This window comes from Camelus dromedarius, chromosome 9, assembly GCF_036321535.1.
Source record: "Camelus dromedarius isolate mCamDro1 chromosome 9, mCamDro1.pat, whole genome shotgun sequence".
Taxonomy (NCBI): Eukaryota; Metazoa; Chordata; class Mammalia; order Artiodactyla; family Camelidae; genus Camelus; species Camelus dromedarius.
The window spans coordinates 1530053-1667372 of NC_087444.1; the positions used below are offsets into that span (position 1 = coordinate 1530053).

Below are 137320 nucleotides of genomic sequence, written 5' to 3' on the forward strand. Positions count from 1 at the left end.
TAAATTTAAGAATTTAAGTTCACTTAAAGAAATTCCTTTTGGAGGTTTTTTTTTCATTTGAAAATGCTCCTCTTTGGTGCTGTGGGGCCACTGACCCACAGTAGGTTTATCAGGTCAGTTAGCCTTTGTGTCAAAGTTACCGCTCAGATGGCTTTGAATAATTCCCCTTTAATAAAGATATGCCTCGAAAAAAGATTATCAACTTGAATTCCTGCCACCTAGTAGCATTAGGAAAATAGGTATTTAGCAATTCTTTCCTCAATGTGGTTTGGGGGTAGCGATGATACTGGGTGGGAAAAGCTTTCCCTGAGGAGGTGATTATTCACATTCACACATTGTTAAAAGCCACATGGGTGTTTTCCGTTCAGAGAAGCTGCTGGTAGCCCTGAACGCTGAGCCTAATTCAGAGCAACTCCCTCTCTTCCTCTAACCAGTCCGTATGAATTCCCAAGTTTCTAGACGCACTCTGGCCCCAGCACCGAAACTGGGGCTCTCGCCAGCCATCAGGACTGTCTGAAATTGTTTGCTTTCTGCTTCTCTCCTTCAACAACACCCCCATGTTTTATCTTAGTATTGACAATTGCTACCACTGAATGAGTATTTACTGGGTTCCAGACACTCACATTTGTTACTCCTAATTGTTACTGTGAGTTACCTCACTAGCAAGTATTTGTTGGAAGACCTGCTCTGGATCCTGGAGGCGGTGTCGAGTGGACGTGTCTACGTCCCAGCTGCGGGAACGGGCACCGCACGCTGGAGCGAGGAGCTCAGGGCCCTGCAGCTCACGGGCTTGCGGGAAGCCACCAGGGGGGGCCGGGGGGGCGCCCAGGAACCGCTGGCTGTCTCCTTTCTTAGCTGTGTTTGAAAACTTATTTGACTGTTTGGGACATAAGGTTACTAATGAAGTCAGGACCTTCAAGAGAAGTTAAAAGGCACTTTAAGAATCAGACTGAAAAACAGAGAACTCATAATTGCTTAGAACACAAGTCCCACTCTCAGTAATCAAAGGCTTTGATTTTATAAACTTCAGGATTCTGATATATACACAAGTGCAAAAAAGGTGATGTACCGCTTAGACGGAGTCATAGAAACGGCCCGAGGGCAGCTCCGCGTGCGTCCTGGCCGTGTGTTTCGCTCAGTCCCTGACGCTCAGGTCAGGGGAAGGCAGTGCTCGCCTGTCAGCTGCGAGCTGACAATAACATGCTTTTGTAGTCTTTGGTCTCCCACGGGACAGAAAGGACTCTGAGAGTAAATTTACTCTATTGCTGAGATCTGGACCTTCCGATGGCTGGAACATGGGGATACTTGTTTCTGTTGGTTTGTTTTACAAGTTTAACTCGGTAGGAATCAGAAAGTTCCATATTGGGAATGTCAAATGGTGTTTCTGGAGGGCAGTTTGACAACCTGTTTCAATAATTTAAAGGTGCATTTCTAGTGAAAGCAAATAGATGAAGATGTATGTGTAAGAATGCTCATTGCAAGATGAGTTACTAAAAAAACTGGAAGCAGTCTGAGTGTGTATCAATAGGGTAGTCACTCAGTAAGTCACGCACATCCACGCATGAGCTACGTGGAAGATGATTATGTATCCCCTATCGTATTGCTAAATGAAAACAAAGACCAAAAGCAGATTATAACCCCACTGTGTGTGTGGGGGGGTGTATCTGGATGACTGTACTCCAAAATACGCAACCTACGGTGATCCGTAAGTGGTGGGTTTGAGGGAGGTTATCTGAAATTTCTTTTATTCTTTTATCCACATTTCCCGTTTAGATCACCCAAACCACCCTTCCACCATTGACAACGATTCTAAGTCATATGATATAAATGTTTGCAAATATTTCTACAAAATTTATTTTTTGTTTTTTGCACAGATATTTTAAACTTACTTAGATAGTTTCACATTCTATTTCTTAACATCTCTCACCTAGTACTATGTTCTGTAGGCCTGTGTTGCTGTGTGTCTATTGCTGATTTATTTTCATAGTCTAGGTGCTGTAAATAAGCACATGCTACTTTCTTAATCAGACAACACCCAACAGAGCTCTTCCTACTGTGAAGAAAGAAAAGAAAGAAAATAATATTTCTTCCAGCATAAAAACATAAAGCCATAAATTAATTCACTTAATTTTGTAAATAGAAATATCCAACTGGAGAAATGTTTATTACACTTAAGATTCTATTTCACTAAACACCATGACTTTAGAAAAGTGTTTGGACATATGGAACTCTTTTCTATAAATACAAAAAATTCAAAGAGAAAAGAGAAATTTCTTTCTATGAAGACTCTAAAATGTTTGACTTACTTTAGGAGGCAAAAATTTCAAAAGACAAAGTTATTTTGAGAGTGAAAAGTAGTGAAATGAACTTATTACAGTGTGTTCTCACTATATATTAAAAATGAAATTAAAATCACTTAAAATAAGAGAAACATGACATTGTAATGCAAACAGAAATTGAGGAAAATCCCAGAAGGATGGGAAGCAGTGGGTTGATGGACAGCACAGGAAAATGAAAAGACAATCAGAGAAAGTAATAACGCCTGCTGGGGAAACCTGAAATTTATACGTTGAAAGTTCATAATTTTTTACATAAAAATCTAATAATAAGTAATAATCCCTTTCCTTTCTTTAAACTTTAATTTAAGGTCAAAAGCAGAACTTCAGGAACAACTCTATTCAGGCACAGTTTTATAAGACAGACACCAAATACTCTTGGTGAGATTTGTGTTTAAATTTCAAACTTTTCTTCAAAACAATATATTTCTAGATGAGAGGTGTGGGGAAAAATCACCATAATTATTTATTATGGGGGAAAATGGCAAGATGAGAGTCGCATTTCAAGTGGATGTTTCTGAAGCCCTGTTATCCTGGAAAAGGTCACAAAGTCTGGGTTTCGTTTATTTCTTATTTAGGTTAGTTTTCACTGACAGCAGAGAGAACTTTATGACATCGCTCTGGCAGGCAAAACCAAGTTGCCTTTACGAAAAGGATTTTGTTGAAAACAGGGCCGCCTTTTTTTTTTTTTTTTCTCTGCAAAATATTGGGTTTCAAAATGAAGTCACTGACCTAGGAAAGATAAACAAGTAGTCTTCAGGGGTCTGGGGGCAGGACAGAAAGCAGACTAAAGCACAGAAGCTCAAGTGTGAAAACCGAAAAATAGGACACTGATCTGAGGGTTCAGGGCCAAATGGGGAGAAGAAATATCTACTGATCGTGCCAGGTGAGCCGCAAAGGGGAATGACCAGGACAGCGACCAGGCTGTCTAAAGAGAAGGTCACAGCCGTCTTGCTTCTCTGGAAACTGGAGTTAAACTGGATCCTAAGACTACGTGGTGTGTCTTGGCTAAGAGCCCTCTTGAATTTGCCTTAAATTCTCCAACAGAAAAACTTCAAAGATTAGGAAAAACGTGGATTTTGATGATTTTATGTGACTTTAAAGACTAGTCAGTATTTCATTCGTTTCTAGGCAGAATGGCAGAACAGTTGTGCAAAGGGTTCTTGAATTACACAGAAATTCAAGCTTTGTGACCTCCTGCAATTTATTTAGCTTCCTCACATATAAAACATGTACATAACAAGAGACTTTACCTCACAGGATTATTGAAAGGATTAAACTAAGTATGTCATCTATGCACACAGTACATATTTGGTAACCTTAGCTGGTACTGGTGTAGTTACGCTGGGAGGTTTTTTAAAAAAGAAAGTATGTTTAACATTTGAGCACCTGCCTGAGACTCAGATCTGAATTTTACACCAGTTGAGATTAGTGTTTTGTAACGTTTTGACAGGTCATATTGAATCTGAAAAAGACATTATTTGTTACTAATAATATTAGAAAGCGAACTTCTTTCAAAATCTATCACGATGAATAATATAGTGGGTATAAATCCCAGCCCATTTGCTCCAGGATGCAAGGAATGTTAAGTTTCAATTTCTTTCAAGCGCCTCTTCCACTGGATGCTGGGAAAACAATCCCAGTCAACTCAAGACCCTCCACTTACACGGGACTGCACGCAGGCCCCGGGGCTGCCCGGTGGCCGGCTGGCATCCTGTCTGTGCGCCTGGCTGGTGACGCATGTGTCCCGGTGTCCCTGTGGTGGACACCAGCTCCCGAGACTGCTGGGAGAGTGAGACAAGCAGCCAGGCCCCAGAGGCCCTGCCGCAGCCCCTCCTAGCCCCTGGCTCCTGGGGGACGCTCCTGCTGTGCCACATGCCATCCTGGGGCACAAAGGGCCCCTGGGAGCCTATCTCCGCCCCTGTCTCAACTCCAGCATCCCACACTGCCCGCCACTGCCGCTCTGTCCCTCCCGTGCCATGGACAACGGGGCAGTTCCCTCCCGTGCCATGGACAACGGGGCAGTGAGGGAGAACGCGGGGGTCTGAGCGCCTTCTCAAAGTAGGGAAAGTGACATTCCTTCTGCTCTGGAATCTCCAAAATCATGCAGAGAGGAGTGTTTTATTATTGCCTAAGTCTTACCACACCCTCTTCAGATGAATCCAGGGGCAAGCTGGGCACAGGTCCTTTTTCAGGTACCTGGCATCTTCACTTTCCCTGGCTTCTCTCGTTTCTCAGAAGTCTACAGACTCTTCAGTCCTGGGGGCAGAGAACACAGATGTTGACCCATCAGGTATTTTTCCAATTCTCTGGTCTCAAGTCTGGATTGTGGCTTTTAAAATTTAAAAAATTAGGGATTCGACACCCTCCCTTGAGGACTGTCTACTTCATAGCCTGGCTGCCTCCGTGCGGGGGCAACAGCAGACACAACAAACAAACAAACAAACAAACAACAAGACAGGTCAATGCATCAAAATACGTCCAAGCAGGGAGGGGTGCACATTTTATCATTTTCATCTAAACGTTTATTTCAAATACTTAATTTTCCATAATGAATTGAAAGTCTCCCAACTAAAATATTTTTCTTTAGTTAAAAATATGGGCTACTTTATATACTATTGGTAAGTACTTGATTTTATAATTTCCTTTCAGCCCAAATTATGATGATTAATTACATGAATTTTATGCATATAAATGATCCTAACACTATCCTGCCGGATGAGGAAGCGTCTTTTCTTTACGCTTTCCTTGTTCTTTTTCTCCTTCCTCAACCTGTCTGTCAGTATGTCCCCTCAGTGATCTCTTGTTCCTCTCCAAGTTCACTCCATCCTCTAGCCCCACTTCCTTAAATTTATAATCCACTATCCAAAAGAATGTGTAGCTTTCCTTTTTGTAAAATTTGACTGTCTGCATGTTACCTCCTTAAGAAACCCAGACACTGTAAATCTTACGTAGAGTCTAGAAAAAGCTTGAAGTCAGAGACATTTGGTAACATAATTTGATGAAGATGTTAATTTTTTAAAAACCTTGATAACTTTAAAGGGCCATATATTTTTGTTGCATTTTGATCATGGTTACCTGGATCATCATCCATGAACCCTTTGAAACGTGACCTGGTCGTATTCATCTTGGTAGGACTGGTTCATGATACAGCGGGTCGTAGAGAGCAGCTGTTGACTCACTATGTTGAACGAGTGAGGGGATCGAGTGGTGAGAGACGGATCAAAGCAGATGAGGGTGAGCTGAAAGAAAATCAAAGAAGGCCCGTGAGGGTAAAACAGAAAACCGCAACCGATCACGGTCATGTGTGTGAGTCCAAACAGAAAAAGCAAAAAGGAAAAGAAAGTTAAAGAACGTAAGTCTAACAGCAAAGAGAGAGACAGCAGAAGAAATTCAGGAAAAAGTGACAAATGTAACAAAAACAAGGTGAAGAAAAGGGCCGAATCTAAAAGTAGGAGTAAGAGCGAAGAGAAGTCGGAGTGAGGAAGGCGCTGCGAGCATAACCGACGTGAGGAAAAGAACATGAAATCAAGGGGTAAAGGAAGGGAGCACGAGAACGTCAGAGAAAAAGAAGTTTGATTCCAAAGAAAAAGAGCAGGAAAGGAGCAGAAGTGAAGCCTACAATTCAGAACCGAGCCGCGATGAGCATGCTCATGATGAGCGCGAGCAGACGGGACGCGCGGTCCAGGCGGAGAACGAGGGGGACCTACCGGCAGCGGCGACAGGGCGCGGCCCGCGGAGCAGCCCGGCCGTCGGGGAGCTGGGCGGGCTGGCGGAGAGGAGAGGAGCGGGGGCCGCGAGCTCTGGGAGAGGCGGCGGGGGAAGCCGAGGGAGGGAGAGGGCTCTGGGGTGAGGGAAGCGCGCGCGCTCACAGCTCACGTGTCGGCAAGGAGCCGGCGATCAGGTCTACGCTCAGAAGCAAGACAGAGTCGTCAGGAAAACAAGCTGAAGTTCTCCACGTCGAACAACAGGGCGCCGAGGAGACCAGCGCCTCAGCGGAAAAGGAAACCAAAAGTTAAACGATCAAGATGACCGTGCACGTGGTAAAGCCTGAAGATGCCGGCACGAGCCAAGCCCTGGGACAAACGAAGGCAAACGTGGCTGAGGGCGTTGTGTGCACTAGTTTCCAGTCTTCTCGATTTTTAAGTTTAGAAACTTGCTGATGAATCTCCTTTATGGTAGCTTCCTCTTTGCAGTTTTTAGGTTTTTGGCTTTCTTTTTAATGTGGACTTCACTGAGTTGATCTTTTGATAATCTGAAACCTGGATAATTTGGCCTGCTAAAGTTTTAATAAACAGGAAATGAGAAAAAATATTGTAGTAAAATTCTTTTAGATTTAAAAAAATTCTAAATGGTAAAAGTTTACATTCCAAACTGATTTAAAAACTAAAGAAAAAAAGATGACTCCATCACGTGTGCAGTTTCCAAAGGATTGAAGCCATTTACTGTCTTACGGAGGCAAAATGCTAGTGTCAGCTGAACTGTCATTCCTTTTTTAATGAAGTATTTCACAGCCACAACATGTAAGTCGTGACGGCAGGTCTGTGCACATTTTTCTAAACCTTTCAGAACGCTGTGTGTGGCTGGGTTTTGTTTCCCTGTCTTGCTGAAGTACGCAGGGCGTTTGAGGCAGATGTTAGTTTAGGGAAAGGCTCCCAAGTTGAAATGTGCAAATAAGAAAGACAAAGATTGCTCTTCTGAATATCTACTTCTATTACATTAGTTAAAACTCTACAGAGCATCCAAGTGCCTTTCAAGCTACATGACAAAACACCCAGTTGATGCACGAGAATTACAAAGATAATTTACGCGGCTGGTGAAGAAAACCGCCTGTCCTGAAAGGCAGTTAGACAAGAGCTACGCCTCACGCTACACTCACGGCAGGACCGCACCGTCGTCGTTGCTCTTGTACTTGTCTTCTGGGATGGCTTCCCTTACAGTTCCGGTGCTGCCTCCTTTCTTCTCCTTTCCAGCTAAAACAAGGGCTTCTCACACTTCCATGTGCATGTGATCACCTGAGGATCTTGTCAGAATGCAGATTCTGACTCGGAAATCCTGGCGCGAGGCCTAAGACCTACCCAGGGCTCTCCATGCTACTGGTCTTCAGATCAGACTCCGAGTGGCAAGATCTTTTAACGACTGGCAGCCAGGAGCTGAAATGCCGGAAGATAAGAAGTGCCAGCGTTTCCCTTTTGTTTTGTTTGTTCCACTAACTAAGCAAAGCCCACATGAAACTCTCGGCTCACTTAGCTGAATTGTAAGCTTAGCTTCCCCGACGTCCTCCTCACTGGTGCCTTCTGTGCACACACCTGTCCTCACCTAGGATGCATGGTAAATGTCACCCTCCCAGGGTGCTCCCTTCTGTGCTAGTTGATGGGGTCTTGGTGAAGCAACTCTTTGCATAGACTGCTAAGGAATACGCTGTGCCAAACCTAAAAGAGTGAATGATCTAGCAATCTTGCATTTGGAATGTATTACAATAGAACATGCAGAAGATTTATTTTATAATTACATTTTTCTTAAGGTAATATTAAAACAGATTAGTATGTTCTGACCATAAACCAACTGAGCATGCTGGCAGGGAAGGAACGGGGATGGAAGCCCATTCCTCATGAAAGCACGAGGAAGTATATGTAGGAAGGAGGGCTACAATTAAAATTTTTCCATGGATGATAATCTGTGGAAAGTCAAGAGTTCCTTTGTCAAGTCTTACGCAACTTAACGCAACTCAAATATGACAAATGAACATGGCATTATTTCACCTCTTCCCAATGGGTTATTTAAAAATTGCCCTTGAGGACACTTTCTTTTCAGTACGAACAGCTACCATTCATTGAGCACGTACTATGTATCAGTCCTTAAACGAAGAACTTCCTATGCAGTGGCTTGTTCAATTCTCACTCCATACCTATAAGGTAGCTGCCATTAAACTAGCATTACAAATGAGGAAAAATACAGCCAATTAAGGACGCTTTTAATTGAAAAAAACTGAAAAAATTTAACAAAGATTTTTGTGAAAGCTCTGTTGTGTGGTTCATTCTGCATGAATAAATACACCCAATACATTTAGAACAGAAGTTACAAAATAGAAAACCTGAAGGTTATTATTCACTTCATGGAAAGAATACCCAGTGACTGTACTCCGCTAGGTGGTCAGCATGTAACAGGGCTGTGAGTTACATATATTTAATATACACATAATTTCCTCGGTAAACACTTGCACAAAGGAATTTGCTATTCGTCTTGACCACTTATGAAGTTAACCTATTATCTACCCAAGTGTTTCCAAAATTGGCCTGATCATAGAGAATGACTGAGTGCTAGTTAACCCCACAGAATTCCCAGTCCTGCCCACTGCAGAGTCTGAGCCAGTAGCTCTGAGATGAAGTCTAGGAGTTTGTACATTTAATACATTATCCATATATTTCTTACAATGAGGTAAGTTTGAGAAACAGTTTGCTGAGTAAAGCTCAGGTTTCTTATTTTAACATCTAAAGTCCTCCACAGTGTGGCCTTAAGATATAGTTGAAACAGCTCCTACAATAGTAACTTATGTTTAAAATTGTCTATTCATTTTTCCCCAAATAGATACTTTCCTCCCTTGAACTGCTCAAGCAGCTCCCTCGGCCTAGAATCTCCTTCTGTCATAAGACTTTGCCCGTCAAAATCTTAATCATCTTTCAAGACTCAGCTGAAATTTAACTCCTCTAAAAGGCTTCCCTGACCCCATGATCAAGATTTTACTCTCCCTCCTATGAAATCCCACAGTTCTTTAACCTCTACTGCAGCGGCTTGCAGAGCGTGGTCCTTGGAACAGCAGCACTGGCATCGCCTGGCAACTTGGTAGCAGTGCAAATTCTCAGGCCCCGCTCTAGACCCACTGAGTCAGCAACTGGGGATGGTGCCCAGGAACCTGTTTCCAAACAAGCTCTCTTAGAAGATTCCAAAACACCCTTGAAGCTTGAGAACCACTCCTCTAATGTATTCTATACTTTATTATTGCTTTACTATAGGTCTTAATTTCTCTACCAGAATGTAAAGTAAGCTCCACAAGAGGAAAAACGGTGTTTTCATCATCTGGGTCCCTTTGCAGCACCAAGCACAGTGTTTTTCACTGAGCACATCACAGTAAGTCTTGCTGAATTAAATTGCGATTTCCTTAGTGTCAAAGTCTGTATGCAAGATGAGCAGATTGCAGTGCACCAATTTTTCATTTTAATGGTGTTTAATAACCTTTAAAGGTTGTAGCATGATTGATTCAGATGCAGAAACACCGACTGTAAAGATGACTAAATTAAAGGACTGGTTGTTCTTATTTTTCAACAGAGACAAAGCCTCTTAGATTTAAGTTTTTTTCCTCTAAGTTTAATACTATGATGCTTCATAAATATTTACTAATAATAACTAACGACCTCATTTTTCTTTACTTCTCTTGTCTCTAGAGCTTTTACACCTAAAGAAAAATTCCTAAAATTTCTTAAGTGGCTTCAAGTTCACACTGTGTCTACAAATAAGTTAGATAATGAACATTGCTTACAGGGCCTATACACTACTTATCAATAAAGAAATTTGATACAACTCATTGGAAAATAACATAAAATAGCTTTTGCTATAGTAAAAGTCAAGATAACAAAGTTTCCACCACATTGAAAAACAAGCTAAGGAAAAACAACAATCTATATTGATTAATGTTTCATTTATTGTTGCTCAAAATTATATAACAACAGGCTTAGACAGCCACTGGATTCTGAAAAATCTCTAGTAAAACAAAACAATATTGGTGAAAATTTATACAATAAATAGATTCACTGAACTAGCATTATTTTGTTTTCACAGAATGCCTTTCCTCTTGCTAGGAAAATATAAAAATGAAATATTAAATTGTTTCCCATAAAAATCCAATTAATAAACATAATTATTTCTAAATGAAACTTAATTATCAGCTCAGAAACAAAGTCACTGTAAAAATGCTTTCCATGAAGTTACAATATGATGGGAAAAAAACATCAGTCCAAATATTTTGCTGCCAAAAAGTCAACAAAGTTGGTCAAATTCAAGAGAAAAAAATCTGAATAATTACGAACTACTTTTTTTTTAAAAGCATGCTTTATAATTAGGCTTCTTTAAACTTTGTCTTATTAATATAGAAAGCATTTTTGTTTGTTTGTTTTAGAAAATACCATCGAATATTGAAAGAAAAGATTTCATTTCATCAGCTTCATCATTAGGATGATACCTACTGGGGGGAAAAAAGCAAATGTAAAAATAAACATTTTTGTAACACAATTTATTTTTAAGTTCACAACAAATAACGTAATAACAAATATAAAATGGGTAAACTTGAAGATTAATAAGAGGTTAGTTTATCACACAAACTTCAATATGCATAACCTTGCAGAAAGTCTGCAAGGTGAAATCAGACTTCATAAACTGTGAAAGGTAGAGACAAGTATCTTAGATATTTCTTTAAACATATTGGAAAGTAATGCCACTTAATCAGTGTGTCAGCAGGTCTATACACCTCGACTGTTCAAGAGGAGAGGGAATCTGCTAGTGTTACCCATGAAAGTGACCAGCAGTAGGGGAGCAGACTAGACTTAGATCTGACTTTTTCTTTGAACCTGTAGTTATAAAAGATGTTGGTGGCTAAAATACAACTTGAACTTTTGAAAATCTCTTCTGAATTTCTCAAGTGACCTCACACTTTATATTTACAATCGGTATTCAAATCAGTGAAAAAAAAGTGTTTATCAACACAATATAATGTTTTAAGTACTAGCATCAAACACAGGTTCTCAAAAATTGAGGTATTTGATATTTTGAATTACCTCATGAAGCTTAGCTTAACAGGGGTCTAAAATTGTAATGTCTTTAAGTAAATAAAATACATTTAGGTTCTAATCTTTAAAATTAACCAAGGAAAAAGGAATGCTGAACTCATTTGTAAAAGCTTTAATTTACAGTCTTGAAATGTTTTTAAAGAGTTCTTACCTGAAATCAATTTCCTTTTCATATTCTTCACTGTTTCTAACAAAGCAATCCACCTTCTCAACAAAATTTGAAGACTGTGATATTTTTTCAGAGTGAGTGAAGCACAGTTTTTCAATCACTGGTGACAGACTTTGTTGTTTTCTTTCTTGTAAATGGATCTATATTTTGGGTCAAATAAACAGCAATTATTGAAAGTTTAACTATCCAGGCAGTATTTAAAAGAAAAATAAGAAGTGCTTCTTCTCACAGTATCTGCAGTTTCAGCTTGTTGAGGTGGTTTTGTCATGGAGGATGCACCAGGCTTGGACATGGCAGAATCTGATAAATAAATATCTGGCTTCTCATGTGATGAAACAAAACTAAAAATCAAAATGAATTATTTGTAAAATATGGCAAATAAGAGAAACACACCATCCTCATTTAGATCAAAGGTGATTCTTTGAAAAGTATGACTCAAGTTTATCTTATTTATCCCCCCAAAACGATGCTGTTTCATGGAGAACTTGTGTATCTCCTTTCTTTTAGACAAAACAACAATTTATATATTCTAAATTAAGAATACTAGTTTTAAAGGCCTACAGAAAGGATCATTCAATAATTTTCATTGAAATTGAGTCTTATGCTTAATCATCTGTCATCTCGCAGATGGAACATCTTTTCTAAACCCCACTTGCTTAACTTTTAGTCTCCTTCCCCTGTTCTGGTCTCACTACAGACAGACATCTCTAGCTATCTTCTCGTGTATAACTGTATACCAGAACTCGCCTTTGACCTTCTGTATTACATTCATTCATTAAAAAACATTTATTATTCACTACCATCTGCCACATGTTATCGTAGGAGCTAAGCATAAAGTGGTAAACAAATCCTCAGGGAGCTGTCATCTGCAGAGGAGCAGACAATGAATAAACAACAAATACAACTATAGATCCTGGAGTGATATGAAGAAAATGAACTGAGTAATATTATAGGAAGTAACTGTGTGGAGGCACAAACCCACTTTAAAAAGATGGTCACGAATGCCCGTCTGAGGAGGTGACAATTTAAGCTGACACAGGCTAAAATGTGACAGTCATGCAAGGAGCAGTAGGTGGTGGGGGAGGGGGAGGGGAGAATCACTATACTGATAGGACTGAAACTTTCTGTCTTTGATGAATAGCAAAGAATTAAAACAGTAAAAAGGGTATAAAAGGGAAAGCAAGTCTCTTGCCCGCAGACACTCAGGTCCCGCAGGCCGTCTTCCTTGCTGCAACTTCTGACACCAGTTTCTCAGAGGCTTCTTGATAGGATTCCCTTTTAAACCTACTTATCTTCTGTTGGTCACTTCTAAACTCTCCCAGAATTATTCGTGGTTTTCTAAAGGTGTGATGCACAAAATCGTTCACGTGCCTTGTTTTCTTCCCAGTGTGATTTGTCTATTTTCTCTAAACCCACAGCTTTGTTCCAGTTGTTGCTTCCAATCTGTCTTTTCTGTATGACTCAGAGTTAGAATAAATGAATGGAAATGATAAAAGACAAATTTTAGGCAATATTTTAAAAAGCTATTGAATGATCTGAGAGATCCAAACATGGAACAAGCACTTTGGAGCAAACGAGCTCCTGCTCCCTGGAGCTGTCTTGGCAGAGACTGCATGATTACTTGCCAGTGACGCTGGATGGCTAATCAAGGATCCGGTGGTAGGGAGAACAAATGACATTTAAATTAAGTCTCCCTCAACTCTGGAGTTCTCTGAAATCTATGATTCTGTGGTAGTGATGCTAATGATCAGTCAAATGATAAATAAAAGCAAAACTATCAAAAGACACCACACATTTTGAAGTTTTTAAAGAAGGAGAAATAAATAACCCTTAAGCAGAAAACTGGACCCTGAATAAAAAGGGGTTAGCACCTCTCCTCTTTGGGAGAGCTCTGCTCTCCCTTGACCTCTGCAATCAGGTCCCACATCCAGATGCATTTACATTTCTGCAAAGACACTTTAAGCTGAACATTTCTAAAATTATTATAGTTTTTTCCCCCAAATGTCTTATGTGTCCTATATTCTCAAGTAGTATCGCCACCTGCCCACTTGCCATTTATTCTTCCCTCCTCCTTAACTACCACATCCTACCAACTGCTAAATCTGATCTGAGTTATCTGTGACGTACCTCAGAAATCCAGTTCGGCGCCTCAGTTCCTATCACCTCTGCCCCACCTGGAGCCGCATCGCAGACTGCCTTTCTCAGTGGCCGCCATGCCTCTGGTGGTCCCACCCTCTAAAACTCATTCTAAGTATCACTGCTAGAATGACTTTTTTGATTAAATTACTTACCCTTTGCTTAAATGGATGGCTCCTCACTGCCTCCGATGGAGGTCAAAAGCTAGAGGCCCCTAGGCTAAATCTGGCCTGTAAGCATTATTACCATTTGGGGGGGGGGGTGCTGCAGAGTATAATCACGTTTTACAAAGAGTAACTGTCAAAATTGAAAAGTCAGAAGATACCACATAAATTTTTGACTCTTAGTTTTGGGGGAACATCGGGGTATTTGACAACACTAGACTCACATTTCCTGCACAGCAACAACTGGCAGGGGCTGAGTCGTGGCACTCCCGGTAGACAGGGCACTACAGTCAACTGGGCCTATCAACCCCGAAGGCATCTGCGTTTGTGGCCCTGACCTACTGGATCCGGCACAGGTATCCAAATGCGGCATTCAAGGCCCCTCCCAGACCTCAGCAGTCAGCCTCGGCGCTGTGGCCACACGGACCACTCTTCACTGACCCTGAGCATGCGACGCCTTAGCATATGCTGCTTCTCCCTGGAATGCCTTAGTCTCCTCCCTTCTGCTGGTCAAACTCCCATTCAGTTTTCACTTATTGTGAAAAACGGAGGTTCCTCAGCTCCAGCCCCAGAGGCCGTGATTCGGTAATCATGGAGCCCAGGAATGTGTATTTTTAATATATACCCCTACACAATTTTGATTTGGGTGGTCTGACAACAGCACTTTGAGAAACACAGCTCCATGTTTAAGAGGATGCAGGCTGGCTCATACCTTATTCTTCTCTGACATCTAATAACTCGATCCCCATCTCCAGTTACGTATCAAGAGGATATAAAGTTGTAAGTAGTCTAAGTCTAAAACTTGCCTGTTTGACATTTCTGTTTGGAATCTGCTTTTTGATTCTTGGAAGGGTAGCTTACTTTCCCTGGTACTGGAACTCAAAGTGTTTCCAAATCCTATGTAAAGAGAGAACATTTGAAACAGAACGCCAGGAAAGAGCTAAACGGAGTTTTTCACAAGTTCTACGAGGGCTCTCTCCAAACAGACACGACAAGGTTAAGGAGGGAAAAGTCTTCTCAAAAGTCAAATTTAATGTGCACAGAGAAACAAAAGAGCAAAGCTAATGGAATACAAGTACAAAACACACAGGTTAGCTTATTAGTCACTATATTAAAGGGTCTTCAGACCACTATTATTAATTTATTTTTAAGCCATGTAAATGATCAAGTCAAAGTTCATTCAGTATTTTCAATGACTGCAAGGGGCTGATTTCCCTCTGTTATCCATCCTGGGAGAGAGGATCTCCATCTTGCTACCTTGTCTTATCATCAAGATTTTCACCTCTCTGTTTTAGTGAAATAGAGTCAATTCGCCAGTAACTCAAAGGCCTACTCTCGTTATTTTTTGATTGTATATGATTTAAACACACTATCTAATACATGAGAAGCTGACCTTTTCTACTTTATTTATTTATACCTGAAAAGTCAATATTTCTAGTAGAAATAAAAGTTATCTTTTAATGTTCTTTGCTCACATGTGAAAAAAAGAATACTTCAAAAAAATGGAACATTTTTGTCTTTCACAAACATTACCAGACCATGTGAGATCTTAGAATGGAGAGCAGGACTGTGTTTTATAAGGGAAAATTCAATAAACAATCTGAATTTGAATAGAGCCTTTAACAAGATAAGGAGCTGTAGAATAGAAAAAGCTCGTTTGCTGTATCATCATCATGGAATAACGTTGACCTCTGTCCTTGGGGACGGGAAATGTTATTTGTGGGAGGGTCACATTTTTAGTTTTGCTAAAAATTATGATCTTAAAAAAACCAAAGCTAATTAAACAAGCACACAAAAAGGCAAAGAAAATTAGTCCCAAAAGCTAAACTGAAAAATATTCAAAGAATTTTTCATGACATTATTTCATGCTAAAATATATACGTTTCAAATAAAATACATACATACCAAGAAATACATTTGATGCTATTTACCTGATGTTTTGGACTTCTCAGTATCAGCTGAAAAGCTAGTAACTTCTATTAAGTTTTCATCATCAAAATCATCCCAAACTTCATTTCCCAATTCAAAGTTCACATTCAAAAATGAAGAATTACTTTTATCTGCATCTGTCAAATTCTGTTTTCCAGATGCATTAAGATTTCTGTTGAACAGCATTGTGTGATGGGCTTTCTCATATGAAGTTGTAGAACAGGTCCATCTAGAAAAATCTGTCATATTTACGCATAAAAGAGTATAGGTACTTTTTAAACCATATGCACCATTATCTACTGACATATCAAACACATCTTTCAACTACCAGACAGAGGTCTCAAGAAAGCATTGTGGAGTATTATGTTCAACCAATTCTATTTACTGTATGACATGTAGTGATTGATTGCTGCACTGAATGTAATTTTCAAGGTATTCTTCTAGACAGAATTAATTTTCCCTCCTAATTCCTATGCAAGAATAATCTTAATCCAGGATTGCACTGTAACAGCTTCTAAAATGGACTTCCTCTCTCCAGCTCTTCTCCTACAAGTAGTAATTGAGTATTGTTATGAAAATACCTTTTTTTTATTTTTCAGTTTCATTAGGTAGAATTGATACAATTTGACTGCACATATACAATATATTACATGTAAATACATATATAATATATATTGCACATATTTTAAAAATTTACATATATGTACTACCCATTGTTTCTAAGAAGAGTTTAGAGCTCTAGCTTTTTAAACTTACAGTTATCAAAGGAATAAAGCCAACCACAAAATAAGAACAGAATGCAGTAATCCAATCATAAAGGACCGTCAAATGTACTTACACATATTCAAGAAATCAATCACTTAAGTTATAAATAATATGTAGTTCATTTGTGTCCTTTTTTTTTAGATTCCACAGATAAGTGGCATCATATGGCATTTTTCTTTCTTTTTCTGGTGAAAATATACATTTATTTTTCTCCTGCTAAAATACCTTCAGTGTTAGTCATTGTTTATAGCATGGGCTTAGAGCCAGACTACCTGGGTGAAAATTCCACCTCTCTCATATACCAGTCGGATGATCCTAGACAAGTAATTTAAACTCTGAGCCAAGTTTTCTCCTCTGCAAAATGGGGGCAATAATAGTACCTACCACATATGATATGGGGACTTAATGCCTTTACTTGTACAGTTTTCCATAGTAGTGTGCTAATAAGTGTTTAATAACTGCTTCTTCAAAAAAAAGTATATGTATATGCACTATATGTGTTTATTATATGTAAAGGGTTGTTGCACACAATTTACAAATAATGATAAAATATACAGTATTATTAATTGTAAATTCCATATATCTAATCGATTACCACTGAATGTTTTCATTGAATTTTGCCAAACTCTTATATCTGTATCAACCTACGGTTGCAATTGATAAATGAATGTAGTTCTCACCTTAATTTGTCAATTCAAATGTTGTTTGATATTTTTGGTGACTTTAATAAAAGTAAAACAACAAAGACATATATTCGGACTTCACTCATTCATCCATTGGCTTAAGCATTAACTTCTTTGTTGAATTAGATAATAATTTTCAAATGCTAGAAGAACACTCCTTCAATTTTTCATGCTATTCACAATGTAAGGTCAATACACACGACACACCGTTAAATTTAATCTGCACTAGTAACATTTTCTCCATTACTTTCTGAAATCTAAACAATAAACAAAACAATAAATCAAGCCCTGATTTGTAGTGTTTACTGATTTCCATGGTATAAATAGTCCCAGCATGACTGATTTCAAGCTACCAACATGACGCGACGTAACTAAAAGCAAAGTTGGGAAGAAACGGACAATAGCACCCCTTCGAACAGTGTTTCCACCACACAGATACAAACAGATGCAAATAATCTCAAGAATACAGATACCAGCAAAGTGTAGCAGGATAATTAGGAAATGGTTAGTTTTTAATATTTATAGCTTTTGTTTTCAATGTAATTTGTTTAATTGAAAGCTTACATAATTCAACTTTAATAATACCTGAAAGCTTCCCCCAAATTTAACAGTCACCTCTCACAAGCCAGCACAAGCTTGCTCCAGTAAAGCGAGTTTCCTTCACTTTAAGTAACCTCTATCCTTTTCTTCATTATCCAAACCCTTCTCTAGCCTTCAACTGTTCCTACAACTCCAGCTCACATTCCTCTACCTTTGTACCTTGATACACATACAAGCATTACACAACATGCTGTGTCCTGAAAAGAGGAGTAGGTACAAAGGGCAGTGGACATACAATGAGAAGAGGACCGTCTAGCTAGATGGGGACCTGCACCTGAGGAAGGAAGACTGGAGCACATTTATACGCTGAAGAGAAAGAGACTGGCAGTAAGGGGAAGAGGAGAGGGGCAGCTGGTCTCCTGAAGCCGGGGGAGGCAGAACTGGAAGGATTAAGATTATAGACGGAGGGATGAGCCTTGAACAGAAGAAGAGATAATTCTTCTCTTAAAACAAATAAAGAGTTAAGGATGGGTACAGAAATAGAGAAGTATACAGTTGGGGGGCTAGAAAGCTGAAAAGAGTTCATATATCATAGATTTGATTTTTCAATTCTCCACTGGTAACTGAAGTCAATTTCATTTTATAGAAATGGCATTGGACTGGGAATCAAGAGATATGGAATCTATTTCTGGCCCTATCATTAATTAGATATGTGATTTTGGGCAAGTAATTTAATCTCTTTGAGCTTGGCTTCTTTCACTGTAAAATGAGAAATTGCACAAAGGTCCCTCATAATTTAAATTTTATAATTCAACATGCTTTCTGACATTTTTTCTTCTTTTCTTGAAACTGGAATACAGATGATAAAAACTGTCATGTTTTTCTTAAAACATTCTTAAGAGCATTATTTGAATACACTTTAAGTATGTTTTGCCAAAGACTAGTGTGTAAAAAGTATAATTAATATACCCAATTACTATTAATAATAGTACCAGATACTGTGCTAAGAGCTTTACATACATTATCCCATTTAATCCTGAAATCCCTAAATTATAAGCAGATGAGGGAATTGAGACAAAGCGGGTAAGTGCACTTACTATGAAGAGTCATACAACTACTAAATGACAGAGCTAGGATTTGAACCAAAACAGATTATTTCCAGATGCTATAAATTTAACTGCTATACTATACAGTTTCTTCTTTTTAAAAAGGTTGGGGGGGCACTCAGTAAAAGAGGGGCACAGTTATTATTGGGGTTTAAAGTATCCAAATGAGACTTTTACAGCATAATACAAATCACAATTGGAATAACGGGTGGGAAAGAAGTAAAAGTTGAAAAGCTACGTAAAGACAATGTGAAGGTAAACAGAATGAAGAATGAACTCTGGTGTGGAGAAAGGCAGGGAACAGAGCAGCCATACAAGGAATAAGTTAGAGGGCTACAGGTTGAAGGGGGATAAAACCAAGGGAGTTGACAATCTTACAATCTATCCACATTGTGATGATAGTTAGGCTTGGGACAAAGTGGACAAAGGCTCTGATACTCTAGATGTGATCAGGGGATTTTTCTTGATCTGATATTGGGCCTAATGGCTGCCATGGTGTCATAAGAGGTGGGGGGTGCTCCAGCCCCTGCCTAAGTAGGATCTTAAATTATGGCTAGAGAAAGCATAATGCAAAAGAATGAAGGAAAGAGTGGCAACAGAGTCAAAAACAACACACAAATGAAATTGTGTTAAAAAAGCCACCAAGCTTACCATTTCTACATACAGCCACTTGAACAAACAGCTCTGTGGCCACAATTATTTCTCACACGTTTTAACAGACTGGCTGTTAGTAGCATGACCCAGAGCAATGGTGTTATTAATGGCAGGATCTGGAGCGATGATGAATCAGGCCCAAAGCTGAAGAATTTATATGCACTATCTCACTAATTTAATGGCAGACATAGCAAAGCAAACCTAACTTACATGCCAGCTATATCCCACAGACTAGGCAACAGTCTCACATTATCACAGAGAGTGTAAGAACCACAGGTTTAAGAACTGGAGAGATACTAAAGGTCACCCAATTTAATCCCTTAATTTTAAAGATAAGCCTAAGGTCCAAAGAGGTTAGAGAAATTTCCCAAGGTAACGCAGCTATTTTGTAAAACTGGACTAACTTTATAAACACAGAATTATTTTAAATGATTCTAAAGATACATAAAAGTAATAGTTCAGCATTTTAATACTTTGCATATCCAAAGAACCCTTATAATTCTCAGCTTTCCCTCATATTATCTATAAATTACAATAGTCAGTGCTATGTAGGTAAAGATGTTTTACATCTATGACAGACCCAGCAAGACCATCTGAAATAAAAGACCCAAGAATTCGAACTTGGTGCAAGAACTGACGAGAAAGATGTTGCCGAGTGAATAATCATAATAATTTCAGATGCTGGTTTTTCAATAACATTGCTTATCAATCCAAAGCAGTGATAAATCGTATTCTCTCTCAAGTCAACATCAACAGTAATTTACCTCTGTCTTGATACGAAGATGGTTCTCGCTGTTGACCTTTTGCATAGACCTCATGCTGAGCCCTCTGCTCCATCATAGGCACCTCAGGTGTGTTTAAATATTCTGACCTTTATAAATAAAACCATAAAAATGTTAAAGAAAATATTAAAAATTAACCTGACTTTGAAAACTACTTATTCATATAAATGGAAAAAAACTGCTTCATCCACTCAACACTTCTATGATAAACTGTGCTAGCCTGACTAGTAAAGGGTAAAGACAGGTGTTTAATGGAAGTGACAACTATTCAGTCATCTTTACGTGCCCCCAGTAGGCAGAGTTCCGCTACCTGTGTGTAGCCTTAAAAATCTACGGCTCATGCGACTTGCAGTTAGATAACAAAACCAAGGATCTCTTGCAGCAGTGTTGGCGTCTATTCTGATCGGTCAGCGGCTGTTCTGTCCTGGCTGTTCAGTATATTAAATGTCATCCCTGCATGTAAAATGCCTTTATCTGGAAGGGAACTTACATAAACTGCTACCTTTTAGGCATCATAATATGGGAAAAGAATGCTGAGATGTCATTAGGGCCCTCTGCTTACCAGGAATATGAGCTTTGCTTATCTCACCTACATAGTGGGATAAAAATATCTTGGTTTATGAGCCAGGCCTTTGTGAAGGTCAAAAAAAAATAATATACAAAAGTGTAATTTTAAAATTATAAAGTATTTTATAAATCTGAGGTATTATTAATACAGAGTGGGCCCCTAAATGGGAAAGATTAGACTTTACACACCAACACGACTTCTCTTTCTAAAGTATACTCTTGCCACCTGGTAAGTTTGGAAGGCAGAGAGAGCCTGAGGGCATGGCACACAGGATGGGTAGTAAAGTACCCTAGGACTGCAGAGTTCTAAATAAATTTGGGGTACGAAAGACTAGAAAACTCCTATCATGTCACTACTTCACTACGGAGCTAAACGATTGCTGTGATTTAAAGGAAGCCAGTGACCATCTTTCTCTGAATAAGTGATTATCTGGAGGAACAGACAGGTTATGATGAATATTTTACCTTAGATATTAACATTATATTTGTACCTTGATATACTGGGAAGAGAAGTTTTTGGAGTAAAACCAAACTCTTTAAGGTTCACACTTAGAGATTTATTCATCTGCATCTATTAATGAAAAAAAAAATACAGTTCAACTATCAATTTCACATAAATACCTTTTAACAAATGAGCCAGACAGCAAAATTCCTGCTGACACATACAGTCCCCAAACCAATAAATTATAAGAAACACAGGCAAATTCTCAACTCAGATCTCCTTCTCAGGCCCTTCTTAAACACTGACATTCTTCCCGGCTCCCCTCACTAGGCCTTCTTCTCTTCTCACTCTACTCAGTCAGAGATCTCCTTCACTCCCATGGCTTCACGTACCATCCACATGTGAATGATTTTCTAGCTCAGTTCTCTCCTGATTTTCAAATAGCTATATCCAACTGTCTTCAGAACATCTTTACCTAGACATCCTGTAGGCCTCAAAATTCAGTATTTCCTCAGTGATCATGTCTCTTCTCCTCCAAATTTGCTTTCCCTTTAGAGTACCTACCCTAGTGAGGCCCCTCTTTTTTCCCAGTTGTTCAAGCAGAAGGCTGGGCACCATCTTTAACAACTCCTGCTTCACCCCTCATAACCAATTAAGCACCAAGGCAGCAGATTCTACCTCTGAAAAATATTTCAAACCCAGCGACTTCTTTCCACTGCTACTGCCACTACACTAGGCTAGGCCATCATTTTGCCTGGATTACAGCAAAATCTCCCTAATGAGTCCTTGTGTTCCTTTTCTATCATCCTCTAATCCATTCTCTACGCTGCATCCAGAGAGAACTTTATAAAATGCAGTTCTGATCATGCCACTGATTAAAGCCCTGCAGTGGCTTCCTAGTCCTTTTAGGATAAAGTCAAATCCTTAAAATAGCAAAAATGTCCTCATGATGTAGCTCCTACTTCTCCAGTCTCATCTCTCTCCAACCCCCTACTTGTAATTAAACTCCAGAAGGATCGTATCACTTCTGTTTTTAAAAAGCTCTCTCTCTCGCTCAGCTCTGGCCCACTGCATATTCCCTGTATCTGAAACACTTTTCTCCCCCTCTTCACCGCCCCTCTGGTACTCACCTCTGCACACCTGGCTTATGCCTTCATACCCTTCAGGTCTCAATCATGCTTATTAGGAAGCATTTCCTGGCCTATCAAGTGTGGAGCGAGTGCACTTTCTACGTAAGTTCAAGTTGTCTTACACTTCTGCCACAGAATCACTCATCACACTGTAGTGAAAAAGCCTCTTTACTTATTTGTATCCTTCACTCAACTGTAAACTCTGTGAGGATTACAGAGGGACGAAAACGATCTTATCACTGTATCTTCCACACCTACTACAGTGCTTGGCATATGCCTGGTACTCAATGAATATGGAAGGAAAGAAGGAATAATATGGAATGAATCTGAAAAGAAGGAATGAAGGAAAAACTTGGGCTACTAAAAAAAAATTATCTCAGAAAAGGTGGTGGCCATTTCAAACTGCAAGCTTCTCCATGTGTCCCAATATTCTCCTTGTCTTAGCCTCATGACTTAGAATCGTCTTTCTTATAAAAGCCCTAGAAAAGAAACAGGCACTCTGCCATTTTCTTGGTTCTGTTTTGTGGCCCAATCAATTATTTTGCCCTGAATACGATGACTTAGGCCTAGAGTAAGTCTGCTAGCGACTAGCTTGTCAACCAATAGGAACTCCCACTGCTTCATCACTTGAAAGGGAGACTCATCCAGGCACATGGATCAAAACCAGCTTCAGACTTTCCAGCCCACTCCACCACAGATGGAGCCACGGAAGGACAAGAGTGTCAACCGCTGAACCAAGCCAAGAGCTGCGTATCCCTCCCCGTTTCCCTCTTCTTTGGTCAAACAAAACAAAACAAAACAAAACAAAAAAGGCTAATGAGGGAAGGGACTGTATAATTATGCCCCAAAAGTGGATTTACAGATTAATTAAAAACTATAGTATCTTTTCCTATAGAAACAATATTATGAATAACAGTCACGTTCCTAGTCAAGCCTTCGCTGTAACTCTAAAGTACACTGTGGATACCTGCCTAACTGATACACAGAATAAAGGACTATCCATGTACATTTAATTACAGAACAAGGGATACACGTTATTAAAACTAACCTTTAGACGTTTAACTGGAGGAAGAGATGAAACAGCATCCCTGCTTCTTAAATCAGATATATATGATGAAATCGTTGACCCTTTCATTTCTGACTTCTGTGCAACTCCAGTCTTACCTATGAAAATAAATTCTAGATTCTTTAGGTTAAACTTTAGTATTGTTCATATAAAGCCAAATTTCTTCAAAATTTCTAATCTAATATTTACTTTTAAAAAATGTTGCCCACAAAAGAAAAACTTATTTGAGTTATAAGCTGCATGAAATAAATATCATACACAGATAATCAGGGTATCATTACTATTCATCAAAGAAATTTCAATTTTTAAAACTTGAAATAAACTTGTTTAATGGGACTCACAGCAGTCATGTCCACATGTATGTTTATTTTTACAGTGATGATTACATTCTCGGTTCCCAGGTTTTTTGCAGGTAGTCATTCCTAAATTAATATAAGAAAAACAAACCTATTTTCACTATGTCTATTGTTATGATTTTAATTATGATTAATTTTTATCCATTGCCTTTCCTTTCTGGCAGTACAAAGAGATGATGATTTTCACACTCTCTCCTAATCCATTTAATACGTATTTTTAAAAAGATATTTCTGGTAACAGTTAGTCCCTGCCCCACTATTAGCCAGGCCCCAGCTTTTCATAAGAAGCACCCTGAGCCACCTATAAGCTTCTCTTAACCCCCTGATATAAATAGAGCCAACTGTCATAGAATCAGTTAACTCTTGCTGAATGAGGTAAGAATGCAAGTGGAGTTTTGAAAATTTTTTTTCTGCTTTATACTTAATAGCGAAGAACATGGAAAGAAGCAAACCTCATGGCATTTTGATGGCACCACTGACAGCAGCTAGTAGACAGGACACCATACATATTTAATAAATGTTAGAAATAGTGCCTTAGGGGTATAAGAAATTTGCTATATGATTCATAGAGAGACTGCTTCCAGCTTGACCCCTCTAAGCTAGAATTAATATATCCAAATATGTAGTTTACTCTTCATTTACTTTATGTAAGTAGGCTTTTTCTTGATTTTAACTCTTACTAGTAACATGGAGCAAGCGTGTGAATGGCCCCTGAAGGACAGGCAGGATCTGGACAGGAGAAGGGGGCCAGTGGATGTTCCAGGTGGAGGGCATAACATCCAAAGGCAGCAAACCACAGACTGCAGAAACAGAAATCGGTTTATTTTTGCTGGAGCACAGATTTTAAATGAGCTAGAAATGCTGGAGACTGTGAAGAGCTCTGAAAACCTTTATTATCTTTCTTGGTCCTTTACTCTTCATTTTCAGTGTGCTACTCAGTCAGCCTTTTTCAAGGCATGGCACATCTAACTGATAATATGTGTATAGCACCCTGGGGTAAATGAATAAGGCTGCTCGCCATATGACGCAACTGGTTAGATGCCTCGAGGGGTGAGCAGATCAATGTACTGGGTACTGATAGAGTAATAAAATGTCCCTGGCAGCTGGAAGCTGACAGCTGAACCACAGTGTTCCCAAATGAACATAAACAATTTCGGCAGAACATAAACTACATTCAGTTAAGACCGGTCTATGATTGTAGCAGAAGACAGAAAGAAGACTACTGTGTAATTATTTCTGAAAGCAGAGGCAAGGGCAGTGAAGAACCACGAGACTAACTAAACATCTCCCTCTTCTGGTAACACAAATGACTACTATTTCTTTAATCTTCCCATCTCCAAGATAAGACACACCAAAATATCCAGTGTCCCACTGCCGAGAGCACCCAATACAGAACTGACCTCTGCTTTCCCTACACCCTTCTAAGAATCACCGGGTACAAGGTGAACTCCTATAATAAGCTCCTCCCAATGCTGAGACGACCCACAGTTCTGCAGGTGCTGCGCTCTCCTTTGCTGCAGCAAGTTAAAAAATACCGACTTCCCTCTATACAGGTATGCCCCACGCTTTACAAGGTGTGCCATGGTGCTGGCTGAGAAGCTCTGTCCCAGTTCATGATCTCATCTCTTACCTGGTTTCCCTGAATCCAGTCCTACCATGCTGTAATTTACCCTATACGCTGTTGCTTAAGTAACCCTCCTAAAATTCAACTCTGATCAGAGCATTTGCCCACTCAGAAACATTAGCTACTTCCTCTTGCCAACACAATCAATCCCATATTTAAGGTATTTAAATGTAATTAAATGTAATTCTAGCTTTCCTTCTAGCACCCATATCCATCAAAACACATTAACCCTACATCCAACCAAACACATTCACTTGCCATTATTCAAACAGTCCCAAGCCTTTTTGTGATGGTACCTTTGATATTACCTCTGGTCTGAGAAGACCACCCTCTGTCTTTTACAAGCCTATCAACTTTCAAGGGCAACTCCAATGGCACCTCTGTCGTGGAGATCTATCCTGATCACCTCAACTGGAAGTGACTTCTCTCTCCTCTGAGCCCTTGTGGCATTTTCTTCATCCCTCTCACTGTGTATTGCCTTACATTTAACGTATTTACATGAAAACACGGTGGTGAAGTACAGGGCACCATAAACTAGAGCAAGAACACGTGAGTTCTAATATGGGATGTTGTCTGCAGAAAACAGATGGAAGACAGTGCCTGTTTTGTTTACCTCACAGAGGTAAAAAGATAAAATGAAATTAGGTACGTGACAGCATTTTTAAATTAATAAACTAATATGCTAGTGTATGTATTACTTCTACTGTCACATTACTCTAAGATTATACTAGCAAGTATAAAATTGCTCTGTGTGCTATGAAGGCCAGGGGCGCAGCGCTGTGTAACAGGGGGCTGTCCGGGGCAGGAATGGCGCTGAAGGCTGAGGCTGTCCCTGAGGAAGTGATCACTGGATTGAGGACTGAAAAGAGAGGAGTTAACAAGGCAAAGGGGTGGGAGAAAGAACGTTTCAGGCAGGAGGGATGGCACATGAAAAAGCTCCACGACAAGTGGAGCATGGCACATGGAGAAATTAAAAGGTCTTACTTGTTGGCTGGTGCTCAGCAAGCGAGAGACGGCGCACGAGACGCGACCACAGCGGTGGAAAGGTCAGCCTGCGTCCACGGGGAAACGGCCCCACCGTGGCATCCCAGCAACTGCACGTCTCCACGTAGGAAAGGCTCAGTCATTTACAGAATGCCCCCTGATCTTCCCCAGGACATGTCAAGAGAGGCAGTCTTGTGAGGAACTGTTAGAGGCCGTTCCTCATCTGCCTCTTTAGCTGGTCGGAGACTCCCTATCTTGCAGAAAGCTGCCGCAAGGCAGTCTCTCATCCGTCTCCTGGTTCCAGTGAGGCGTAGGACGCTGCCCCTCACCTTTTTCAGGTACAGCTGCAGGCTATAAAGCCGCTTAGCTGCAGCCTCGAGTAGACTCCTCAAAAACAAGGCAACCCACCATTCGTGTCACCTGGCCCCTCCAGTCCAGTGTTAGCCTGTGGGATGATGGATGCAGGCAGCTGATGCCACGCTGATCTCGTTTTGCTGTGCGTGTTAAGTAATAAACTGTCTAAATACAGTTGGGTCTCTTGTGTCCTTACCTGCCAATTCTATGGAGGTGAGGCAAGACTACACAGCAGTCGGCAGCCCACTGCTACTTAGGGACTGAATGACCACGTGATAGTGTGGAAACTTACAGCGGGTTTTAACGACTTGGATCTTTTACTCTAAGAGCTATGGGGAGCCACTGAAATGTTTTAACCAAAGAAGGGACATAACAGAGCATTTTGAAAAAAAATCAATCTACGGAGTGTGGTACAGAGAATGGATTTGAGAGAGGACAGAGTACATTAAAGAAAATCACCGCAGCAGTCTCGAGTGGTATTATTAGCAGATCAAAGAGAATGGACTAACTTGAGAGAGCTATAGAAGGTAAAAATATTTTTAATGCAGAGTCAAGTGCTTTCCTTTCTTGAGCAGCGTATTTTCCATGAAGTCTTACTGTCTTCCTTCTAGTCTAGCAACATCTACCTTAAGTTTCTTTAGCTCATTCAACATTTCCAAGGTGAGGACAACCACATGAAAACACCTGCCCCAGTCACCTCCCCCGTACAGACCCCACCTGCCCTGAGCCCTCCAGCCTCCTCCCAGTGCAAATCTACGCCGGTCCTGCAGGTGTCATCCTGGAGCTTCCTTTCCTTGAGCTCCTGGGCTGAATCTACTATTGCTGGATTCTGACTTTCTCTTTCTTGGCTAACTGCTTTGTTTGATTGTGCTCACCCTCAGACAACTGCCTGATTAAATAATGTGTGAGAATCAAAACTTCCGACTCCTTAAATGTACTAAGATGTCTTTGTTTTACTTTCACACTTAATTGTTTGGCTGTGTATAGAACACAGGGTTGGAAATCATTTTTTCCCTGGATTTTTAAGTTCATTGTCTTGTAGCATCTGGTGTTGCTGATAAAAACACTAAAAATACTGTGATCTTTGTTCCATGGACACATTTGTGATTTTGTCTCATCCATGATGCTCTGAAGTGTTGCCTTCTTCGTAGAGCTTCTTTCCTTCACCCTAACCAGCACCGAGTGAGCCTTTCTGACATGTAGATTTATGCCTCACTTCATCTAGAAAATCTCCTCAGATTATGCCTTCCATCTTCCTGGAACTCGCAGTCGGGTACTGGACCCTGGATCTCCCGCTTGTCTTTCATGTTTTCTATCTCCTTGTCTTTTTGCTTTCATTCAGGTTGTGCTGACATTATCTTCTGCCCTCCAGCTAAGATATTAGGTTTTTTGCTGTTGTTTTTGTTTGTTTCTTCCTGAGTCACCATTTTCACTTCCCTGTGCTCACTCTTGTTCTCCAATTGTTCTTTTTTCTTCATGACATCCTATTCTATTTTATGGTTGCAATTCAGTATTTTAATTTCTCTGAGGTTACTGATTAGTTTATACTACGTTTTATTATATTTCTGAAGTATCCTCCTGCTCCTTCATCCACTTTCTGTTTCCTTATTCTGGGCTTTCTTTCACGTTCCGTATTTTCCTCAAATGTCTCTTCATCTTTGGTTGTCTGCCTATATGGCAGCCCTATTATAGCTCCATTTCACAGATGAGAAAATTCATAGAGCGGTTTGGTAGCAACACGTTCAAGACTAAGCAGATAATAACAGCAAGTGTGAGATTCTGATTCAGGTCGTCTAAATCCAGAGCCTGAGCTCTCAACCACCTGCCTCACTAGCTGCCTTAGGTCTCCCCCTTATAATGCGTTTAATTTATTTAGGGAAGGAATCTACTGTTTGTGGGATGGGAGAACAGGAGGAAATGCCTTGCAGGTGGCTGTTTTGCAATAAGAGATAAGGGGTAACTGTTCCTTATCCCAGGACTTCTAATAGATGAACTTCTAAATAGTACCACAAGATGGTGCACAGTGACTACACACATTTGTTCCCAGAGAGGAAAAACAAACTAGGGCCTGGAAGTCTACTTACAGAGATTCTAGGGACACCCCAACATTTCAAAGCAGAGTTGGAAAGTCTTGTTAGGAATGAGAACTGTATACACAGTTTGTTTACAGAGTGCTAGCATATGGATATTACTTAAGGGACAAAAGCTTTTTTTTTTTTTTTTTTTACTGTATTTCTGCTAGAAATGGTACTTGAAAAATGTAAGTGCTTCCCCACCCCCACTCCACTCCCTACATCCTGAGGATTCTCTGAATTTGCCTTATTAACAGACACAAGCTTACAGAGATTGATAATTGGAAAAATAAGGTTCTCAGAGAAAACTGACCTAAGCTGTACACTTAGGTACAAAGTTAACAGATCCTACACCTCATCACTATCATAACCTGAAATGCATACATTTTCTTAGTTTTGCACATCATACACAAGTTTTTAAAGCTCCAGTTCCAAATATTCAGAGTAAATGAAATTCATTAATGTCAACTAGAAATGTATTTAAAGAAAATATTTAAGACTACTTTAATAGGGTTAATAATGACTAGTAGGGTAAGGCTCCGTTGCTTAAAAAATCCAGAAAAATGTTAAAAATAGCAGGCATCCCTGACACACTTAGCTTCACATCCTAATTATAAATTCAAATAATCTGATCTGTGCATAAGCAGCTGGAGTTAATGTTTTTAAAAGGCTATTACTTTGATTCTGCAGTTCCTGGTTTATGCTAATCATATTTATGCACTTTATGATTTTACCTTCTAAATGAGAGAACAAATCTCCTTTTAATTGTTTGCCAGATATTATACTATTATTTTGTTATTTATCAAAAAAAAGGATAACAGTGATGAATTGGAGTCCTCGATTTTACGATTTAATGCATGTGTACACCAAAGAGTATAAAGAAAAGCAGACCCCTTTTTGACTGCTATTTAAATGTGCACACTTCCAAAGTGCTTGGGCACTGGTTTTATCCTTGCTTTCTTCAAGTACATTAAATTTTCATACTCAGAATGGCATAGCAAATGCAAATGAACTTATTAAAGTCAAATCAATTTTCTTCAAATTAAACAAAGCCCATATTTCTTATTTAGAATGCACTTTAAGGATAACAGGTTTAAATGCCTAAAAATAAAAGTTTAAAAATTTTTTACAACTAAAAATGTGTATTTTTAACATTGCTTAATTTACAAATAGCAAAACTATTTTTCCTTAAATTTTAGAAAAAAATTTATCTCTTGGACTACAACTGTGATAGTACCGCTAAAAATATTTTCAAAGAGTTGTAGGCAGCATAAAAATGTTTAATTATATTACACAGTCTAAGGTGCATTTAAAATATGGTCCTACAGTTTGAAAATATGAAATAGTAAACTATCTGTTGAATCTGCAAGCCCATTTGGAAATAATCATTTAGCAACTATGTTCTCTGAACTAAATATCAGTGTGTATCATTTAATAACATGGCCTGACAAGAGATTAGAAAAACTGAAATTTGGGTTGTTTACACAACGTCAGCAGGGTAAATCCATGACCCCGTCATTGTGTCAGTTACTGAGAGAGAATATGCAGATAGAGTATGTATGTTATGTATAAAGGTATTATTATATATCTTTATTTGAGGATAATGGATTTGCATATAACAACTGAATTATACAATTGGGGTTTTCACAAGATTTGGGATAGTCGTGCATGTATGTATGTGAAGCAGCTGTGGGTAGTAAAACATCTGTCTGGTAGGAAGCATCTTCTATCTGTTTTCCACAGGGCTATGGTGAAAATGTAGGGAACTTCTGCCCTTATAAAGGGCTAGAAGGAAGTATATAAACAATCCAATTTTCAATACAGTTGAAAGAAGCAGAAACAATTCAAGCTATTTTAAACAAAATAACACATGTGGTGGGTGGTGGAAACGTATCAGCATGACCACAGATACCTCACAGAAGCCAAAAGCAGCAAGGCAGCTGGGCATCTGGAGGGGCTGAATCTAAGAACTGGAAAGCCATGAGGACTTCAGCTCTGGCGTTCTCACCTTCGCTTCTCTCTGTGCCTCTGCTTTGGTCTTCTCTTCCATGGTCCCACTAGCTTTAATTATTTCTCTACATAGTAAAGGAAGTCCACCTGACAGCTCTGAGTTTATATTTTCTTAGTGTAGTCCTAATTCTAAACTGTTTTTCTTAAACTGAGATATTTCCTTTCTTCTGGGAAATTGTACTTTGGACTGAATGAAAGGTCAGTCTGGTTCCTGATAATTCTGCTGTTGGAAAAACAGCAGCCAGAATGGAGGTCCGAGGAGAACGTAGTGTAAATTATACAAACATAACCTACTTCTGTGATGTGGCAGTCAGTTCTAAGAAAAAGAGGATACTGAAAGCTACGCAGAAACCCTCTTCCTTTTAATATCCAAACATATATACCATGAGATTTTAGTTTTCCTGTAGTGTGGTCTTTAATATCTTTCCTACTGTATTACTAGATGTTTGAGATTTTTGATGCTACTGTAAATAGTATTTTTCGAATCATGATTTCTATCTTTTTATTGTTGGTATGTAGTAATACAACTGATGTTAAGATTTTTTTTAACTGAAATAAAATTCATATCATAACACAGAACTTTTTAAAGTATATAATTCAGTGGATTTTTAGTATATTTCCAAAGTTGTACTACCATCATAACTATCTAATTCCAGACACTGTCATCACCACAAAAAGAAATTACATACTCATTTAATAGTCACTCTTCATTTCTTCCTACCCCCTGCCCCTGGCAATCACTTATCTACTTCTTATCATTATAAATATGCCTATTCTAGACACTTCATATAAATGGAATCATAACATCTGGCTTTTTATGACTGGTTTCTCTCATTAGCATAATGTTTTCAAGGTTTATCCATGTTGTAACATGTATCCTTAGTTTATTCTTCTTCATGGCTGAATAATATTCCATTGAAAGGAATACCATACTTTACTTATCTGTTGGTCAGTTGATGGACACTTGGGTTGTTTCTATTTTTTGGCTATTATGAATAGTGCTGCTATGAACATTCATGTACTAGTTTTTCTAAGAATATTTTTCAGTTCTTTTGGATATATACCTAAAGGAGGAATTCTTGGGTCACATGGTAATCCTATGTTCAACTTCTTGAGGAACTAATAAATGTTTTCCAAAGCAGCTGCACAATTTCACATCCCCACTAGCACAATATGAATGTTTCAATTTCTCCGTATTCTCATCAACACTTGTTATTGTCCATCTTTTTTATTAAAGCCATACTAGTAGTTGGGAAGTGGGGTCACACTGTGGTTTTGATTTGAATTTCTGTATTGATTAACGATGGTGGACATCTTTTCATGCTGTATATTGGCCATCTGTAGCTGTTCTTTGGAAAAATGTCTATTTAAATACTTTGACCAGTTTTAATTGGGTTGTCTTTTTCTTACTGAGTTGTAAGATTTCTTTACATACACTAGGTACTAGTCCTTTATCAGATATATGATTTGTAAATATTTTCTTATTCTGTGGATTGCCTTTCACTTTCTTGATAGTGTCATTTGAAGCACAAAAGTTTTTAATCTTGATAAAGTCCAATTCATCTATTTTTTTCTTTGGTTGCTTGAGCTTCAGGTATCATATCTAAGAAACTACTGCATAATTCAAGGTCATAGAAATATACACCCATGTGTTCTTATATTTTTATAGTTTTAACTCTTAGCTTTAGGTCACTGATACATTTTGAGTAAATTTTTGCATATGGTATGAAGCAAAGGTTCAGACTAATTCAACTGGGTATCCAGATGCCCAGTCCTATTTACTGAAAACACTGTTCTTTCCTCTCTGAATTGTTTGGGCATCTTTGTCCAAAATCAAATGATTACAGATGTATGGATTTACTTCTGCACCTTCAGTTATACTCTAGTGATCCACATGTCTTTTATTATATCAGTACTATATTGCCTTGATTACTGTAGCTTTCTAGTAAGTTTTGAAATCAGAAATTGTAAGTCTCCATCTTTGTTTTTTTTTTTTTCAAAATTGATTTGGCTATTTTGGGTCTCATATTACCATATGAATTTTAGAATCATCTTGTGAATTTCTGCAAAAATCTAGAATTTTGACAGAGATTGCATTGAATCTGTGGATTAATTTGGAAAATGTTGCCCTTTGAATGATATTAAGACTTCTAACCCATGAACCTGGAATATCTTTTCATTTATTTAGGTCTTATTTAATGTCTTTCAATGGTGTTTTGTAGTTTCCAGTGTTCACATTTTGCACTTATTTTGCTAAATTTGTTCTTAAGTATTTTATTCTTTTTTGATGTACTGCACAATTTTTCTATTGACTCTGTACCCAGGGATGTTTCTAAATTTATGTTTTAATTCTAATAGTGTGTCTATAGAGTCTTTCATATTTTCTAGGCACATAACCATGTTGCTTTCAAGTAATGACAGTTTATTTCCTTCTTCCCAATCCTATCCCTTTTATTTCTCTTTCTACATAACTGTACTGACTAGGACTTGTAACACAATGTTAAACAGAAGTAGTAACAGAGAACATTCTTATATCATTCCCTATTTAGATAGGAAAGTTTAAAAAACAGTTCACTATTTTGTATGACATTTGCTAGACATTTTTAAATCAAAAATGCGCACTGAATTTTTATTAAACTTTTTTTGACATCAAAAAGATCACGTGTTTTTCTTTTTTTGCCCTGTTAATGTAGTGAATTATATTGATCCATTTTTTTTTTTTAGTGCTCAGGCTATCTTGCATACATGGAACAAGCCATACTTAGTTGTGCTGTATTATGCTTTTTAAATATATGGCTGGATTCAGCTTTCCAATATCTTGTTAAAAACTTTTGGATCTATATTCATGAGAAGATTGGTGAATATTTTCCTTTTCTTTTAATGTCCTTGGCAAGTTTTGAAATCAAGTTCATACTGGCCTTGCTCAAAAAGATTAAAACATTAGAAAATATTCTTTCTTTTCTTCTGGAAAAGTTTGAGTAAGTCTGATGTTAAAAATTGTAATTTTTGTAACTTATGTAGGCTTGTATAGTTGCTGCTATTGGAGCACTGGCCAGGCACAAATTACTGCATCTTACCCAGAAATGGAAGCTCTTCTGTATTCTTTAAAGAGGAGGAGGATGAGTGTCCCTGGGCTCACGGAGCATTTCTGTATGTGCTTTTCTCATCACCACTCACTGCAGTTACTATGTATCATAGCTACTAATACTATTCAGAAAACACGACTGTTCAGATTACTTTGGTAGGAGCTGTTGCTCTCACGTTCCTCAGTACCTGTGAATTGCTCCCCCTCCTGGGCCAAAGCAGTGAAAACAGAACCAAATGAATGAAGAACAGCTGGATGGCTGACTGCCTATGCCTCAAGTATTAACAACATTTAGCATTTGTTTTGTAGATTTGACTAGGGAAAATGTAAATATTTTACATTACTATCATTCAACATTAATTCTAAAAACGATTCTAAAATAAAATAAAATAAAATAAAATAAAATAAAATAAAATAAAATAAAATAAAAAATAAAATAAAATAAATAGTAAATGTGTATCCAGTTGGTGGCATTGCCACATACAGATCTATTCCAAGTGACTTTGAAACACAGTGATTTGATTATACATGCCTAGTGAGACGTAGTATAAGAAAGAACATATTTGCAAAAAAAGTCAAACTATTTTTAATAATCATATTAAGAATACAGTTTGGTATTGTTATTGTGAGACTATCTGTTGTGTGTACAATGGAGGATAAAGAAAATTAGTGACATTCTATCACTTTTGGAGTCATCGAGAACCAAATTTCTCAGCACGACAGAAAGGAAATACAGATCTTAGAGTTTAAGGATAAATACTATAGCCCTGAAATGGATTTGGACATTTAAGTATGAATCAATTATGTATTTTATCTTTAAAAACAAAATAGAAGTCGCATATTTCCTAATTCCATGCACGGAAAAATCCCAGAGATAATCACTCTATGGTAATGAGCTCCTCTAGCGCACAGACTGTGATCTTAAGAAATTATCATTAAAAGAAACCAAGGATCTTTGGAGAAAAGGCTTATTCCAGGTCTGGGGCTAGAACTATAAAAGGTAAGCCTGGAACATCCTATCACCCCACACAGCGAGGAAGCAATGAAAACTCCTAGGGACACACTGGAAGGACTCGGGAGCCAGTGTGGCACAACTGGATAGTATCAAGATGATACACCTACAACAGTTATGAGATAATTTAATGAGCAATTAGAACATTAACTCAATATTGGATAATTATTAGTTACTATTAGCTTTTTATGTAAAAGAGTAATGCAGTTATTTTTTTTAAACCCTTACCATTTACAAATATATACTGAAACATTTATAGAGGAAATAATAAGACATCTATTTTTCTGCAGAAAAATAGAAGGAAAAATCTGAACAGAGGCATAGATGAAACTCTATTAGCCCTGAGTTGATAACCCCACTGCTTAAGGCGGGTGATGAGTACATGAGGATTCATCATATACTTCTTTCTACTTTTGTCTTTATTTGAATGTCCCATAATAAAAGAAAAATTAAGTTTGTCACTTGCCTTGCCTCATCAAATCCGTTAATTCTTGTACCTCATTTGCTCTCCCCCTCACATGGCCGTAAGAACAGAGTGGGTATGAAAAGGGGGAAATAATTTGTGCTCCAAATATCACCCCAATCTGACAAATATTAACTTAAGAAAGAATTCCTTCTATAAATTATCAGTGCAATTATTAGAAAGCCTAAATATCTAATTCCAGAATACCTACAATCTGAGTTAAACCACGGATACTCCTCCCAGCCCTATCTTTGCTTTAATGCAAAACAGGAATAAATAGAGCTATTTACCTTTACTGGGTTCTGCTATAGTAGTTCTATCTGAACGTTTAGAATGGGAAATCTCTGTTTCTGATTTTTTCTGCATAATTATTTGATTTCCAAACCTCTTGGGTCCTAAGTAAAAGACTGTAAATTTCTGCTGAATATCAAGTCCAACTGGGAAAAGAAGAAAAAGCGTACAAATGCTTATTTAAATCATGTAAATCCATACAGGGGACCATTTATTTGTTTTTATATCTCTTATATTTTATCTTTTTGAACTAGAAGGTCTAGCAAGTCCAGGAAATAAAAATGTTTTTTAAAAAGTTCAGAAGTATAACATGAAAATTTATATATCTGTCATCATAAAAATAAAAGTCAATGTTCCTACAATAATTGAAATTTATCTTAAAAAACAAAATATCTATACATGAATAGTTACAATTTTGATTTTGTTATCCTAGTCTGTGCTATCTCTTACATATCCAAATACATGAAACTTCCTTTAAAATTCATTTTACTTAAATAAACTATTTTACACAATATCATTCATATTATTTTTCTGTTTAACATAAAGGAAATAATTTTTAAATGCTATCATATTTTTACATTCGTGTCTTCACTACTTCAATAAACTTACCATATTCAGAACTAATTAGATTTATGCTAAGATCTTCAGATTTAAGAGCTCTCTTCACATCAATCTTTTTAGCCCAATTGCCAGTTTTTAGCAAAACAGAATCCCTGAAAAAGAGTAATGCATCATTTAACTAGTGATCTGAACATGAAATGAAATGAAATAATAAATTAATCTTCAAGGGCTGATTGATCCAAAAATAGGTCCTATCTGGTGGTAAATTGAAGTCAGTTACTGAAAACTACTTTCCCCTAACTCTGAGAGGGAAATGGAGTGTCAGTGAAGCTACCATGACCATAATTTTCTTAACGAAATGTTGACCCAACAGCTGATTCTAAGCTGCATTAAATCATTTCAGGCCCATTTGAATATACAGTTGTGTCAATTACCTGTGAGCTTGCCCTTAAACCACCACCACTTTAAAACGGCTATATGTAAGTCACACGGATTTGTGAGAGCTTCAACAGTATTTTTCTGATTGACTTGAAATAGTCTGTATCTAATGACATCACATCACCAGCAACCGATTTTGTGACTGGACTTACTTCAGCCTCCTATTGTCAAGGCCGTCATTAGATTCAGTTGTCACAGGGAATAAAGGTTTGTATAATGATCCATTCTCTGTAAACGCATCATGGCTGTTGCAGGAGAGTAGTTAGAGTGAAAGGGCTGCCCTCTGGGAACCTTGTCTGCGATGTTCTAGGAAGGCACCCTCCAGCGCGCTGGCAACAGTGAGCAGATTCCAGTTTCAGAGTCGCTGCCACTCCTGACCGTGCAGGGACAGTACTGCGGTTAGGAGCATGGGCTCTGGAGTCAGAATGCTTCGGTTCAGATCTGATCCTTACTTTAAACTGCCTGTGTGACCTTGGACAAGCTGATTAAACTCTCTTGGTCTCAATTTCCTCCTCTATAAAATGCACATAATGAGAGCACTTGCCTCACACAAAGGTGATATAATTCAGTCCCTGGAAACTACTAAGTGATCTAGCTGAAAATTCAACTGCTACTTTTAGAATTTGCTTATGACATCCTGGGAGAAAATATGTAATAGTATTAGAAAAAAGACTGAAGTAAAAACTGCAGAATGACATGCTAGAGAGCTAGGTATAAGGTAAGGTACCTCCTTTATATATTGGATCTGGTTGCCTGGATCCTACAATGGCTATAATAATTTGTTGGATTTTAATTTGGAAATAGAAGGTATACTTTGAGTTGAGCAGGAGGAAGATTGTCCTTAAAGAGTAGTAGGGTCACGAATGATAGGAGAAAAGCAACAAAACAGGCAAGTTCAGCAACAGTGGATCACAGATGCTCCCAAAGGTCATCCATTCTCTTGTTGCAAACGATGGTGATAGACTTTACACTGTGTTCACCTGCGTACTAAATACAATAATCTAAAACAACAGACCCAATGTTAATACGAGAAACCACCCCATTACAGAATCAGGAGAATGTAATTTAATTGATCCCCTCATGATTTTATTATCCTTTTTCTCAGTGGAATTTTTCTTCTATAGTATATGCTTAGAAATAATATCAAATAGAAATTTCACACTTACATAATTTTGTGCTTAAAAACCAGCTGATTATCTGCATCACCTATGATTAAGGTAACGTAGTGAGAATCTGGTGCTGTTCTTTTAGTTTGTAGCTGTTCAAAGTTTTTCAATATAACAGTCACTAATACTTCTGCCGTGGTATCACTGTATCTTGCAATCTTTAAGAAAGGATAGGCATAAAAAGTGTTAAAAGTAGCCTTACTACTCATACTCAGCTCCAAGTCAGCTATGGGTAGTTTTATTCCGGAAAATCAAAATTAGAAAAACAGAAAATATTTACCTGTTCCACTTCAAGTTTGTATTTTGGTAGATACATCACTGTTTCTTTTATCTGAGTTCCAAAAGGGGGATGTCTATTTAAAATCTAAAAACATATTTACATCATTATGTTCTTATTACAACACTAAAAACTCTTCTAGGGGAGGGGTATAGCTCAGTGGTAGAGGACATGTTTAGCATGCATGAGGTCTTGGGTTCAATCCACAGTTAACTTCATTAAAATAAAATAAAATAAAATAAAATAAAATAAATTAAAAAACCTCTTTTAGCAGGGGAAGGTATAGCTCAGTGGTGAAGTGTGTGCCTAGCAACACAAGGTCCTGGGTTCAATCCCCAGTACCGCCATTAAAAAAATGAGTAGGTAACTTAAAAACCCAACTATCTCCCCGCCAAAATAAAATAATTTTTTTAAAAACCTTAAACATTTTTAGAGTCAATAGTTTTAATATGTTTGTTACCCAAAACTTTAAATTAAAATATGACTGAGAGGGAAAATTATTTTTTAGTGGAAATAAAGATATAAAAGTCAGGCATTAGAATTTATACAGAATTCAGGTAACATTAGGAGTAAGTAAATATTAAATACCAATTCAAGTTGCCTTGCATCTGTTTCTTCTATTCTTTTAAAGGAAGTCAAACCTGTGTTTACCATAGCATTTGATAATGTTATACCTGTGGAAAATTAATCAAACAGCAGTTTTTAAACAATCCATTTTAAACTAAACTATATTTAAATATTTAACAATACATTAGTAAAAAAAAATTAAAGAGCCAAACTAATGACTTATTTTTAAAGTTTTTAAAAAATGTTCTCAGTGGGATTAACTGGGCTGTGACATTGATTGCTCATATTTATTTTTTCAAACTCAAATAAACATGCATGTGCTTTATAAAAGAAAGAGGAATTCTTTGGTCCACATGATGTCTCAACCCTTAGTTTTACCATATTTTATCCATAAAGCAATACCAGGAAATATCTATGGTTATATTCATGTTTAAAAAAAGGCAGCATAATTTGGGGATGGGAATATTGCTTCATGAATCTATGGCTCTGTGAGCATTTCCGTCTTAGAAACTGAGTTCTCTCCATGTTTCTGTACTAATTTAATTTTTCTCTCCTGCCTAAAATTTCCAATGTCTTTTTAGAATAAAGTGGCAATTTCCTTATGGTGGTGGCCAAACTCCCTCACCTGTATGGCTTGACCACAGCCTACCTCTCCCATCTAATTTCCTAATTCCTCTCTTGCTGACTACTCTCCAGCCACACTGGTTTCAACTTTGTATCTTAAATACATCAAGTTCACTTCCATCTTTGGATCTTTTTTATTTCTTTATTCTTTAAGAAACTGTAATTTTTAATTCTCACACTGATGTGAATGAATTTAACCAAATCCCAAAATGGAAGACATTGTCAGAAATATAAAATCCCCAGGTACTACTACCACCGTCCAAGGCATATGTTCCTGGGGAGGGATGGCAGTCCTATTTCCCTACTCTTATCTCTGTTCTTGGGAATTTCTCAAACTCATTCTTAAGACACAGCTCCCAGTTTTCATAATTCCCAATGTTCATTTCCATTTTCCCTCACAATCTTTCCTAACTTTTAAATTTTAGTTTATGAACATTGTTGAAAATCAATTTGGATTCATTATTTCTTCCAGATGCTCAATAAGAACTCAGATTTGCTTTTTTGTTTGGATTCTCTCACCTTCCTATTACAAGAATTTAGCTGGGCAATATTTGCTTCTTTCTGTTCAGCCGTACTGAGTAAGTGCAGAAAACATGTTCGTGTTCAACAATTTGGAAGGGACAGAATGCACCTGATGCACAGACTGCCAATGTTCTGCAAAGTCAGGAAGACTGGCCTTTTCAAATATAATGAAACTTTGATTACTAATCATTTTATCTAATTTCACGTTTTTCTGTAAGTTGCTGTTTCCTAAGTGTTGTATGTAACCTCCTTCCCAGTTCAGAACTCTTGTCTTTGTGGGAGAAGTGTAGTGTTTGGTCTGCCAGGACTTCTGCAGGAAGGTGAGCCTTTACATCAAGAATCTCTCTTCTACTCTGGCCTTTCACCAGCCAGTCCTCACCTTCACTCCAGCTCCCAGGACTGGTCAACCCTCTCCCTCCCTGCTGATTTCAAACTTGAAGGAAATACAAAGTAGTAGTTCCTTACTAAATAGTTGGCGATCTTTGTTCTAAGGAATAATTAAACAATCCTTAGTGACCCATTACCTAATTTTTTTAATGTCCTCAAGATGCATATAAAATTATAAAGCTAGTAAGACTGTCAGTCATGACGTAACAACTCTCTTTTTTGCAGTTCTAGCTGTCTAAGAAGGAGTAGGGCTACAAAGCTGAAGGCATCAACCTGGGAAATGCCAGTGATTCAGGCACATCTAGTAAACTGCACCCTCTAGTCTTCCAGTTCACTCCTGAGCTAGATCCCAACAGACAAGAAATAGATTTCTCTACAGAATCTCTATGAAAACCAGTACTGATATTGAAATGTCACTGAAAAAGAGAAAAGTCAAGATATAAATAAGTTACATAATTTTCTGTAATGAATTAGGAATGACCAGGACAACTAGCTCTGTACCTTGTCATTGAATTCAAAACAAAATAGTCATAAAAGTGGAAGACAGAGCAACACATAGTTACACAATTACTAAAACAAAATTTCACTCTTGATTTCAGGACAAATTTAAAAATAAGGTAATTAATTTTTATTAGGTTTCCAAATTGATTTCAAATGGAATCCTTTAAGCAGAAGCAAATGAAAATCAGATTTTCAAGACAAGTAGAGTAACTTATTTAGGCCTATAAACACATTTTTCCTTAAAGGTCTATAACCACCATAAAATAATTTTCCTAAAAGTGAAATACAAAATAAATTGCAGACATTGACAAACTGCCTACACGTATTCAGTACCTACCAATTTTTTCCAGTTGTTTGGATACATGCAGAGAGTTTTCCCAAAGTTTACATCTGAAACATTTAGCTAAAATCACACTGTTCAATAGTACAGCAAACTTTTCTTGAGCAGCCACAAAATCTGACAACCCTAAAAAAAAGTTTCCAATATTAAATCTAGTACACTATTTTACTGGAAAAGTATTAAAAATCCATTAACCCTATAACATACATCTCGTAATTCGTGAGCCATTTCTGAAAATCTTTGAGGTATCTTGTGTCAAAGCAAAGTCTTGTATGGGAATGCATCCTAGCTGAGCCTGAATAAGACTGGAGGAAAGAAGAAATTTCATTATTTCTTTTTAAAAATTACTGTCTCATAGTATTTGACATCACTGACTGACATATCTTAAAATTCCTCTCTGCCTTGATTTCTGTGACATGCTTCTATATCTTATATCATAAGTCATTGTTGACTTTCTCCTCCCAGCCAGCTCTTATTTCTCTACTCTTCTTTATTTATGGAACCTCTCTTTCTCTCAAAAATTTCATTTCTTCTCAAGACTTTCATTATAATCTCTAAATTGATAAATTTCAAATGATCACAGGGCTCTCACACTTAAGACTGTTTTTATCACAACACATCTAAAATTGTTATCATATTCTCCTCCAATGCAGTTCTGTCTTTGGGCTTTAATATATATAGGTATTATAGAAAACAATGCAATTTATATAATCAATAAATATTTAGGTGCCTACTGAGTAAAAAGCATACTGTTAGGTGCCGAGGATTCTGTTCAACATATGTAGGTTGGTAGCATATTAGCTGATAATTAGAAACCAGCAATTTCTTGGCTATAAAATTTGAGGGATAGAAAAAAGGGAAAGAAGAAGTTACCACCCATTGCGCCTACTTATCCCAGGTCTCTGCTACCTGGTGACTTACTTAGCTAACCAGACACTGTCATGCAAATTCCCCTATGGACATGACTGAAGTCATTAGACTTGTATTACTCTCTGGGGGGATCTCTTGATAAGACCAGAAACAGGTATACAAAGAAAAGGGCAGAAAAATTATATCTCATAGTTTAGTTTTAGCAAATGATATGTGAAAATAGAAGCAATCAACTTAACTTCTCAGAATGGGTGCAAATAGCTGAAACTACAGACTAACTACTTCTTTCGGCTATAACACATGCTCCTGAAAATTCTTTCATATCATCTATTAAGAAATGGTTATACACCCCAATGTTCATTATTTACAATTATTTACAGCAGCATTATTTACAATCACCAAGGTATGGAAGCAGTGTAAGTGTGCATCAACAGATGCATGGATAAAGATGTGGGGGGATACACACACACACACACACACACACACACACACACACACACACACCTTGTTGGCCATACAAAGAATGAAATTTTGCCATTTGCAGCAACATGGATAGACTTGGATGGCATCATACTAAGTGAAATAACTCAAAAACAAATACTGTATGATATCATTTACACATATATATGTACTAAATAAATAGAAAGGAAATTGGAAGGATCCACAGCAAACCACTGACAACAGTTACTTCTGGGGCCAAGGGAGACCTGAATTTTTGCTTAATAAAATTTTTTTTGACTCTTTAAAAATAAGTCCATGCATCACAATAAAAAGAAACAAATATGAAAAGAAATCACTGATTTGAAAAATATCATTTAAAGAAAAGAGAGCTAGTGTTGAAGACGAAAGACCAGGTAATTAAAGCTATGAAAAAAAATTTTTTTAAGCCTTAAAGGACAAAGTTGAAGAATAAAAATTTTAAATTAAGAGGATTAACACCTATCTGAAAAAGAACTGATCTGAAATTCAACAAAGTAACAGGAACATGAGGAGACGTGAAAGTGGTAACTAGTCACCACCGTCAGCCACCAAAAGACTGTACATTTTGGATTAAGAAAACACTCCACATATATTCTCTCTTCCTGGCCACAATTAAGTAGTTGCATAAAGGTGAGAAATTATAATAGGAAGCTGAATTATGATATGTATAAAATCAATTATAAAGTCATTAATTTTAAAGTGACAGTCCCAATCAAAAGAATGTATAACCCAATCTAAGGAAAGGTAAATGAAAGCATTATAATCACAGAGTGTTCCCAAGAAGATGCTTGTGGAAAAATACTTTGAATCAATTTGACAGAACAGTGGATGCAACAGAGAATACTGGAAAAAACACTGTGAGAATCAAGAGATTTAGATTCTAGTTCCAGCTCAGTCCTCAGTATAGCAGCACAACCTTCAGCAAGTCACAACTTATCTGGGCATCACTTGGCTCATTTGTAAAATCAGAGGATTAGGGTATATGATCTCTTAAGTTCTGTATGATCTCTAAGGATATTTAAATTTCTAGAGAAATACAGCTAAGAAACAGGACATCTAAGTTCTGCTCTCTAAGCTATAGATCTGCCTGCTGAGTTGTGTAGAACAATGAGAAGTTTGTTTCTAAGATGTCAAAGTTGGGGAGATAAAATTCAATCAGATGTCAGGAAGCATCCAGAAAAAGTGTGACCTCCTTTGGCTAAGGAGAAAAAAGGGAATTCTATGGCCAACTGGCTTCACTGAGCCACATAAAAAAGTCATTTTCACCTGAAATCACATCTCTAAATCAAAAGGTTTAACGCTAAGACCTAAATACTCAGAAAATCAAGCGCTTGGCATAGCAGAAAAGGATATCATTGCATTTGTGATTCTAAACTGGGTTTAAAATCACTACAAGCTACAGTATAACTTTAGTTTATTCTTCCAATTACTATTCCTCTATACAGACTTCCCATTTGTGGCAGAATAGTCATTTCCTTGTCCCACATGCATTCCTTCACATATGTTTTCGCCTTCAGGATTTGTCTTTCCCAAAACACCCTATCACTGAATAGACACTTACTACATGTGCTTTCATACTGCCCAGTATTTTTATACACATGCTTCTCATTCAAGCCAACCTGAAAGTTCCTGATGACGAGACACATACCCTCTTTCTGTTGTCCACGTGCCTCAACAGAACAAACTCAATGTCTGTTGATTTAAAAATGCACAAATTATCTCTTTTAATTAAAGTCTGAGAGTTTTGGGAAATTAATTTCACATCTACATTCTGACTCCTCATTTTTATATAAATATGTTCTTTTTTGTATTAAGGAAAACAAATTTAAAGTAAGTTAAAATTTTTTTGATAGCTGCTTCGAGTTCATTTTCTACTTGGTGCAAAGTAAAATAAGTTTAAAACAATTTTTTAAAAACTTCATAAATATGAACCATGAACAGGTAGTCACTATTTTAAGACATTTAACAATTAATTGTTTTTACCAATTTACTTTCATTTCTCTTGTTTTAATTTTTCCTTCCATTGGAAATCTGCAAATAAAAACATAGCAAAACTTATTATTATTACGTATTTTAACTGAATGAAACCTTTTTTAAATTATTTAAAACATATTTAATTTCTGTACCTGATAGTTATCCGATTTGGATCTTTGTTCAAAGTATTCAGTGTTTTCTTTTCACTTATCCTTAATTGTACATCTAGAAATTCCTTGCAGCTGGCTATCATTGTGACCTATAAAATTTCAGTATTTGTTCATTTAGTTATGCCCATTCATCTTTTCTCTCATCTATTTTATTTTGTATTTATTTTTTCATGCTACCTTGGGATACCACATTTAGCATAATAGAGTTAAAAATCTGCCTTATACATTTTGCTTCTTTAAAAAGGGTTCATTCACTCACTAACAAATGTTTACAAACGCTTATTATATGCCAGAAACTGTGCTACATACTGGGACTATACCAATAAGATTGTAAAGATTAATAAGATAAAATTAAAAATATTCAGTCTAGCACCTACCACATAATAAACACTCAATAAATGTAGCTTTCACTACTACCACTATTACTACTATTATACAATTATTCATCCTTCCGTAGCTTGCAAGTTATTATCCCTACTGAGGCTAATTTTGTAATAAAAAGAACGCTTTAAGTATTAAGAATTTATATTCTGCAGCCTAATTCTGCCAGATAACTTTGAACAAAGTACTCTGCTTTGGTTTCTCACACCTGCAAAATGAAACTAACACCTTTAAAAATTCTCTTTCACACCTACTGAACTCAGAATCAGTTGAGTTAATGTTAACATTAGGAATTTTCTACTCTTGATTTCTCTTCAATTAAGAATAATATTTACATGGAAATATAAGCCTTCTATTTCTCATCAATTTTTGTGCAATTTTTAGTATAATAATCTTATCACAATAATCAACTTAGATATTTTAAATAAAAATAAACAGTTTAAATTTGAGAATATAAATATCATGTTTCATGTTCATAGCTCTAGTAAAGCAAGAAAGGACCAATGCAGTCACCAGCAACCTGACTATGGTTCTGTCCACTGCTGTAGCTACAGAGCTGCCCCACTGTGGATATCTTAATATAACCTGTTTTTAATCCCATTTTCTCCAAAACCAGTTCTTTCTTCTGGTACATCACCAATACTATCCTCTTTCTACTGTTACTGTTATTCTGATGCAAAGGATTTAGGGAAGAGTTGCAAGTAGGTGGCACATGTGTCCCTCATTGTCCCTCATTCATGGCAGACTTTCCTAGTATGTCGCATCATCTTGGAATCTTTCTTAACATACTGTACTTGGTAGGCACTACGAGGTAGTCAGTATCTCTATGTAAGTTAAAAGGCACCTGTTATCCCTACTTTTGATATGTATATACATTTTCTTAGCCGTGATACAGAGATCAAGGGAAAATATAACCTATGGAGTTAATATTCCATATCTTGTGACCAAAGATACATAAGGAGGAGAAACAGAAGCACTATTAGAAATGCTTTCTTTTCTGCTCATTTATTCTTAAATTACATGAGATACACAAATTAGCTGTTTTCCCCAATATTATTTTATATTATACCATTATGTATTTATTTTCTTGTGAAAATTAATTTACCAGATCTGATAAAGTTTCTTCTCCACTAATTGTACAAAATTTCTTCACTGTCTCAAATGTAATGTAATACCAAGCCATCAATCTTCCAGCCTCTGTGGGAAAAGATGGAAAAATAAACATTCTCCATCAGCTGAAACAATATGCATATTCAACAGTTTAACAAAGAATTCCTGACCATCTCTGCTTTGCCTGTAAAAGCGTCAGGTACAAAAGACACCAGAAGATCCAGCAGACACAGGTCTCCAGCACTTACTCACAGGCCAGCTCAGGAGAGACCCACCTGTGAACAGCTGGACCAGAGGACAACATCCAGCTAATTATACTACTTACAAACAAACCTACGTACAGAGGAAACTAAGCCAAAGAGAATGGTCAGTTTGGGATGGTCTTTTAGAGAAAATGGGTCTTGAGCAGGATTTAAAAGTACTCAACAGGCCTTGGCAGAAAGGAAATAAAGCTATGATGACCTCAGGAAAAAAACAAGACTTGCTTATCAAAAGAGAAAGATTAAAAAGACTATCCTTAGAATACTGTAATGAGAAACATGACTTGATAAACATATGAATACAAGTCAAGGTCAAACTGACCTGCTTCAAATTCTTGCTCTACCACCAATTAGCTAGGCAATCAGATGCTGGTTATTTTTACCAATTTTTTAATGTGGTGATAATAGAAGTATGAACCTCATATGTTTGTTGTGAAAAAGATTAAATGCAATAATTCATGCATAGTACTTAGCACAGTGCCTAACATTAAATAAATGTTGCCTATTTTTATTGTCAAAACACGAAGAATTATAGACTGCAGAGGCCTGAAGGAGCCTTGAAATGCTATTAAAGGGATTTAGATTTTGGTTTTGATTTGTAAAATAACAGAGGACCACTTAACATTCTTGAGCAATACTTCATTTAAACGGGAATTTGAAACGAAATTGTTCTGGAACGAGAACATCAGGCTGCTTGGGGGGATGCCAACCAAAAGTGGGCACTTTTCATCCACCTCTAACCACGAGCTGAGCAGCCGCTGACTTCCAGCACACCCTGAAAGGAGTTCAGGGTGGAGATCAGGAATGAGGCCCTCTGTGCTCTGGGAAAAACTGGCAGAACAGGCCTTCAGACAGTTAGATATTTTCAGAAGATTTTATGAGCCCAAATGTTTGCATCTCCTCGTATCTAGAAAAATCACTAAAATCATTAATGGTGATGTCGACTGAAATAAATGCATAACCTAAAAGTTCAGAGTTATGTTTTATTTGGCGGGAGGATTCGAGCTGGGATGACAGCCTCTCAGATCACTCTGAGGGACTGCTCTGAAGAGGTGGGCAAGGAGCCAGGATATATAGGAGCTTTACAACAAAGACCAGGTAGTTGCAACATTAAAAGATCACCAGTTAACTAGAGAAAACCAGACATCTCAAGTTAAAGAATTGAGCACTTTTCTATGTATGGGAGGAAGCAAACAATTGGGCTCACTGAATTCATTCCTTTGACAAGCACCTAGCTATCTAGGGCCATTATCCTGTCCTTTCTTATTCTGAGTCCCCTCAGAGTGCACCATTGTTGAGTGGCTGCACAGGCTGGGCTGCAGGCTTGCCTTCACTGGGGGGTGGCGGCAGCTGCTGCTAACTTGATGGCTTCAGCATTCTTTGTTTTCTGATACGGTTTGCAGTATTTTTCGTTCACAGTGACATCTGCTCCTCGTGTGTAGCAGCAAGCCTCTGCCTGAATGTGTGCTTGGCTGCACGTACCTCCCCCTTCACTGAAATCATATAAAATACTGATGCGCCCCTCCTCCTCTTTGGAGCAGTTACTCAGAGCTATCTGAAATGCTGTCTTATGGGCCATAGACGTCATTTTGTCCCAAATAAAACTTAACTCACAACTCTCACATGTGCGTTTGTTTTCAGTTGACAGGTAGAAGGATGAGTGAGGAAATGGAATTCTCTTAAAAGGTTACAGGTTTCAATTATAAGTTATCAAAAATATTAAAAAGAATTTCAAGTCTTGTGAACACACACAAAAACAACTGGGAAGAGGAAAATGGCATACTGCCTCTCAAAGAAAGGGCTAACATCTACGTATGTGCTGCAGGTTTTGCTAAAGGAGGGAAGAATTTGCCATTCTATCACTCACAGGCATCAAAATCAAGCTACAGTAGACAGAACCGAGAATCACGAATAGCCACTTTCTCAGTTAGGAGCCTGGTGAACATGTTCAGCCAAAACATGGGCAATGCAGTCGTTCATAGAAAGGAGCTTCCAAGAGCAGCGTGTGAGATGGCGAGAGCGCGGTTCTCAAGGGAACGCGTGTGTTAGCCTGCTGCAGGTATTTAAAGACACTCCTCTAATCCCAGATGTTTATAAATTAATATAGGATATCTCCCAGCTAGAGGAAATGAAAGGTTCTGAGAAAAGTCTTGGTACTTGCTGGCCTATTAGGAAGGATGAAGGTTTTCTAGGTGAGGTATAAAAATAACCTAGAAAGCAAGCCATGAAGAAAATGAGTCAAGGCAGAAGGAATAAAAAGCATTTTAACAGATGAGCAGGTGAAGAGAGGAAACAAAGGGGCAACTTGCTATCAACATAGGTTTAGAATGATGACTATCTCGTGGTAGCAAATTCAGCAAATTCAAATATTTAAAAACGTCATAGATTCAGGGTGAGGGGAGGCAAAGTAGAGGCCACGAAAATTCACCCCTCGCATCTCCTCCTGTGAGAAGCGTCCTGACGGGTGGATGGCCCCAGCTGCTGTGGTCTCAATCTATCACTATGTACACACCAACATCACACTTCTCATGAGACGCTCCCAACCAATGACTGAGCATGGCAGGAATGTTCAGGTAGGCCTATAAGACAAGGGACTCCTTGGATGGGCAAACTTGGTGTTAAGATTCCCCATCAACTCTGCCAAATGGTCTTAGGACTGCACTGCAGGATAAAATTCCCCACCCTTCTTTCTTTCCTTTCCTCCTTCCTTCGTTTCCCCTTCTTCAGAGAGGTAAGATCTGCATCCCAGTTTAATGACTCTCCCTGCCTCTTGCAGTTACTGCCCATTTTCAAAAAGTTGTTAATCCTTGAATTTGCACAAACTAAGACTTGGCTTTTTGAGTCCTTCTTCCATACACAGTATCAGGCAGAACAGCTTAAAAACCTGGACAATAACACAAGCATACAGATGAAAATACCTAGATACTTGAGTATTATGACCACAAATTGAAAAAACAAAAACTGTATGAAGCATAATTACTGAAACATACAGACTAAAAATTTAAATACAAAAAATAAATACTCAAAGAGAAAAAAAGGTAAATTTTTCTCTATTTTAATTAAAAAAAAATGATAAAGAAATGCTGTAGGAAATTTCAAGTTGTCCAGAAAACCCTTTCCCAGCCAGAAATTAGACAATAAGCTCTAATTTCCTTCATTTTTAAAATACCGTCATTAAGTCCTTTTGGTATCCATTTTAGCATATAACAATGCTTCCCAAACCATGTTTTATAACATTAGTGTTCTCTGCAATATTAATGGATGTCACATTAAAAAGGTTTCTGTGGGCATATAAGAATATAAAAATCCTAGGCTAACCAACTTCAGCTCTGTTGTACTGTCTTTCTTCCAGCACCTTTAATATGCTATTGAACCTCATGAATCTCCTAGAGAAGATGGTTTAGAGTAAAAACTGATTCAGAATATGCACTGAGATACACTGGTGTATGGCATGAAGTTCTAAATTGATTGTCACCATACCATCTGAACACTATACCATTTACTGAAACATCAATTCCAAGGCAGCGGTTCTCAATTTTAATGTGCAAAAGCAGCATCTGTGGAACACGCTTAAAATCTAAATTCCTAGGTTTTACTCCTAAAAGGTGAGGTCTGTAGGTCTGGAGTAGAGTTCATTAACTTCATTTTTAACACAAGAGCACTCTCAGGTGATTCTGAGAGCAAGTAGTTAATCTAACCACACTTTAAGAAACATCACCCTCATATGCAACAAGGAACATTTTCAGCTCTAAGACTGGATTGTCCTTTTGGACATATCTTGCCTGGACATGGAATGAGTGAGGAATGAAAGAGAAACCAAAGATATCAAATATTTTATAATCTTAGGCTTGATCAAACAGTTGTGCTATTGAGAATAACAGAGAGGAAGAGATATAATTTCCTAACCTTGGACGGAAGAGAACAACAACTCATGTTTACAGAAGAATTTTTTTTTTACTGTAAATGTTCATTTTTCTTATTTTGATCATCATAACAACCTAATAAGGTAAGTAGGATATATAAAATATTCCTGTTTTGCAGATGAATAAACTAAGGCTCAGTGAACATAAGGTCACAGCTAGTAAGTGGCAGGGCTGGGATTGAAATCCAGGTATTTGGAACTCAAATTTTATGCTCATTCCATTGTACAGTATTCCAGGTCAAATGAACTGTTATATGCTTCTGGATGTCACGCTTCACATTTATATGTAAGAAAAGATTTCCAATAGGAAACTGACAATCAAATTTTGTAGCAAAGGGTCAAGATACTAGGAGCAAAACTACAATTCTGAATTCATTTACATAATGACTATAGCTTAATCTGTGAAGGTAAATTATGTTTTCAAAAAAATTATCATAAACTAGGAATAAAGGTCCAATGTTCACACATTTAAGAAGCCCACAGTAGAGCAAGAAAGGTCAGCAAAGAGAGATTGATTAAAGAAGCAGAAGGAGAACCAAAAGAATGTTAAAAAGAAGAAAATTAATCAGGCAGTATTCACTGAAGATGGAGAAGGTGGGAAAATAGTACATGTATCATTTATTAGGTATGTTTAAAGGCAGACGGAACGGTATCAGTGGATTCAAGAAGATCCACAAGGAAGGAATGATGATGGGAATAAGATGTTTGAGAATTAAAGTATCTACAGAATAGATGAAAAAGTTACATTAGTGATTCTCACGCTCCCTCTAGTGAGACATCCTAGAATACAAAGATGATAATTCTCACAAACAAAATAAGGTTTATCAGAATGAGGACCACGGGAGAAGAGAAAAATATTATAAATCTAGGGCTGGGAGTCAGGGAGATAAATTGTTTTTAAAAACCTCAGACAAACAAATACAAATAAAAACATGATACAAAAATCACACATTTCTACAGTACAATTGCAAGTATGTAAAAATACATTTAAAAATGTAAGGATACATGTTAAATGTTAACAGATAGTCAGATTCTGATTTTTTTTTTAACTTTTCTGTACTTCACAATTTTTATTCAGTAAAGTTTCTTTTCTTAAAAAGATTAATTTCTTATAATGAAGTCAATATTTTTTCCCAAGAAACTTTAACCATGAGTGCTAGAAACTACAAAACATTCTTTCTTGTTTCTATTACACCCTAAATACAGGGAGAGGGAGAAAAGGAGCTTAAGTAACCATCCAGGTAATCAGTGTTTGAATAAGTATTGGCAAAAGGATATCTGTAAGAGTTGTAACAGGACTGACACAACCCAAAGAGCTGGACATTTCAAACCATTGCCAAAAGTCACCAGAATTAGTGAAGACAAATTCTGTGCCTGTCAAAAAGGAGGTCTATGATTTTATAAATAGGACTCGTATAAACTTACCATGCTAAAATGATACCCTGTTGAGACCTGAAATCATAATTTTACCATCATCTAAATTTAGTAGAACAAATTTCAAAACTTAGTCTTAAGTAAGCAACTGTTAAATTTATTAACCATAATGGAAAAATTACCAGTTGGTCTGAAGTTAACATCTTCATCCATCTTTATCAAGTCCAGAGATGATAAATCATTCAGATTCTTCAAACATAATTCTGTTCCATTATAGAAATATAATTTTAGTAAGAAAGGAAACAACATAAAATAGAATTTATTATTAAATATTCTGAAGTTGTGTTTCTGTGTAATTGTTCTCAGAACTGTAGTCTCTACTTAAGCGGTTAAAAAAAAAAACAAACCCTCATTTAAAACAAAAGAGCTGACTAATATGCAGAAAAAAATTTTCTAACAGTAAAAATAATACAAATAATAAAAATAACAGTAAGTGATAACATTTACAACTTAGAATTTTTAAAATGATATATTTGTATTATCTCATTCAATTCTCAAAATAACACATATGGTAGGTATTGATATTATTTCATCTACAAGTTAGGAAACTAAGGAACAGAGGCCAAGTAACTTGCTCCACATCTAAGTAACTGCTTTGTCACCTGACTTCCAATATGACAGTAGTTTTTCTTTTTCTTTTCTTTTTAAAAAACTTTTATCAAAGTTATATACACACAAAGCATAAAGAGTCAAACAGTTCTACAGAGATTGTTCCAAAAAACATCAGTCTTTGCCCTCCTCCTGGTTTGCCACTCTCTTGAGGTAACTACTCTGGACTATTTTAGCTGATGCTTGTAGTATTTATTTCAGCATCTCTGTATATGACACTACTGCTGTCTGGAAGGAACCTAAGAATAGGAAGCAATGCAACTCCACTCTCACTGATTGACGGGGATCAGAACAACTGTAGGAGCCTGCTGCATACAGCATACTCTCTGTTCCATACTATAAAGCCCAGGAGACTGGAGGTAGTTAAGAGCAGAGAGTGGGAAAAACCACAATCTTTTCAATCTTACATAGGATAACCAGCCACAAAAACATAGTCCTTAGAAGGCAAGGTTCTTTGGGAAATACTGTAAGCAATACTGTTTAGGCAACTTGATAGGTTTAAGTGTTTGGTTAAGTAAGGCTTTTGAAGTCCCTGCTAATTTTATTAATTACCCACTATTAAAATAACATTCGGTAAGTTAATCAATCGAACAAGAATGCTTCCTATATGCTGAGCATTATTCTAAGCTTAAGGTATACAGCGGTGAGCAAGACAATGTTGTTCCTTTATAAAACTTGTATTTTACTAAAGAAAGCAATTAATAACAAATAAATAACATACTTTCAGGTATTAAAAGGTATTATGAAGGAAATAAAGCTGAGAAAGTACCTAAAGAATAATAGAATTTTAAAAACTTTTATTTAATTAAGCTTACATTTATTTCTGACACACAGCTTTATAATTTCTGATTAAAGTAAGGATGTAGTCATCCTGATTTTCAACGTAAACATATCACCTTTTCCAAGAACAAGGAAACAGCAATAACAAGATGGAAATATTTTGCCTTCCTCTCAGTAACTGTGGGCTTAAATATGGTAGCCCAGGAAGGCCTCTCTCACATTTGAACAAACACCTGAATGAAATTAAGGTTCAGGCCACGTAAAATATGCGAGACGTGTTCCAAGAATAAGGAACAGAGAATGCAAAGACTTGAAGTGGGGAAAAGCTTGGTGTGTTTAAGGAGCAGCAGGAGAGCCAATCTGGAGAGAATGGAATAAAAGAAGGGAAAGTGAAGAGATGGAGTCAGAGAAAAAAGGCAGGGAGATATCAAGTAGGATTTTGTGGGTTCTGATGAATGTTTGTATTTTATTCTGAGTGAAGGGAGAGCTACTGGGGATACTGAGCAAGAAAGTATAATCAAATTTAGGAAATAGCATATTCTATGCTAAGGACCCTTCCTAAGAAATTTAAGGCAGACCTCCAAGGAAATGGAATCATTCCACTCAGTTATATAATAAATTTGGCTATTCTTTATAGGCAAAACTTAGCTGTCCTATAATAACTAAAAAGAAGGCAAATATGAACCATGAAGAACAGTTAACAAAGGTTAAGTCATTACAGTTATTAGAATAGAGTAGATATTTCTTGGTCTGTATGATTTCTTGTGCATATTTGATAGTTATGATAAAAAATATACACCTTTAAAACTCTGCTACAAAATTGGTCAATACATAAAAGATAATACAATTATTTTATACATCTGTTTCTCAATAGCAGCATTATGAATATAAGCTATTGCTTATCAGCATGTTTCAACAATATATTTATTCTTTTAGAAAGATAATTTAACTGCTTCATCCTGAATTCTGCATTTTTATTTGCCATATGTGTACGTCCAGGTACAGGATAAATTAAAATTGGGTAAATATTTTTAGTGGATCTAACATTTTTTCTTTTTCTAGAAGATAGTCCCAGTACAATGAAGAGGCAGCAATTTCTAATCCTAATAAAAGCTCAACAATCTTTTGATACTTTAAAAGATAGGTAATGAAATACTGAGTGATTAACTGAAAACTAAAACAGGTTTGATAGAAATGCATCATTTGCACAGATCAGGATAAAAAGCATATAATCAAGCTAGGCTTATATTTTCAATTAAAATTAAACTAGAAAAGGAAAACAAAGAGTTGTGTGTCTATAGGCAATATTTCCAAAGACGAGGATCATTTTAAAAATAAAAACAAATAAACCAAGTTAACATATTATACAAAGGAAGATACTCTGATAGAACTAATAAATAGATTATTTCAGAAAAAAGTACATGTGCCAAGCTTTATCTACCTATGAAAAAGAAACAGTTCATATATACTTTTTTGCAAACAAGGTTACTTTAAAAAATCATTTATAAGAGCATTCTTACATTCACAATTAACAGAATTTTTCATTAAAATTTATAGAATATAAATTTTTTAGAAGGAAATGCATCTAACCTTGTAATTTTGATTCAATTCCATCTTTGTTCAATCCAGATGCAAAACCTATATAAGTTATGAATAGTTATTAAAATAAAACAGAATGGGGTTGATTCAGCTTTATAAGTTCACTTTATACCCCAGTTAGCTAGAAAAGAGCAATCTAATTAAATCTTAAACACAAAAAGAGAGCTTAAAGAGTTAAAACAAAGCTTAAACATCTATGGGAAATAATCACTGTTGTGAATTCTCCTTCAGTATCAATCGGCTATCTTTTGTTTATTTTATTGTGTAACAGTGACCAGGAATACTATATATATATATATATATATATATATATATATATTTTTTTTTTTTTTTTTTTCCCTTGGAGATCTTAAAGTTTTGAACCTGTGGGCATTAGAATGGTATTACAACAAGTCAGGTTTTAATTTAATATTCTGCAATCCCAAGTATTTTTATTTTATAACCTGTACCACATGAAAGAACCCACTAGAAGCAACATAACCATGTGTGTTAGCTTTTAGATGACAAAAATTCCAGCAGCAACAATATTATGCATACTTTGATCTGAACACCAGCTGAGACAAAATTCAAAATTTTCTTTTGACTTTAACTTATTTTAAATAATTTTAGGCATTTCTATTATTCTTATTGGAGCTAATTTTTTTCTAAAACACTTATTTTTAATGTTGTTGATTTCAAGTTTTTCTGAAGACTAGAAGTAAAATAGATAAAGATGTCTCACATTTGTCTACTTCTGCTTCTAAATGTATTTGTGATAGCTGTTAATTTTGCTTCTGCTACTTTTAAATTTTTATAATCTATTCTGTGACTTATTTGTATTAAAATATACACAACTGGCTTGAAAAATTACTGCTTCTCTAAATCAAAGTAACAAACCATAATGAGATGGATTTTTCAAGGCTCTGATATACAGCAAAGTTGATCGTATCCATTCCAAAGCAATATTCACATCTGTGATGGTATGCAATACTATTTCAGCATTTAAATGCTCAATTAGATGTCTGTGCAAACTAACGGAAAGAAAAACTTTTCATTAGTAATATGTATTTCAATGCCATAAAATTTTTAACTTGTTTAGAATAATATTTTGAATAATTCAATAATATAATTGAATATCTCATTGCTACTTTAATAATTCATGAAAGATAACTTAATTTTCAAAAATATGAGGAAACCTTGAGGTGTCAGTTCAACTTTTACTTTATTATATTGGGGGGGCAGTTAATTTGGCTTGTTTGTTTGTTTGTATGTTTGTTTGTTTATTGATTGATTGATGGAGGTACTGGGAATTGAACCCAGGACTTCATGCATGCTAGGAATGCACTCTACCACTGAGCTATACCCAGCCCCTCAGTTCAACTTACAAAAAGATTATAGATTTCTCTCTACTCCATGGCTCTAGAAGACATTATTGCTTCAAAAAAGGGTGGGCAGTGGATTATATCCTATTTTCCAAGAGTATTATAATCAAATACTTTACCAACAGGTCTCAGGTTGCCTATCTTCTATTATTATGCAAATTTTAAAGATGTAAAAAGATGTGAAAATATATTCCTCCCATTACTAATTTGGCCTTTTGTAACAAGGACATATGCAACTGCATACTAAGAAACACTGCTAGACAAAAAATATTACATCTTCTTTTTTTAACTTAAATTTCTTAAAAGGATACAAACTCTCTAGTTAGACTATTGAAAAGTTTCAAGAAAATGGCCTTAGAAAATCCCCTAATGTACTAAAAGGAAAACACAGGCTGTATCAACATTATCTTTAGGGGACGGCTTCTGTATTACCTGCTTTCTATAGTGTCACTGCAAGCTAGCATCTGACTATACTTTTCTTTTGTACTTAATCGAGTCATAATAACTGCAGTGGCTGTAGTGTCAAACTGTAGGGGAAAAAAACAACAGAAATTTAGTAAAGAAGAGTGCATGTTGATATCAGTCTTCTTCAATAACTCAAGATTTTCATTTTATACTAAACAGTCCCCTGTCTTAAACAACAGGTCAAAAAAGCTTTAAAATACTTCTGAATTTGAACGTCAACTGAAAATTTAATTAAAAAAACTTTTAAGAGTATAGATGTAAAAATACCACTTTGGTTTCAATGTAACATAATTTTGGCAGCCATAAAATCAAAACAAACGTAGGTAATTGTATAAAAGTTGTAACATATGGTACAGTTTACATAGAATCTAATTTACTGTATAAAAATTATAAGTTTGTATAACATAATGCTTTGACATTCTTTGAAAAGAAATTCTTTCTAAATATTCCCTTAGTACCTACACGAATGACTTCTTTATTTGAGTACTTGTCAGATTAGGCCATGTTCTGTAATGTGTATGGGCTGATGTTTAATTGTCACAATATCTGGGGACCACTACTGGCATCTGTGCTAGGATCCAGGGATGCTACATGGTCTGCAATACATGACAGTCTTACAGAATGAAAAACCATCCCATCCAAAACGTCAATGGCATCCCCATTCAGAATAACAAACAAAAACAAAAAAACTCAAAACCAAAAAAAAATCTTTAACAGGGTATACATTCATAAACCCCACCATTCATCAACCAATGGAAGCTTAGAGGGAGTGGAGAGGATGTCCCCTCTGGTAGGACTTGTCTTACTTCCACTCCTCCGTTAAAGTAGATTTTCTTAGTTACATTTATTTTTAAACCTAATCTAAACGTGAAATGTTAAATCTTTAAACAAGTAGTACACAATATTTTTTTTTGCTTTTTACTTTGTCTTTAAAATAAATCACAAAAAGTGAAATACTGTCACTTACTTGAGGTCGTCCAGCTCTACCAATCATCTGTAGAATATCTGTTTCACTGTACTCCTCAAACACTCCTCCAGAATAATGCATTGTAGATTTTATAACTACTAGGTGAGCAGGCAAATTCACTCCCATAGCTAAGGTACTGGTGGTAACTGCATTAGATTAAGGAATATCACTTTTAAGTCATATAACTTTACTGTTTCAGGCAAACATTTTCTTATAAAAGATATACCTATAAATGTAATAGAAATGCATATATATAGGAAATTAAGAATAAAAAGAGTAAAAAGAACATTACAATGCAAAATAACACATCTTAAAGCCAAAAAACTATTAAATTCTTGCTTTTTAAACTGTACTGTGTTCAGTAAGACGATAAAGAACTAAAACTGCCAAAGAGCTTACTGTAGCATGTAGTTATATAATTTTACATTCTTGGAAGAAAAGCAGAAACAAGTCAGAATATCTGAGCTTTTTCTTTTTTTCTTTTAAAACATTTTCCAAAAGAACTTATCCACAAAAATGTATTTTACTTACAAAGAACTGGTAGGTCTCCAACAGCAAAAGCTCCTTCAATTACTTTTCTATCTGACAGCTCCATACCAGCATGGTGATAAGCAACACCATATATTAAGGTATCTATAAAAGAAATACATAATTTGTTACGTATTGTTAATATTTCATCAGTAATTGGTTCCTTTTGTCTATAGCTGCAAATACTATTCAAAAATTATCTCTAAACCTACCTCTCAGCTTTGCATCTCTTATGGAATGTGCACACTTTTGTAGCCTGTTTTAAAAAACAATTGTTGAGAGTTATTCCCACCGACATCAAAACACGGCTACTGCAGTAGTTAGTTACCTTGAAGCTGACGTGTTTTCACAGTATCATTTTTTGAAAACCATCTTTAAGAAGCAGAGAATATGTAACTTTCATACTAAGTCCCTAATTTTACAACTCAGAAAAAAAAAGCAAATAACCCACTTAAAAAATGGTTAGAGGACCTGAATAGACTTTTTTTTCCAAAGATGACATCCAAATGGACAACAGTACAAGAAAAGGTGCTCAGTATCACTAATCATTAGGGAAATGCAAGTCAAAACCACAATGAGATATTACCTCACACCCATGAGAATGGCTATTATCAAAAAGACAACAAATAACAAGTGTTGGTAAGGATGTGGAGAAAAGGGAATGCTCATGCACTGCTGATAGGACTGTAAATTAATACAGCCACTACACAAAACAGTACGGAGATTCTGCAAGTTTAGAAACCTTAGTAACGGAATCTGGGGTTGATGGGCAAAAAGAAGTCTTATGGGAGCTGCTACAATGTGACTGGTTAAAGGTAAACTGACATAAGCAGCAGTCTCCCTCCCTAGTCTACACCAACTCAAAACATCATTCCATTCCTTTTCACTTATGCTTTTCTCAGGGAAGGAAGCAAAGGCAGAACATACCAATGAGATTGTATTCAACCGCTTATTGTTCCTAGTAAAGGACTGACTGTGATACATAATAAATATTCTCCAGAGTATAGAACAGAGGTGCATAGAAAGAAATCTATGCTATTGTTACCTTATTAGCATTAACTTCACTTTTTCCCCTTCTGGCTACTTTCTAGACCTCATGTACTTCTTTGGCTATAAGCTGTTTTGGTTTATCTTTCTCTCTCTGGCTCTGTACTGTTAATGTTATTATTTAATCACGATTTGTTGATGTGTGTTATAAAAGCACTATTGTATATGCTGCATCACAGAGATTTTTTCTTATGGCAGTAACTAAGGGGATCAAGTTAAATCCTTTAAGTGGAAGCAAAATTATGAAAATACAGAGTGTGGGCAGGTGAGTACACAGGCAGTTCTTTAATGAACTAAATGACCAGAGGTCCATCTTTTTCGTGGATAGAAATTCAAAGGATGTCAAAAAAACTAAAGTGGTATCCTCTAGGTTTAGCACACATCTCTGGCTGAATAGTAACCAGAGACGCAGCCACAGGGTAGACTGTAACTGGAAACACGATCTGATCCAAGGTGTAGAGAAGCACATCTCTCCCACACAAAACTCATCGGAAAAATCAGCATCTGCTCAGGGCCACATGTAATCAGCCAGTCCAGTTTGAGCTTGAGGTCTACTACCAGATATATTTACTGATTCCCAAAAGTTGTTATTAATAATAAGCTACTATTAGTAGTAAGCATATGCTGGCATTTTGCTGAGATTTGCTAAGACTGAGTGGTAAATAAGATGACGTGAGTCCTTCTTTCCTCAAAAAGTTTACAATCTAATGAATAGAACAGATATTAAGATAACAATTAAACAAGAGTATTTACTATAATTATAGTAAGTGCTATGAAATAAATATCCAGGGTGCTTATAAGAGCAAATAAAGAGAAACTAAGAATCATGGAAAACTTTCTAAGAAACTGATATTAAAGGTGAGACTTGAAGGATGAAGAAGAGGTAAGAAAAAACATTCTGGGCAAAGAAAATATGACGCAGGAAAGCCCTATGTAGGGTACCAGCTTGGTGTACTCACAGAACAGAGAGGGCAATAAGACCTACGCATAGGGAGCAAAGGAGAAGCGTGGTTAGATGAGTCTGGAGAATTAGGTAAATATCACATTACACAGGGTATTGCAGGCCATATTGATTATTTAGGATTTTATCCTAATGACAATAAGAAACTGGTTTTAGGCAGGAAAATGACATATTTAGATTTGTAATTTTAAACAATCACTCTGTTATGTATATAACAGATTAAACTGGGATATGAGTGTGTTTGTGGTCATCAGATAAAAGGCAGTAAATGAACAGTGACTTTATCTAGGGAGGTGGCAGTGCTGATGGAGACAAAATAATATATTTGAGATATATTTAGAAGTAAGAAGAGACAGGACGTAGTAACTGATTGCCTATGGGGAACAAGGTGAAGGAGATGTCAATGATAGGTTTCTGCCATGAGCAACTTGGGAGATGATGTATAACTAAGATGGGGAACACTGGAGGAGGAGCTGGTTTGAGAGAAAGAACCAAGATTCTCTTTTGGACATACTGAGTTTGATACGCCCACAGATATACAACTGGAGGTATCAGTTAGGCTGATGGACTGTAAACCTGGAGCTCAGAATGGAGGTCTGTTTTGGAGCTATAAATTTGGAAATTCACAGACATATATAAATATGTGTGTACATATATTCTTTGAACCCATGTGATAATCAGCCATGAATACTTGGGAGTGTGGAATTAGAACGAATGAACCTTGAGTAGCACTTCTGGAGTGTTAACATTTAAGAATCAGGTAGAAGAGGTATAAAAGAACTAAGAATAAGCAGAAAGCAAAGTAGGAAGAAACATGGTAGAGGATGATCACAGAAACCCAGAGTCCAGAATTTTTAAATAAGGTGGGAGAGGTCAAATGTGTTAGAGGCTCCTGAGAGAACCATTCGCAAGATCAGCTTTATGAAAAGATTACAATATACACTGTTTTGAAAATGGGTTAAAGTATGAAGATAGCAATATGAACAATCTTTCACACCTGGCTATGAAACAAAGAAGACAAGATTATAATTGCACTAAGATTCATTGTCTTACTTAATCCTCCAAATTGCCACTATCCTTATTTTACAGACACAGAAACTGAGGCTTGGAGAGGTCAAGTTAACTTGAAAAGGTCAACCCAGTTTTTTCATCTCATCTAGGTGATCCCTAAAAGTCTTTCAACCTCCAAGAGAAAATTTAAAAATATACCTCTGTTTCTGTTCCACAGTCATAATAAATTTAGCGTCTTTCACAAGAACAGAAGCAGCCTGTTGCACACCTTTCCTTGTTGCACAAAACTAAAAATGAATGAATAATTTTTGTATTAATTGTATTCAAAACTGAACATTACACTGAAAAATAAGCAATCAACAATCCATACCACAAGTGTAGGTTTCTGATCAGAGTATGTTTGTATAACACTGGCAATTTTGTAGTTGAGGGTTAAATCAAACTTAAATTCAGTTTGGTTATTACTGCAGGGAAATCCAAGGACCACTTTCCGAAGTTTCACCGGTCTATGTCTCTCATCCATTTTCAGACACACAGCAGATCTTTCACCATCTGAAAGCCACTCTGCAATCTTTAAATAACGGAAACACACACATTAGACGTTTTTTCAAGTTAAGTTTTATGGCTAAAAAAACCCGCCCAATTACAGACCATTTTAAAGTCAGAGTATAAGAATATTTAATCAAGTAGTCTTTTCCAACATTACATATTCCAGTGACACCATTCTACTGACATATTGGTAAATGTTTTCAATAGTAGTGTTTCAAGATTATACCCACTTTCCACCATAGTAAACTTCCAATTAATTATTATTATTTTGCTTTATTTTCCTCCTTAAGAGTCCAAAGTAAAATTACAGCTGACTCTGGCAGAGAGTTCAATTTCTCACTGACACTAACTTCTCTGCTGTGTTTCAGAGCTGTGCCCAGGTATGGCTGACACTTTTTTTGCGGTATCCTGAATACTTGCTGAAGAGTAGCAACGTAATGACTGGCTTAGATTGGCAAGGTTGACAATTTTTTTAAACAAAGAACAAATAAACACTTGAGAGATGGCAGCACCAAAAGCACATTTCAGACTCAATGCTAGTTAATTTCTGGACCTGCGGTGAGCAATCCTTAACTTCACATACCCTGGTTAGCAATCAGGCTTCATGCCCTGCTACGAAACTGACTGTTGCTTTGACAGGAAGGTGGATTAATGAGTTTCTAGTTGCATAGCAAAGAAATATTAAAACATTTTCAAGGCTCTCATAGGTAGGGATGAGCTCACATAAGAATTTATAGTCCGAGATGAAAAGAAGGCCAAGACTGGATGCCTTAATTTAGAGGAAAACTGAGGAAGAGGACTTGTAGAAAGACACAGAGCTCATTCATAGAAGTAGTGATTATCACAAGAGGAAGTGAGTTTCAAGAGTTACAGGGGATTGATATTTAATAATTGCTTACACATCAATAAGAAAAGTTTAGTATCCCAGTGTGAAAAAGGGTAAAGGCCCTGGCAATTTGTAAAAAAAAAAACTTAAAGTAGGTGATAAATATATTAAAAATATTTACTTTAGTAGTAATCAAAGCAGCACAAAATTTTAAATGAAGGTACCATTTTAAACAGCAAATTTGAGAACTGTTTAAAAGTAATTATAACAATAATAATTTCATTGTTATTTATCCAGAATTAGAATACAGAGAAATGGCTGATAGTAGAAGTATAAATGAATATAACATTTATTGAAAGCACTGTGCCCTTAGAGTTTTACATACCCTTTGACTCAGTAATTTTACTTTACAAGACCATCCTAATAATCATGATGTTTTCAAAGATATATTAATTTCAGCACTATTTGCAATAGCAAAAAATGGAAATAATCTTCCATCATTAAGTTATTAGATAAATAAATTATAATAAAACCACAAAAATTATATTGAAGAATGTTTAATAACATGGAAGCATTTGTAGGTAATAAGCAAGTCATAAAAGAATGAGTGTATTATGACTCCATCAATATATCTAGAAGGACAAATGCTGAATTTTTATGGTTTATATGTACTTTAAAATTTTCTCTATTATTCTTGAATATGAACAATATAAGCTGTCATTTTACAAACAAAAATGATTAATTGTGCTAAATTAAAGATAAAGGCAAAAATTTCCATTTAATTAGACAATCTAGTAGCTTTTGTGAAAACAATTGCTAAGAATTAGCAGGGAAAAAAGTCGTATTACAGTAGGCTGAGAAGTAAACAGGAGTTAGAAAGAATGGTGAGATTGTACTATTTTTCAAGTATGCCAAAAGATTGAAGAAAAAAATTAGAACATATATCTGTTATAGAAAGTATAATACTGTACAATTACTTCTTGACATGTCCATGCACCCTATTAACCATGAGTCCTCCGCAAGATCAGGGTCTGTATGTTTTGCACCGATCATTAGTGCTTACCACAATTCCAGGCACACAGACTTGGGGGAGGTGATGGCAATCATCTAATTATTGTCATTCTCCAGCATACTTTGCTAGACAACTAGAGTCAGCTGGTTACAACAACCAGAACATATTATTACCCAAGTTATTATGAAGTGTCTAAAACCCATGAAACCAAGACCTTTAGATACTATCAAACAACAGACTTGTAGCAAAAATATTATACTAAACCTGATCAACTAAATTTTATAGCCTTAATACTGCCATATCTATGAGATCTAACCATAACTTTCCACAACATACTTTCCTATTACACTAGTTAGGTGATTTACAGAAAAAAAATTACTTTTCTCTGAGATTAAAATGATTAAATATTTCACTAAGTCATAAAAAATCTGCTAGACTAAAATTCTGACTTACATCCTCAGTATTTGGAATTGTTGCAGATACAGCTACAAATCTCATTGGAATAATACTGCTGGTATTTTCTACACTATGAGATAAAAACTGCACAGTTTTCATCCTGCTGACTACAACTTCAAGAGTTGGTCCACGATTTTCATCTTTTATAACATGTACCTGAGAAAAAATTAAGGAAGAACCATTAGCTATAAAAATAAAAATCTATCTAGTCAATTAAAATGTGCAGTAATATTAACATTCTTACTAACAAAATAAGCACTTTCCACTTGAAGGGATAAAGCAAACACAGAGTGTGGTTTAAAATGTCTTCTTTCTGTCTACTCAAATCATGTCTTAATGTCTATCTCTGAAAGTAAACAATGTGTTCACTACCTCATCAATGAGAAACAATCGAACCAGTTGGACCAAAGAGTTGTCTCTCCATTTTCTAGTCATGCTATCCCATTTTTCCTAGGGAAAAAAAAAGTGGTTTAATTATATTATTAAGATGTCGATAAAATTTTTAACATGTTACAAATGATAGGCAATATTTTAGTTGATGTCTTAAAAGTCATCCCAAGAAAGACTTAAAGATTTTAAAAATTTCAAAGGATTTTGCTAGTCTTGTGTTTAAAAAACTGAACCCCCATTATTTTTAGCTTTAACCAAAAATATTCAAAATTATAGTCTAATTATCTTTTTTAAGCCCTATCAAGTTCCTCCCTCTACAACACAAAGTATTTGGGTAAAAATACATGAAGTAAGTATGATTACAAGTATCCACAATAACGAATTACCTCTTCATATCTTTTGCCTATTTACACCATTTGGTTGTCTCTTACTTATTGATTTGTAAGTATTCCTTATATACCCTGATACTAGTACTTTTTGTTTGTTTCACACTGCAAATATATTCTTCTACTTAACATTTTCTTGCAACTTTTTTTCTTGGTGAAGAGAAAGAGGTATTTTCTAATAAAACCAAGAAAATAATCAAGTATAAATAACACCTACTGGAGTTGTCATAATAATGTGGGCATGCTGAATCTCAAAGAGGTCATCCACTACTGTATCTCCAGTGAGTTCTTTACAATTCAGTCCTATTGGTCCAAATTTTTCTTTCCAGTCATCAAAACGCTGACTACACAGGGCTTTTATTGGTGCCACTACAATAATATAAGATATTTATCTTGAATGTCAGTGCAATTTAAAATTATTTTTACAAACAGTTAATAAACTAGGATAAAAATACACATTTAGATGCTGCCTAATGTTTATAAATTAAAAGTTAACAATATAAACAAATTATTTAGAACTGTAAAGGTAATCACCAAACAGAAATAAAAATAGAAAAAGAAGTGATTCCTCAGGGAACTGAAACTAACAGTGAAGAAAGGTAGTGCAGGAAATTATTGCCCTTGTGATCATTGATTTCTGTTTTTAACCATGTGCATAAAATTACTTAGATAAACAAAAAAAATTAAATATATACCTAAAAAAGAAGAGCAGAGGTTCTTACGGAAATTTCTAGAATTAAAAATATTTGATTCTATTTGCTAATCTTTCTGCTTCTTTCAAAAATAAACATGGGAAGGCCAAATTCTCAATTCCAATACTATTTTTATTTATAAATTTGGGAAAATACATTTTGAATTTAATGTAACAGATAAGGTCAAGCGCGATATATCTTTATTTAAAAAATATGGCAAACCAAATAATAATTCCTATATCTTGAATTTGAATTTATTTTTTACTTTTGACTTTGTAGTTTCTCATTATTAAAATTAATTATGACTCATATAAATACTTACTGTAAACAATTTTAATATTCGACCATGGCAATGGTACTTCCATTAGCAATCTTGTTATAGCAAGTTCAAACAGTACAGTTTTTCCAGAACCAGTTGGAGCACAAATCACAAAATTCCTATCTGTATAAAGAAGCTAAAACATAAAATTTAATCATGCAATATATAGAATTTTTCATTCACATTTTCAGTTTGTTAGAAAACATGCCTTAGGAAGACTCTATGGAATAACAGTTCATACATCTTCACCTCTAAACTTACAAAAATTGTAAGTTTGCCTTAGATCTACCATCCTCAAAAAATAATGCTATTAATAATTTATCCTCTTGTTCGTCAAAGTAATAGGCTAGACCTAGAAGAAAATAATTTCAGTAGCTTCCAGAGAAATTTTTATAAGTCTAATAAATATAAACAACCTACCTAAGAAAATTACATGCATTCATTTAACAAACACTTTTTGAGCTCCTATATTGTACTGGTCAACTGAGTGTGATACTAGAGACATAAAAATGAATGTGATCTAGTCCCTGCTCTTAGAGAGCACACAATCTAGTAAGAAAAGGCAGATAAGTAAATAATTAAACAAAATACTTACATCATCAAAGGCTTTGGACTGTATATAGTTGAAATATGGAAATTCTTTGAAAATGTGTCTAAATTTCGCCGCTTAGAATAACATTAAGGAGTCAAATATTTCAGAATTTTAAAAATTGGTTACTTTTAATTTAAAAATTAAATTAATATTGACTTTGACAGTATTTAATGATGAGGTTTTAATGCTTCCTATTTTGGCATCAAAAGAAAGGAATTAACAGGTATAGAGGAAGGGACCAAGATGGAAACAAAGGAGGCTCCTAAACTTCGATCCTACCATGGATCCACTGGATATATAGCTACATGTGGAGAGAAATTCCCAAACTAGCTGAATGATTCCTTTACACCAGGAGTATGAGAAAATATCTGCATCAAAATAGGTAGGAAAGGCTGAGACAGTTCTTCCCATAAATCCCATCCCTGGTGCATCACCATACAATTGGGAGGAAACTGCTAACTCCTAGCTTCTCCCTGAGGAGCAAAGGCTTTGGACCACACATCTAGTGCCCCATTTAAGGCTCCCACCCAAGGGAAAAGCATTCAGCTCTGTAAGCCACCAGGGCTTACGTTTACAAGCAAAGTAAAGAAGCAGCTTTTAAATGGTCACAGGAACATCCCATCTCACAGGAACAACCTCGCAGGTATACATCCAGGCTCAGTGCAGAGGAAGCAGGACAAAATGTCCATCTTCAGTTTCTCCCTGAAAGGGATTTAACTCCATACTTTCTCAGCTGCTGCCTGAGGTTCCGGTTTCTAATCAGCCTACATCTAGGTGCTGATTGCAATCCTCCCCTTTGACACTGATATATTTTGGCATACCCTTAACTTCTGAAAGCCACTAAGAGCAAAGATAATCACAAAGGTTTGACAGGCAACCAGGAGCCTGGGCCAGGTTGACTGACAAGGTTCATTTCTTACACAAGATCAGTATCTCAAGCTGGGGAGGTAGATGTTATATCTAATGTGCAGAAACCAACACAGAGAGTCAAGGAAAATGAAGAAACAGGAATATGCTCCAAACAAACGAACAAGATAAATCTCCAGAAACTGAACTTAATGAAACAGAGACAAGTGATTTACCTGATAGAGAGTTCAAAATAACACATAAAGATGCTCACCAATGTCAGGAAAGCAACGCATGAACAAAGTGAGAATTTCTACAGTCATACAAAATATTAAAAAGTACTAAACAGAAATCATAGAGCTGATGAATACAATAACTGACCTGAAAATTTCAATAGAAGGGTTCAACAGCAGACAGATCAACTGGAAGAAAGGATCAGTGAACTGAGAGATAAGGCAATGGAATTAATGCAATCACAGGAGCAAAACAAAAGAGTGAGAAAGAGTGTAATTAGCTTAAGGGACTTCCGGGACACCATCGAGTGGACCAATATACACATTATAAGGGTCCCAGATGGAAAAGAGAAAAGCGGGGTAGGGCTTATTTAAAGAAATAATGGCTGAAAACTACCCTAGACTGGGGAAAGAAACAGACATCCAAATCCAGAAAGCCCAAAAATTACCAAAGAAGGTGATCTCAAGACAGCCACACTGAAACACACAGTAATTAAATTGTTAAAAGTTAAAGACAAAGAGAGAATCTTAAAAGCAGCAAGAGAAAAGCAACTTGTTACATACAAGGGAATCCCCATAAGACTATGAGTGCATATTTCAGCAAAAACCTTGCAGACCAGATTGTGGAATAATATATTCTGGGTACTGAAAGAAAAAACTGCCAATCAAGAATATTTTACCCAGAGAAGTTATCCTTCAGAATTGAAGGAGAGAAAAAGAGTTTTTTAGACAAACAAAAACCAAAGGATTTCATCACCACTAGACCAGCTTTACAAGAAATGCTAAAGGAAATACTTCAAGCTGATATGAAAGGATGCTAATTAGTAAGAGGAAAACATCGAAGTACAAAACTCACTGATACAGAATCATATATTTAAATTCAGAATACTCTAATATTGTAATGGTGGTAGTTAATCACTTACAACTTTAGTATAAAGGTTAAAAGACAAAAGTAGTACATCTATAATAATTTATTAATGGATGCACAAAATAAAAAGATATAAATTGTGGCATCAAAAACACAAAATGTGAAGAAAGTGAGTGTAAAATTGTACAGCTTTTGAATGCATTCACAATTAAGTTGTTATCTGCTTAAAAGAGACTGTTAAAAGTGTAAGATTTTTCATGCAAGCCTCATGGTAACTATAAAGCAAAACTTTACAGTTGATACATAGAGATAAAGAGAAAGGATAAGAACATACCACTACAGAAAATCATCAAATCACAAAGAAAAGTAGCAAGAGAAGAAAGGAGCAGCAGAGCTACAAAAAGTCAGAAAACAATAAAATGACAATGCTAAGTCCATACCTATCAATAAATACTTTAAGTGTAAATGGACTAAATTTTCTAATCAAAAGACATAAAGTAGCTGAATGGATTTATAAAAAAAGACAGAATTAAATTATTTGCTGCCTGCAAGAGACTCATTTCAGCTCCAAGGATAGGTTGAAAGTAAAGGGATGGGAAAAGATATTCTACACAAACGGAAATCAGAAGAAAGCAGAAGTAGCTCTACTTATATCAGACAAAATAGACAAAGTTAAAAACTGTATCTAGAAACAAAGAAGTCATTATATAATGATAAAGGGGTCAATTAATCAGTAGGATATAGCAACTGTAAATATTTATGTACCCAACATTGGAGCACCTAAATATATAAAACAAATGTTAACAGATCTGAAAAGACAAATAGAGAGCAATAAATCATAGTAGGGAGCTTCAAGACCCCACTTTCAACAATGAATAGAACATCCAGAAATAAAATCAATAAGGAAACACTGAACTTAAACTATGATCTAACAGACATATACAGAGCATTTCTTCCAGCAGCAACAGAATACACATTCCTCTTAAGTGCACATGGAACATTCTCCAGGATAGATCATGTGTTAGGCCACAAAACAAGTCTTAATAAAGTTTTTAAAGAAGTGTTAAAAGAAAACTGAAATCATATCAAGCACCTTTTCTAACCACAAGAGTACGAAACTAAAGATCAATGAAAAGAGTAAAACTGGAAAGTTCATAAATATATGGAGATTAAACAACATGCTCCTGAGCAACCACTAGGATCAAAGAAAAAACCAAAAGGGAAATCAAGAACATATCGTGAGACAAGTGAAAATGGAAACACAACATACCAAAACTTATGGGATACAATAAAAGCAGTTCTAAAAGGGAACTTTATAGTGATAAATGCCTACATGAAGAAAAAAAGAAATATCACAAACAACCAAACTTTATACTCAAAGGACTGGAAAAGGAGGAACAAAATAAGTCCAAAGTTAGCAGAAGAAAGGAAACAACAAAGATCAGAGCAGAAATAAATAAAAGAGAGACCAGAAAAACAATAGAAAAGATCAATGAAACTAAGAGCTGTTTTTCTGAAAAGATAAACAAAATTGACCAACCTTTAGCTTAAATAACGAAGAAAAACATAGAGATGATTCATATAAAATCAGAAATGAAAGAGGAGAAAACACAACTAATAACATAGAGATACAAAGGATTGTAAGAGACTACTATGAACAATTATATGTCAAAAAAGTAGATAATCTAGAAGAAATGGAAAATTCCTAGAAATAAGAAACTACCAAGGCTGAATCATGAAGAAACAGAAAATCTGAACAAATCAATCACTAGTAAGGAGACTGAATCAGTAAATCAAAAATTTCCCAACAAAGTCCAGGATCAGATGACTTTACTGGTGAACTCTACCAAATATTTAAAGAAGAATTAATACCAATTCTTCTCAAACTCTTCCAAAAAATAAAAGAGGAGGGAATACCTCCAAACTCATTTTACAAAGCCAGCATTCCACTGATACCAAAGCCAGATAAGGACACCACAAGAAAAGAAAATTACAGGACAATATCCCTAATAAACACAGATGCAAAAATTATGAAATTTACTCCTGGGATATAAGGATAGTTCAACATCCACAAGTCAATCAACATGATACACCACTTTAACAAAATGAAGGATAAATATCATATGATCACCTCAATAGATGCAGAAAAAGCATTTGACAAAATACAGCATCTTTTCAGGATTAAAAACTCTCAAGAAACTGGATTTAGAAGAAACATACTTTAACATAATAAAGACTATATATGACAAGCTTACAACTAACATTCATACTTAATGGTGAAAAACTGAAAGTTTTCCCCTTAAGATCAGAAACAAGACAAGGATGCCCATTCTTGCCCCTTCTGTTCCACATGGTATTAGATATCCTAGCCATGGCAATCAGATGAAAAATAAATAAAATAAAGGAATCCAAATTGGAAAGGAAAAGTATAACTGTTTCTATTTGCAGATGACATGAAATTATATATAGAAAACCCTAGAGTCCACAAAAAATTTGTTAAAACTAATAAATGAATTCAGTAAAGTTGCAGGATACAAAATCAACATACAAAAATAAGTTGTGTTTCTATATACCAACAACAAAATATCAGAAAGAGAAATGATGAAAACAATCCCATTAACAGTAGCATCAAAAAGAATACTCATGAATAAATTTAACCAAGGAGGTAAAAGATCTGTAAACCGAAAACTGTAAGACACTGATGAAAAAAACTGAAGACACAAACAAACAGAAAGACATTCCAAGTTCATGGGTTCAGAGAATATCGCTGCATGTCCACACTACCCTAAGTGATCTACAGATTCAACACCATCCCTATTCAAATTCCAACTGCATTTTTCACAGAAATAGAAAAAACAACCCTAAAAATCATATGAAACCACACACACACAAATAGCCAAAGCAATCCTAAGAAAGAAGAACAAAGCTGGAGGTATCGCACTTCCTGGCTTCAAACTATTTACAAAGCTATGATAATCAAAACAGTATGGTATTGGCATTAAAAACAGACATATATATCAATGGGAGAAAAACCATCCAGCCCAGAAATAAACTCATGCATATGTAGTCAATTAATTTTCAACAAAGGAGCCAAGAAATGGCAAAGAATAATCTCTTCAATAAATGGTGATTGGAAAACTGGATATCTACCTGCAAAGGAATGAAACTGGACCCCTATATTATACCATACACAAAAATCAACTCAGAATGGTTTAAGGACTTAATATGACTTGAATGATAAAACTCTGAGAGGAAAACATGGGGTAAATGCTTCTTGACACTGGTCATGGCAATGATTTTTTTGGATTTGAAACCAAAAGCAAAGGCAACAAATGTGAAAATAAATAAATGAGACTGCATCAAACTAGAAAGCTTCTGCACTGCAGAAGAAACCATCAAAGTGAAAAGGCAACCTATGGGAGAAATACTAGCAAACCATGTATCCAATGAGGGGTTAATATCCAAAATAAATAAGGAACTTACAAAAATCAAAAACAAATAACCCAATTTTAAAATAGGCAGAGGATCTGAACAGATATTTTCTCAAAGGAGATATACAAATGGCCAACAGTACATGAAAAGGCACTCAACATCACTAATCATTAGGGAAATGCAAATAGAAACCACAATGAGATAGCACCTCACACTTGTTAGAATGGCTACAATTAAAAAGATAAGAGAAACGCTGGTGAGGATGCAGATGAAAACTGTAACTTTGTACACTACTGGTAGGGATGTAAACTGATGCAGTCATTCCTCAAAAATTTAAAAATAGAAGTACCATATGATCCAACAATCCCTGGGTTATACCTAAAGGAAACAAAATCAGTATCTCAAAGAAATATCTGCACTCTCATGTTCACTGCAGCATTATTCACAATAGCCAGAGTACAGAAACAACCTAAATGTCCATTAAGAAATGAATGGATTAAAAAAAAAGTGTATAAGAACAGAATATTATTCAGCCTTAAAGAGAAGGAAATTCTGCCTTTTGTGACAACATGGATGAGGCTAGAGGGCATTACACAAAGTGAATTAAGCCACAAAGAGAAAGACAAATCCTGCATGGTTTCACTTATAAGTGGAATCTTTAAAAAAAAAAAAAAAAGTTAAACTCTTAGAAACAGTAGAATGAATAGTGGCTGCCAGGGGCTAGGGGTATGGGGGAAATACAGAGAGGCTAGTGAAAAAGTACAAACTTTAGCCATAAGATGAGTAAGATCAAAGGATCTAATGTACAAAATGGTTGAGTAGAGTTTCAAATACTGATTTGTATAACTGAAATTTGCTAAGAGAGTTGAATGCAAGTGTTCTCACCCAGAAAAAAAAAGGAGGTAAATATGTGAGGTGATGGATATGTTAACTAACTAGAGGGTGGGAAACTTTTGTAGTGTATATATTTATTAAATTATCACATTGAACACTTTAAACATATTGTAATTTTATTTGTCAATTAGATCTCAATAAAGCTGGGGTGGGGGGAGGAATTAACAAATTATCCCCAGTCACATTCCACATTCTGAAAAGAACTTGTAAAGTCCTTATGGAGAAACAGGGTTATATATAAGGGTTACACTTTGACAATTAGATCTGATGGGGAGATATATATCTGAACTAAGTATGTAGTTTTATCTTTTCCAGAGTTGTTTTTTTTTTTTTTTCTTATTCATCTTGACTAGGTCATTTGATTTTTTATCTCTTCTTTAAAACCCCAAATTTCATTTTTTACCTGCTGATTGTGCTCTATTAGCTGATGTATGTTTCTGGTCACCTAGCCCTGAATCCCTTTGTTTTTGATGATTTGGTTGTGCCAAGTGGTGGATTTAACTGTGATTATCAGCAATATTGGCTCAACAAGAACTTAAACATTAAATAGTTCTTCCTCGAAGAAAGCTCAAAAATATTGATATAAAGAATAAATTGTCCCCTCTTCAAAGTAAGAGTCTATTGCCAGCAAGGGAGATATCTGTACTTACATGGTATTCTTCCCCAGTCTGAGCCATATCTCAACTGCGTTTATTAAACACTACGCAAAATACATTACTAGATTTAGAAACCAGCAGTAAGTTATAAATAAAGAAGAAAATGAGTTCCTACAACTGAGACTGTTACAATCTTAGGAGATGTAAGACAGATAATTTACCTAAGAATGCAAATACAGTTATTTAAGCAATTGTATTTTTATAAAGATATACAAAAACTGATGAATTGTGGTAAGTGATCCTTTTAAAAGTTAAATCAGAGCATATTACTTCTCTGCTCAAATTCCCCTCTTCTCTCAAAGCATATGGCCACCAGGCCCTATGTGATCTTGCCTCTGGCTTCACTTCTGTTTCTGACCTCCTGTCCTACTACTCTTGCTTCTGACTCATCTCCTGTGGCTTTACTGGACTCTTTTTTGTTCCTCAAAAACATCAGCCACGTTCTTCCTGTAAAGCCTTCCCTCTGCCTAGACTGTTCTCTCCATATTTTCTTGGCTCTCTTCAATTGCTTACATCTCACCTTCTAAAGAAGACCTACCCTAATCACTCTAATTCTAGCCCTGAGCTCCCATTCCAGCATTCCCAATTTAACCTCCTTTACACTGCCTCCCTTTTTTCTTTTTCATATTACTCATCACCTTCTAAAATACTGTAAGACTTATTTATACACTGTTACAATGGCTCTGATCTATCCTCTTCCCCATCCCCATCCCCATCCCAAGAATGTTAACTGCTCAAGGGCAAGGATTCATTGTCTGTTTTCTTAACTGACAAATCCCAAATGCCTGGTTTGCATTTATTAAATCAAGCACATAATTTACAAATCTTCCTTTTACTTTCTGTTGTGCATTGTTTCAGAATATTTGTGCCAAAACAAAAATGTAATTTTTAGTTTGTCAATCCATCAGCTTTTGAACGAATCTCATTTTTTCCTTTCAAATGTATCTCTTTCTTTAAAATATTTATTTGTAACAAGCCCACAAGTGGGTCAGCATGCTGGTTTTTCTCTCATTAGGTAGTTCCACATCAATTTACACTCACAAAAATGAATCTATGATTCAGAGCAGATATAAAATCAGTTTTCTAGCTCATGAGAAAACTACTAAGTATATCATTTATCATCACTTTCAACACTTAATATCAGATTTTTCCTTTCGTCCAACAAATTCTCAGCAGTCTCAGTGCAATTATATGTTATAACAAGGGAAATGTCTGCAGAACCGAAAATGACAACAGTACTGTGGCAGGATCAATCTGACTGAAATTCTATTGTCCTGAGGATTCAAATACAGTTAAATATTATAAAATAATCAGAAAATAAGTCCAAGTAATCCCGAAACTCTCAACCTATCATGAATAGCATTCAGTCCTCCGCTTTAAATATACATTTGGAAGCAATAAAGTGTAGCAAGCTTGGTGACTCTGACAGTGAATGAACTTTTTGGACAATAAATCAATGGACACAAGAGTAGACAGCAGTCCTAACTAACAAAGAGACCTAAGTAACAGAACCACTTCAGCTGTGCTAAAATAGCATGAAAATCTTTAAAACTCTTCAAAAATCAGTGTCATATTATGGCAAGTTCAGATATGGGATGAGAATTTCCCACCATACAGATAATGAAATTAACTTCAAGTGTTTACTGCTAACCTATGTCCTACATTCCTGCACTATTTAGGTCACCAGAGAGAAGGACGGGCAGCAGGGCTGAGGCACCAGGACGAACAGGAGCACTAGCGCTGGCTGTGTCTGGCGTGATTATATCACCAGGCATAACCCTTTTATTGTCCTCTCCTCCCATTCTAACTCAGTCCAGTTATCTGCTTTGAAGCAATTTTTCACAAGTGGTCAAGCGAACATTTTCTAACTTAACTTCAGAATTTCTCAGTCCCCAGAGTATCCAGGATTAGAATCACTCATCCCTAGGTTTCTCCAGCTCAGCTGCCCAATATTTGGAATTCACTTTCTGTTTTGCCAACTAGCCTATATCTCTTGCGGATTCTAGAACCTTCCCCAGCTTTGAGTCACTAATTCCAAATCCTAAAGCATAGTTTTGGTAATACAAGTTGACCTGTTCAAAAATATTACATAGTTTCTCTTCATGGCTTAACAAATGTATTAAAAATAAAAACAAAAACTTCTGACCTTGATACTCATGGTGTTAAATGATCTAATCCTAAAATATCTATCCAACAGTATCTCCTACTACTTATTTAATCGTAATTTTTCTCACCCAAAGTGGAATGCTTTTCTTTTCAAACATATTCCATACTTTCTTATCTCACCCTTGCTTATGGCTACTCTTTTGCCAGAACAACTTCCCTACTTTATCTGTCTTTCAAAGTATTTGGAGATAAGAAGATACATAAGGCTTGATCCTTGCCTTCAAGGAGTTCATAGGTCATAGGGAAATAGACACACAAACAGTTGATGAATTATAATAAAATAGAAAAAGTACACTGTTACAGATATACACAAAGTATCAAATACACAAAGAGGATGTTACCTCCAGAACACACATATGTACTCAAAATATTTACATTGGAAATACCCAAACACGTAAATCAAATTGTAAGTATAAACTACAAATTAGCGTTCTTTAAAAAAATTCTAGATTTGTAAAAACATCCCAATCCAGACTGTCCCATTCTCAGTCACTTCCCCTACCCATGTTTATACCAATATGCTGTCCTTACCCAAAGTATAAGAAATTATCTGTATTAATTTGTAAGTAGATATGCTCTGAGTTCAGCCAATCATACAAATTTCATTTCTGTATTTATCTTGTCACAGACTGGTAATAAACGGTTCACAAACTGGCACCAGTCTGCAGACCATACTTTGAGTAGCACTGACTATCACGCATTCTGGGTCCCTTACGTGACCCAAAAGATTCACTTTTACCTCTTTTTCTTTATCAATGAAAATAAACAAACAGAAACACAATGAACAAAATGTTTTAAAATTATGACTTCAAATATAATGCTGCTATAGTAAAATAATTTAAAGGATACGGATTTCTGTGACAGCCTTCAAGGAATCTAAATCATTTTCTGTTACCCCTAAAAAAAAAAAAAAAACCACATGCTTATGGATATTTCCAACCTTTTCTATAAAAACTACTTCAAGAAAATTTGCATAAATTTTTTTGAGATCACAATTAAAAACATTAGATCACAGTTAAAAAATAATGCAATGTAATAAAGAAATTGCACATAGATAGCCTATTCAGATTTACTATATTTTTGTATTCTTATCTATGCTAAGAAATATAGACTAATTGTACTTTTATAAAGCCAACTGAAAAAGTAAGGAATTACCTTGAACTTCATAAGGCTGGGATGCAACTGATAAAGAAGGCGCCTTCTTTGATTTCAGAAGCAGAAAAATTATCTCATTTGCTGTAAACATATTAATGTCTGAATACTGAGGTTTCTACTTACTATTACTACATTTCCATGATTTCCCTTTGTTCATCTCCATTTGGACAATTTTCACAGAGCCAATATGAGAGTCCAAGTTTGTACTGTCACTAGAATAAACACTCTCATGTATGTTGTCAGATATTTTAAATAATCTGCAAAAAAAAAAATAGTTTGCATTTGTGACAGTTGCTCCCCTTCCCCTTTAGCATTTTATCATAGTTACCTTGCAAAACTGCAATCCTAGGTCAATATAACTATATACTATTTTTTTGTAATTGCAGCCAGGTGGTGGAACACTGCTGGAAAAAGCACAATTGTTAGGTAGATGAGTAATATTAAAATTCAGTCATCATCAGCAAGACTGAAGATACAAGATCAATATACAAAAATCAGTTGTATTTCTATACAGTTGCAATGGACATTCTGAAAAACAAATTTTTTAAATTCCACTTAATACAGCATCAAAAAGAATAAAGTACTCATGAGTAAATTTAACAAAATAAGTATAAGACTTGTCCACTGAAAACCACAGAACATCTTTGCAAGAAATTAGACAAAACCTAAATGAATGGAAAGGTAGCCCATGTTCATAGATTGGAAGATTTAATGATATTAAGATAGCAATACTTATCACATTGTCTACAGATTCAACACAGTCCCTAGCAAAATCCCAGCTGGCTTCTTTGCAGAAACTGACCAGCTTATCCTAAAATTCATATGAAAATGCAAGGAACTCAGAATAGAAAAAAATTTTTTTGAGAAAAGGAACAAAGTTGGAGGACTCATACTTCCTGATTTGAAAACTTACAACAAAGCTACAGCAATCAAGACAATGCAGGGTATGCCAGTGTAGGATACATCCTTATGCCAGGCATAAGGACAGACACATTGATCAACAGAATAGAATTAAGAATACCAAACTAAACCTTTGTGTGGTATGACAGAAAATACACATTTGATTTTTATTTCCAATTCCTGGTACAGAGCTCCTAAAAGCTTTGGATTCCCTGTATGATGAAAGTAACAGAAGCATCTTTTGTCATTCATAACAAGTCCCTTTCAATCTACTTGAGTTTATGTTAATGAGGGGCCCTGCCGCTAGATAGTTTCAGGATGGGGACTGATCACCAGAAAGATCAAAACTTGATTAGAGGGCTGGGACTTCTATTTCCACTCCCAACATCCAAGGAGAGGAAAGGTGCTGGAGACGGAACTCAATCACCAATGGCCAGTGATTTAATCAATGATGCCTATGTAATGAAACCTCCATGAATGGAAAATTCCTATGATAGGGGGTTCAGAGAGCTTCTGGGTTGATAAACACATCAAGGTGCTGAAAGGGTGACACACTCAGGATTTGGAGGCTCTGTGCAGTCTCCCTCTCCATACCTTGCCTTATGCATCTCTTACATTTGACTATTCCTAAGCTGTATCTTTTATAATGAACTGGTAAATATAAGTAAAGTGTTTTTTAAATTCTATGAGTCATTCTAGCAAATTATTAAACCTAATTTGTGGTCGTGGGAACTCCCAAATAGTCTGTAAGGCAGAAATGTGGGTAGCCTGGCACCCTATTTGTGGCTGGCATCTTAAGTAGGGCAGTCTTCTGGGACTGAAACCTTAACCAGTGGGGTCTGATGCTAATTCCAGGAATTAGCATGAAAATTGAACTGAATTGTTGGACACTCATCAGTGTCAAAGAATCAGAGAGTTGGCTGGTGTCAAAAAGTCCCCCAGACCTTCCATTTATGGTCAATTGATTGTCAGTGAGGATGCCATGACATTCAATGGGGAAAGAATAGTTTTTTCAACAAATGGTGCTGAAACAGCTGGATATCAATGTGCAAAAAAATGAAGTTGGACTCCTATCTTGCACCATATCAAAAAATTAAAACGGATCACAGACCTAAAATTAAGAACTAAAACTATAAAACTCTTAGAAGAAAATGTAGGAGCAAATCTTCATGACCTTGGATTAGGCAATGATTTCTTAGATAGGACACCAAAAATCCAACCAACATAAGAAAAACTGGACTTCATCAAAATTAAAAACTTCTGAGCTGCTAAGGACACCACCAAAAAAGTGAAAAACAACACACAGACATGGGAGAAAATGTTTGCAAATCATATAACTGATAAGGGATTTTTATCCAGAATAAAGAACCCTTACAACTCAACAGTAAAAAGACAAATGATCCAATTAAAAAACAAGCAAAGAATCTGAACAGACATTCCTTCAAAGAAGATATACAAATAGCCAATAATCACATGAAAAGATGCCCACCATCTTTAGTCAGCAGGGATATGCAAATCAAAACCACAATGAGATACACTTCACACCCACTAGCATGGCTATAATAAAAAGGACAGACAACTAATGCGGACAACGATATGGAGAAATCAGAACCTTCATACATTGCTAATGGGATTGTACAGTGGTGTAGTCACTTTGTAAAACTATTTGGCAGTTTCTCATAAAAGATAAACACTGAGTTACCATATGATCCAGCAATTCCACTTCTAAGTATAAATTCAAAAGAATTAAAATGTATTTGACCTTTGAACAACATAGGTTTAAACTGCACGGGTCCACTTATACCCGGATTTTTTTTCAATAAATACTACTATAGTACTATATGATCTGAGGTTGGTTGAATCCACTGGTGCAGAAGATAGGGAGGGCCAACTATAAAGTTATACTCCAATTTTGACTTCACAGAGGGTCGCCACCCCTAACCCCTGTATTGTTGAAGGGTCATATGTATATATACACACAAAAACTTTTACACGAATATTCATAGCAACATTATTCATAATAGCCAAAAAGTAGAAACCACTCAGATGTCTATTAGCTGAAAGATGGATAAACAAAGTGTGATGTACCTGTTCAGTGAAATACTTGGGCATAAGAAGGAATAAAATACTGATGCATGACATAACACAGATGAATCTTGAAAACATTGTGCTAAGTGAAAGAAGCCAGACACAGAAGGCCAGATATTGTATGACTCCACTTATATGAAATGTCTAGAATAGGTAAATCCATAGAAGCAGAAAATAGATGAGTGGTTGCCAGGGGCTAGATGGGGAAAGGATGGAAGGGGAGTGACTGTTAATGAGTAAAGAGTTTCTTTTGGGGCAGTAAAAACATTTTAAAGTTGGATAGTAGTGATGGTTACACAACTCTGCGACTACACTAAAAACCATGAATTGTACACTTCAAAATAGTGAATTTCATGATATGGGAATTATACCTTAATAAGATTTATTTAAAAATTAACAGACATCAACCTCAGCTGGGCCCTTTGTAGTGTCCGACAGTCCTACCATTATTCTAATTAGACTGCTTTCCCATTCTCCATAATTTCTTCCACTCTTCTCATACTTGCTCAATAGTCCCACTTTTCTTATGCCAGAGAAAAAACAAAAGCTATCAACTACATCGCTTCTGAATCTTAAGCCCATATATCTGATGGCCTATTTGGATAATTTTTAGGTACCTAAAATCGACATATCCAAATCTGTTCTCATCACCTTCCCCAAAACCTGTTCTCCTTTTACAGTTTTCTGTATCATGAAAGAACACTATCACCCTTCACCACTCTGGCTCAAGCCAGAAAACTAGGAATCAGGTCTCGTATCCAAAAAATCATTTAAGGCCTGTGAAAGTCTATCTCCTAAGTAACTTTGAACTTTCTCATTCCTGAATCACAGTCCTAGGTCAGGTTACCATTCTGTCTCACCTAGACTAACAACAACAACAAAAACCTAAGTGACTCTTCACAATGCATTCTAGCTCCATTCTAATTTATCACACTGAGGTCAAATGGACTTTAAATTAAAAAGAAAATCTAATTTTACTCCTCTGCTTAAAACCAAGGACCTTAGAACAATGTAACAATCACCTAGAAAATTTGTTAAAAAGGAAGATTCCTGGGTCCCATCCCTACTCTTATCTAGACTGTGATTCAACAGGTCTAAGGTAGGAACCAGGAATCTAAATTTTTAACAAGAACTTCAGGTGATTCTGATGCAGTAAGCCACAGTTTAATAAGCACTGCCTTAAGAAAAAGTACAAAACGTTTCATGGCCTACAAGACTCTGAATGACTTGGCCCCTCCATACCTTCTCTCTTAGCATTCTCTCTTACTTTAAAGAAAAGTTTCTTAGAATAAGCCAAGCTCTGTGCCACCTTAGGACTTTTGTGCATACTATTCCTTCTGCCTGGAACACTCTCCTTCTGTATTTACATTCAGCTTGATTCTATTCCTCCTTCAAGTTAAGCTTAAATATCATTCCTTCAGGAATGTCTTCCCTGAGTGTGCAGAGCAGGTCAGGACCCTATGTTAATAGCACTTCTCAAAGGATGGTCAAGACTCAGAGAGTTCATAAGATCAAAACAATTTCCATAACACTTTTTTACATAATTTTAATTTCAAATATGATTAAATATTAATAGACATAACCCAAATAAGAAAAAGCTCCATGGGAATCCTCAATAATGTTTAAGAGTAAGAGGGTCCTGAGAAAAGAGTTTGAGAACCTCTGTTTTAACTATATATTTCATCAAAATAATTGTAGAACAAAAAGTATTCAATCACTTATACTTAGTTGTTTACTATCTGCCTTTCCCCCATGAACTGTTTAGTCCTCTGAAGGGGAGAAGCTGTGACCAGAGTCCCAGGGCAACCAGCGTCTAGTACGCGGCAGACGCTGTGCGTTGTTGACGTTTCTCTCATTCAGACTCCACCATACTCCTGGACATACACACAACTATTCAACTTTATCACTGAGTGTTATTTACTTCATTTAATTAATTACCTTTTCCGGAAGGCTGAGGTGCTCTCTCCTTTATCTTGTGCAAAATTAACTAATTTTGTATCATCTGGAACATTTTTCTCAAGTGCTATCTCAGTGCCAAAGCAAGTTGTATACTTCTGAGAAGAACCATATTTCAGCTTGCCAGCAACGTGTAAGTCATTGTTACTTGCCCCTCCTAAATTTAGATCATCATCCTCATATTTACTAGAAGGGAAGGCAAACTGGAATTTTTGTGTTGGTGACATATAATTTGTGTCTTCATTACTTATACTTAAATTTGATGTTAACATTTTTGACCTCTTTGGACCTACAAAAATGGAATATATCAATTACTACATGTTCTTGAAAACATTTTTCAAAATGACGGAAAAATTCAATAAAAATTTTCAAGAGTTTACTAGGTAAATATGAAAGCTAAAACAAAAGTATTAGCACAATAACTAGATACTCTGTAATACCACATATGATTTTGAAATACAGGTAGTTGTTACTCTTATGGTATATCATATCACTGAAGGATACTCAGAAATTAGTTAAGAATTACTGAAATTAAATTTGAAATTTATATGAAACCTCTAATATAAAATGGGCTTAATTTCTGACCCACAGAAATAACCATAATTGTAATATGTAAATATTTTACCTACTACAAATGATGTAATTATGTAAGTAATCATGAGGATTTAAAAATTTATATAAATAACTTACACACAGAAATACAATGACCAAACATATAAAATGTTACTGAACATGATTCAGTATTAAAATACATGATACAATGCTTTTAACTTTGTAATCTTGCTTCTAAATAACTTAATAGCTTGATAATATCTTGATAAAGGAATGCTTTCACAAGGTGACAGTATTTTAGGTTTCTTTACAGAGACTTTACAAGCAGCTTTGAAAGGTTTGTAAGGAGTTCAGAGGCCTTATTAGGGCTTAAATTTGCTTTATCATTTATGTACTAGATATACATATTATATGTGTGTGTGTGTGTGTATACGTATACACACACCATTTATTCTATATGTTATTTGATACATCCAAGAGTATATAATATTTTCATATATAAAATATATACAAATTATGAGGCTTAATAATATATATGTATGAACTTACCACTCAATTTAAAAATCAAAATTTTACCAATATCACCTTAGATCACATATACTGTTCGAGTGTGCTTGTTTTCTAGCTTTATAAAAATGGTAACAAACTATATACAATTTTGTGTATCTTGTTTTTTTTCACTCAATATATTTCAGGACTCTAGTTTCCTAAATCAAAGGACCCTACCTTTAATAAAGGGCAAGGCAAAAACTTAACAGTAGTGACAGTCTTCATGGTAAAAGGAAACAAATTCACAAAACAATGTAACAGGTGTGTGACAGCATATTTTGTGCACATAACATATATACGTATGTATATATATATATGTACAGAAAGAGAAGGTGTTTCAGATTTTAAGATTTGGTGAGCACTATTTTGAATAAGTCAAGTTCCTAACTTTCATCTTACTCCATTAAAATAAAAGAATTAATATTTTAACGTGTTACTATATTTTTTTCACAGTGACATGACCTGAATGGGTTTGGCCTCACAACAAATATGTGATAATTACCCAACAGCTTATGACTTTCTATTTCTTCCTCTAAAGCCTGAGTATCTGGAATTTCCGAAATCAATGGAGCAGGTGGGAGAAACCAATCCAATGATTTTTCGTTGTCGGGATAGCTATATAAAATACAAAAATATGAATATATGTAAATAAAAATATAACACCCGAAACTATGTATTTATTTGACTGAATATTACTCAATTACACGCTCTTAAATTTAATATACTATATTTCTGTGATGACTTTGATTTATCCCTATACAGCAGCATTTTCAATCTTTTTTCCTTGTGTGTTATGGGATTAATGATACTGCTATGTGAGATATGCTACCTAAATAATGGCTATAACTCCATTTTCTTTTCTCCAATTCAAATGCTTGGACAGGAATCTTAAATCTGCTCACTATATATATAAGAAAGCAGTAAATCATTCTGAAACTTTAGCATCTTAACCAATACTAGTAACAAATTACCAGTGAAACACCTGACAACTAATCATGGGTCTTAAGTGTGTAAGTGACATCATTACTGGTATTCTAGAGTATTCCTAAAACATTGTTACAAATTAACATCTTAACCCAAATATTCTTGGTCCAGAACCATCTACGACCACAGAAAATACAAGAAACCAGCCGTAACTGATAATCCCTTTGTAAACCCACAGTAACTGATGAGATTTCTGTCACCCTATTGGCACCATTAACTGCCTTTCCTTATCTTTCAGCTGAGATTCTATTAACATACAATGTTTTAATGTTTCCTTTCCAAATCTGACTTGTCCTTCATTAGAACAAAAGGATAAGTGTTAGGTAACAGTAAATAAAGTTGAGAAGAACACCATATATACTGTCTAAGCCAAGTCCCAAGGATTTTATGCTTTTTTCCTTGTCTCTCCATTTAGGATTTTAAACTCCCAGCAGTGTGAGACCCAGTCTTCACTTTTCTGCCTCTCACAGCACCTCAAACATAGCTCCTATGGCTCTGTCTTCCAAATCAAAAATCTGCAATACATTATCTGACAGTGTCTGACAGATTGTCTAACAATACACCAAAGCAATTAAAATTTGGGACTACATCACAGAGTCCCTGAGATCACCACCAGACTTATTCTCTAGGATGACTCTCAGGACACAGCATTCAGTGTTACTCATGACTGTGGGGCGAAGTCCAGGGAAAACCAGGTGCAAGCCTCTAAAGGTCCTCTCCCACTAGAGTAACACGAGATGTGCTTCCTCCCTCCCGCAATGAGCTGACAACACATGTGAAATGTTGCCAACAACGGAAGTCATTAGAGACCTGAGGCCCAGGATTTTTACTGGGGGCTAATCACGTAGGCATCCCCTCTCTGGCAGAGACCTAAAGTCCACATTCCCAGAAGAAGAACAGATGTTCAGCATAACCATATTATTTTCATAAATAGTTTATGTGCAGTGAGCCACTCATCACTTACTGGTGGGAACCTCCTTAAAATCTAAGTTCTCAGACTCCAGCCTTCAAGCAGGCCTTCTCAAAGAGAGCAGTTTAGTCCTGATACATTAACTCTTTTCTGCACAGAGACTGCTTCTGAAAATCCAGGACAGATGTTAACAAGATACAAAAAGCACACATCCAGCTCTCCTCTTCAGCCTCCCCGTAAAATCAAGTCTTCCTTATGATTTCCCTGTTTTCCAGAGGTGCCATCATTCTCCCAGTCATCCGGAGTCTAAACCACAGTACAGTCTTTTACCTACCACATCCAGACACATACCAGCTCTCACTGCATGTTCCTTATAAAGGAACTTTCCTGTCCTGTAAAGGAAATTCCTTCCCAAATTCATCACTTCTTGTATTTGCACTAGCACTGTCCTAATCAAGGCGCTAATCAATGTATGTCTGGTGAAGAATAACAGCGTTTAACTGGCTTGGTGCCTCTTGGCTTTCTCTATTTTATGTAATCCTATCACATTTATGTGGAATTGTTTTTTCATCATATTTTACTCCATTCCAAATCCTTCAGTGGTTTCCAAATAATGACAAACTTCCTAGTGGCCTTAGGTCACTCTGCAGTTTCAGTTCTCCTACAGGTACCTTACAGTCCAGGCCAAAGTGAATTACTTACATACCAAACAGATAATACATCCTGTCCCTCCTCATCTTTGTTCAAAAACATCCTCTTTCTCTGGCTTGCCCTTGCACACGACCACCCCCACGTCCACCCGCGGGCATTCAACGGTCTTTCATGCGTTACTCGGCCCACAAGGACTGACTGAGTGCTGTGTGCCAGGCATCATCTTCACCAGAGCTTATGTTCACTCAGAACCCAGCTCAGACCTCACAGTCACAAAACCTCCCAGCTCCCTACGGTTTCCTCCCTTCCTCCTTGTTAAGTGCTATTGGAACCTATACCATTTATCACATTTTCCCTTGTCTTGTGCGTGTCTATGTGTATGTCTGTAGACAGATAATGGAAAGATGATGGATCAATAGATCTGCTATGCCTCAATTGTAAACATTTAAAGGTTTTGTTTTTATTTCTATTTAATGTCAATTGTACTTAGCACAGTGCTTTATACAATTAGGTATATTATTCAGTGAATGTTCGTTGATTCAATTCCATAACTTTTAACACATAGAGCCATGACCAAGATCCTTATTCTGGCATTTAATAGCCACCAAAATCTACCCTCAGCTCACTTTTCTAACTTTATGTTTCACTGTTTCTCCTTTATGACTCTTCTATTCTAGGAAAACTGTCTGCACACTATCCCCTAGAGGTACTGTGAATTGCTCCATCTCCACTCCTTTTCTCTTAACGTTACACTCTGCCTTCCGATGTCCACTGCTTCTCTGCTTATCAGTTATCAAATCCAAATCCTTCAAAGCCACCTGAAGTCCCCCTGACCACCATAAAGCCTGACCTAATCAGTCTGGCCCAAGTTTCCCTCCAATCTGAAATTTCTTTGCATGAATATACACTTACCATTTGCTTTGCACTTTTTTTTGATTTTGTATCATAAGAAGAGCAACCACGTGTTCCAGATTTGCCCAGGTGAGTCCTGATTAACACCTGTTGTCCCAGTTGCATGCACTCTTTCACTCTCAAAAGTGTCCCAGTCTGAACTACATGGTCACAGTATTTATCAATGACCTCTTCATATGTGTGTTTAACCTCAAGCAGACTTTAAGTTTTTTAAAGTAAAAGTCTGTTTCATCCTTTTTATATCCCTTTTAGCATTCAAACAATATTTAAATTAATATTTGAATGAATGAAAGAATAAATGAAGCAATAAATAATTTACTCAATGCTTCATTAAAAAAGGATAATACAACAAAACAAATACATAGAAAACGTAGAATTAAAGCAATTCACATGTGAAAATCCCTAAAAGCCAGTATTTACCAGACTCCCTATTCTCCGTTCTTACTTCCTTTGGTGACACGTTTTTATTTCCAGCCCCACTTCCTGCTTGTACTGAACCTGCCTGTCGCCCTTGACCTTTGGCACAATGCTCTTTCTGCTTCCAAAAGGTGCCGTTACCACTCCTTCTCCTGAGTCCTACTCTTTGACCATTACTTTCTTTACCTGAGCCCAAAATCATTTGAACAAGCCAGGAATGCAAATAAATGAAAGCCAAATAGGCAAGAATCTACTCTACTTTTAAAATTACAACATGTAAGATGTTAAACTTCAGTTACTCCCTTATATTTGAATTTCATGTTTACCAAATTTATATCTGAAACATTCTGTCGATCCCTAATTTTTTATTTGTAAATTTACCACGGAGAAAACTAAAACTCTTTAAAAATCAAAGCTCTAAAACAACACACTATTATAATTCTTTAAAGCATACTTACTTTTCAGCTTCATCTGTTTTTTCAAAGAATAAATTATCCAAAGAAACCAAGGAGTCATTTGACTTCAACATTGTTAAACACTGGACTTTGTCATAAATCTAAAAAATACAGAAAAGTAGTTTATATTCCACTTACAAAGATGTAGAAAAAAATATTTCTGGATCCATAAGCTATAATCATTAATTTCTCAAAATAACCACAGACTGCCTTTCGGAAACATCTTCTGCAACTTCCTCCAAAGTGCTTAAATATTCAAACACATTATTCTCTATTCTCCACTCATTCATGCATGTTCACACTTGCACCCCTCTCTTCATGCTGCACCAATGCTTAGAATGTGTTTTCTTCCATTCTCCACCTGACAAAAATCCTACCCATCCTTCATGGCATAGGTCAAATGTCATTTCTTCTTCAAAGGCTTCTCTGAATTTGTCCTCTTACCCAAGGCAGAATTAAGAGCTCCTTTTGGGCTCTTAATATACTTTGTTCATACCATTATTTTTAAGTTAGGATAGTGCATTTTATTGTAAATGCGTGTGTGTCTCTGACAATATACTGTGTATATGTGCGGGGACTTCCTTCAAAATAAAGGGAGAGAGTAGATTTGTTTGAAAATAAAGAGGAAAATGTTGAGGGGTACTGATGAAACAAGATTGGCAATGAGCTGATAATTGCTAAAGCTATGTAACAGTCCATGGAGTTCCTTATAAGTTGTCTATTTTTCATATATGAACTTTTCAAGATAAAAAATTTACAAGTTTAACATACAGATAAATGTTTACATTCATATTACATAACATATAAATGTTTATATTCTTTTCTAAAGGATAATTTTCACATTCAGAGATGTCATCTAAATGTAAAGGATAAAAACATTCAGACTTGGCTACCTGGGAATATAACAATAATCTACAGCTGAACTATATATAAAAATAGATTTTAAAAAAACAAGTTTTTTCCTTATAGCACAGGGAACTATATTCAATATCTTGTAATAACCTTTCATGAAAAAGAATATGAAAATGAATATATGTATGTATATGCATGACTGGGATATTGTGTTTTATACCAGAAATTGTCACATTGTAACTGACTGTACTTCAATTAAAAAAAAAAATCTAGGGCTGAACAAAGCCTCAAATCTGATAGGAGACAGTAAAACCATTTCTACAGACACATACCTTGTACTTTTTCACCCTACACAGCAACACTACATCCCAATTTTTTTCTAAATTCAGAAACATGATATAAAATTCTATATGACAAAACATGAAATCAGATGCACAAATCATAAAATATAAATCATACTTCTGTTTATTCTGTGATAATTAATACACGGCAAATCTTTCCTTAGAGCTTTCCTTAGGAAGGAAACTAAAATCAAAGCTACTATATCAGCGCCATCTAGTGGAGAAATCCATCTTATCAAGTCAGAGCAGATACCTTCAAATTTGAGTCCTCCCTGATGTGAGGAGGAAACACATGAGGAAGCATGTAGAGGAAAGAGGAAATGTTTCCACATGCACTCCTTGACAAAATGCTACTAACAAGAGGGCCAAATTTGTGTATACATTAGGACTGTTCTTCCTTAATCACAATATTGTGGAGTTTCTCACTGGTTTAGTTATTGGGTTTTCCCCTTTCCATCTATTAACTTAATTGTCCTTTTCATTTTTCTCTACTTATTAATCACTTAGTCACCAACAAAAAGAAATAATAAACTTGAAACAAATTAGCATGGTTCTATAAATGTCTAAAACAACTTAACTATATGAACAATAGAAGCCTAAGGTGGGAGGAAGAAGGGAGTCACTCAGAATTTGCTAACAAAGTCTTTAACATCTTTAAGTAAAGAATGTGAGAAGTTGAAAACAATCACCAAATAAAGTATAAATAAAAATGCCAATCATGTTTCTATATTATCCAAAAAGTAATAAAATGTTCCCTTTCTACTCTTAGGAGAACTTTATAATTTTAAACAACAAAAAAAGTTTTCCAAAAACTCACCAGACCACTTCTGTATGGTTATGCTACCTCAGAATTTAAGTAGAAACTCTTTAAGGCTAACATGTACATGTCTAAACTCTTTATTCTAGAAGAAATTGCAAACAAAAAAAAACTGCAAATTAAAAGTATTTGTTTCAGAAAAAATTATTTCATAAACTAATTGAAAAAACCTCAAAAACAGCAAATATTTTCAAAAGAACTTTGATTTCTAGTTTCTGCCATAAAAGAGAATATAACGTGTTTGGGTTCAGAATAAAAACATTATGTATGTATTTTAGTTCTGATGCAGCCCTATGGAAAATCTAAAACTTTCCATATAATGCATTATTTTTCTTCATAGCACTAATTGATAACTAGTACTATACTGTATGTTTGGTTGTTTATCTTTCTTCCTGTAGAGGGAGCAGGGACTTTTTTCTCACTGATGTAGTCCGATAACCCAGAACAGGGCCTGACACATAGTAGATTATCCATAAGAATTCCCTGTGGAATAAATGCACTAGCAATAGTCAGTTTACAAAAATACTTTTAAAGAAAATAATTTTCCATCCATTCTGAGACAAAATTTTACCCCCCAAATCTTTAATGTTCAGTTTAAAAACGTGATTTTTCTTCAAGTTCAGGAGTCAAATCAAATCATGAAGGTTCTAAAAGACCATGAATTTGGCACTTGCATTATGTAAATACATATTTTTTAAAAAAATATAGGCCTTACAAAGGACCTTGCCACATTTCAGTACGCGTCTGTGATTGTAGATGATAGATTTTAAATAACTGATTTTCAGTGTTGGGTTTAGAGTCAGATTTCCTAAGTTTTCACTCACGTTAGATTACTTTTTACAAAGTTTTAGTTTCATGTGGTATAAAACTATATTGCTAAAAATTGTTATTGTATTTTTTAAGTGTTTCTTCTGCTCTAATCGCTCAAAATACTTTAACTGTTCCTGTGACTACACAATTTTTTGAGTGCTGAGACGACCCGCACCTTACCTAATTACCTCAGAGACAATTTAGCATCGCCGTAACTTCTATAATCCTTACTGCATAAAATGTTCAGATCTATTAGTTACTCCCTATAGTTTTTACTCTCAGCAATACACTGCTTATTTCAAAAGTGCAGAAACTCAGATATAAAATACCGATTTGCCAGAAATCGGCAGCCAGCGAAGAAGCTGAGAACAAAGTTCACGGAAAAACCAACCATCGCACAAGACTTGAGGGAATTTGACCAAGTAAGAGGGTGACGTGGGAACAGACTACTCCCCGGAGGCTCGGCCAGAGGCAGGCCGCGCACTGGCGCCCGCTCCCCGGGTACCCGCGGGGCCGGCGGGGCCGGCGGGTCCAGCCGGGAACCGAACCGGGGCCCGAAGCAGACTCCCGCCCGAGGAGGTACCACTTACCCCACAGCCGAGCCAGCCGGGCCCGGACGCGCGTGCGCGGGGCGGAGGCGGCGCGGCCCGGACGCCGGCCACGGCCCGCGGGCGCTCGGCCCCGCCGCCGCGGACACGCGGCCGCACGCGCGCCGCCCCACCGGCTCCCGCCCCGGGGGCTCATTTCCCACCCCTGGAAATGAGCGCGCGGGCTCCGGGGTCCCCAAAGCCGAACACGCCCCGCCAGCTGTGTGGGCGCGCCGGGCCGCGCCGCCGCCGCCTCAGGCCTCGCCTCTCTGACAGGAAGGCGGCTGAGGAGAGACGCGCCGTCCGGACCGGGCCGCTCGGGTTCCCGCGGCTGCCCGACGCCCGGCTGCGGAGGCCGCCCGCTGCCCGCCGGCCCCGCCGGCTCCCCGGCCCCGCCTCCCCGCCTCCCCGCCCTCGCCGGGCCCCAGGCTGCACCTGCCCCCGCGGGGTCCCTCCTCGGCGGCGCTCCCCCCTCGGCGGCGCTCCCCCCTCGGCGGCGCTTCCCCCTCGGCGGCGCCGCTCACAGCCGAGCGCCTATTCACCGCCCCCGAGGGCCCCCAGGCCGGCTAAGCCGAGCTCCAAGCAATGGATCGCTGCGCCCCCCGCCTCTGCGCTCCCGCCTGTCCTTACCTCCTCCAACAGTTTGTAATTCCTTTCAGATAAATCGCTCTCGGGACTCTGTGGCCTACTTAATTCACTGAATAAAACTGAGTCCTCCCCAGCTCCTGGTGACACCTGTCCTGCCGTCCCCGAGAACCGGCCTGTTCCAGGCACCTCAAAACCGTGTTTGCCCTGCGTCTGGCTCATCTCATTCAGCATACGTTTTCAAAGTTCATCCCTGTTGTAGCACGTATCCGACGAATTTCATTGTTTTTAAGGCTGAATATTCCGTTTGTATGTATATACCACATTTTGTTTATCTGTTCACCCATGGGCGGACAGTTGTGTTGGACCAACATTTTGGCTGTTGTCAATAATGGTGCTATAAACGTTGGTGTGCAAATATCTGCTCCAAGTCCCTGCTTTCAACTACTTCCTTATGTACCTAGGAATGGAACTGCTGGATCACATGGCAACTCTACGTTTAATTTTTTGAAAACCACCAGTTTTCCACACTTACTGAACTGCTTTACATTCCCACTAAGAATGCTGGTGGGTTCCAATGTTTCCACATTCTTGCCAACACTTGTTACATTCCATTTTGTTCGAATTATGACCATTCCAATAGATGTGAAGGGGTATCTCATTGTGGTTTTGATTTGCATTTCCCTAATGACTAGTGATGTTCAGCATCTTTTCACGTGCTTAATGGCCATTTCAGTATCTTCTTTGGGGAGATGTCTATTCAGATCCTTTGCCAATTTTTTGTGTTATTTATCTTCTTCTTATTGGGTTGTAGGAGTTGTGTTTTTTTTTTTAATATTCTGGTATTAATCTTTTATCAGATATATGATTCGCACATATTTTCTCCCATTCAGCAGGTTTTCTTTTTGCTTTCTTGATAGTAACAGCTGATGCACAAGTGTTTAATTTTGATGAAGTCCAGTTTATCTATTTTTTTCTTCTGTCTCCTGTACTTTAGGTATCATGTCCATGAAGTTGTTGCCAAGTCCAAAATCGTAAAAATTTTCTCCAAAGTTTTCTTCTAAGGATTTTACAGTTTTAGCTCTTCAGCTTGTCTCTGATCCATTTGGGACGTGCCTTGCACCAGTAAGTTGTATTTATTTCACTAATGGGGGGGGGGGTGTCAAAATACAGTTTCCAGAAAGACTGGGAGAGCTTGAGAGACAAAATAATAGGTGTTCATGACTCAGGGACAAGACAGATTTCTGCTAATACAGCCGATGCATAGGTTCTGACTCATAAATTCAACACAATCAAAATTTTCTCAACTTTGTAAACTCTACTCTTTAATCTCTGATCAGGAGTTGATACTGAAAAAGTTCTGATGGCCCTAGAGAAGCAGGAACCAAGAAATGTTGACGTTTCAGGACTGTTTTTCTCTGAGTGACAGCCAGAAATGTGTTGTGTTATTGTCAGACTTGGAAAAGGTAAGATCATTTGGGAGAATCTGAAAATTGTATAATTAATGTCCAAGAAAAATAAAAGGAAAGGAAAGAAATTAAGTTAGGTATGATGGGATTCTTGAGAGGAAAGAAAAATTTAGGATTATGCACAATTGGGTGGGGAAGAGTCCAATGCTATCTATGCATTTCGTAGATGCTTAATAGCAAAAGGATCAATGAATGAAAATCAAAGGATAACTGTCCTTTAGGGAAAGATTTAGCAAGTCTCTATAAAACCAAGAAAATTACAGACATAAGTTAATTAGAAGTAATTCCTTGAGTTCCAGCTGCTAAGGAGTATGTGTAATGGTGATGCAGAAGAGACCAGTACCCATATTTCAGAGACCTGTTGGCTTGTTTTTCAGGCAGAAATTGACTTCTTCAACCAAAATGAATTTAAAATATCTTCTGTTCTCCAAAGCCAATAATGTTGATTCTAATGGAACTGCTAGAGAGGGTGCTCCGGTTAGACCCAGAGCCAAAGCATGCCACAGCCACAGCCAGCCAGTGTATTATTACAAGGGATATAAGGCTGCCATTATTATTACAGTTGATAAAGACTCAATATTCAATGACTGCTCTTTGTATATAAGTAGAGTCTAAAATGTGGTAACACAAACCCTGAAGTAAAAAGCAAACATCCCAGAAGAGACGCTTTGGGACAAAAAGCAGTATTCCACACTGGAATAGAATTATTTCCTAATTAAAAATTAATACGGTTTCTTCAGAAGGAGTAAATGGAGACTGGTAACCAGTGTACATTCTCTATGAATAGTTGTATTTAGATTTGTAGAACAATTGTATACACTTCTCCTTACAGAGTAGTAGGTTTAATCATTATTAGCAAATTCTTCTGCCATTATTATAAAGTCCCTGGGTAAATAGGACTGAATACATTCCTTCAGTTGGTTACTATCTGAATCAGGTAGACTTTACCTGATTGTTATAATCAAGATTCTGGCAACCAGAATCTTATATAAGTCAGTCCTAATGAAACATGGGATATAGTATACTGCAAAACTTTTTTTCAAGGAACTTTTGGAAGCCACTGACAGACATTTTTAAAGACATTTAAATGTCAGAAATCAGAGTATAAAACATACTTTAAGAACAGGCATTCTTTGTTTCTTTTTTTACCTAAAGATTTAAAGTTGGCCAGATCTTGCAGTAATATGATCAAAGAGTAATTAATACTGTTTATATGTTGTTTAAAAATAAAATCTAGAAACGTATCATCACTGTATCATCATTGCAAAGAAAGAGACATGCAATGTTACAAGTAACTACTTAGGACACTGGACAGATTGGGGTATGGACAGGGTAACAGAAATAACAAACACCGTGAAGAAACAGGAATAATGCCTCTGCCTAGAATCCTCTCCAGGAAGGGAGAGGGAGTGGTGAGAGATGTTACTGCAGCTGGCAGATAATTATTCATTTGTGATACATGTTGAGTTAGAATGCATTTAAGCATGGGTTATCTCATGTTTAAATATGTCAAAGCATTGAGAAAGCCCAGTGCATGTTATAGCATTTTTTTTTTAACATTTTTGATTGTCCCTGGAACAAAGTTGGGAATGCTGTATCCATGTCCACCCAGAGTCTGAAGCCAACACAAAGAGAAATAGATATGTCCGCTTTCTCACCACAGCTGCTACCATTAATAATAACCAGAGAAGGGAAGGGGCGAAATCTGAAGATGTTCTCTGGAAATTCTGGCTGTTCAAATCTCCCTTGAGCCCCAGGAACATGAAATAGCTTTCTGGAGAAAGAGTAGGCATGTTGAAGTGCACAAGGAATAAAAGCAGCTTGCTGCTGAGTTTAGGACCCCCAGCGCTAGGCACCAGGAGAAAGATTCATTCACATTCAGGGAGCAGCAGACTCCCTAAGACGCAGTAAGGGAAGCGGCTGGACCCAGGCTGTGGAGGGGAGGCAGCTAAGCAAGGCTCACAGACTATTCCCAGGGCATGGCCCGGCTAAGCCTTTCAGAGCAGAAGGTCCTGCCTTGGGACAGATTTGCTGGCTACAGAACAACACATTACCCAGGCAGTGGCAGCGATATGAGCAGCAGAACTGTCACCATGGCTGCAGTGGCAGCCCTACGTAGGAGCTATGAAATCAGCCAGGAAAGTGTGCCTGGCTTATGAAAAGTATGTGCTATTTACCATAGTTAATAGGACTTACTGCTAAAGCCAGGATAGGTTATGAAGCATCTTCCTCCAGCTGTCTGCTGCCAAACCGGAGGGAGAGTTGGGTGGGAGGCGGGAGGGGTATCAGAGAAGCTGGGATTCCAACAATTAGGGGCATGGTTTCAAGGCAACAATTTGCTTTGTTGTCTTTGGAAAGAGTCACCTGCATTATTATCTTGCTTTATCTAACTCAGATTAGTGGCTTATGAAGAATCAGTGTCATAACAAAATGGACATAGCATTCTATAGTTTACAAATATTTTGTTCATCTGATGTATGGGGAAAATGTCTAAGAATTCACTCAAATAGTGTGCGTGCATGTCTGAATGAGGGGGTGAGAGAGTAGATGCAGTGCATGTGTGTGTCATGGGGACGGCAAGAGAATGGAGAGGAGCCAAGTGGATGGAGAATAAATTATACATCTAAGCAGAAGGAATGTTGTCCTCGCACCAGCAAATACAGTGATGTGGGTTAAACAAGTCTAGGTAAAAACATCCTGGCCAGGAACACACTCCACAAAGTGAAGACTGTGGACGTAAGAAAATACATGGAGATTGGGAGGGAAATAAAAACCCCATAAGCCTAGGAAATAACAAGTAGGATAAGACAGTGGTTAATATGAAAGTGAAGCAAGTTAATGTGTATTGTTAGGACTTTTTCAGATAACTGTGGAATAAAAGAGCTGTCAAATTGTAAGGTGTCACTGAAAATCAGGAACTATATTCACCTATTTGATGTGTTCCTTAATTAACAGAACGCGTCAAACATGCTATCCTAGGGAAACAATTAAAGCATCAACTCCAAAAGCAGTCCTGCCAAACCCCACAGCCTGTGTCCGCACTTTCTGTTGCATCCACAGGTACAGATACGTGCAGGTAACCAACCAGCAGGAAATCCTTCGCTTTGTACCACAAGTCATCTGGGAAGTTTTAACTAAATGAGTTATTTGGTAGGCTATGATCTATAATATTGGAGGATTAGAAATTTTTTCCTTAATTAAAAAAATGTACTACTTATACAATTTATCTGAAAATTTCCCCAAATCAAGAAATACTCTAGAAATTAGAATTTGATTTCTAATATAGTAATTTTGCCTGAATTTCTCTATACCTGGTCCCTGGCTCGTTCTACACACCATATTATTTCCTCTGAACAACAGTTGCCACTGATTTGGTTGTTGTTGTTTAAATGTTCAATTAGAAAAAGTATAGTTTTAAAATCTCAGGCTCTGAACAGATTCCTACTTTATTTGCAACATACACTGGTACCTAGAGTGGACTTAAAGTATAAAGAAGATTTATCTTTCCTTAGACTTCATTCCCAAGTGGAATTTCTCCAACATATTCATATACACAAATCACATAAAATATATATATAGCAAAGCATCTTCTAAACAGCTCTGAAATTTTTAAATTTTTTATTTCTCCCAACCTAACATCTGAGCTGCCATATGTTTTGAATTTTTCCAGCTCATGGAGATTGCACAGCAAGTCACAAGCCCACACGGTCTAAAGCACACGACTGGAAAACCTCTAACGGCAGAAGTTGGAGACCTTTGATGTGCCCCTCTCTAAACACAAATCTGATACAAACCTTAAAAACTCTTTTCAAATCACAAAATGTGTGGGTGTTTTGTTTTGTATTGAAGCTTCAGTCATTTGTAAGCAGAATGCCTCAGATGATTGATTTCCTAATTGAGAAAGTTTCTCAGAGATTTTTTACCTGTGCTTTCATTTCTGGATGCTAAAAATGAACAAAATCTTAGGCCCAATAAATAATTCCAGCTCCCTCATTACGCTGAGAAATCTACAGGAATTGATTTGCTTAAGATCAAAAAGCTAGTCGTTCACTGGCAGAGCCAGAGAACTCAAATTTCCCTATACCTGGTCCCCTGCTCGCTCTAAAAACCATACTATCTCCCTTGAACAAGACTTAATAGATGATACATAGCATATTGCATTCAGTTGTGGGTGAGTCATTTTATAAGGAATGTTGACAAACTACAGCATGTTTAAAGATGGGAAAGCAGGAATGTTAAAGAGCTTAGGATTTAAATAATATCTTAAAAAAGAGGCCGGGGTGGGGAGCTGGGGAGGTGTAGTACCTAATTTGTAGAAGAAAAGGCTAAGAGGAGTATGCTGGCTCATTTCAAAGATGTGAGAGACTCTTGTAGTGGAATAAGCCATTTCTTCATGCTTTTATAGTCATGGTTTCAGAGCGCAGAACCAGGACTAAAGAATTAGGGTTGCTGTTGATTGAGAAATAGAGTTCAATTATAAAGAATGATATGAAAAAGGCCTCCTCATTGTTTCTTATCAAATATATTGATAAATGATCTATATACAAAACTGCATTCATTTAAAATGTACAGTTGAATGAGTTGTGACAGTTGTATACAGCTGTGAAATCAACATCGTAATAAAAAATACAGAACATTTCCAGCATCCCCAAGATTCCTCCTTCTCTTTGTCCTCAGTCACAGGCAACCACTGGTCTGCTTTTTTTTTTTTTTTTTTTACTGTAGTTTTCATTTTATATAAATGGAATCATACATCATGCACTTTTTTGTGTCTGGTTTCTTTTACTCAGTGAATTGGTTTTAAATTCATCCTGATTGTTTTGTGTGTTGGTAGTTTATTCCCTTTATGTGCTGAGTAGTATTCCATCACATAGACACACCACATTCTGCTTATCCATTCACCAGTTGAACATTTGGGTTGTTTCCAATATGGATTATTGTAAAAAAGTTGCTATGAACGTTTGTGCAAAAGCTTTTATGCAGACACATGTCTTCATTTCTGGGAGCAGAATTAATGCATTGTATGGTAGATGTATGTTTAACTTCTTAAGAAAGTTCCATATTGTTTTCCAAACTGGTTTTACTGTTTAACATTTCCACCAGCAGTGTATGAGAGTTTCAGTTAATCTACATCTTTGTCAACAATCATTATTGTTAGCCTTTTTCACCTACCCTTTCTTATGGGAGTAATGATATCTTGTTTTAATTTTACAAGTGGTTTTAGTTTCACTGAGGACTAATGAAGTTGAGCATCTTTTTGTGTACACAAACTAGGTATCTTTTTTGAGATGTTATTGAGTTATTTGTCTTATTGCTGAATTGAAGAAATCTTTATTCTGAATATCAGTCAGTCCTTTGTCAGATACATGATAGAGAATATTTTCTCCTATTCTGTGGTTTGCCTTTTCATTTTCTCAACATTTTCTTTCCAAGAGAAAATATTTCATTTTGTGAAGTCCAATTTATACTTTTTTAAATGAGTCATGCCTTTTGTGTCCTAAGAAATCTTTGCCTACCCAAGTCAGCAAAGATTCTTTTCCGATTTCGTTTTGTAATAGTTTTAGGTTTAGGTTTTACCTTTAGGTTTACCATGCATTTCAGTTAATTTTGGGTATTGTGTGAAGTAAGGATTGATGTTCTTCAGCTCCCCCCTCATATGGACATCCAGTTTTTCCAGCAGTGTTTGTTGATTTTTCCTTTCTCCATTGAATTGCCTTGGCGACTTTGCTGGAAGTCAATTAACTGTATACGTATGGTTCTAGTTCTGTACTAATTTCATTAGTAATATAATATCATTAACATAGTACATATTACATATAAATATAATAAAATATTTTACTTTATTTGCATATTTTTATTTTAAGTTCATCTGTATGCTTAAAGCGCATTTCTGATAGTAGATGGCTAGGTCTGCTTTTTAACCCATTCTGATAATGGGCTAAATATAAATACATATTTGTATGTAATTACTGACATAGATTTAGGTCTACTATTTTATTAATTTGTTTGTCATCTCAATTTTTTGTTTCTCTGTGCTTCTTTCCCTGCCTTCTTTCAGATTATTTAAATAGTGTTCAGATATTCATTTTAATTATCTCTTGGCTTTTTAACTACACTTTAACAATTTTTTAAGTCGTTGCTTTAGGTATTACAACATACATCCGTAAACTTTTCCCAGTCTACTTAAAGTTAATACAGTACCTTACCAGCCCACTCACTCCCATTCCCAACATTCTTTTTGTTTTTTTTTTCGTTGAAGTGCAGTTGATGTATACTATTGTGTTTTAGTTTCAGGTGCACAGCAAAGTTACTCAGTTGTACATATATTTTTCAGATTATTTTCCATGATAGGTTTTTACAAGGTATTGAATATAGTTCCCTGTGCTCTACAGTGAATTCCACGGCAGACTGTTGCATGAGAGATGAATAAACTGTACCTTCTCTCAGAAACTGAATTAATGTTAGGTGTCTTTGTTTCAGAAGAATAGCCCTACCCGGATTCATACACCTCGGGTTTGGTCCCAGGTGACAGCACGAGCGGGGAGAACAGTGTGCGCAGCACTTTCTCCTGCTGTCCTGCCCCCTGCTCCTTCACACAAGGCCTCAGGAAGGGAGCACCTGGCATTCCCAGTGTGAGGCGAATGCCATAGGCTGGACAGTTGCACAGCGTAGACAGAAGTTATTGTCTACGGTAACTTTGACCAAGGTCAACATAAGAAATACCAGATATGCTTAATTTCCAGAAGCGCTCAAATGAGACGGCTAAAATTAACCATCTTAAAATGGCTCACATTCTTCCCCTGCTGACTTCATTCTCTATCTCTGGCACAAACCCACCCAACTTTGCCCCAGACTTCTCCCAAAGTAAAGCTGAGTCTTGGGAGCACCATTTTGAACAACCTCAGATGGTGCCCTTCACATCAGAGTCTAATTACTGTTTTCTGCATGTGTTTTTCCCTATTACAACGTTATTACCATTTAAGTACAGGTCCCAATGTCAGAGACATTAGGAGGTGGCTGTAATTTTCAGCTTTTCTTGTGACAATGTAACTCTTCTTGATTACATTTTCCCATGTTATCGGCTTGTCTTACACTTGAGAGCAAAAGAATGCAAAATAATCCATGGTCCTGCCTGTTTTGTCTCCCTGTATTGTCCATCTCAGCTTGAAGTCTTCCTGACCTGCACAGTATCTCAAGAATTGACTAACGTCCCATAGTCTGTTTCAAATATTTAACCTTGATACGTCCATTCCTCCAATGCAGTAGTGTCTCCATTTAAATTTTTCTTCTACTTAATCTCTCCCTCATAATAACCTCTTTCTCTTAAATTATGAAAGGACTGTTCTTTTTTCAATTTCATTTTTGTATCTTTGAATGTGATAGAGTTTTTGGTTACGATGCCATTTTGTGACTCTTCCTGTTAGAATCCGCATTCCCCAGCAGCAACTTTCTGTGCACGTTCCTAGTAGTGACCTCATGGTCCGTCCTGGGCTCCAGGTGTCTCAGATATGGCTACAGACAAACTACATTTGTTTTGTCTTCCTCAGCACAGGCTTGACTACATTTCCCAGCCCCAGTGTATTTTATACAACCAAGTGACTAATTCTTATTACACAATTAGAAGGGATGTGTCATCTTAGGGCCAAGGCAGCTAAAAAGTGTATGCTTTCTCCACACTCTTTGTTTTCACTCGCTGGCTGGCCAGATGCAGAGGGTCCAGGCAGAACTCGAGATCCGCAGGAAAGCTGTGCCGGAAGACAGAGGGAGCCTGGGTCCCTGAAACGTCATGTGGAAGGTCACTTGCCAAACATCTAATTAGGATGATGAGAACAAGAAATAAACTTTGCTATTTTAAGCCACTGAGGTTTCGGGGGGTTCAGGGAGGAATGCTGTTGCTGCATCATAGCTTGGCCTACCACAACATACCAAGTGATTTCTCCTCAATTAGGCCTAGATATACTCCAATTGAGACTTTAAAATCAAAGTAATTGTGTGAAAATGACTAAATCACACAAAAGATACATTTTAAGCACTTTTTATGAGACATTTAACTTAAATAATTCCTGCTACGAATTCTTCTTAGTAGGTTGCCATTCAGATTGTAACCACCAAAATCTTCTCACTAATGAGAAACCACTTAGGATGGCTTCAATTCTTTTTTCAAGCAGATTGTTTAATTGAACTACAACATACATACAGAAAAGTACAAAAATCCTGAGTGTACAGCTTCATGGTTTTTGGGTTTTGGTTTGGAGGGGTTTGTTTTTACAAAGTGAACACTCTGTATTATCAACCTCCTGATGAAGAAATGAAAATAATTGTCTTTCTCCAATATAACTTCCACACATCGGTATTGCCTACACTTGAACTTCATATAAGTTGAATCACATAGTATGTCCTATGTGACTGGCTTCTTTTTGCTCAATATTGTGCTTATGAGACTCAGCCCCATTGTTGCATGTGGTAGATGTGTTGACTTTCAGCGCTGTCTAGTATTCCATTGTAAGAATACGCCAAACTTGCTTAAGCTCTCGTCTGTTGATGGACACTGAGCCAAGAAGCAATCCTCACCCCCAGACATCGGACATGCCAGCACCTTGATTTTGGACTTCTCAGCCTCCAGAACTGTGAGAAGTGAATATTTGTTGTTTATAAGCCAACCAGTCTATGGTATTTTGTTATAGCAGTGCAGACAGACTCAGACAGACCTTTTGGTCGTTTCCATTTTGGATTACAGGTAGTGTTGCTATAAACATTCATACACGTCTCTTGGTGCACTTAGGAATGCATTTCTTTTTGGCATGTAATAAGCAGTGGAATCTTTGGGCCATAAATACACACCCATTCGGTTTCTGCAGACACTGCAAAAGTGGTTGTACCAACACACACCCTCCTTAACTGTCCACATCCCAGCCAATTCTTGATACTGTTGATTTTCTGATTTTCAGCTATTCTGACAGGTATGAAGTGACACTCTGCTGTGGTTGTAACTTGTATTTCTCTTATTACTAAGAAGTCTGAGCATGTTTTCCTTAATGCTTATTGATTGGCCTTTTAATCTTTATATTTTTGCTTGTGTGAAATGCCTGTCCCAATTTTTTATCCCTCCCCCCTCCTTTTTTTTTTTTTTACTGATTTGTAGGCATTTTTTATACATTCCAGGCATGATTCTTTCATCAGCTACATATGTTACAAATATTTTCTCCCACTCTGTGACTTGCCTTTTCACCCTCTTAATAGTGTCTCTTGATAAACAGACATTCTTGATTTTAGTGATGTCCAACTTATCAATATTTCCCTTTTTGGTTAGTACCTGGTTTAAGAAATCTTGGCCAACTCCAAGTGCATAAAGGTATTTTCCTGTGTTATTTTCTAGGAGTAGTATTACTCTGGTTTGCACAAGAACTGATTTTTGTGTATTGATTTTCTACTTCGATACTCAATTGACCTGGCACTATTTATTGAAAAGATCTTTTCCCCACTGCATTGCAGTGGCATCTTTGTTATATATTATGTGTGATTTTATTTCTGAACTCTATTCTGTTCCCTTGGTCTATTTGTCTACCCTTGTGACAATACCACACTGTCTTACCACTTTCGAATAAGTCTTGGTATTTGGAAATAAAAGTTTTCCAACTTTATTTTTTAAGACTTTCTTTTTATATGTGTAATCATATAAATTTTAGAATTAGTTTGTCAAGTACTATGAAAAAAAATCCTGCTAGCATTTTGATTAGCATTGTAGTGAATCAACAGATTGATCTGGAGAGAACTGAAGTCTTATACTATTGTTATTATCAGATGATTTCCTGTGTAATAATTTATTTTTTATTTTCTTTGTCTCATAAATTGGGATGTAAGATCCATGAGAGCAGGAACCTTATCCATTTTGTTTACTGCTCCATCCCAGAACCCAGACTAATACCTGGCACATTGTGGGCTCTCAATAAATATTTCTTGAAGTAATTAACTAACATTCTAACTGGGATATCTTTTTTTAATCCTCCTCTCCCCTATTTGTTGGTCAAACCACCTCATCCTTCAGATCTGAAATCATATGCAATTTCCTCAGGGGAACTTTGCCTGATTTTCAGACTGGGCCAGGCTCCTCTGCTATCTGTCCCCTGTTATGACATCCTGTACCTTTTTTTTTTTAGCACTTACCTACATGCTATCGTGTAATAATAATAGTTGATATTAGTCTCCCATATGGAATGTAAGCTCTGTAAGTATGAGGACCAAGTCTGTCTTAATTTCTAACTCACTACTATACTCCCAGAACTTGGTCTGGTACCATACACGAGGCAGCTGTCAAAAAAATTACTAAATTATCTTCTGAAAAAGGCCTAGGGCCCCTCTGCTGTTTCTTAAAAATAGAAGTTATTATATTGCCAACTCTTTGCTATCCTGACACCAAAAATCCCTCTCGATGTTTGCTGCTGCTTCTGTTTTCTGGATTACTTGGTAGACATTCGCCAGCAGACTTCCTGGGGTGGGAAGGGGGCCCCTCAGGACCTCTACCCCAGACTGGCTGAATTAGAAGACTCTCCTGAACTGGAACGCGGGGTGGTATGTCGCTAACGAACTCTGCAAGTGACTGCTGCAGTGGAGTTTGGCACTCAGTTGTCTGGATTACATTCATGACATCGCTGCTTTATCTCTTGCATGCCATATGCTTGTAACAAAGCCCTGGGTCCAGTTTCTCCCAACATCCCTGCCCACGTCATGTTCTGCTTTTGCTCTCAAGGCTGCATTTTCTCTTTGGCCATCTGCCTTCCAAGGACAGCTGGAAGGCCACCCTGACTGCCTAGTTAAGAACCTCATTAATCTCATCTTTATCTTTCTGGTCACGCTGACCACCCTCGCTAGAGGGGCCACACACCGTCACAGCTCTCTGATCCAACTTCAGAGACAGTGAGAAGGAAATAGCCCAGGATTTAGAGGGAATTTTAAGCCAGGAAACCAGAATTTGCTGTTTGTGTGTCCTTGAAAATGTCACTTAACTGCTTTTCACTCCAGGTGTTAATAATAACACCTGCTGCCCCTACCTAAGAAATGTTGTGAGGATCAGGTGACAAGCTGCGTTGCGTCAGAACTTTGTAAACTATGAATAGATGTTTCGGTACTAATTGTAATTAATAATCTCAGCCATCCAACGCTTTGCATGTTGAGAAGGACTGTTTGTATATACACTATGCATCAATGGGAAAGGACAGCCTTCCTAGCGCAGCTTCATTCCTTCTAAGAAATAGACCAGCCGGCTAACTGCTGTCCTCTCTGACTTTAAAACGTCCCATACCCTGTAGTTCTGGCTGCACGATAAAATCTCTTAATACTTTTGAGCCTTCCTGTTTTTCACTATGGGCCTGTATGGGTTACACAAAATTGCCTTGGTAAAAATAATATCTTTCAAGTAACGAAAGTAGAAAAGCCTCAAGTTGCTCTTTTACAAAGTCACAGGTATTAACCTGCCTGGTGAAATGACGATTTCCACTTCCATGATGAGCTTCACTGAGTCCTCCCCTGTCGCCCGCCTCCCAGTCCTGTTGATTCTAATCACTGGCTCTCAATTTCCTCCTCTCCCTGTCACCCAACTGCCACCGTCTTATGCAAACCTCTACAATTCCCTCCTGACTTGAGTGCTGCCTTTATTTGTTGCCTTTCACTTCTTCTTCCCACTGCCGTCAGGGGTCAGCAAGCGAGGCTCGTAGGCCCAACAGAGCCAGCTCATGCCACTCACTAGAACACAGCCACACTCACTCACTTAACGCGTTGTCTGTGGCTGCTTTGGTGCTACCGCAGCAGAACTGAGCGGTTTCACAAGAGACCACACGGCCTGCGCAGCGGGCCGAATGACAGCCCTCCCGAAGATGTGTCCACCTCCAGATCCTCGGGGCCTGTGAATGTTACCGTTTTAGGGAAAAGCATCTTTGCAGATGTAATTAAAGGATGTTGGCATCCGGGAGTATCTGGGGGGTGGTGCTAAATTCACTGACAAGTGTCTTTGTTAAAGGCACACAAAGAAGATGCACACAGAGGAGTAGGTGAGGTGGGGATGGAGGCAAAGAAGGAAGTGGTATGGCCACAAGCCAAGGAAGGCACGGAGTGCCTGGAGCCACCAGATGCTGGAAGGACACAAGGAACAGAATCTCCCCTAGAGCCTAGAGCCGCCGGAGGGAGTGCAGCCCTCCTGACCCTTTGCTTTTGGACTTCTGGTCTCCAGAACTGTGAGAAAATTCTGGTTTTTTAAGACACCAAGGTTGTAATGTTTTACCATAGTCTTAAGAAATTAATATGGTGCGCAATTCTAAGACATTGACTATCTGGTATTTTAAAACAAAGTTTGATGACCTTTACATTTAGAATCATCCTTTCGAAAATACAAGTCTAATCATTTCAGCAAAAAGTTCAAATGTATTAACATGACTTATGAAGACCTTTTTAACTAACCCCTGCCTACCTTCCCAGCTGCGTGTTGCCCACTTTTCCTGTTTATTTTCTCCTCCCTTTTTTTTTAAAAATAAACTTTTAACTTAGAATACATTTCTATTTACAGAATAATTGCAGAGACAGTACAGGGGATTATCATATAGTCTGAACCCAGTTTCCCTTATTATTAACATTTACATGAGTATGATGCATTTGCCTTCGTCAATAAGCCAATACTGGTACATTATTAACAAAAGGCCATTCTTTATTCAGATTTCCTTACTTTTTACCTATTTTCTGTCCCAGGATCTCATTCAGAATACTGCGTCATTACACTTAGTCATCACATATCTTCCTTTTTATCTTTCTTTTTCTTTTCTTCTTTGTTATCTTCTTTCTTCTTCCTTGCTTCCTTCCTTCCCTCCCTTCTTTCTTTCTTTGCCAAACACTGGGCATATAAACAAGCACGGCTTTTCCTTAAAAAGTCTAGTGAGGATAACTGAAAATGGAAGCTGACTAATTAATTCATATGGTCAAGATAAACGCAAAGAAGAACATGAGCAGTGGACGGGCAAAAGCCACACTGAACAGAGCCATGTTAAGGAATAACTTCATCTGATCACTTTTTTAAAGATTGTCCCCTGTGGGAGTGAAAGTGGCAGCGGAAACATTCGTCACGGAAGCTACTGCAACCGTTCGGGTTAGAGATGACTGTGGCTTGGGCTGAGCTGGTGCAGTGGAGATGGAGTTAGAGCTCTTAGCCATTTTCCAGAGATATCTGCAACATAGAAACAAGGGGACTGGTTGATAACTGTAGATCTGGAAGATGAGGGACAAAGCGGAATCAGTCAGCCACCTCTCCGAATACAGATCTTCTGTTCTCCAGCCCTGCTGTCACTTGTTACTCCTCATTCCTGCCATGATAGAGAAGGTCCCAAGCTGTCGCACTCACCGAATCCTCTGGCTCAATGCCCTTTTCTCCCGCCGTGATTTTACTGGCAAATAATTTCTCTTCAATATTCTGTTCTCCTAAATATCCTTCACCACTTCTGGGAAGCCTTCCTCTGCCTTGCCTCTGATTCCTCCCTGAGCTAGGAGCCTTGCTCCTTTCTGTTCCTGTCGCAGCTGTGCGCACTTCCATGCCAGCCTGTGGCACCTGTACCGTGCTTACGTAGCTGTCCCTTGAAGACATTGTGTCATATTCATAGCACAGTCCCTGGCACAGAGAGGAGTAAGTGAATGTTTAACTGCTCAAGTTTTTACTATAACTTCACAGAAACAGAAAATAATAATATTATAATTTTCAAATTAGAAAGCCATTATAAAAGCCATCACTAGCAAATCTGAAACAGAACTAACGTCATCCACAGCACACTTACAAATTCTGATCTTCTGCAAGCACATCCCTTGTTAAAACTTGTGATCTGAACAAATTTCTTTCACTCTAAAATACATAGAACTTTCTATTAAGACGGATCTGTAGAGAAGAGTCACGTTATTTGTAAAGTCTTAGCCTTCAGTTTTTAATTCCATCACTCTTTGGGTTTCAAGCAAGAACCATATATTTCTAGAAGTTTAGAATCATTCATGTAAATCAAAGAACTAAGGCCCTAAACTTTGACTAATTGGAAGTTTATATAGATATTAATAAACGTATGTGTGTTTCAATTACTTTTCTTTCAGGATACTGTCTTCTGTTTGATTTCAATGAAATTAGATTATGATTATGCAACTTATTTAATCAGCTTGATTTATAAATTTAATCAGCCCACACTGATTATATAAGGACAATTTTCTTCTACTTGCCTTGTATTTATTTTCATGTTAGAAACATGTTCACAAGTTGGTCATGGTTTTATAAATATTAGTCACTGCATTTCCTAAAATCAGGAGCAACTTCCACCAAGTGTGCCTTGTTCAACATTTTATAGATTCCTTTCAAGATTTTCTCAGCAAAAAAAAAAAAGATGTTCTGCTGGGTCTAATGTTTTCTTGCCTGATGCAACATATTGTAGTATAAAGTACTTAGAAAGCCTAGAACTGTGATAGTACAAATGTAGCTATTTTTCAAATCTTTTGAGACGTCACAGTCTTAAAAATGTTAGCTAATTCTCTGTGAAGAGGCACTTACAAGGCTTGACTCCAGAGTGGGAGTCAGAAAATTATGGCTTATTTCCAGACCACAAAGTCTCAGAGTTGGTCACTGAACTTAAGCCAACTATAAATAATTTGTTATTTATTTTTATTATGTGTAGCATTCACTGGTTTGTGTTTACTTGTTAGCTTGAGTCAGTAATACCAATTTTGAGATTGGAATTCCTAGAAGGCAGGATCTAATTCTGGTGAACATACTCTATTTTGTACTTGGATACTGATATGTGTATATAGAGATGTTTTAAAAGTAATATTTAATGCTAACATGGCAACTTCCAAAAGTTCCTTCTGGGAAAACACTTCCCCCACCCCCGACATTGTCAAGCATAGATTAGATAGTCAGATGGGCCAGATTCAATTGAAAGTTCTCTTTTAAATAATCGTTCACTATTAAAGAATTCTGACCGCGGACCTGCTTTATTTTTAAGGAGGAAATTTGACCCTTATCTATGAGGGAAGCCTATCTTTCTGAAAAAGAGTATCTTGCTCCAATTAGCTGAAAAGACAGCCATAGTCTGGACCCCTCTCTGGGTGAGAGTCCCCTGCCACCACCATCTCCAGAGCTCAGATGGGAAATCTTTCATTTGCATTCCCAACAGGACCTGTTCATATTTAGACTAAATCAACCATGTCTAAGCCAATGCAATCAAAATGCTGTTGAACTTTTATTAAAGATCTTCAGGGCAGGATAACTCACAACATCTCTAGTGATAACCACTAGCATGGGAATAAGAAGGAAAAGGAAAAGGAGAAAAGAGGAGGAGAAGAACGAGGAAGGAAAGGGGGAGGGAGATCCTCAGGGGAGCTTTGTAAACAATGGCCCTTCTTATTAAAGCACTTTCCCACTCTCATCAGGATTTGAGCATTGGGAGCAGCGGCATGTCTGAGTGTGTCCAGTGGCCCCTTGAGTTTCCTGTGTACCCCCACCCTTCCCAGATTTCATGCCTCTTAGAAACCTGGCTCTGGCCACAATGCAGACAATAAACAAAGTCTTTCCCTTTTTTCTCTAAACACAACTGAGAGCCCCCACACAGTGAATCGACATTCAACATAAATATGAAATTGCTCAGAAAGTATCCAGAGCAATCTCACTCATATGAAATGGGAATGTTTTGGCCACTCATTTCCAGAAGCATAAAACGAAAGCTGTGTGGTCGAGGCTCCTTGTTGTTATCTAGTATCCATTCTCTTCTTTATTATGTGAGCAAATCACTGACTCTTAGCTGCTCGGAATAAAGCTGCACTTCCCACTCTGCCTTGCAGCTAGGTAGAGTCACATTGCTGACTTCTGGCTCATGGGATCTGAGCAGATGTGATGTACGTACCACTTGATCTACCCTTAAAAGGGAAGAGAATGCCTTCCACTGTTTCTCCCCCCTTTTGTGCTAACTGGTATGCAGAAGTGATGCTAAATAGTTTTGAGCAATGTGTGCATGGGAAATACCTCATGGCATCAAGACAGATGCAGCCTGGATTCCTGGACAACCTCACAAAGCAAAGTTACGCTTCTAGGCCTGGACCATCAACCACCGGACTGTTAAACAAGAGGAGATAAAGAAATAAACATCTACCTCATTTAAACCATTAAATTTGTGTCTCAATTTAGGTACTGAACTCATTCTGACATAGACTGGTATGCCAATGAGTTAGGTAGAAAAATAACAAAAAATACCCTAAAGCTGGAAAATTAAAACTCATGTCCAAAAGGATGCAAAGAACTCAAATATAGTCAAAACAACAGCACCACAAATAAAAAGCTGAAATTGAAAGTTAAATATTTTTAAAAGGTTGACTTACCATTTGAGGATTGACAACAGAAAACTAAACTTGATAAAAGTTTGAACAATAGCAAAAACATTCAAAAGCTTAGCAGAAATGTCAGAAGAAATCAAAATATCTTATCACAGATGAGGCATCATGTTTTAGCTTTAAGCAAGGAGCAACTGGTATTTCGAGTTGATAAAAGAGTTTGCCGGAAGATTTGACATCCTTCTGTTCAAACTAGTGAAAAGGAAATGAGGATGTCTGGGAAAGATCACTAATTTCAACTGTATGTTTAATATCTTGAATAATATTCAGACTTTCTTTTATTAGTAAGAAAGTATAGGGAAGTATGCAGAAAGGATCTAAAAATAAATGGAACAATCTCAAAATGCTAAAAGATGAGTAAAGCGAGAAATGACAGGATCAACCACACCACATAATAAATTTGACTGTTGTCTTAGAAATAAATGAAGTTCAAAAATTCTATTTGAGAAACTGGTGAGAGAATTCTAAGGACTCTAAATATTGGCAAAACAGAAATATCACTGAAAAAGTTTAAAAAGAAGTTAGAATATACTGACAAAAAACACACATGTATTGTTGACTCAGTAGAAGGAGGGTGCAGATGTAGAAAAGAACGGGGGCCACTGGGAGGGAGTAACACATGAGCTGCAAATTCAACTTCAAACGAACTTTGCCCCTGATTGGGAATGAGGGGAAAGGTGTCTGGATTTCTTACATTTTATTCCTGTTCAGCACGTAGTGGAAGGTTTTCAAGATGAACGGTTTCCAAGCTTTTTTTTTGTTTTTAAATGATGCCTACCTGTTTTCAAAAATGATCTTGTGTAAAAGCCCAAAGTAAGAAGTGAGCAGTAAGCAGTGGCTCTTCCTAAACTGAAGCAATTGCCATGGACCAGGGCTCCAGCCGCCCGGATTCCCAGGCTTTTCTGCATCTCCCCTCCTGTGCTCTGGATGGTTCTTCAGAGGAAGGGATTCCTTGGAGTCTTAGAGATTCATGAAGGCTCATTTAAATGCCGCATTTATATTGTTACTGGTTTGTTGTCCTGACCAGGGGTAGCATTCTTCCCTGTTTGCCTGGATAGCAAATGTCTACTTCCTAGTGGAAGGAGATGGTAGTCCCTTTTAACCAATACTTAGTATCTCTCATTTACATGCTGTTTTTCCGTGGTAGGTAGATTAACAGCAGGCATTATTTCCTTTTCCGTGAGTGTAGATGCAGGATTTCCTCTTCTCAACACCTCCATTTGAGAGGTATCATTCAACAGTAATGCCAAATATCTGGTGAGGTTCTGAATAAGAAGTTGTTTAAACCTTTCAGTTCTGGTTTAAGAGGACAAACAATTCTAGACATCGTCCTAACTTTTAGTCTTTTTTACAAAGATGTCTCTCTTTTTTCTCATCCACTTTTAAAAGTGACTATTTATAGGAGGCTAAGTTCTAAGCCACCCTATATATTCATCCACTCATTCCAAGCCATTACTGTTGCCTTGGGCTTTGTCCTCTGCAGACCATTTTAAAGACAAAACTGAATTCTGAGTCCTGAACAGTCTCCCGGAGGGACTCAGAGCCGTGGTGTGTGTTACAATGCCGGACCTGTCAGCAATGAGTGGGAGAACGTACTGCCTTTCTAAAGACGTATTGATTAATTCCTGGTAGAAGACAATGACTTCCTTCATATGAAAAGTGTTCATGTCTTCTTTATGAATTTTATAACCTGCAATTAATATGAAATCTTATCATCATTAAGAAAAAAGGGTAAACGTAATTTCCATGCCAAAAAACGGAAAAGAAAAACATGTTAGATCATACACTTAACTCAAAGTTTCATAACAAAATGTTGGTAAATTATTATCATTATTTGGTAAAATTAAGAATTCTATGATACTGCTTGTTCAGTTTATTCAATTCAACATTTAAAACCACCAAAACTGGCATCATCAGTGCTGAAAAAGTTCCTTTTTTTGTCGTAATCCTTTGCTTGGCCTCAGTGTACTGGATGGTGCTCACTGGAACTATGACCTCAAGGGTGAGGAGGAAGAAACAGGAGCCACAGGTTCTGTGATTCTGTAGCCCTTTAATCATAGGGTTCCTAGAACAAGAGAAGAGCGGGGACAGATGAAACAGCCTCAGGGAACCAGCTGCTCTGGAACAATACACCGCAGCCCCCGAGCAGTTCCATTTTAACAGTAGCCACAGAGTCCTTTCTAAGTATTGTCCCATCTTTAGTACTTTAAGCCCAACGCCCTAAGTGGTACACGGGTCACTCTCCTCTCTCTGGACGATCCCTGCTTGATGAGCTGCTTTGTGTCTCAGGGTTTCAGCAGACGGTCTGCTGGATACAGCAAACGCAGCTCACATTCGGCCGCTGAGATTCCTGTACACGTCTGCCAAGCTGTCGGATTTAGGGGTAAAGCAAGATTTTCTCTGAATGTGCTTCTTTGTTCTGTTTTGGGGTTTAAAATAATTTTCTTATAAATCCTCAGCCTTTTTTTTCTTATTGGAAGCGAATGAAAAACAAGCAGAAACCTTATGATAGCTTACTTTTCACCTAAGCAGTAAATAGATCTTTAAAATCCATAATCTTTGTAACTGAAAAGTTTATAAATTTTTATATCTTACAAATTAAAGTAGATCAAGTTATATTATGGAAAAACTAATTTGAAAGAGTGTCTTCCAAGGTTGTCACATAGTAGGTGCTTCACAGATTCACGTTACTTTCTTTTGAGGTTATCAGGAGGGTCTTCCTTTTCCTGCCCACAAAATTTTTATTATGCTAGTTATCCTTGAAACTCTCACTGACTTGGAATAAGTATGCTTAACGAATGTCTAATTTTTTTACTTACTGTATCCTCAAATTGGACTTTCAAAGCCATCAGTGTATTTATTACTGGACGATGGGGACTGGCACAGGGTGTGGCTAGGAGCATGGTCTTTGGCATTACCCAGACCTATGCTGGAGACCAGTGCTCCTGGATGGGTCACCAAACTTCTCTGTGCGTATGTTTCCTCACCTATAAAATAGGGGAAATAATACTTACCTCAAAAGGTGTTAGTAAAGGGGGGAGGGTATAGCTCAGTGGTAGAGCGCATGCCTCACACACATGAAGTCCTGAGTTCAATCCCCAGTGCCTCCACCAAAAATGAATAAATAAGCCTAATTACTTCCCCCCCAAAATAAATAATATTAAAAAAAGATGTTGGTAAAGACATGAGATTATGCATGAAGAGCCTAGCCCAGTAACCTACACTGTGAAAGCTCAGTAACTGAGCATCGTCATTACTGTCGTTATTACTGTCGTCATTACTGTCAAATGTCTGAAGTGTCAGAGGAGACGGCAACAACATAGTTTTAATGTTTATAATATACTTATAAGGTTTTAATATATTTATATATTATAAAATTTATATATAAATTACATGACAGCACGCTTAATCAGTAAATGTCTGTATTCTGAGTGCTCCACTGACTAGCTGCTCTCCCATTTAATATATATATAATATTAAATATATTTAATATATTTATATTTATAAAATATATTTATACTATACAGTGTATGTCTTCTGTATCTATCCATACTACATTAGTACTCTGTACAAATGCTATGAAGAAAACGAGAAACCTGTTATTTTCTAGAGAATATACTGAAGCATTAGATTTTATCAACGAAGTTGTCAAAATTAATTTTTTATATATTTACATGTATATGGAACCATGAGAAGCACTGGAGGGAAAAATGCAAAAACAGAAAATCCTGAGCCTTTACGTAATATCCACCTAATCCTTCTAAGGATCTGGGTAAAATAATCATAGTTTAATTTCTCCTCTGGTTTTTAAAATTTACACTGTGATATATTTTCCCTGTCCACCAGAGGTAGTAATTTATCCACTGGAAAAAGCTAATTGAAGGTCATATCACAGTTTTTAATACTCTTTATTGTAATGATATTCTATAAATGTAATAATTAAATTAAATGAATTAGCCTAACAAGGTTATAAAAACTAGAGGAAAGCAAAAAACAGGTTAAAAAAAAGTCTTCCTAAGACATACATATATCAATGATAAACTCCATCCCAGCTTAACCTTACAGTGTTATCTAGAGGTTTTAATATACTGACTCTTGGCTCTTTTATCCGCATCCCAAATTTTCTTCTTTTAGGAAACACTTCACCACTCCCTCCCCTTCTTCCTGTACCATTTTGCTGCTGCCTTACTCCTAACTTTCACCATGTTTTCTCTGGAGAGTCTTGTCGAACATCACCCCAGCACATCGTTGTCCTGAAATCTCTAGTTTTCTCCCTCACTTAGATAGACTGGCTACATTCAATCCTTCCTCTTTTTCCCTCATAAAATATAGACCACACACAACACAGACCACACACAACACAGACCACATACAACACAGACCACATACAACACAGACCATATACAACATAGACCATGTATAGGCCACTTCCTTCTACTGCACTTCACTTCTATAGTGCTTCGCAGATACTGCATTTTTTTTTTTTTTTTTAACAAACTGAAGATTTGTGGCAAGTTTATCAATGCAGCATCAAGCAAGTTTATCAGTGCCATTTTCCCAACAGCGTTTGCTCATTTCTTGTCTCTGGGTCACATTTTAGTAATTCTCTCAATATTTCGAGGCTCTTTCGCTATTGCTGTATTTGTTACGGTGATCTGTGATCAGCGATCTTTGATGTTACTGTTGTCATTGATTTGGGGTGCCACAAACCATGCTCATATAAGACAGCAAACAATTAGTAAATGTGTGCATTCTGACTGCTCCACTGACCAGCTGTTCTCTCTCTCCTCGGGACCTGTATTTCCCGAGATACAACAATATTGAAATTAGGTCAATTAATAACCCTTAAATGGCCTCAAAGTGTTCAAGTGAAAGGAAGAGTTGCAGATCTCTCGCTTTAAAACAAAGCTAGAAGTGATTAAGCTTAGTGGGGAAGGCGTGTCGAAAAGCTGAGATTGTTTTAAGAAACTGCCACAGTCACCCCAACCCTCAGCAACACCACCCTTATCAGTCAGCAGCCGTCAACATCGAGGCAAGACCCTCCACCAGCAAAAAGGCTCAGATGATGATTAGCATTTGTAGCAATAAAGTATTTTTAATTAAGGTGTGCACATTGGTTTTTTTAGACATAAAGCTATTGCACACTTAATAGGCTACCATCTAGTATAAACACACCTTTACATGTACTGGGAAACCAAAAAATTCATGTGACTAACTTTACTGTGTTATTTGCTTTATTGCGCTGGTCTGGAACTGAACCTACAGTATCTCTGTGTAGACACCACTTCTGCTGCTCTTCATTATTTTATGCAGACCCATACTTCCCATCTGGTGTCATTCTCCTGCTGCCTGAAGGACCTCCTTGGCTTTTCTTGCAGTGAAGTTCTGCTGCTGATGAATTCTTTCATCTTTCATGTGTCTGAAAAAGTATTTATTTTGAAAGATATTTTCACTGCTTATAGAATTCTGTTTGACAGTGTTTTCCCTTCAGTAAAGATGTTTCTCACTTGCATTGCTCCCAGTGAGAAAGCTGCTGTCATCTTCATCTCTTTTCTTTTTCACTTCATAACATGTCCTTTTTTTCCCCTCTGGCTGCTTTTATGATTTTTCTCTTCATCACTGAGGTTGAGTCGTTTGAATGTGATGTTCTTTTGTGTAATTTTCTTTATGTTCCTCTTGCTTTGGCTTCATTGAGCTGCTCAACTCTCTGGGTTTATACTGTTTATCAAATTTGGAAAATTTTTGGTTATGATTTCTTCAAATATTTTTCTATTCATCTCTCTCTCTTCTCCTTCAGGATCTCCAATTACATGTATATTAAACTGCTTGACGCTCTCTGTTTATTTTTTTAAACATTTTTTATTGAGTTATAGTCATTTTACAATGTTGTGTCAAATTCCAGCGTAGAGCACAATTTTTCTGTTATACATGAACACACATATAGTCATTGTCACATTTTTTTTCGCTGTGAGCTACCACAAGATGTTGTATATATTTCCCTGTGCTGTACACTATAATCTTGTTTATCTATTCTACATATGCCTGTCAGTATCTATAAGCTTTGAACTCCCAGTCTATCCCTTCCCGACTCTTTTTATTTTTTTAAATTTTCTTTTCTCTTTGCTTCATTTTAGATTGTGTCTATTAATATCTTTGAGTTCACTAATTTTTTCTTCTGCATACTTAATCTGTTGTTAATTTTATCTAATATATTTAACTTCATATATTGTTTCATTTCTAGAAATTATATTTGGATCTTTCTTACATCATTAGTGTCTCTATTTCACTTTCTGATGATATAAAATACAATTATAACAGTTGTTTTAATGTCTTTGTCTGCTCATTCTAACTGTGTCAGTTCTGGGTCAGTTTCAATTGATTAATTTCCCCCTCATTACAGGCTATATTTTCCTGCTTCTCTGTATATCTGGTAATTTTTGATTTGGCACATTGTGAATTTTAACTTGTTGGGTCCTAGGTATTTCTGTATTTCTATAAACATTGTTGGCCTTTGTAAGCTACCTGCAAATAGTTCGGTCCTTTCACGTCTTGCTTGTACGACTGTTACACGGAAGCAGGGCAGTGCCAAGCCTGGAGCTAATCACTCCTCACCACTGAGGCAAGCATCCCTTGTGTATTCCACCTGGTGCTCCATAAACTCTGAGGGTTCCCTGTCTGACTGTGGGGAATGGGCATTACTTCTAACCCTGTTACTTCGAGTCCATCTGGATGGTTCTTTCCCAGCCAAAGGCACGTTTCCTGGCCAAAGGCAAGATTCTTTCCTCTTGCGGTTGTGCTTATCAGTACTCAGCTGAAAACCTGAGAGGACCCTATGACGAACTCTGGAACTCCTTCTCTGCTCTCTCTCTTCTCTGTCATACTCATTTCTGTGAGTTCTAGCTGTGTTGGTCTCCCTGTATTTTTAGCTCTACCTCCCTAACTCAGAGATTCTTCCAGACTCCATCTGGGTTCCCCCTTTCTGTGCTGGAACCAATGCTTTCAGAGCATTTCCCACCTCCAAGTCGTAAGTGGAACACAAAAAAAATATATAGAGTTATTAACTTATTAACTCGGTGACTTATAGAGACGGGGTGCTCGTGATACAAGAAGACTGGACTCTCATTCTCCAAGTGGGCAGATTCCTAGGCAGTGGTCTTTTTGATTGTCCTGTACCTACATAAGCTGGAAAAAGCAACTGGAGTAGGGTATAGAGAAGAGGTTTTAGGGAACAGGCACAGTAAGAATGCATGAATTCCCCATGGGTCAAATATCAGGAAAGCAGGAAGGGCTTTAGCCATCTTGCTGGTGCCCCAGCTAGAGAGGAATTCTGCTTGTTAACATGACTCCAGCAGCAAGAGGAAATTAGAGGGGGACACCGTCCTTGAGGGAGTCAAGAAAGTGGTTCCTCTGAAGAATCCCATAACTGCCCCACCAGAAATGGCAGTCAGACATCTGTCATAGAAGACACCAGTGTTTAGTCAACATTACCCAGAGAAGCAGTGATGCACATCAGTTTCAGTGATGGGCTCAACTAAGTACAAAAAACAACTAGTACATTTTTCTTTTCATCTTTCTTCCCTGCCCTCAAGCCCAAGAAAGCGATCCTTGTCCCTTGAGCCACAGTCGAGCCTGGGCTGGAGGAAGAAAGAGAAGATTAGAGTTTTAAACTGACCAGACTGATTGCTTGGGAACTTGAAGGTGACTGTAAAGTTATGTATTTGCCTAAGATTCTATCGAGAGCAATGACTGGAGGGAAAAAAACACCTAGTGTTTATTTCCCAACTAGTTCAAAGTGCTAGATAAACTGATCACACTTCTACCACCAACACGGAGTCTCCAGCACACAGGAAATATCCGCTAAATTAATCAATTAATAGCCCTTGATTATTTGGAATTGTCATTTTTAGATGATATTTAAGTACAAAATACAAACAACAACCCATCACAACTAAATCTTTGTCATTACGCAGCTTCCTGGATCCTCCAACATTTTGATCAAGAAACTCAATCATATGAAACTGATTCCCAAATATAAAAGTAATTATTTAAAATTTTTATTTCTACTATCAAATCAAGTATTTCCTTTGTGTTGTTTTTCCATATTTGTGATGACTTTCTTCCTTTCCATACAGTGGGAAAAAACAATATGCTTTTATGAAATATTGTCTGGGGCTAAGGTGATATTTGTGTAAACACTTCTTTGTGGAAAGGTAAGTGACCCGTTAAAAATTACCCCACTGCCATTTAGCATCAAACGTGAACCACAGGGAATTTACACTGCCCCATGTGATGGGTCTCCTTACCACTAGGTGGCCTGATCCTCTCAAAAAATGAGGAAGAACAGTTTAATATTGGAGATGGTAAGTAGAGTCATTAGTTGCCCTGCAAGTAAAGAGAACGAAGTTATTAAGGGAAGTGAGTAAGAATATGGGACTGAAATATTTTCATTGTCATGAATGAGCTTTAATTGACTTTTCCTGATCTGTTTTTTAAAGATTATTCCCACTTCTACTATTCCATTTTGATTTATGTCTCTCCATTTTATCTTTTTCCACATGGTATATGCTATTTGCCTTTTAAAATCCTCAGAATACCTTGCTATGGTGACGACTAGGAATAAGCTGTCTAATTCTCATTACCACAACCTTTCCAAACCACATAGTTAGTTTCATCACTGGAAAGATACTCATTGTCTGTGAAGCATTTCATTAGGAATTAAAAAAATGAGGAGGCATCAAAAAAAAAAAAAAGACCATATGCCTTCCATAAAAATCCTTTGGCGTTCATAAAGCATTAAAATTCTGTAACAAACACCTCAGATGTAATTTTCTCTCCCTTTACATTCGTGGAACTTGCAGTGATTCGGGGCTCGAGCGTTAATTCTGTAAGCTAATGCAGAGACCTCAAATCCCTGTTCCTCTCTTAAGTGAAACTTGCCTTTAGGTTACTTCCCTGCTCATTGGGACCCTGACCACAGGGTGGACACAGACAACAAAAACTTTGTTCTTTTTGAAATGCACTCCTGGAATGTAAATGACTGGTGCTGCAATGACTCCCACCTTATTGAGAAATGAAGCAGACAGAGAAAAATTAAAGACGAGAGGTGTCAGGCACAGCTCTCTGTACCAGGCCCCACAGGCATAGCAAGACTGAGTCAAATTCTGGTCTTAAAAAGCAGAAATGTAAGATCTCTTGTCCAGATTCTTGGAATTTCCCTCCATTCATATCTGTGAGTATGATTAGAATTGCCCGACCCTCGGTGCTTTCCATGATCACTCCATTTTGTGGGCCCAGAAGAGGAGCACCATATGTACACAGGCAATGTACATGTTTCTGTAAAATCTCCATTTTATTATATATTCACGTGCTTGCATTATTTCATAAAAAGCGCTTGGAAAATTAAGGCTATCCTGGATGCATTCACAAAGGTTCAGACTTACTGAAATACTCCCAATTAATCTATCAACCACAAATACGTAAGACGAATATAACAGCAATTGCCTTGAAGAACTATTAGAGGATATTAATATTATTAGACGATTACAGTTATGGATAATGTACTTAACACAATGCCTTGCACATTCGTAGATGCTCAATAAATTGGACTCAAATATATTTAGCAATAATAGTCCTAATTATTTAATTATTTACAACACCTACTAATAAATTTATATTGTTAGGTAATTCAGAAGGTACCTCAGAACCTGGAAGTACCTCGAGGTCCTTGTGCCCTATATCCAATTAGTGACCAGTATCCCATACAGTTCTGAAAGCACCCAGCAGTCCTACAGAATCTAGAACAAATGCACTTCAAAACCCCATGTAAGGCCCCTAGCTTTTCTACCAGAAGCAGTCTGCCACCTCTCTGACGTCCATATCTTTTTATTTCCCTTCCACATCTTGATTCTCCTCCTCCCTCCACCCCTATGGATTAGTCATTGCCCAGGCTCTGATCTTGGCATCCCTTCAAGGCAGTTTCTGGAATCTCAGCAAAGATAAGAAGTACCCAACCCGCCACCTCCACCCTTGCTGAAGCCTTATCTGATGGTGGGAAAACTTTGGGCAACCAGACTCCACCGATCCTGATATGAGTAACAGACAAATTTCAAATTAGCTTCAGCAAGAGGAATTTATTGGTAATGATTCTGACTTTGATTCCATTGCATGTGTGTGTATTGAGAGGTGGTTCCCCAACCACCAAGCAACTCTCCTACGCCAACTGGGTATTGTACAATTCCACTCAATTCTGATACTATCTACTGGGGGTAGTGTCAGATCCCACAGGTTAAGGGCTCTGTCCCACAGGACTCCTCAGACACCAGTCTCAAGCCCAGGTTATCACCTGTGCTTCTGACTGACCAGCTATAATACACTGGAGGTTCCAACAACCCCCTCCTTAGGTTCAATTAATTTGCTAGAGTAGCTCACAGAAGTCAGAGAAGCATTTTACTTACTAGGTTCCTAATTTATGATAAGAGGATATAAGTCGGGAACATCCAGATGGAAGAGATGTACAGGGCAAGGTGTGGGGGAGGACAGGGAGCTTCCTAATGCCCTCCAAGCGTAACCCTCTCCCCAGATCTCCACCTGTTCACCAACTTGGAAGCTCTCCAAACCCCATTCTTTAGGGTTTTTATGGAGGCTTCAATATATAGGAGGCACAACTGACCAAATCATTGGCCATTGGCAACTGATTCAACCCCTCAGAGATGGGGGCAGGGACGGAGAATGAAAGTTCCAACCCTCTAATTACATGGTTAGTTCTCCTGGAAACCAGCCCCCATTCTTAGATGGGGTCCAAAAGTTACCTCATTGACATATCTAAAGACACCGTGAGGGCTCTCATCACGGGAAATTTCAAGGGTTTAGGAGCTCTGTGCCAGAAAGGGAAATGAAGACCGAATACATACATCTTACTATAAATCACAGTATCTCAGGTGAAAATTCTGATTGTTTTACAGGGGCAAAGGGCAAGAACTCAAACAGAGCTTCAAGGAAGACCTGGAACCAGGGACCAGAAAGTCATTAAGAAACGAGACATCTTCCCCTGCCCCCAGCCCTGCCCCTAGGTCTTTCTCTTTTTGTTGTTGTTGTTCCAAATCTGCCTTCAGTTTTTATTTTAATGTGGCCAACATAACTTCCAAACTGACACCATCTTCACTCATGGGAAGATTTCAAACTTACTAAATGATTCAGTTCAAATTTCAGATTCTCAGGAGAGGATGTGATTGGCCCAGTTTATCAGGTATCCACCTTGGTCCAGTCAGGTAAGGACAAGGGACAGATCTGTCAAATACAAACCAACCAACTCAGGAACTACTTTGATGTTCTCAGAAAATAGTGGGATGTGTCAGCAGGCCCGAATGATGGCTCCTACATGGTCTCTCTCCCAGTCTTCGCTTCTTTCCCACTCCCCTTGCCACCGTTCCTGGCCCGCCCAGCCAGGTGGGCTTTCCTGTTCACCTCTCCCCAGTGCTCTCCTCCTTCTTTCCTTCCAGCTCTGACTTCTTTCACTCACTTCCACCTGTTTTTGTTTTTGTTATTGTTTTCCCTTTTTTTGGAGGTGTGATTGACATATAACTTTATCTTGGTTTCAGGTGTTCAACATAATGATTCGATATTTATTTCCCTGCAAAATGATCCTCGCCATAAGCCTAGTTGCCATCTGTTACTATACATAGTTACAGAACCTTTTTTTCTTGCAATGAGAAATTTTAAGATTAACAAATCTTTCAAATATGCAGTATAGTATTATTAACTATAGTCACCACACTATACTTTAAAACTATACTTTATTATTTATTGTATAACTGGAAATTTGTACCTTTTGCCTCCCTCCAATTTAGCCATCTCCCAACCCCACTACCCTCTGGCAACCAGCTATCTGTTCTCTTGATCTATGAGCTTGGTTGTTCTGTTTTGTTTTGCTTGTTCGCTTATTTTGTTTTTTAGATTCTACATATTACTGAAATTATACAGTATTTGTCTTTCTCTTTGTGATTTATTTCATTTAGCATAATGCCCTCAGTGTCCATCTAAGTTGTCACAAATGGCATGATTCCATTCTTCTTTGTGAATGAGTAGTATTCCACTGTATTTATCTTTATCCATTCATCACCCAACAGTGGACACTTAAGTTGTTTCCTTACCTTGGCTATTGAAAACAATGCTGCAATGAACATGGGGTGCATATATCCTTTTGAACTGGTGTTTTCATTTTCTTCTGATAAATACCCAAAAGCAGAATTGCTGGATCATATGGTGGTTATATTTTTAGTTTTTTGAGGAACCTCCGCACTGTCTTCCATAGTGCCTGCACTGATTACATTCCCACAGCACACAAGGGCTCCCTTTCTCCACATCCTCACGGGCATTTGTTATTGCTTGTCTTTTTGAGAATAGCCATTCTGACAGGTGTGAGGTGATATCTCACTGTGGCTTTTATTTGCATTCCCTGGAGATTAATGATGTTGAGCATCTCTTTCACCACTTTAGTTTTAAATTCTTGGTTCATACCCCAGCTTCTATTTCTGCTACTGGTCTCTTTGTGGATTGACCACTCCCCTGGCACATTAAACTGCAAGTTTCCCTTATGAATTGTGATTCAGCTTACTTCTCTTGGTCTAGCAAATCCACTGGCCATCTCAGGTAAAGGGTCCTGTTACAGTCCTAACCCCGCAGAACTCTACTCCCTGCCCCCCTGCCCATTTCAGCAATGGTCCCATGAAATGGGAGGGGGAGAACACAAGCCTGCAAACTGCTTCCAGATGAGTACAATATTCCTGAAACATTCCTTTGATCATATCATTCCTTGCCTCAAAAATTCTTCCATGATTCTTTAGCCTGATAGTCAAAGGTCTTTCAGAGTCAGGCTCCAAACTATTTTCCCACCCTTTTCTCTATTTCCTTAATGAAGATTCTAATCTACACACATTCCCTGAATGCTTTGAACAGAATTGTGCTGCAGGTCTGTCATAGACCTGGCACCTGGGGAGCAATACATACCTGCTGTCTGTGTGAGTCAATGCACAGTAATGCTGGTCTGGTGTAAGCTGACTTATTTGACCCTGAACAGTTTTCACAGTACAGCTATAGGAAGATGTGAGAAACTACACTAAACTTGTAATGACCGTATGGCATATGCTGGTTGGGTTTTTAAAGCAGAATTCTGACAACAACATATTTCCTATCTGCCCTTTTCACAGAGTGCAGAATAAGAAGGGAAAACATCCTAGCTCTTTGTATATGCTGGTGGTTTGGATTCCAAGACAAACAAAAGTTTACAGTACTTCTAAATCCACTCTTTGCTAGACGCCAGTAACTCGGGCTGTACTGTGAAGCCATCTGTAATTTTTTGCCTCTAGGATCTTTTGGCCTCTGGACAATACTCTTGCTTATCCTCTTTATCATGCTTAGGCAAGTAAAATGAGACAAGGTCTGTTTTGTATGCTGTAAGAGCAATCACTTCAAGTTAAATTCTTCTGAGTCTGTTCTCACATTATTCTGTATCACAGATACAAAGTACCTTGACCTTCATTCTCTAAAATCTGCCTTTTGGAAGGTCATAATGAATCACAATACTAAAAAAAAATGATTTAAGCATAAACATTTTTTGCTGATGTATGAAGACACTCTTGTCAAAGGGATGTTTTACTACTAAACAGACTATGTCTGTTTTAGCTCACCACATAAACAAAGCTTTGGTGTGGGTATCAATAAATATTTGTTAAAGGAATGAATGAATGTGTATGGAAAGTAAGAGAATTATGCATGTCCAGTCAATGACAACTAAATCAAATGGAGTTACATATAGGCCAATTAGCTTTAAAAGTCATTCAGGAAAGTGCAATACCCAGTAGCGTTAACTAAACGCAGACTGCAATAGAATGTGTTATGCACCCCATAGCTGCCATTCTCCCCTTTTCCTCTCTCTTCTCTAAAAATGAAAACTGTATTTTAAAACTTTTGGTGTTAAAACTTTTCAGCATTTACATTACCATATAAATTTGTAATTCTTATTTACTGCTTCCATACTGAATTTTAAAATGTGTTTTATCTTGGCATAGTGACCTTTAAATTATTTTATTCAATTTTTTAACTGTCATGTATGCAAAGTGGGATTGGGGCAGGGAAGGCAAGGTGTCTCAGCCTGAGTTCCTAAAATTGATGCTGTGACAATTTTTTGATGACATCTTCTCAGGCTACTTTTGTAGTGATAAATCGCTATCTTATTAAAGGGTCCTTGCCCTTTTTAAAAATCAGAATCAAAATCTCTTTAAAGATCCTTTAAATTTTAGAAGATTTTTATCATATATGAGGCTCATTCATGAATGCTAAGATTCCAATAACTTTTCACTTATAATATTGGAAATCTTATTACCAGTTATGTTAAATTTATGATAATATTTTCAAATCTTTAAAAATGTATCTAATAATACTAATATATTTTCAAAAATTGCACCTCTTGGGAAGTAATGGAAGTGTTAGCTGTTTTGGTGGTGGTGGTTTCATGGGTGTGCACATCTATCAGAATTCATCAAAGTGCACATCTGAAATATGTGTGGTTTACCGTACAGGAACCATATCACAATAAAAGTGTTAATATATACATATACTTATTTAATAATACTAACAGCTAACATTTATTCAGGGTCCTTATTCTGTGTCAGATACTGTTGGGGCTTTTACATGAATTATCTTACTTAAGGTGGGGAGGGTGTAGCTCAAGAGGTAGGGCGCAAGCTTAGCATGCAAAGTCCTGGGTTCAATCCCCAGCACCTCCTCCAAAAACAAAGAAGTAAACCTAATTACCTCCCCACGTCAAAAAAAAAAAAAAAAAAAGAATGAATTATCTTACTTAAGCCTTTATCACCATATTTGTGCCCATTAAACAGATGAAACAGGAATTGAGAAGCAAAGCAGTGTGCTCAAGATCACACAGCTGGCAAACGGCAAGGCCAGGATCTGAACCCAGGTTTGTCTCACGTCAGCTTTCAAACGTGAAATATTATGGCAAGGTCCCCTAGGAACACGGCCCTGATGGAGGGCATTTTAAAAAGGCAAAGGCCTGAGGGAGGTTGATTCCTTCAGCACACCTTCCAGGCCTCCGGTACAGACTGCATGTGCCTGCTTCGCAGAGGCATGGGGAGCCCGTACAACAGGAGAACGAGTCAGCTGCTACTGCCTGTCCTGGGTTAGTGCCCTGCAGCAGCCAGTACCTCCCGGTGTACTGGACTCTTGCCTTTTGAAAAGTGTGTTGACAACAGTTGTGCTTACTATGAGGTTTAGATGAAAGAGAGTGTGAAGTCTGGAGAGCTGTTTTACATCGTGTGAGCACGAGGCTGGAGGGATGACTGTTTAAAGAGAAATAAAGGGACCCTCTCCGCCCCAAAAGGAGAAAACGTGTGCTACCCTGCTGCTCAGGGGTGCATCTGGATTCTCCTCTTTACCTGCTCCTGCAGGAATTGGACATCTCCGGGAATTTTTCAAAGTTAACTTGTTCCCAAGGGAGTGCAAACGAATGGCATGCTTTTAGCTCCCTGTTGCTGGTTTAAGCTGAGAATGATGCTTGCAGACAGCAGTGGGAGGTGAGTATGTGGCTGAGTGCAGCACGTGCTCCCTTAATTTTACTAGAGTTCCATCCTGCAGACTGTGGTTCTTAGATGTCATCTCAAGTGTGTGTTTAATATTTCTCAGTTTTAAACTCTGACCTTAATTTAATCTGGGCAGGCCATATGCAGCTACTTGCTTTTAAACAGGGGCACCAGCAATCCTCTTGTGTCAGTGTTTCAGGTCATACTCTTTTGGGCATCAAATATTCCCAGGAAAAGTCTAGCACTGCCAGACTTGTTTTTTTAAAGTCATCACTGATGGCTCTTGAAAAGAAAGACCAAAGTAGCATGCTTAAGTGCAATCTCTAAGGCTGGGTATATCATAACTTTTTAAAAGATATTTTGCAATACTCTGGTCTAGTTCTTCCCTTCATATTAAGTAAAATATATTTGCCTTTCACACACACACACACACACACACACACACACACACACTCTTCTAGAAGCAAGCCTTTGGTTTCACATCCCATTCTCATTTCAACACCATCACTATGCTGAAGCTGCTTTGCTAAGGTCACTGGAAAACTTTATATTGCTCTGTTCCAAAATCTCCTTTTAGTTCTTTTGTTGTTGTTACTAATCCAATTAAGCTCCTTATCCCCCTTTTTACGTAGCAAAAGATACAGATACATAAATTTAGTCCAAATGAAGTGCCTCCCACCCCCCACCATGGCAGGACAGACGCATCGGATTTTCCCGAGATTTCTCAGTCTCTACAGGACATACTGCTGCCAGTGACTGTATCTGCAGCAGGTGGAATCCTGCTAAATCCAAGACACTTAACTCTGTGCAGCGCCAAGCCATTTTACACTTTGAGCTTACATCACCATTCAGGAAGCACCTACATGCCTTTCTTTAAACAGTTTCTGGTTTTGGTTTCCATGTGAGTACACTCTTCACTTTCTGTTTTTTGGCTATTCTTTCTTAGTCTCTTACGTCAGCTTCTCAACAGCAACCCAACAATTAAATGTCGGTGTTCCTCAGAATCCCATCCTAGGCCCTCCACTCTTTGCTCTCTACACTTTCCCCTGAGAAAACACCATCAATTTCCATGACTTCAGCTGTCTATACACAGACAAATCCCGAATGAATACCTCTGGCACAGATCACACTTCTGAGTAACAGATCTAAGTATGGAACTGCCTACGGGTTATTTCAGTGTGATGGTCTCAAAGGCAACCCTGAAATCACTCAGTATGTCCAAGACTGAAGTCATGATCAGTGCTTCTTACCTCAGCATGTGGCTCCATTATTCATCCAGTTGCTCAAGTCATAAACCTGGAGCACATCCTTGACTCCTACTTCTCCCACACCCCGCTCCCATCCAATCAGCTAGTCAGATCTTAGATACGATTTACCCTTGTCATCATCCAGTGGAAAGAGTGTCTTTGGCCACCAGTGCAAGCGTCCTAGTCCCTGGGGTGGGTGTATCTCATCTATGGATCACCTGTTACCAAACACTGAACTGAAGAAAGACCATCACATCTGTGACAAACACCCCCCGTGCCCCCGTGAGGTAGTTCACTGCCAGATGCCCCAGCGGTAACATCAGCTGCAGGTTATGTGCAGTTCCTGGCACTAAGATCAACTCCAGCCATTCCTCTCTCACAGATGTATGACACATGGAGCTCTCCTTACTGCAATCCGTCGTCAGATTTCATCTTCTAAGCAAGTATTCCAGTCCTTGGGATGTTCCTATAATATATAGATGTTCCAGATTTTCCATCAGTCTTTGTGGGCTGATTAATATGAGCCACGAATGACAAATAGATCTATGTTGTAAGTGTTGACAAAATCCAGTTTCTAAATCTGCAGGGCTGAGAGCCAGATCCTAGGCCGTGGTAAATTCACCAAGATAATCCACCCTGCGGGGCCTCTTGAAAGGAAGCCAGTTGATCTTGCCTAGAGATACCCATGTGCTTTCCATCTGAAATGTCTCTGAGGTCTTCTTGGGAAGATGCCTAAAGCCCTTGAAACATTTATTGAAAAAAATACAAAAAATCACTTGATTTAGCATAAGACACGCACAGACTTCCTTTAGTGACGGGGATCATCCGCAAAGCTGTGCTGGAATCCGGCCCAGCGGAGAGAGTTGTCTCACCAGCCGCCCAGCGCCTCCCACACTGGGAAATACAGTGGCTGCACAAGATCTGAGAGTGTGGCGCTTCTCACAATAGCTACCTGAATATAAATGCCTTTGTTCATCAAACATTTTAGCTTCCCCCCTGAAAGGATTAACCACCACAGGAAATACGCCTTTGGGGTCCAGATTGTGACAAGTAACCGCAGGGATGCTCAGCCCAGATACAGCTGACTCTGGCACATGCAGTGCCTGTGCAGGCCTGTCCACTGCGGCCAGCACGCTGAGCTGGGTTCACTGAAAGCGTCCTGCTGGAATCACTGCCGCCTACACCGGGAACAACTGGCCATTCTGTGTGGGGCAGGCATTTCTGGGCTTCAAGGACTCCTCTTGTGGCCCATCAAGCAGAAACCACAAACTGCTTTCGGAACTCAGAAGAGTGGGAAACAAGGAGGCTAAAATAGACAGAGGACTTCAAGGAGGAAACAGCAGTCCCCATGTACAAGAGGAGAAGGCAGGGCATTCCAGACAGAGACAAGTTTTGGAAGCAAAAAAGGGCTTTAAGGAGACCAGCCTACAGAGAATAGAGGGTACAAATCAGGCAAGAGTTAGGAAGACAGTTCAAACAGAGGGTTGGTGCCAGATTGAGGAGGGCCTTGGAAGCCAGGAAAAGGAGTTTAACCTTGACATGGCTGGAAACAGAGAGCATCTTGAGGACAGCTTGAAGAATGCAGACCAAGAATCAGGAAGACTAACCAGATGACTACTGTCGTAACCAGGGTCTAAGGACGTGAACTAAACTGGTTGCCGTAAGAAAGAGGCATTTCTGAAAAGAAAATGGTGCAGAAGAAAACAACCTACTTCACAGCTATAACAAGCTATCCCGCAGAAGATGCAGTGCAGGGCCTGGCACCGCGAACCTTTCGATGGGGCCCGTAAAACACTCATAAACACCCTCCTCAGGTCCCATTCATCACACACGCCTTGACTCAAAATTCTGGAACACTTTGCTGTTCCCTATCAGAGCAAAAAGAGAAAAATTTCTAAGCTGCTAGAAAGTTTTTGGCCCATAGTACGAGAAAATTATCCTCTCTCTCCCATCTTTGTCCCTCAGATGTAATTAGTCATCAAGCCCTGCAGATCCAAACCTTCCTTGTATCTGTCCCCTTTCATCCATCTCTTCTGCCTCTGTTCTCATTGCTGCATGTGGTCCCTACCATAGACATCCAACCCTTCACCTGTCTTCCAGTCTTATCCCTTTCCAATCCACCCCCGCTACTTCGATCAAAGAGCTGGTATCTCTGTAAAACACAAGTCTAACAGTTCCACTTTAAAATATTAGCGATTTCCTTCTGAATGTGTTTAGGAAAAGTTCAGCCTCTTTTATCTTAACACACAAGGGTTATCATGATTTGGCCCAGATGTTGCAGACAGATGTGTTTTGTTTGGCCACATTTTAATATTTTAATATGTTTGGGAAAATTCACATAAAAATCTGTATGTTAGGTTTCTCTTGAAAAATAACCAAAAAATGTCTGGCAATATTCAGACCTCTACTCACAGTGACAACATCAGGCTGGAGTGAGGAACAGTTGCCCATCTGGACAAAGCATGCGCTCCCCGGTTTGTCACGGTCTCCACTCTCCCACGTTGTATTTTACCCAGCCTGCTCCACCCATTCGCCTTATCGGCTCAGCTTCTGTAAGAATTTCGTTTGTAGCCTGTGGATGCCCTCATATCATTCCCTATTACTTCTTCCCACACACTCTTACTTTACTGACCTACTTACAGGAATAGGTAACATTGCAATAGGTGATGTAGCTTCAAGTCCGCGTGACTTTGTAAATGTCGCTTCCTCTGTTTAGAACATTCTGCCTTTATCCTTTGCCTACCTAACACCAACTTTCCTTCAAGACAGTACGAGGGCTCCTTCTCTAACCTTCCTTTAGTTCCAGGGCCGTGTCTTTGTCCTCCTCTAGTTTCCAGCTCTTGCGATCTGGCTTTTATTGCGCCCAGCACACCCTGTGCCGGCTTTTTCTCCGCACCCCTCGTACTGTGCTATAGCTGATAATTAATGCATTTTTCACACGAGACTATAAATTCCTTGATAGACTTGCATTTCCATCGCTTAGCACAGGGTCTAGCACTTTCTAAAAGTTGAACAAGTATTTGTTAAGTGAATGTTTTTCAAAAGATTTGTTCAGCCGTAATAGGCAAAACCAAACAGTACAAAAGAGAATGTGAGGGAAAGTGGAAAGCGGCAGAGGACTGATTAGCAGTAAATAGGTGAGGGAAGGGAAAGCAAGCAAAGAGCCCATGTGGAGAATCTGTCCACACAGTCCAAAGCGGGGAGACTCAGAGCCCTCAAATGCCCCAGGAACGCCAAGGGTGGCGGCACGGAGGGGTGCACTGAGAGAGCCCGGGCTTTAAACAAACTGAAGTCCCACCTCAGCTCCACTGCTCACTAGCTGTGTGATTCTAGTAAGTTACTTAAGTCAATTTATTTAGCTCTTTTGAGATTCAATTTCCTAATTTGTTAAATAAAACCCAACTGTGGCAGGGAGGGAGTAGAAATAAAAAGCCCCAAACCAGGAGAACTGGTTCATTAAAAACGCTGCCATACACTGATATCCTTTTATCAGTGTGAGGCATCCTCTCCCACTTCTCCACAGAGCACCACGTAACTCTGAAACCCTCAAGACTTGAGGCCATTGACAGTGGTAGCCAGTGAAACTGACAGTGATGCCCAGCAGAGACAACGGTCTCTACCACGAGCGGCAGTGGAGGACAATGACGACACCCACTGGAGCCCAGAGAAAGCAGCATTAGTGCCTGGCAATCTGCAGCAGGGTGTGCGTGGCAGAAAGTGGTACCCAAGAAAGATGGCCACTGGCTGAACTTGCCTGTGAACACGTGAGGCCCCATCTGAGGACGCTCAGAAATATTTTACGGGAATGAGGGAGTTTTGGAGAACATTAATAGGTAAGAGCAAAAGTCAGCAAAACTCAGGTTACACTACCGCAAACAGTTGTGAAGATTCAAGACAACGCATGAAAAATTACCTAGCCGAGCACCTGGTACTTTGTAGGCTCTTCAGGGCACTCAGAAAAGACGATGTGTATTGCTGCCATCGTTATGAGAAGAGCCCATCATTACAATGAATTTCTCACATAAATTGCCTTCCAAAGCAAATACTGTTTTCCCTTTTCTTTGCCTATGTTCATCTCATTATAAGTAATTCAGCCAGGCTTCTTCTGCATACCTGCCCGTGCTTCCTACTTTATTCTTTCCCGCATCTTGGATTCCAATGCTGCAAAGCGTCAGAAAAGTTCAATTGAAAGATTTTACTTCTCTCAGCCAATAAAACACATCTTCTGTCTTATTTGCAATGGAAAATATGCCATCTATTCTAATTTCTCACCCCTTTACCCCCCAGCAGAATCTGCTATCTCCTGAGGATTTCCCTAAAGTCTTTGAAATACTAGTAACAGACATTTAATGAGGGCCCAGTAGAATCTTCAGTTTTCCTGCCTCTTTACTAGGAGCTGGAGTATTTTATCTTCTCCACACATGACCTAGAGGAATAAGTGAGCTTCTTCATGTTTCTAATAGTCTCTGTGGATAACTTACTCAATAACCAAAAGATAATAAATTACAGGAGTAAAAAAAAAAAAACATTTAAAAAAACCCACCATACACATAATTTTTATGAGCTTGCCTTGATAATAGTTTGATTACAAGTTGCATTATCTAGTTTTTTTAATGCAAGTCATTTTAATTGATAAATTTTTTTTAACATTTTTATTGATTTATACTCATTTTACAATGTTGTGTCAAATATATTATCCAGTTTTGATGTAAATATTGTTCACAGTTTAAAAATACCAACCTTGCCATGTTCTACAGATTTCTCAAAGCAAAGAAAAATTAAATTTTATTTTTGAAATATTGCAAATTATAAAAAGATTATTTCATAATGCTTATGTGATCTCTTAAAATCGTTTGAATAATAGAGAAACATAAGTTTGTAGAAATAAAGTGAACATTTTTTTTCATCAAAAGTGACCTTTAAGTAAGTATATTTGACTTAAATAAGTATATTATAGCTAAAGGAAGAATGAGACATTTAAAAGAGTAACATTAGTGCCATGTACACAAAAAAGCTTATTTATTAATGAAAAATAAAAGGGTTATGTTCCTTTATAATAAAGCTGAAAAACAGCATTTTCTACACAATAAGGACAACCAACAAAATCCTCTAGCAACAAGAATAAAAGAAGGCAGGGAGTTGTTCCAAACTCTAGAGTTAATTCATTAGGTTCTAGGATGACTAGTTGACCTTCTGACTCTCTGACCACTCCTGACAACCAGCTCTCCTAACTCCCAATAGGCAAGAAGTGCTTCAGGGGGTGAGGAGGGGACTACAGCTGGGAATCTGTGTTGACTGGAAATCATCATGGCTTCCGGTCTCTTGTACTGGTCTTCAGAATCTAATCAGCTTCGTAGGACACTAAATATACATACGTATATGCTATCTATGGATAACATATACAAATTTGGCAATTTTGCTAGAAGTTTTCTTAGTGGAAGGTCTTACAATGGTTGAAAAGGAGAAATTTATTTTTATTTTACTCATAGATAATTAAGAACTCTAAATACATTGGTATGAAACATAGAACCGCAGATGATTTGAGATTCTCTTTGCCACTACAGGTTGAAAGGGCAAAAATGGTTTATAAAACCACAGTGATAGATGTGGATAATGAAACACAGGAGAAATGACTAGAATATACTTCTTTATATACACACTGAAATTATGATGTTTATATCAAAGTAGCTGTTGACTTACATCATCCTTAAGTTAAAAACAAAGATCCTTCTTGATCTCAGACTCTTGAGTGATTCCATTACATCTGGAAAAATCTTGGTAATTAAGGCTTTTGGTGTCTTGAGCTTAGCTCCAAATGGGAACATTTTTAACAGGCTTATATAAACTAGAAATAGGGTGACCACATAACTTATTGTCCAAACCACTACAATTCTGAGACAGAAAGGGGGCACTAACCAGAGAGCACACAAGGAAATAAGGCATAAACTAGGACTGTCCTGGGCAGCCCAGTGTGTCTGCTCCTTCTAGTCTTGCTGTAGACCAACTCCTTCTTCCATCTCAGCTTTCCTTAGATACTTCCCAATTTCGGCCTTGCCCCATCCCCACGGCACTAAGGCAGTACCGAGGGAGAAGCCCATCTTTCATCCCCACCTTAATCTACCCTGTATTTCAAAGAGGCTTCATCTTCGCTTTGAGAGGTTTCTTTATCAGCAACACTCAGCACTTGCCTACATGTCCAGCATCAATGAAGCAGATGACTGTCAAATGACATACAACATATCTGCCAACTAGAGAAAACATGAAAGACTTTCAAAGACTAAAGACAAAAGAGACTGTAGGTTATCGCCTGATGACTCTGTTTAAAACGTACTGGAATAGCGTCTATGAAGAATGAATAGACTATTTTTCTTTGACACCTTCCCATTGCCTCCTTCGTTGCCTTAGGGAAGGGGTGTTATAGAAGAAAGCAGATTTTAAAAGAGCCTTTTCCTAGTTTTTAAATTTTAAAACCTGGGCCCTGAGGGGAACTGAAAAGACTCAGGGTAGTTTTCAGAAAAAAAGAAAAAGAAGAAAAGAAACAAACAGAAGAAACTGGCTTCAGTCTTGGAGGATGGGAGGAGAGGAGAGTCAAGGGGAAGAAACAAGAACTCTGAAGCTTGGGGTCCTTGAGAAAAGGGCATTTATATTTCCCACCCCATCCCTTAGGCTGCACTGAGACTTGCGGGAGTCTCCAGAAACTTGGGATAGGTTAGGAGAGTCAAGAACAGAGGTGAGGTCCTGCAGGTAGCAAGACCTGGGAGAAGAACTAGCACCTTAGACAGCCTCACCCACATCCCCCAACATGGTGCAGAAACTAGAGAATGCCTTCTGTGTACCCCAGAAGGTGGTGAATGACCCTGACACCTTACAGAACTTTCCAATGCCCAGCATGATATGGTAGGAGGAGCCAGAACCCATAGGGAGCATTAGGAATGAGGCTGAGAGCTGACTCAAAGACATCCTGCCTGGAGCACAGACCGAAGACCCAATGAGGTGATGGTGGCCCCAGAGGGTGTCAGCTTAGCCAGGTGATCTAATATCCAACTCCAACTTCACATCCGGGCACTCCTAGGATATAAGTACAACCATGGAAGAAGGGAGGAGTAACCCCAATTTAACTGAAATTGTGTTTCTGCCATCCAAGGGAAAGACTCAAAACAGAACTTGGGTTGAGCTAGAGGAAAAGAAAGACATGTTTCTTGTACATCTGTGTTTGTGGATGAGAATTTGAGCCCAGTACATACAGACAAAGACATGCAAGATGACAGAGTCATAATGCCATCTACTCAAAAAAAACAATGGAGGAAGAATGTCAACCAGGTCAGCTTTGGATCCAGACCTCCTCCACTCACACACTGAATTCAAATAGCTTCTCTGCCCCTCCAATCCTTTAAAGCCACTTTAACCCACTCTGTTACCAAGTCCTGTCCATACCATTTCCTTGACACCAACCCCTCCTCTCTATCTGCACGGCCACTGCCCCGGCCCAGGCACTTATCATTTCTCAGAGGTGCTAATGTATTAATAATAATAATGATAAAGGCAACAAGCTCACATTTATTTGGGCCTCACTATATGGCAGTGGCAGGACTGTGCTGTTGGCTGTATCTCTGTTAACTCTTCCTTTAAATTTTTATTTATAGTTTGTTTGTTTGTTTTTTGTTTTGTTTTGGGGGAAGGAAATTAGGTTCATTTATTTACTTCCTTATTGTAATGGAGGTACCAGGGAATGAACCCAGGACCTCGTGCATGCTAAGCATGTGCTCTACCACTGAGCCAGACCCTCCCCCCACTATGAACTCTTTTTATTGTCACATCAATCCTGTGAGGTAGTTACTATCTTTATCCCCATTTCACAGATGAGAAAATTGAGGCACAACGAGGCTAAGTAAACTGCCCATGGCCGTACAGCTCAAAAATGATGAAGCCAGAAAACCTGGATCCAGGCACCTGTCTCCAGAGCTCGTACCTTACAACACTAGCCTACACTGCCTCCTCTTAGTTTCCTGCCTCTCCCTGCATCTAACATTGCTCCTCTCCTTCCACACTATTAGCTATGCAGTCTTTCTGAATCATAAATCTAAGCAGAGTACATCTTTCATAAAATCCTTTAATAACTCTCCATCGCTTTTAGCATAAAATTTAAACTTAGAAAGCTGACATGATTCAACTCCTGTCAGTCCAGTCCCATCCCACAGGCACATTTTTCTAGCAGTACAGAATCTCCCTGACATACAGTGCTAGCAGTTATTCCCTGACCCAAATGAATGGATGGGATGTCCCCCTAACACCCGCCCCCTCAATTCCCACTTGCTCCTTTTAAGAGTCCACTTATGTTCTCCCTGGTTTTGGAAGCATGTTTTTAGCATCCTAACCTAAAACATATAATATTAAATTCTAATCAGTAACTTTCTTACCTGAGCAGTGAATTTTTTATCTATCTTCCCCACTACACTGTGAGCATCTGAAAGTCAGGCTGTACTTTGATTCTGGTTGTATTGGGCCAGAATGTGGCAAGTACTCAATACAATTGCCAAATGAAATAGTCAATCAAAATATCTTTCATATCCTCATTGTTCTGCTTGATTCAACAATAATTTCACAAATATAAATAAATGCCAGGCACTTTGAAATACTTTTAAATTCAATTCTCCCAGCATCACTGTAAGATAGACATTAGTATTCCAGCTTTACAGAAGACTGAAGCAGAGATGTGCATATAGTACAAAACAAGATCATCATATATTATTTTAAGGATTTTTTGAAAACTAAAGATAAGATAAATGAGTATCAAGTACATAGCAGTAACTCAGTTACTGGTGATCCTTACAATTATTGATCTGTGGTAAGTGGCAAGGTTTCTTTCTTTCTTTCTTTCCCAGGGCTTCTTAAAGTCTCCTGACTATAAGTCAGGGCTGGTCCCGATGCACGACGCCTGCTAATAATTCCAAACCAATGGCTTGTCTCTTTTCCCTAAGACTGTGACTTCCTGTCTTCAGTGCTCATTCTGATCCTTAGCGTTATCCCTTGGTTCCCACAAGGTCCACATTTCTAATTTCTAGAGATCATTTCACAAAATGAGACACAGCTCCCCTCTGGGGACCTCCTGACCCCGCTTTGGGGAATACATGCTCACATTTTCCCAGCATTTTAGAGGAATTTCCTTCCTGGCTTTAAGAAGCTGGACGCTGCCTGTTTCTTGTCACTTTAAGAGCTGATGAGTTGCAGCCTTCCCTCAGCACAGCCCCGGAGGACGGTGAGAGAACCAGCTGGCTCTGCTCAGATGAGCCAAGTGAGACCCTCAGACTTCAGCTCACTTGCAGCCCCTCTGTGAGCACCTGGAAGTGCTCACGGTCTCTACTGCTAGTGTCAGGGACTTGCTTCCCACCGTGGGGTGGGGTGGGGTGGGGTTGGTGCTTCCCAGCCCAAGTGAGCAGTCCCTAATTTTAGGATGCCGCTCCCACTGTGCTCCCACCCTGACTGCCTGGTCCCGCTCCTGCCACTTCTGTGCCCTCTCCCGGGGAATCCTACTGAGAAGGGAAAGGAACAGAAGGAAGAGAGTGCAAAGAAGAGTCAGGAGGGGCCAGATGAGCTCACACTTGCTCAGAAAACAGGATCTCAGTGTGAAAATCCTAGCATCAGAGAGATGTATGCGAGTGGGAGTGAACGCTGAAGTCGACCAGTTCTTCTATGCATCTGGGCCAAAATGAATGCAATTCAACAGACATTTTTGACTTCACATTTCCTCACACCTCTCCTGACACAGGTAGCAGACAGATTATAAGAAAAGATGACACAGAGGATACAGATAAGAATTCTTGGCTTATGAGGTTCAAAAGCTTAGGCCTAGGCTAAATAATAATATTTTATCAAACTAAACATTTTACATGTATTCCCTTATTTAATCTCCATAACACTCCTATTACATGGTATGGTAGATAGAATAACAGCCCCTCAAAAATCTCCACGCCCTCATCCCTGAAACCTGAGAACATGAGACCTTATATGGCAAAAGACACTTTGCAGATGTGATGAAGTGTCTTGAGATGGGGAGATAAGCCTGGATTATGGGTGGGGTCAGTGTAATCACAAGGGTCTTTATAAAAGGGGGGCAGAAGACTCAGAGTCAGAGGAGGAGACCTGATGGTGGAAGGTGCGGTGAGGGGAAGGGGAGAGCAGCGGAGGGGAAGGAATAGAGTTCAGCCATTCACTGCAGCCAGGACCAGGGAATGTTTGATTGTTACTATGATTTGGACAAGGTTCACGTTTTGTTCTGACAGAAGTGTAGCGTGGACTTGCTTTTGCCTTGTTCCATCCCTGCCACAGACTGGCCTTGTCTGATGTTGCTGTTTTGTGAAGCTGTTTATGTTGAACGGGGAACAGTAAGGCCTCGCCAAGGGTACCGGGCCAGCTCCTGTATGTCAGGAGCGCTTCCTGCTTTCTCATCTTTTATGTAGTCTATGTAATCACTCATTTGATGTTTCATTCTTTAACTATGCCCTTCTATTGGACATACAGGTTTTTCCCTGATTTTCAGTATTACAAATAAACCTATAACGGAGATATACTGGTTCCTGTGACTTGTATGTCAAGAAGATGGAAAAACCAACCACAGACTGGGAGAAAATATTTGCAAATCAAATATCTGATAAAAGGCCTTGTTCATCTAAATACACAAAGAATTCTTAAAACTCAGTAAGAAAACAACCTTAATATTTTTTTAATGAACAAAAGGTTTGAACAAACACATTACCAAGAAAGATACATGTTTGGCATAGAAACTCATGAAAATGTGCTCAGCATTATTGGTCATCAGGGAAATGCATCATGAGATACTACTCTACACCTATTAGAGTGACTAAAATGAAAAAGACCATTCATGCCCAGTGGTGGCAAGGAGGTAAAGGAACTGGAACTCTCAGAAACTGCTGGTGGGGTGTAAGATGGTACAACCACTTTGGAAAGCAGTTTGGCAGTTTCTTAAAAAGTTAAACATATACCTACTATGTTTGACAGCCATTCTACTCCTGGGTATTTACCTAAAAGAAAAATATATGTCCATACAAAGACTTGCATACAAATGATCAGCAGTTTCATTTGTAATAGCTAAAAAGAAACAACCCAAATGTCCACCAGCAGGTACATGGATAAACAATCATGGTACATGCATGCAATGACATACTACTCAACAATAAAAAGGAATGAACTTTTGATACACACAATATGAATAAATTTTAAAAATAATTATGCTAAATGAAAGAAGTCAGACATAAAAAAGTACATCTATTCATATAAAAAGTACATTCTGTTTGTACAGAACTCAGGAAACACAGCTGGTCTGTAATGAAAGGAAGGATGTAGGACTTCACCGGAGGAATGGGAGGGGCGTGATTACAAAGGGGCGGGAGGAGACCTCTGGAGGTGATGGGGAGCTTCACTATCTCATTTGTGGCAACGGCTTTACAGGATATACAAACATCAAAACTCATTAAATTATACCATTCAAATATGTGCAGCTTATTTTAGGTCACTCTACCTCAATACAAGTGTTTTTTAAAAGGAAGGGAGAGTGAGGATGGGCTTCAGTGAAGCCAGTGACTGGCATCGGATCCAGTTTCTTTCCTTTTCCCCGCCATGCCTCCTGGTCTGGAAGACAGACAGCATACCCCAGTTGACAGGGGATTTCCAAGCAAGACGCCTGAGACCTGAAATTCACCCTGACTGAATATGCTTAGGTCCTGGGGCCACTTTCCAAACGATCGCTACAGCGTTGGGGAACAAAATATAGGGAACTGGCTCACTGCTGGAGGTGGGGTCCTCCATCTCTGTAGCTCTGACTGTTTCCCTGTGAGAATCTTAGAAATAGAATTATCCTGAAAAGAAAAAGTTACCAAAACTTTTAAGGCTTA

At 37.6% G+C, this 137320-nt stretch overlaps 1 protein-coding gene, 1 long non-coding RNA gene and 1 other non-coding gene across 5 annotated transcripts; 2 read left to right on the forward strand and 1 right to left on the reverse strand.

The window, feature by feature from the left end:
* Nucleotides 1–9708: 9708 nt before the first annotated feature.
* Nucleotides 9709–90619, reverse strand: HFM1 (helicase for meiosis 1). The gene is made up of 39 exons (XM_031457570.2): nt 90561–90619; nt 86722–86819; nt 82892–83004; nt 81271–81577; nt 76468–76601; nt 76039–76086; nt 66098–66168; nt 65506–65638; nt 64709–64860; nt 64088–64165; nt 63713–63871; nt 61243–61443; nt 61071–61159; nt 58066–58109; nt 57857–57958; nt 57326–57471; nt 56326–56420; nt 55409–55542; nt 54524–54571; nt 51667–51747; nt 45924–46015; nt 44420–44526; nt 44277–44324; nt 41151–41248; nt 40941–41069; nt 38591–38676; nt 38006–38089; nt 37726–37883; nt 36170–36273; nt 35560–35706; nt 23651–23731; nt 23292–23407; nt 21163–21242; nt 20087–20193; nt 15577–15813; nt 14452–14542; nt 11575–11686; nt 11328–11485; nt 9709–10575 (listed from the first exon to the last, which is right to left on the reverse strand). The coding sequence occupies exons 2-39, from the start codon at nt 86790–86792 to the stop codon at nt 10506–10508; spliced, it is 4311 nt and encodes a 1436-aa protein (XP_031313430.1). The 5' UTR covers nt 86793–86819; nt 90561–90619; the 3' UTR covers nt 9709–10505.
* LOC105085477 (uncharacterized) lies at nt 89999–98028 on the forward strand. 3 transcript variants are annotated; one of them, XR_004138676.2, is made up of 6 exons: nt 89999–90117; nt 90785–91019; nt 91175–91277; nt 91708–91835; nt 92051–92176; nt 95850–98028. It is a non-coding gene; the product is annotated as an uncharacterized LOC105085477 (long non-coding RNA). The 3 variants fall into 3 exon arrangements; XR_836811.3 differs by lacking the exon at nt 91175–91277; XR_010382157.1 differs by lacking the exons at nt 90785–91019; nt 91175–91277.
* Nucleotides 98029–111608: 13580 nt separating this feature from the next.
* On the forward strand, nt 111609–111681 carry TRNAV-CAC (transfer RNA valine (anticodon CAC)). The gene has a single exon. It is a non-coding gene; the product is annotated as a tRNA-Val (tRNA).
* The last annotated feature ends 25639 nt before the right edge of the window (nt 111682–137320 follow it).

What these genes read in the sequence shown, in the direction of transcription:
- HFM1 (XM_031457570.2), bottom strand. Translation starts at nt 86,792, where the DNA reads ATGTTGAAGTCAAATGACTCCTTGGTTTCTTTGGATAATTTATTCTTT. An exon ending in ACATTATTATGACAACTCCA is followed by an intron (nt 64,166 to 64,708) that starts GTAGGTGTTATT and finishes TTTTTTCCCTAG; the next exon opens with GAAAAATGGGATAGCATGAC. An exon ending in TGGCTCACGAATTACGAGAT is followed by an intron (nt 41,070 to 41,150) that starts GTATGTTATAGG and finishes ACTTTTTTTTAG; the next exon opens with GGTTGTCAGATTTTGTGGCT.